Source organism: Mustela erminea, chromosome 7 (assembly GCF_009829155.1).
Source record: "Mustela erminea isolate mMusErm1 chromosome 7, mMusErm1.Pri, whole genome shotgun sequence".
NCBI classification, from domain to species: Eukaryota; Metazoa; Chordata; class Mammalia; order Carnivora; family Mustelidae; genus Mustela; species Mustela erminea.
In genome coordinates, this window is record NC_045620.1 from 12,429,631 (window position 1) to 12,554,094 (window position 124,464).

Consider the following 124,464-nt stretch of genomic DNA (forward strand, 5'->3'; position numbering starts at 1 on the left):
AGGGAGCCTGCTTCCTCCTCTCTCTCTCTGCCTGCCTCTCTGCCTACTTGTGATCTCTCTCTGTCAAATAAATAAATAAAATCTTTAAAAAAAAAAAAAAAAAAAAAAAGAATTGCTGCGATCAGGCGGAGGCCCTTCTGCAGCAAACGCGTCTCTCTGGGATCCAAAATGTACAGACAGACGGCACCGCAGAATCAAACAGCCCCGCGTGTGCCTCCTGAGGAGCTCCTGTGCCACCTGGAAGGGCCGCCCGGGGAAGAAGATCCCAGCGCGCCTCAGCTGCAAGCTCCCCACTGACGGGCTGCAGTTGAACCCGGATCCCGAGCGGGGACAAGGGTGGCCCAGCCTCCCTGGCCACGTGCTCGCAAGCGCAGGATCTACCCTCCACATGGATCTGGAAGTCAGGGCATGTCCCCTCTGCCAGCACACACCCCTGCAGGGCCCAGACCCTGGGATGGGGGGGCGGGGGGCGGGGGGTGTTGGAGGGGTGTGCACGTGACCTGTTCCGGCCAATGAGCCGCGAGCCCAGTGACTGCCCGCCCACAGGCTGGGCGCTCTCTGCCAGGGCGAGGTCCCCCCGCCAACGTGGCTTCTTTGTGCCCAGATCTGGGGATGCAGTGACGGGGCTGCCCCGCCACCTGGGTTGCAAATGAGAAGCCTCCTGAGCACAGCTCCCAGCCGCCCCTCCGTGCACCTGCACTTGAACAAGAAATCTGCCATCTGGGGCGGGGCTGCTTCTTGGGGGCTGTTGGCAGTGCAGCCTCTCCCGGCCTATCCCGAGTGTGCATCAGGGGGTTCAGACCAATGCATCCCCCAGAGAAGAACCTCAGTTCCTGAGGCCCCGCAGGTGCCGGGCCCTGTGCTCCTCCAGGTAAAGACCATAACCTCTGTGATGAACGTGCGCGTGCTGAGTATTACTGTCCACTTAGCGAAGGAGCAAGTAACAATCACCGCGAGCGTCCCTGTGCACTCCGAACGCGCTGGGCATTTGCCAAACTCCTTAAGGTAACTTTTTGGAGTCTCACAATTCCCCTGTGAAGGAAGTGTATTATCTGTTCCCATTTGACAGAGGAGGACACTGAGGCTCAGCGCGGTCCTGCACGAACCTCGACCCACTCAGCCAGTCCATGACAAAGCCCACGTTTGAAGCAATGCCTATCCGGCTCCTGATTTGGGCTTCATGCTGAAGTCCCCCTGGGCCATTGGTGGTGACCCCGAGGGGTGGGCCGGGACGTGGGGCACAGGGGCCACCTCCGCCCCAAGCGTGCCGGCCAGGAGCGCTAGTGCAGGGGGCCCGGGCTCTGATCCTGCAGCTCCTGGTGGCCCGGGTGAGATTCCCCAGGGAAGGTTCTGGGTCGTCCAAGAAACCCTTCCCTGCTCTGCATTCAGCCCATCACCTTAATCGCCACGCCTCCTTGTCTGAAATGGACCCTCTTTAGAGTAAAGCACATTGATTCTGCCTAATTAGCCCCTCAAATGAAATCACCGGTTTATTTTGGGAGCAGCATCCTCACAAATGAAGGTTTCCCTGGAGCATTCAGGTGGAAAATGCAGATAAACACACCGCTTTGTAAAATAAATGGATGCAATTCGTCCCCAGGGCCCTGGGCTATCACAGGCCCTGGGCCTCACTTTCACAAAAGGCCCACCTCTCAGGCTTCTGGAGCTCTCTCCAAATGAGGCCCCTGGCCAGTGGGAGAGACACCTCGGGGTGTGCTCCCCATCAGCCAGCGCAGCCTCCCCAGCGCTCCCCATGGCCCCACGCCCAGCAGGGCATGCGCTCCCCCAGTCCAGCCCTGGAAGGAACATGCTGCTGGGAGCCCCTGCTACGGATGGGAAACTGAGGCACGGGACAATCAATTGGAACCCAGGAAGTCCAGCCACAAAGCTCGTCACTTGATCACGAGGCCCCCTCCTCTGTCTCCACCCATCCCTGATCCCTGTCCTCACGCCTGAGAGCACCTGGTATTAGCATCTTTCTTGTAAGTCAGCGCAGTTCTTGTTTTCTGCACAGCCCCGTGATAAAGCCTTAGTCCACTTCGACATTTCAGCCCACCCGTGGACTTCATGACCCTGTCAGCAGGTTCCGTGTTTTGGGGTGCCAGAAGGTCCCCACGGGGGAGGCCTCCTGGGCTCCCCTCTCTGACAGACCCTGCCCTCCGCGGAGACACCTCCCCTTCCGCGAGCAGCTGGCAGGCCTGAAGGTGGGGAGTGAGCGCCCGTCCCAGGCCTCGTGTTCTCAAGTCCCAGCTCTAACACCCCTCGACCACGTGACCCTGGGTGAGCCCCTCCAGCTCTTTGCCTCCTTCCTCTCGACCGGGGAGGGGGTGCATGTGGTGCCCCTCACAGGGCTGTTGGAGGAATCCAGGAAGGGCAGGTTCATGTGAACACTGGGCCCAGCCCATAGTAGGTGTTCAATTAACCTTACACATCACAGGGACTCTCCAGTCCCTGAGGGCACTGGGATCCCTCTTCTTGGTCCATTTGGAGGAGGGAGGTTAGATAGATTTCCTTTTATGCCCTTCAGACAGGGGCGGGTGGGCAGACTTTCTGGGCTCCACGATTAGGCAGAGTCAGACTTTCTAAGCTGCCTCCAGCAGGTCAGAGAAGGTGAAACCGAAGAGGGGTTGGAGGTAAGAGGGACAGAGAATGTTCCTGGCCCCGTTCTGTAGCCAAGTCTCTGCAAACAGGATCCAAGTGTGGCTTGGTCCTGCTGGGACACAGACTTGGCAGCTCCTCCCCCTGCCCCCACAACATTGCCCGTGACCCCTGCCAGCTCCCTGCCAGCAGGTGCCGTGATGGATGGAGGCGCAGCGCCGCACCCACACCCGGGCTCCTTGGGCTCTGACGGGCTGTTCCCAGCAGCCTGAGACTCCATTGTCCTTGAGGTTTGGCCACACACCATGGAAACAAGTCCCACCTGCCTGGGCTATTTGCGTGTTCTTTTCCAAAGCACCGTTTGAACCAAAAGCCAGAAAAGAGAGTGGCAAGTCTGTGTGGCCCCCGCAGAGCTGCCCTCCTTCAGCCAGTTGGCCAGCCGCGTTCCTGTCCCTGGAACAGCTTATCCTGGCCCTATCATGATGTCTGAAAGCCCCCATTTGTGACCTCCACAGCTCTAGGGGGCCTCTGGTGAAACACAAATAAGTAGTCTGAAATGTCTTCCTGTTACCCATTGGCTTCTCCGGCATTGTGAGCCACCTGTCCCTCGGCAGGGAACAGGGCCAGTGGGAAGGGGACACTTGATGGTAGGCTTTGATTAGAGAGAGGGTGAATGGGCAGGGAGGATCTGGAAAGACCTGGAAGCTGAACCCAGGGCAGCAGAGACAGGCTGAATGGTGGGGAAGCTGGGATCGCCCTGCACTAGGAACATTGGCTTGGAAAGTGCTAGAAGGGAAACAGCAGGGAGAACAGCAGGAGGACAGAGCTGTTCTCTCCCTGACTGCTGGGCAGAAGCTGGCGAAGACCTACCCAGGATGGTTCTGACCTGGGGTACTGGGCCCTTCTGCTGAATCTCCCAGAACTTCTGGCGAAAAAGCAGAAGAACTGGATGCTGCTTGTGGGGGAGGATGGTGGGTGCACGGATACCAGCGAGGAAAGCATCAGAATATTCTAGGCAAAAGATGATGGTTTGGATCAGGGTGGCAGCAGCAGATGTGAAAAGAAGTATCCAAGTGTCCGATATCCAAAGCAGGAAGGGGCACAGAAAGAGGGGAAACATTTTTCACAATCTAGGTCTTTTTAGGGAGAGAAGATTTTCCCAGAATACCACAGAACACTACCCTTGCACCTCATTGGTCAGACGTGGATCAATGTCCACCAATCACAAGCAAAGGGAAAGGATCCCATGGTTGGCCTAGAACCCTCATTATTCACCCCTGGGGTGGCTTCAGGATTATGGGGGATAACTTGAGTGTTGTCCAGCAGGTGGCACGGTGGGGAGGTGACTATGTTGGCGATAAGCACGCGCCAGCGGGAGGTGGCAGATGCAAAAGTTGCTGTCCCTGGTCTGTCTGTCCCTAAAAGGGGGCTAATGAGGCAGAGAGCTGTTGGAACATTTAAATGAGAAGATGCAGGTAGAGAGCTTAGAACAGAGCCTGGCCCAGGTGAATACCTTGATCAGTGTCCACTAGTATTATTCTTGTTCCTACAGGTACCCAGATCCCCCTCTTCCCTGGTCCAATGGAGTCACAGAACTGTAACCCCAGAATTCCTATAGAATTTCTTCACCCCTGGCCCCCTGGCCCAGTGCCTGAAATCCCCACCAGCCACACATCTACCAGGAGGACCACAAGTGCCCTGTTTTGGAATTCACGCAAGAGACAGCTATGAAGAGTAGAGAAAAATGAAAGTTTATTGTTGGGGTCCATTATCGAAGGAATGAGACAGAGACAAAGTGAAAGTTATGCAAAGCCTTATTCTATACCAAGCATTAAGAAGTCAGACTGTACCAGTCTGACTGACCAGAAGTCAGACTGACCAGCCAGGGGAATGAGACTGAGACAAAGTGGAAGTTATGTAGAGCTTTATTCTATGCCAAGCATTAGAAGTCAGATTGACCGGCCAGGGCTGCCTCCGAAGAGAGGGACCCCTTCCCGATCTCACAGGCTGGTTTTATAGGGCATAACCACAGACCCAAGATACGTGGCTTCTATTGTTAAGGTGTTTACTCCCAGAATAGATACCCGGAACCATACCAGGAACTACGGGAGCATTCATTCACAGAATGAAGTCCGTGGATGTAAACAACAATATGGCTACCTAGGCAATATGGAGTTGCTCTGGCTCAGCAGGCCCTAATAGTTAAACAGGTTTTAACATTAAATTGGCCCTAACATTTATGTCACCATAACTCTAGGAAATTCAAACAATATGGCACTTGCCATGCCTGAACACACAGCAGTGAGGACATTCCTGTACCTTTAGTGTGGATATCGTGTTGGACATGGCACTGCAGTGAAGACCTGGTGTTCCCTCCTCCCTCCTTCCCCATTTCTCCTCTCCTCCCGACCAGGGCATGAGTGTCTGCTCGGAGACCACATTCCTCTATCTTCCTGGGATGGAGCTGACCCCAGCTGTTGACAGAAAATCTACGGCTAGCCAATCAGAGAATTTGCATCGTTCCCTTAGCCATCATGATTGGTTCACAGGTGGGCACATGAGTCAGGGCTATCCAATCAGATTCAAGGAGAGGCAATTCCCATCTTTTCACTGGAGAGGTTCAACCTAAGTCTCTCTCCTCCCTGCTGGGTTTCAAGATGGAACTGACAATGGGTTGGCGTCCATCCTGTCACCGCGTGGAGTCCAAGACTGCAGCCGATGCAAAGGTATTCAGAACAGGATGATGAAAGAGCCTGAGTCCTAATACCATTGTTTGGGGTTCCGAGAGGAAGACAACTGCTGACATTTCTGTTGGGCTGCAGCCAACTGGGGCTGGCTTTGCGGACACACTGTAGCCTGCCACTCTGTCCAGTCCTGTAGCATCCTCTGCCTTCCGTCCCCAGTGAGTCAGCCCCACAGAAGGGATACGTGGAGCGCTGGTTCAGACCTCGGGCCCGGAAGCCAGGCTGTCTGGCTGTGTCACCTTGGACGAGATCTGCATCTGCTCTGTACTTCAGCTTCCTCGTCTAAAGAATCAGGGATGCTAGTATCTACCCTGTAGGGTTTTTGTGAAGGAAGGAGTTAACACACTTAATGCACTGGTGGGCTGGCCCCATAGTAAGTGTCCTGCGCTTTAATGAATGCTGAGCCCTCAGAAGCAGAAGCCTCCCCGGAGCGGGGCTCAGTCCTCACACAAGCGCAAGTGGAAAGGCAGACCGGGAGCTGGTGGTGAAAGCAGCGGGCGTGCTGGTCTGGGACTCCTGCAGGAGAAACCTTCTCCATGGCACCTCACGCTGCAGGCAGGGCTTAGGGGAGCCAACTTACGGGGTGACTCTCACCCGGAATATGAATGCACCGCTTGGCTCCTCCCACAGGAATTCAAAGCCCCAAGGGCAGGAGTCAGGGGTGACATGGACATAACAATATGTAAGAGTATCTCATCATTGGGGACTTAAATGTATGACACATGTGAAGCCTGGCACTCTGGGAACATTCTGTGGGTATTGGTTGTGACAACGATGATGATGATGATGATGATGATGATGATGATGATGATTCCCTTGTTAAAATATTGTCTTGGGTGAGCCTATCCTTAACAAATGAATCCTAAGGGAATGGATCAGTTCATTCACCCTTCAAACAGGCACGAAGACATGCTGTGTGCCATGCAAGGGGCCCGAGGGGTGGGGGCTCCAACAGTGAGCTCCACTGACCGGACCTGCCAGCTGAGCAGCAAGAGGTGCTCTGCAGAGGATGGAGTGAGCTGCTGGGTCACGTGGCTGTGCCCAGGAGGGTGCATGACAGAAGGCTCCCTGCAGGGTGATGCTATGAACTGAAAGTGTCTCTTCCTCAAATCCATCTGTTGAAACTGAATCCCCCAAAGCGATGGTGTTAGGAGGTGGGGTCTTTGGGATATATAACTGCTTAGGTCGTGAGGGTGGGACCCTCATGAAAGCAATTAATGCCTTACACAGAGACCCCCAAAGAGATCCCTCACCCCCTCCAGCAGGTGAGGACACAAGAAAGTGGACGGAAGCCTTGGTCTTGGACTTCCTAGTGTCTAGAACTGTGAGAAATGCCTTTCTGTTGTTTATAAGCCCCTCAGTCCAAGCTGGTTTGTTGCAGCAGGCCCAAATGGACCTGTGTTTGAGCTTAACCCCAAAGGACAGAGGAAGCAGCAGGGGCAAAGGCCCTGAGGTAGGAGTGAGCTGGATCACAACACCCACGTGTGGTCAGAGGCTGCTGCAGCGGTGGGGGTGCAGGTAGCTGGAGGTTGGCTGCAAGCCCAGGGCTTGGGAGCTGGGGCAGCCGATGCGGGCTCCGGGTCCCGAGAACTTTCCCATGAATGGCACCCCTTTCCCCAGCACTGTTGTTGGGACTGAATTCCAGGCAGTTTTATGAGAAATTAGAGAATTGGCCACTGATGCTGAGAGGCCATTAATACGGGCACTGGTTAAGTGGCCCTCTGGGAGCCACAAGGCAGAAGGAGGGAGCGAGGGAGCCCAGGTCCCGCAGCAAAACCACGTCTGTGAGGCCAGACAGTGGAGGCCGGGGAGCCATAAATCTCTCCAGGCCAGAGGGAAGAGAGCACAGCTGGGGATGAGGCTCGTTCCTGGTTGGGACCAGATGGTGGGGGCTGGAGGGGTCTGGGGTGGGCAGGGCACGGAGCTATTCTGAGAATCCTTGAAGCCTGGAGCCATCTGCATGAAGTCTAACTTCCGCCTCCAGAGAGGCCTCGGGGGTTCCGAAAGGAAGGATATTTTTAGGGGAATTTAAAAGAAGCCCCCAGGCCCTGAATTTGGAAATCCTGGTTTCTGGCCCACATTGAATTAGATGCGGAGCATGAGATCGTCACTGTGAGTGAGCTGGGCCCCTATTTCCCACTGGAAAGACAAGCTCTTTGCTTTCCCTGGGCCCCAAGTTTCCCATTTGGAAAATGGAAATAATGATAAGACTAAATTTGTGAGCGTCCGTTTGATGAATTCATTCTCAAAACCCTTCCTGAAGGCTTACTGCCGGTCCTCGCTCCAAGCACTCAGTGTGAGAGCTGGACACAAGCCATGCAAAGCCTGGGCTGAGTTCTCCATCGTTCACTTCTGGAATCTTCCCCAGAGCCCTGGATTGTAAGTACCACACTCTCAGAGGGGCAGAGAGCTGAAGTACTTGACTCCAGCTCTGAAAATCAGGGGCAGAGCCAGGGACGGGAAGCCCAGCATCCGGACCGCAAAGACCACACCACCCATCCTCACACATGGCCCTACCCCTAGTCTAGGTGCAGGACCAGCCATTGTTAGGAACGGCACTTTGAGAAACAGAGGCCGCTGAAAGTCAGCAGCTTGTTGGCTGGTACAGAGCGATCAGTCCCTGGGTGTTTTCATTCTACGGGAATCTGGGGGTATCCATGGCACTTTTTCTGAAGCCACTCCAAGGGACATGTTTCTGAAGCAGGATTTTTCCCTGGGCTCACCTGCCTCTGCTCCCGAGGGAATCCCGGCTGGTGACAGTGCTGTGGTCGCCGGATGTCCTTCCTGGCTCCGATGCTGTAGCTCCACAGAGAGCCTTCCTGCTCTACTTACAAAGCCTGCTCCGAAGGAAGAGTCTGATCAACTCATTCGCACGACCGGTGACAGCATAGTGTGGGACCATCCATCTGTCCGTCTATCTATCCAGATATCCAGATTATCTATACATACATCCTTCTGTCTATCTATCCATCCTTCATTCCACCTGTCCATCCATCCATCCAACCATCTCTTTGCCCGCCGGTCTATCCACTCATCCAACCACCTGTCCAATACTTGGAGTGTTCTGCAAACAGCAAGGAGACCAGCGTGAGCTCATGTGACAGGAATGAGAGGTGGAATTGGAGGGATGCCCACAAGTAGCTCAATGACCCCAGAAAAATCTCTTTAAACATTAAAGATTGATGAGACTCCAAAAGCTTCATGCATTCTGGCTCAGATCAAGACTCTCCCAGCCTCCCAGCAGACCCAGCCCTGAGCACTCGTGGGGCTGTGGCAGAGGCAGGAGGGGCCCACTGACTGGCGGCAACTGAGGGGTAGGGCAGGGTGGGAAAGGAGCCTGCATCCTGGCCAGGAGAGAGAAGGATCCTCCCAGGGGAATGTCCTGCTCCAGCCTCCCCAGCTGCACTTGTTCCCCTGGGGAAGAGCTGGCCTTGATGCCTGGGCCCCTCCTGACTCAGGAGGCACCCAGAGACGGGCGTCTCCTCCTGCCCCCACTCCTGCCTGTCGGCTGCGTGAGATTTAGCAAGTCACATAACCCTTTATCACCCCATGCTTTAGTTTCCCCATCTCTAAAACAGAGGTAATGATCTCTCCCTCCTTGAGTTTTGGGGACATTACCTGGATGCCATACTTTAGTGTCCAACACCTAGTAAGCCCTTAAGATCCTATCTCATACTTCAATGAGAAGCCATTCTGGAATGTTGAGAGAACAGTGAGAGCCTCCAAAACTCCACTCCCCCATAGAAGCGGTGAGAACACTGCCAAACTGTCAAAATCAACCAACCCAGAACTCTGGAGAGTTAACTGAACGCTCACAACGAGAGGAGGGATAATTGAAGAAAAATGGCCAACTCTCAGGAAGAACAGCAAGCTTCGTGCAGTGTTATATTGCCCTAATCCCATCTCCCTTCTCCCCTGCTCTATTGGAGCCTTGAAAACCAACAGCCTCACAGCCAGCTGTGAAAATCAGCAGCCCAGAAGCCATGGAAGGGAGACAAGAACAGACATTTCTGCAAAGAAGCCCTTCAAGGGACCAATGAGCTGTTCTCCATCATTCATTGCTGGGGAAATGCAAATCCAAGCCACAGTGAGATCTGATTTCACCCCAGGAGGACGGCCATCTTAAAACGACAATAGCAAGTGTCGGTGAGGAGGTGGAGAAACTGGAATCCTCAGACATTCCTGGTGGAATGCGGAGCAGCCACTTCAGAAAAGAGTCTTGCAGTTCCTCAAAAGTTTCAACACAATGAGTGTTACCAGGATCAGCAATTCCACACCTGGGAGCATCCCCAAGAGACCCAGGTGCCTAGGCACACACAGATGCTCACAGCAACATTATTCATTCAGCCCAGAGTGGAAGGAACCTGAGAGCCCCAAAGCTGATGAATGGGTGCACCTTGCAAACAGGATGCTAAGGGAACAAAGCCAGATACAAAAGACCGCATATGGTGTGAGTCCATCTGCCTGCCATGCCCCAAAGAGGCAGGTCCATATAGACAGAAAGTAGACTGGTGGTTGCCTAAGGCTAGGGTTGGGGGCAGGGAGTGACGGCTAAGGGGTATGAGGTTTCTTTTGGGGTGATGAAGATGTTCTAAAATAGATCATAGGAATGGTTGCCCAGCTCCGTGAGCAAGGAGGAACACCTCAGTTGTCTACCTTAAAGAGTGAGCATGATGGTATGCAAATTATATCCCAATAAAGCTTTATTTTTTTAAAAAAAATTCTACTAACATGCAGTCCATGCACCACCATTTTGCATCTGGACCATCCCAGGGAACTTCTTAGATCCTCTGTGCTGCCACTTTACGCTCTTCAACCCAAGCCCTCCTTAGTGAATGGAGTGGGTTTTGGTGTCAGAAATGTGATCTTATCTTCTCTCCCATCTAAACCCTCTCCATCGCTCATTTCTTTACACTGACCCTTCTGTCACTGTGCTTCTAGGACTTAGCATATACTGTTCCATGTCTAATGAGCTTCCCCTACCCTGTCCTGCCTACTCCTTGGGACTCTGCCACATGTCACCTCCCCATGGAGGTCATCCAGAACCCCCCTGTCTGGCCAGCCTGGCCACAGCTCACGGGTGTTTCCTTGTGACACATCGATCTCACTTGTCTGGTACCTGTTTTTGCACCAGTCCTGCTCCCTATGGTCAGAGGGAGGTCTGGCTTGTCCACAACTGTCCCCTCGGTGTCTCTTTCAGTGTCTGGCACATAACAGTACTCCATCAACACCTCTGAGTAAATGGCATCCCAGCTTTGGTGCAATACAGTCCCAGCCCAGGGGCCGGCCCTGAGAGGCTCTCCTGTGTGACCTCCAGCAAGACACACTTGCTCACGTTGAGCATGCACTGGAGGGTTTCCTGGCAGAACTGGTGTGAAAGTCTAATGTAATCGGCTTAAATCACCTCTGCGTGACAATACCTGGTTTTGCAAGAGCCTCCCTTTATTCAAGCTTTAACAAAAAATAATCTAATCTCTCCTGGGGAGAAAGTTTTATATAATTAGCACCACTTTGCAGATGGGAAAGATGAGGCTCAGCAAGGTGCAATGTCTTGGTTGAAGTCATATGGCTGCTTGAAAAAGGTAGAACTTTCACTTTATTCATTCACTCATTCATCCACTCATTCACTCAATAAATAGTTACTTACGGTTAGGCACATGTGTTCTGGGCACTGGAGGACACCATGGAGAAAGGACAAAAGGGGACCTGGAGCTAGGTAATGGCTTCAGATTATGGCATGTGCTGAGAAAGAAGATGACAGTGACTGAACTGGGTGGGAGAGGGGGATGGCTATTTTATTGGTGCTGGTCACTGAGGGCATCACCGGAGGTGACATTCACCTGAGACCCAGGAAAGAACACTCTAGGCAGAGGGAACACCCAGCTCTCACCAGCCCCAGGGGCCAGACAATGAGGAGATAAAAGTAAGGAGAATGGAGATGCTGGAGAGAAGGGCTCCAAGTCCTTCAGACGCTTCCCCCAAATGGTTCAAGATCAAAGGCAATCGATTTGAAAGAACTTGCAGTCATCCATCCGTGGGCATGCGTTCCCAAGACAGCAAAGGCGGTCATTCCTGTTCTTCTGGTGCACTGGGACAGCTCTTGGATCCCTGAGAGTGCCATGGAGTTGCTTCAGAGCCTGGTTGCCCGGGTTCAAGACCATGGTCCTATGACTCCAGCCCCCTGTGTCTCAGTTTCCTCACCTGGAAGTAAAGACCGTGCTGGGATGTACCTGCCAGTGTTGCTCTGAAGACTGAGTTCATATTGCCAAGTAGTTAGAACAGCATCTGGCACATGGGTCAAGTCTGGTGGCCTCGCTGCTGAAAGTCATGAACAGAGCCCCAATCTTTGGACATAGTCATAGTTTCATTATTTAAAAAAAAAAAAGCCAAAGTCACTGATTAAAGGAGTCTATTGAGCTGCCAGAGCGGCACCTATGGCTGGGAGGGAGGTGAGGCTGGGTGAAGGGCACCTGGGTTGTTTCTGGGGCCAGGCTGGGTCACATGTTCATTCCTGAGCCAATCACCAAGGCCGTGGGCTGCTGGGAGGGGCCGGCCCTGGGCAACGTGGCCATGCCCCCAAGCGAGGGGGTGGAGTCATCCTGGCCAATCAGCATGAAGGATAGTGAAGGAGAGGCGGACCCTCAGAAGAAACCAGACAGGTGGGACTAGAGGGTGGGTGCTGGGCCGGAAACCACCATACTCATGCGTTTCTATTGCAACATTGGTCCTAGGTCTGTGAGCAAAGGCTGGAGTTCTTAGCCAGGAAGGAAGCCCATTCACTGGACTCTGAAGTCCGCCATTGGAATTTCTCAAGTGTGACAGTCTGGAAGGTCACCCCCCCTTTCGTAGGGCCCCCCTCTTCAGGCTAAGATGAGAGGTTCCATGCAAGGAAGAACTTTCTTTCTTTCTTTCTTTCTTTTTAAGATTGTATTTATTTATTTGACAGGCAGAGATCACAAGTAGGCAGAGAGGCAGGCACAGAGAGAGAGGAGGAAGCAGGCTCCCTGCTGAGCAGAGAGCCCAATGCAGGACTTGTTACCAGGACCCTGGGATCATGACCGGAGCGGAAGGCAGAGGCTTTAATCCACTGAGCCACCCAGGCGCCCCGGAAGAACTTTCTAACAGTGAACACTGTCCTTACTGAAACAGGCCGCCTTATAAAGAAGGGAGTTCTGTCCTTCCCAATGTTAAATTAGAGTTTTCAGAGCTATCGTAGGAGGGTTTGGCATCTTATGGGAGGCTCCTGCAGTGTTTTCCAAACACCTCTTGCAGTTTTATCTTTTTCCCTGTGCACCATCTGTACTATGACTTCTTAAATATTTTTATTTGCATGCATTTATGTAGTTTACTCTTATACACGTATTTTAAAGAATTATATAGTTGTCAGGGCCTAGGGGTAGAGGAGAATGGGCAATCACCGTTTAATGGGTACGAAGTTTCAGGGTTAGTTGAAGTTAGTTGAAATAGAGTTGACCCAGGAGTTTCTGTTAGTTTCAGGTATACAACCTAGGGATTCCACTAGTCTACATGGGTGTGCTGTGCTCACTGCAGCGGTAGCTCCCATCTGTCCCCAAACCATGTCATCACAATACCACCTACTGTAGTTCCTGTGCTCTGCCTTTTATCCTCAAAACATATTCCAAAGTCTTAATTTTAAAAGTTGAAAATGTTTTGGAAATGGATGGGGTGATCATTGCACAACAATGTGAACGTACTTAATGCCATGTATACCTTCAAAGGTTTAAATGGCAAATTTAACATATGCATATTTTGAACCACACTAAAAAATATTTTTAACTCGAGAAGAGTAAAAAAGAAAGATACACACACACATCACCATCATAAAATGGAACACCAGTATCATGTCCCCATACAGAATAAAATACTGAAAATCAAAGCAATTAGAACAAAAACATTTATGTTAAATTTGAGCCTAATACTGTGACCTGTGGAGGGCTCTGAGGCCAAGGCTCTGATCTCTTATCTTTCAAATGAGTATTTGCAAGAGCTATAAAGTTGATTAAAACATATTAATACTCAACTTTGACAATCCTCTTGACAAAAATCAACAAAAGTGAAGGGGAATGGAGCCAGAAAGAGCCTCTTCTTGGCACAGAGGCTGTGTTATTCTAGGGCAGTTTCTACATAACCCCTGGAGTTATGGGGACCCCCCAGTTTTTGGATGTCTTCCCTTACTTTCTGAGGAGGAGCTTGGGAAGAAGCGCTGGTGTTGGGAAAACCAAGAGGACAGGGTGGGGAGTCTTTTCCCCTCCCTTCCCTTTCCTCCTTAAACCAAATAGCTCAGTGCTGATGTTTCCATGGTGGACATTTCCATAGTTTTGGGTTTTATTGGATAAAAAGGATTTGTTGCCTTAAAGAATATGTTTGGAAACTTGGTCTAGATCTGGGATGGTGCTTTCAACTGTAAGATTCCAGGATTCATCTTAATTATGATCATTCTCAAACTAAACATGTCCATTTCCTTCTTTAGAAAAAAAAAATTTTTTTGCTACGTTGTGTTTTTCAGACCAGGTTTCCCTGCTCCCAAACCCACTTCCTTTTCTCCTTGTCTTTAATCCTTTTTCCTTTGGAGAGCACCCCCCTTCCCTGCCCTCTGTTCCTATAGCTTGGCAAAGTCTAGGACTGTGCCAATCGGAAAGCTATATCCTGTGATTGCAGTGATTGGCTAAGATGTGGTCATGTGACCACATGAGCATTGAGAAAAGTCAATGTACTCGGCTATCAGCAAGAGTAACTGCAAAAGTGCTCTCTTTCCCTTGGTGTTGCTGAGACATGAGGTGTTGAGCTGGAGGAGATGGCCACCTTAGTCCAGGTGTACAAGGTCTGCCTAGAATGCAGCCAGGTGGAAGAAAGATGGAGAAAGAGAGCCACATGATGACATCCTCTGAGTCCCTGGATCCAACCACACCTGAAGCAAAAATGGGCACCCTACTTCAGATCTGTGACCCAATAAAATCCCTGGTGTAGGGAATCCAGCCTGAGTTGGCACTTCTGTCGGGAGCAACCAAAGAGTCCTGACTTGTACAAGACTTTCTTTCTCAAAAACCCTCTCTCGAAGCCACTTGTTGATTACTACATGCTTCTTAAACAGTTACAAGACATCAGACTGGGAAAGGACTCCACTTTAAGGCCTTTCATGGGTAGATTTTTTTTCTCTAGAAACCAAAGAAATAGACCAGAGGCTTTCCCGTGTTAATGTCCTGACATCGGGCACTTTCTCTTGTTACTTCGAAATGACCTAATGCAAAAGCTTCTCTGTGCTTCTCTGTAAGACACACAAAGGGTGGGTGCTGCGGGTCTGAGGCTCGTTCCTAGCTCAGCTCTGCCCTTTTGCAAAACACTGGTCATTTTGTCTCTGAAGATGTGATTCCATTGCTCACACATCTGGCTGCTGCTTCCAAAAACAATATTTTACTTTTGGCTTAAGAGCACATCTCAACATAAACATCTGAGCTCCCGAGTGTTGGTCTAACAGCTTGACAACTCGGTAGGTGTGGAGTTGGCTGCCGGCCAGTCCAAATCTTTCTGCTTCTTTCTTTTAATATAAACAGGGCCTTTGAAGAACTGTGGATTCATTGAGTGAACAAATGAACTTGTTTACATAAAACATGCAGGCGAAAATTTCCACTGTGCTTCAGCATGTAATTTCAGTCTGTTTTCTGATGGGCCGGCCCATTATGGAGCTGTCTTCCTAGACAACGATGCTGTCCTCCATATGTTGGCCGAAGTAGTGGTGCCAGCCAGCAAATGCAAGATTTGGTGAAAGGAGGAAGAGAGGAAGACTATAGAGTTCTGCTCTGTTGGTTCATGAAGAATGGACTCTTGAGTTTGGAAGACTCCTTCCCAGATATATGAAGTAAGAACTAGAAATGGGTTGAGAGCACAGTGCAGGACATTTTATTGGAAGGAAGGCAGAGGTCTTGTGGGCAACTCTTCTGACCTCCCATCCCAACAGTGCACCGCAAATCTAGTGATTTACCTTAATTTGTAGAAGGTAAAGTGAGCACGAGGGTCACTCAGGACAGGTATTGGGTGAGATGACTAATGGCAGTTTTATGTTATTTAGGGAAAATAAGGGTTGTTTTTTACGGGCTCTTGCATAGAACCCTATGACTCATCGTGGTTAATGAAGAGGCCCTTCCCATCACTCTACTTGCTGATGACAAATCCCTCAAGGGAAGCCAAGAGTTTTCAGAAAACAGTTTGTGTGCAGATGTGAACTCGGCAGGTGAAAGGTGCCGATGGAGAAGGAACAGAGAAGGTTCGAGAGCCATGTGGGCTTGGGATGACATTGGGGGAGAGGGTGGCATGGAGAAGTGGGGTGGCAGTTTGGTGGCCATAGATATATGCCCTCGGACAGGAACCGGGGTGTCCGTGAGAGCAAAACCACCTCACACATTGGTGATCGCTCAGCTTGATGTTAGAAACCCTCCTGCGCCCCTCCCCTATTGTTAGGAATGATTACTTTTTAGCTCAGGCTGATAGTGAGCTGGTTTGGTCAGAGATGGGAATCAGTAAAGCCTACTTACAAAATAAATAAATATGCCCTCCTACATGGGGGTAAGTGTTATCATCATTTCTTTTGACTGGCTCATAAACTCATGCCTCTGTGGTGGTACCTTCTGAGACATCAAAATGAAATCCTGGTGCTTTTGTTTTTTGTTTTTCTTTAACGTGCCAGTATTTCAGCTCAAAGCCCATGTATGTTCCTCCAGCCAGCCAGATAAGAACAGCAAGGTTCATAATCCCAGTACGAGCCAATGCTTGTGGGCCAAGCACTGTTCTTAGTACTTCATGTGCTGTCTCTCCTGTTGTCATTACAACAACTATATGAGATTGGACCATCGTTAATCCTGTTTTGCAGAGGAGGAAACTGAGGCACAAGCAGATTAAGCCCCTCGCCCTAGCTGATGTGTCTGATGGAGATTAGAGTCAGGGTTTGAATGTTGGTGGATGGTAAGATTCTAGGTAAGAGTGAAAAAACAAAACAGAACAACAACAACAACAAAAAACCAACAACAAGAGGGCGAGCTAAGAGTTCAAGTCTTTGTGGAATGAAGGAGGGTATGGGGTGTTTCCAGAACAGGGCGTGGAGCGTGTTGGATGGGTAGTGTAGACATGAGGCAGGAGATTTAAGCAAAGCCTACTTTTGAAGCCAGAAGAATGAAAGTGGCACCTTCAGGACCAGGGACACAAGGAGGGCCCTGACCCTTCCTCTTGGCCTGGGGCTCCTGAACCGTGAGGAAAACAAAGGATGAAAACCAAAAGCCTCCACGTGAAAGATAAAGTCAGGTTTGGGTTAAGGCTGGTCCGGACAGGAGGGTTGAGAGAGCTGTTTGAAGGTAGTGGCCAAGGAGGGGGCTGGTTAAGCATTTGCTTCGGAGGTTTTAGGAGGCAGAGAGGAGTAAGGGGGGCGGGTGGTGGGAAGACAGGTGAGGGGCGATGGGAGACAGTGAAAAAAATACTTGTTGACGGGGAAAAAAGAACCAACATACAGATAAAAGGAATCCCTCAAGGAAGAACAGTGGCAAGTGAACAAATACTTAATTAAAACTATAATTTAAGAAAAATTTCCTAAAGCTAAAGAAAAAGGATTTGAATCTATTTCTTGAGAGACCAGCCTGTATCCCAAGAAGAGTGAGATGTAATGACCAACATGGAGTTCAAGCAGAATCACTGGACTTTAAAGAAAACGAAAAAATAAATCTTTGGGACGCGCGATTGCCGTGTCCAGAGGGGAGTGGACAGACTTCTGGCCTGGTGGGAGCGCCTGACTTCAATTATTTCATCGCGACTTGGCCTCTTTGACTTTTTTGCCTTCATCTTTGCTTCTATCATGTGGCTTCGGGGCAGGCACATGTTCTCCATAGGGTACCTCCCAGAATTTCTTAGCTTATGCTATCGCAACACAAAATTCAGCGTAAGAAGATGTCTCTCTAATGATTTCAGTGACGGTGTAAGGACCGCATCCGAGCTGACCAGCTTGGAGCAAATCCAGGTGGCCAGTGAATCCACTGCTCTGATTGGCCTGGGTCACCTGCTCACCCCTGGAACCAGCGCAGGGCACCCCTGGGCCGAGAGGGACAGAGGGATGTTTCCCCAAGAGCAATACACATTCTGTCCTCAGAAGAGGGAGAAATCGAAAAAGCTCAGGTCAAATAACTGCTCACCAATATTCTTAATCTGGTCTTTCCTGCTCCTGGGTCTCAGCCCATAACTCGGAGGAGGCAGCACAGCTGGTGTTGGGACGACAGGATGGGCTAGTACAGAAATGGGTTGGAGATATGACTCCACCGTCCACCCTGTTCTCCACCATAGAGAATTGATCTGGCGTTTGTCTTGGCTTCCAGGGAGGGGACATCCTGGTTGGGGACCACATGAACGTGGCAGGACAGTGACATGCCCTGATTCCACCAGGAGAGGACGGGGAGCTCTGTGTTTGAGACCCTCACTGATCCTGCCCCATGTGTCTGTTCGTTTGGCCGGTTTCGACTGATAATAGCCTTTATATGAAGACTATTAAGGACAGTGAGTTCTGTGAGTCATTCTCGTAAATCACCGAGCCCAAGTGAGTCAGGGAGACCCCCTGGATTTGTAGCCAGTTGGTCAGAAGTGTGGGTGCCCCAGGCACCCCCAAACCTGCAGCTGGCGTGTGAAGTGATGGCAGCTTGCTGGGGACAGTGCCCCGAGCCTCTAGAGTCGGCATTATCTCGAGAAGTTTCCCACCGCCCCTCCTCGCGAGTTTCCCAGGGAATTTCTGATTAGTCCTGGGAAACAATCCCCAGCCTTGATGATGGCACTATTGGACTCTTAACCGATCTCCCTGGAGCAGCTCAAGCGGGAAAGGAGCACGGCCAAGGTCAAGCTCAGTTCTGTCCACTCCCAAGACCCTTTTGACCCTCGGAAGAGCTCCTGGTGGTCACCAGATTCCAGCTGTCCCTCTCCCACCTGGCTACGGAGCAGCACGATGGATTGGGGTGGGGGGAGATGCACCATCACCAGGCTCCCTAGCCGGAAACGGGAGGTAGATGATGGTGGGAGGGGGACGAAGGAGCCTGCATGAGCCCCTCAGCCTCCCCCTGAGGTAGATGAGAACAACTGCCCAAGCCCATGGGGTTCCTCCCGAAACCGGGGACCCCCTCACACCCTGGTACCAGTCACCGGATCTCAGGGCTAGCACTTTCACATTCTCTGCCTAACTCTTACATCTCCTCGCTCGCTCCTTGTTTGTTTCTTGGACCTTGTGTTACAGGCGGGGTGGTGGGGAGCAAACGCCTGTCCGGTCTGTCTGGATCATGAAGGTATTGGGATTCACAGCCGAAGGGCGATTCTGGGATAAGAAGTAAGCATCTGACCCCGCCTTTCCTTACTCTCTATCTTTTTAAAATCTGAGCATGGCATCTAAGGTGGATGAGGATACTGGGTCCCTGAACGTCCCTTGGGTAATTGTGGCATGGGCTGTTCCTCTCACCATGGGCGTAAGAAAGAACCGTATTGACCTATTCACTTGTACCCGAACCTGTGCATGGATCGCTGTAACTAATATATAGCAAGCACATGAACCAAAACACTGGCAACTTTGTCCCAGTCATTCCTCTAAATGGGACCTCTTCCAATCACCCGCAAGGCCAACATCATTAGCAAACCCTTTTCCATTTAGCGGCTAAACGGCAGGGCTGTGGAGATGCTGCTGACCCATGTTTGCCTTTATGGGATGGAAACCTGCTTGGCTCTATCTCCAGTAAGTTCAGCTCCAAAATATTTGCTCTTAAATGGGTTAACTGTTCTCCCCTGACCACACCGAAGCTGGCAGCAAAGGATGGACAGTGAGGCTTCACACTCATTTTCCCAGGGAAGAAGTTAATTTGTCCCCATGCAGCAGCTGGCTGGGATGCCAGGCGGGGGCCTGGTGAGGAGCGAGCCAGACCGGGGCGGGGACACCATGAGGGAGCCGCAGCCACGGAGAAGACCCGTGTTGGCCCAGGGCAGAAGAGAGAGTGAGAAATGTTCTGGCTTCTGCCTCTCCTCCGAGTCTCCAGTCCCCCAAAGGAGCTTACAGTTTGGCCCAATCTGGCCCAAAGCCCAATGTGACCGGGGAGTCTAGGGAAGCAGGGGTCAGGCCCGCTGTGACACAGCAGAGCAGGACGAGGGCAGACAGAGGAGGAGCTAAGAACAAACAAGAGAGCGACCGGCCCAGAGAAAGCAGGAGACCGGTGAAGTAGCGGGCCTTCCTAGAAGATGGGCTTTGCCGGTGGTCTCCGAATACGCATTTCTGTGTCCTGCCAGTCTGATACAATTCTCCCTCGAGACCTACAGGTTCACTTCTTAGAGGAAGCTGTATTTTTGCCCAGTTACGCTGGACTCTGGGCAGTGTTGATATATAGCAGATATAAAGTCAGGTGTGTTACGTGGGAAGTGACAGGATTCCAACTCACGCGGACTCCGGCTACCAATGGTGACCTAGGGGATGAAGGAGAAGAAAAGTCCACGGACATCTCATTTAAGACACAGACGGACCCAGGGGCTTTGACCGTGTGTTTAGAAAACCCTTCCCCTCTTGGCTTCGCTCGGTAGGGGCGTCACTGTCTCACTATCTGGCAGCTCTGCCCTTGAACTGGCCAAGGGCACCCCAACGCCTCTGGGCTGAAATTCTGCCAGAGGAGCAACTCCAGGACAAGGAGCGACACCCCTCACCCAGGGACAACCCGGGCCTTGCGTTCATCCGTGAACCAGTCCACGGGCCAAGACAAATGGGAGAAATGGGGTGGCTGGACGCACCTCACATGCTGGATTCTTCCTATTTAATGAAACCTCCCAAATGGAAAAGGAGCAAGAGTTTCTGATGATAAAGCAAATCCCTCCTCCTCCCTGGGCCCCATCAGCTCACGTTCTCGGGTATCACCCTCCTTTTCCAGAAGAAATAAAGGGGCAAACTCAAACCAAGAAGGCAGGGGTTTCCAGCGGTGCCCAGGTCTCTGAGGAGAATCCCCCGCCCCAGCCAGAATCTTGCCAGGTCGTTACTAGGGAACAAGTTACTTGTTCCCTTGTTCCAAAGGGAAAACATAGGTTTGGGAGGGAAGTGGCAAGTCTCTCTCTGTGTCTCTCTCTCTCTGTCTCTCTTTCCTTCTTCCTCCTCCCACCCCCACTTCCCTGAAGTGGGAGCCTAGAGTCTCCTGAAAAATCCAACTTAGGGCTGAGCTAATCCTGTCCCATTCCCCCCTGCCCCCCCCCCCCACCAGGAACACAGGCTTTCTGGGCAGCCTCTGACCACTGCAGCCTGGACACAGAAGAGCTCACAAAGCCTGGTCCTTCATGGCCCAGAGGGCAGGTGCAGCTCACCAGCCGCCCTCCCCACTACACATAAGGACTCCCTTGTACACGGATGGCACAGGGGCCGGGATGGGATGGCGCAGACTGTGGCGCTCTGCTCCTTCTTTTGCCTCTCATGTTTCTGCTGTGCTCCATCTAGTCCGTGTGCTTTGCCCTGATTCTCTCCTCCACTCTCTCCTGCTGCTCTCGATAAGTCTTTGGGTCTCACAGTGAATATTTCTTAAGCACCTACTATCAGCTCTGAGTAGGGCTAGACTGAGGAATACAAACATGGAGACCCAGGGGTCTCTGCGTCTCTAGAATCCACCATCGGCTCAGGAACATGGATAATTAAGATACAGCTCGATGATATCATAGGGACAAGAGGCTCTGAGGAGTCTCCAGAGAGAAACACTCTTCTCCTGCTTCAGATGCTTTAGGAGCAATGAATGGAGACAGATAGGACAGATGGGTCCTGAAGTTTATGTAGGAGTTCACAGGCTGCTCTTGGGATACATTTCTACTGGATCTTCCCTTTCTCATCTTTCCCTGGAAAAAACAATATAACATTATGGTCAGAAGCACGGACTCAGGAGATAGACTCTCATTTCCGTTCCTGACCCCCTCCCCGCAGTCCCTAGGTGGTCTTTGGCAAAACACATCAGGGAAATGACTTTACCTCTTTCCAGCCTCGGTATCCCCATTTACACAGGGACGATAATAACAGTACCCACCTTACAAGGTGGTTGTTAGGGGAGTTCACCGCCATTGTCAGATGATCCTTCAATCTAGGGTAGCCAGACTTTGGTTTGCCTCCGACAGGCCCCAGTAGACAGAACTGCCAGTGCTAAACCCGGCACAATCCCAGGCCCACTGGAATAAGTAATTACTAAATCTCAGAGGCCACCATAATAGAAGATCTTTCTTCAGCTCTCACAGGTGTTGGGGGGCCGCCCTCCACGCGGTGACTCTGGGACCCAGGCTCCTACCTTTGGGCTCTGCCCAAACAGGGTGTTGGCTTGGAGATTTCTCGGGGCCAGCCGCAGGCGACTATTCAAATCCAAGTCCCATGGCAGCATTTAACTGCAAGGGAGCCTGGGAAAGGAAGCTTTTCTTTTTGACCAGGAAGGAGGGAGCCCGATGGAGGACCTGCCCGTCTAACCTCGAGAGTGAGCGGAGGGACATAAAGGAGTGGGGGCAGGGAGCAGCTGGTGGGACTGGGGTGCACTGTTACTGGCCGTCTTCTCACTCAACCTGCTTGTCCTCACGTCACCTCCCCAGGGAGGCCGTCCCTGACCAGCCGAGCGAAACAAGCCCTCCACTCCCGCTCTCTGCTGACCCCAACCTTGGTCGTCTGGACAGCGTGAATCTCTTACTTACCTCCTAGTTTTCTGTTCACTACCTCATCCCTTCCCAACCAGAAGCCAAGTGCTGAGAGCCCAAGCCTTGGACGTCTCTTCCTCCATCTGCCGATGGAAGCAGGGTCTAGAGGGGTTTGGGCCTTTGACACAGAAGCCTGTCTTTTTGGGATCAGGCAGTCTGTCCCGTGTCCCCGAGTCCTCAGTCTCCTTGACCCCTGGCCCCACCTGTCCCTCCTGCCTGGATCAGACCTTCAGCCCCCATGTTCCTGGGGTTCTTGGCTCCTTCCTTCACCACCCACTGCCGCAGCCTGCCCCACCAGCTGCAGCCCTTTCTTCCCGCCCGCACCCCACACCCCTTCTTTGAAGAGAGAGGTTTGTTTTGCTACAAGTGTAATTAACACGCATTCGGTAAACACCTTATGCCACAAACTGTAGCAAGCTCCTCGTTATTAGACTCTGCAGATGGCTTCTGGGTACAAAATATTTATGAATCTTGTTTCAGTGGCATATGGCCCAAGAGGCAGGAGTAACGCGGATGGGAGTGACATTTCTCCCAGCATGCACCCTTCTCTGCTGCCTCGGGGGTTGTCAGTCCTGTCCTTCTCCCGTCTAGAAGGCCCCCGGGGTTTGGGATGAGGCTCGTGTAGAGCCCTCCCCGGGGACCCAGTCACAGGGCTCTGTTGGGACTCATAACCAGGAAATGAGGGAAGAGTCTGGGAGGCCACCTGTAAAGGGAGGTGAGGAGAGGAGATGTATCCGGAGGGATGGGGCTGTGCCGAGGGATGGCGTGGGGCAGCCTTGCTGGGCTATGTGCCTGGAGATAAATCAAGGAATCATCCGGGGTAGTTCATAGACTCTGAGAAGTGGAGGAGCCCAGGCCTCCTGCCAGACTCACTTTTTGTTTGACATCTGGTGGGGATGGAGGGTCCTTGGCCACACAGCTTATGGGCGGCAGAGCTGGGACTGAGACGCGGCCCTGTAGAGCTGTGGGACCAGCCCAGGGGACCCCCACTGGAGGCACGGTTAACCTACAAGACTGGGTACATTCAGCCCAAAGGAAGACACGCAGAAAGGTAGAAAGATCTACAGAGAGAAAGCAAAGTAACCATTTAAAATGTAATCAGCACATGTGACTTTTTTTGTACCATTAACACAGGGGTTAAGATCATGGATGCTGAAGCCAGACCATCTGGGTTCAAATCCCCACACATCTTTTCCCTCATTTTCTCCATCTGAGAAACGGGAGGAATAAGAGAAACTAATCATGAAATAGGTTTATATGTGTAAAATATTTGGAAAACCTCCTGGCACATATTAAGATGCTCATATTAACCTCTTGGCACATATTAAGGTGCTCAGTATTATACAATTGTTGCTCTCATGGTTAAAATCAGTAACCTGAGCCCTGAAACAGGAGGCTATGAGAACATGATTTCAAGAAATGATAATTCTTCCAATTAGGTGGCAACAGCTGATAAGCTTTAGTGTGTTACCCGGTCAAGAGCACGGGTAGCAATGCGGAAATCAGAGAGAGTGATCTTAAAGATATCTTGGGGGATTGGTCTCTTTTTTCTATATCAGCAAATTGGTACTCAGAGAGGGCAATGTCTTCCCCAGGGTCACACAGCAGGCTTGGTGCTCTGGATCGGGTTCCCATCTGGCCGCAGAGTTGTCTCAGACATGCGCTGGCCCCTCCCCCCGATTCCAATATGACCCTCTGTTGTTCTCTCTCTCTATGTTTCTCTCTACATCTCTGCCTCTCCCTGTCTCCATCTCTCTGTTGGTCTGTCTCTCTCCTTCAAGTATACCATCACATGCTGCATGGACAAGCACAGTGTGTGTATATCCACACAATGCACAGTCTCAGGCCCTAACAAAAGGAAGAAGTACTGAGCCACGGCAAACCACGTGCTAGGAACGCAGTAGTCACAACTAGCGCGATGGCACATGATTCCATTTACATGAAATGTCCAGAACCGGAGGGGTACCTGGGTGGCTGAGTCGTTAAGCTGCCGCCTTCAGCTCAGGTCATGATCCCAGGGTCCTGGGATCAAGCTCCGCATCGGGCTCCCTGCTCAGTGGGAAGCCTGGTTCTCCCTCTCTCACTCCCCCTCCTTGTGTTCCCTCTCTTGCTGTGTCTGTCTGTCAAATAAATAAAATCTCAAAAGAAAGAAAGAGGTACAGCCACAGACGCAGAGGTAGAGTAGGGGTTGCCTGGGGCCGGGAGGAGGGAAGGGTGGGAAGCGGCCGCCAGCGGATCCAGGGCTTTCTTAGGGACTGATGAAAACATCCTAGAATTAGGTAGCGATGATGATCTTCGAATCTACCCAATGGATTAGCTCTTTCATAGTTAACATTCTCGAGGACCAACCTGGAACTTACTTCTTGATCCAATCACAAGGTTCCAAATGAACTGAAAAGAGACCAGTTCTGGAGGAGACAGATCGCAGTGCTGTTTCTCAGACTCCCCACCCTGTCTTGAGGCCAGTGCATTCCTCTCAACTACACATTCTCCGCGGGCCATTCTGGACCATTCCATCCGTGCATGCCCCTTTGCCGGAAGCGGAGCCGGCTGACAGGCTCACGCCGTGCTGCACACTCAAACCCAGCTCACTGCGCCTGGAACCAGCGTGGATCAGAGCCCCAGACTCTGCTTTTTCCAGTCTGTTCCGTCCCCCACTCTGCCCTGCGCCTGGAGTCTCACTGGGCTGAATGCAGTTCTGCCCTTGAGAGATACACAATCCTCCCTCCACACCATCAGCCCCTAAAGGTGGTGGATTATTATTATTCTGGATTATTATCTTATTCTGGAACTCAGCTAAGAACAGTGATGGCTTGTCCCCGCGCTCAGAGAAGCGCTCTGTTAGACTCACCGAGAAACGCTGCCATCTGGAAATACCGAGCTCCATGGGCAACTTGGATGCCGCACCATTTCTGTCTTGTATACCATCCTTGGAACACAGTTCTGACTGTGCCCTGCGCAGTGCAGAGCGACGCGGCTCCACTTCTGGCTAGGAAACTGAGGCACAGGGTAAGCTTCTCTTAGAATTCTGAGTCACTGCCACTGAGCTGGGCAGCCTGTAGGCTCACATCCTGGATAGAAAGGAGTCACGTCCAGGTGTCAAGGGTCTCCGCTCCTGCCTCAGGATGCTCCTCTTGGGCCCTGGCCTCCTCCAGCAAAGGGTTAGCCTCCACCAGGGGCATGACCCTGAGTGAGAATGTCATGCTGCCATGGCGCCCAGTGTGGAGCGATCAGACCCTGTCCCCGAGGATGGGGACCACGTAAGCCGGCGGGAGCCCTCCAGCAAGCAGTCTGGCATTATCTGGTAGAGCTGAAGATACAAAGACCCCACGGCTCCGCTGGTGTATCCCCAGCGGCAACGGATTGCACGAGCACGGTGGGACGCACGTCCAAGGACATCTTGCACTGGGAATAGCCTGGGTGTTATGGTAAGACCCAGGCGTCCATCCACAGGGGAAAGGATGGATACTGTGGGAGGCACTCACCCACGGGTCCACCATCAAGAGCGAAGGGGGGATTGAACTTACATCCACCATGCCGCTGAGCACGAGAAGCCAGACACAAAAGAATACATAATGAGTTATCCCAAGCACATCGCGTCCCAAATCAGGCCATGCGCGACGGTAGTGTGTGTTGGGGCAAACGGGTTCAGGCTATGTAAAAGCAGGAGGAGGACGAGGAAGCCAGAGTCCCAAGTCACAACAGTGATGACCTTGAAGACGGGAGGAGGCTGCGTTTGGGCCAGGACACGGGGAAGTTTCTGGGAACATCTACACCTGATCATGGCAGTGGGAGGGGCACCTGGGTGTGCGCCTGGTCATAACCTGTTAATGGTAATAAATATGTACTATGAGCTCGTTGGGCTGTGTGTTGTGTTTCACAACTTTTAAAAACGTAAACGCTTGCAGCTCTACCAACTCATTGGCAGAGTCTCCTCTACGGTGATTCCACCCCTGGAGCCCGCAGCCCGTCTCCACCACCGCATCAGCACTCCAGGCTCGAACTTCACGCAGGATCAAGTGGCTTTGTCCCACTTTGTCAGTCACTGTGGGCTTCTCTCAGTCCCTGGCATGGCACTCGACAGCACTATGGTTGGCGGAGAGAAGCACGTTCGGTCTGTACCCAGCAGCCCTGGCAGAAGGGCTGGAGAGCGCGGTGGACAGAGGGAGAGGGTCCTCCAGTTTCTCCAGGGATCCCCAACACCCCGAGCCAGCTCCCCAGTGTCAGCGCTTGAATGCGGTGTTTTCTGGTTTGTAGACAAAAATGCAAGGTGATGAAAACTAGCCCAGAAGCCTCGGGAATGCTGTGTTCCCGCAGCTCCTCCTTGAAACCTGCTCTCCGTGGCACCCCTGGAGCCCGCAGCCCGTCTCCACCACCGCTAGGAAGGGGAAACAACACCGTTTTCTTCTCAGTGTCCAATGATGCGCCGGGCCCTCCCTCCCCAGAGGAAGGCGCTGTCTGTTTGGACTTGCAGGGCTTGGGGGTTTGACTTAGTTATTTGCATTTCTTTGGGGCCTGAGGTTGAAAGCAGGGTCTGTTCCTATGGCTGGCATGAGGTCAGGCGGCTGTGCTGTTGAAAGAGATCTTGGCATCCCAGCCCTGCAGGGGCAACCGCAGCGTGGGGGTTGCTGCTTTGGGGCGAGCCTTTCTCCATTTCTGGTTGGCGGCCACCTTCTTGGTTTGCTTTCACCTGCTTCTTCCCAGCCTCTTGTTGGGTGAGGATCAGAAGCCTGAAGAAACAGAAACAGCATTAGCTGACCTTGTGGGGGGACCTCATGTACGGAGCACCACTGTGTCTAATCCCCACACTTCCCTCCGTGGGAGATGTCCTTACTGTCATGTTCATTTTATAGACGAGGACGCTGCAGCACAGAGAGGCCAAGCAACTTGTCCAAGGTCACACAGCTACTTCCTGGCTGAGTAGGGATTTGAACCCTGGTGGTGGGGCTCTAGGTCTGGGATCTAAACACCGATCCCTTTTACTCCTCTAGGGAGATCCCATCTTAGATGGAAAGGTCTTCCCATCTCAGAGTTGAGGCAAAGAGAGTGGGGGGAGGAGGTCCAGCCCCTAAGAGAGGTGCTGCAGGGGTTGTATCTACAGAGTCCACTACTGCTAGGGAGACAAGCATGCACATGGGACTTGAGCCTTTGGACAGGCAGCCCTTTCGAAAGACCCTGCCTCCCAGGGTGCTTGGGACTCGTGCTCCATGGCAGGAAAGTCATGCTGGGTCTCTCCATCTGCTGCTGTTGGTGTACGGGCGTGGCCCTGCCCCTACCTGCTTTGGAAAGAAATTGATTCTCCATGATTTTGGAGGCTTCTTGCCCACCCATGGTTTAGGGCAGATTCAGGGGCTCACCCTGCCCACGAAAACTGCAAAAGGGCCCTTGAGGCAGGAAGGACTGGTCTGTGTCTCTGGAGCCAAGTCATCTGGGTCTAGCCCTGGCTCTGTCACTTAGTAGCTGTGTGGCTTTGGGAAAGTTATGTCCTCACTCTGTGCCTCAGTTTTCTCATCTGTAAAAGGGGAAATAAGAATGGTCCCTACTCACAGGGTCATCATGACGATTAAATCCCTTAGTACGTGGAAACCTCTGAGAACACTGCTTCACATATAGTAAACACTCAATAAATGTCAGCGAAAATGAGAACAGTAGTAGTAATCACAGCTGTTGTCGCTATGGGACCTGTTCTTCCTTCTGCTGTCCAGGGCCTCTGTCAAAGTCATGCTCGGCAGCTTGGCTGGGCAGCAGAAAGACCTGTCCATGCTCTTGTCCTAACTTCCCGCTAACCCCAGACAGAGACATCCCCCTAAGGCCCTGACCCACATGGACCCTGGGTCCCTCTCTTTAGCATTTGTGGAAGTCCCCAAGCCTCATCCTTTTTGCCCATCTCCGGGAAACCCCCTGCAAATATTTATGGAACACCTGTCATGTGTCAGGCATGGTTCTAGACTCTGGGGATCCAGCGGTGAGCCTTACCCTTGCCATCATGGAATTTAAATTATTCTCAGAGAGATTAATAGTAAGAAAAACAGATATGTAAATCAATGGAGAATACCAAGTGATGATGAAGATCAGAGAGAAGCATAAAGAGTAGGAGGGGGACTAAGAGAGGCCCGGATGGGCTTGAATGACTTGCAATTTCAAATTGGTGCATTAGGGATGACCTGACAGAGAGGGGCCAGGACCTGAGGGAGGTGAAGAAGTAAGCTCTGGAGACATCTGGAGGAAAAGCTTCAGAGGCAGAGGGAACTGCAAGTACAAAGGTCCTGAGGCAGGTGTGTGCGTGGATGTTGGAGAAACAGCAAGGGCGCCAGTGTAGGGCTTTGACTTTTACACGGAGTGTGATGGGAAATCATTAGAAAATGCTGAGTTTGGGTATGACTGGGTCTGGTTTATGTTTTTAAAAGGTCCCTCTGGCTCCCGGTGAGGGAACAGCGCGGAAGGATCCAGGGAGGAATCAGGGACACCAGTGAAGAGGCTACGGATGTGCTGACAGCAGCAAGGCTCAGGGTCATGGCCATGCAGGTGGCAAGAAGCGGTCATGGCTGGCTGTGTTTCTAAGGCGGAGGGAGGGGATAGAGGTGCGTGGAAGGTACTGCATGGGCTTGCCCGCCTCGGGGCTTAGGAAAGTCTCCGTGGAGAGGCTGTTGGACCCCAACACTGAAAGAGGAGGAGGGTTCACCCGGAAACACGGACGAAGGAGGTCAATGCAGGGGGGCCTGGACACGTGTGCGTTTGCGTTCTCAGGGGATCCGCCAGCCCGGATCAAGCCTCGTGGGGACCAGGCGCCACGCCTGCACCTCGGGCCTCTTTGCTCCTCCCTCTGTGACAGGAAGGGCTGTAGTGTGGGTCTGCCAGGCCTGTGCTTCCCACTTCTCTGCCCCGCCCCCCCGTTCTATTCTCCGCACTTTGCTCTGCTCTGGTCACACCAGCCACCCCGGCTTCCCGCTCTGTTCAAGCCCTGTTCCCTCTTCAGGTAAGGAAACGGATGTCTGGGGCCAGGCAGGAGCGAGTGGGCTGGCCTGACCCAGACCCCATCTTCCGACCACAGCGCCAGGCTATTTGCTTAGCAAAGGACTTCTAAGCCACATGGAAAGATGGGGCTTGCAAAGAAATACTAGATGTCTGGGTGGAAAACAAACAGATCGCACACATCAGCATCAAATCACACATACCCTTCTCCTCCTGGGGAAGGTCTCACTCATTGCTAGTCACTTTTTTTTTTTTTCCTCCCAGCTATACAGAGGTATAACAGATGAATAAAACTGTATGTACTTAAAGTGTACAACGTGACAATTTGATATACGTAGACATTGTGATTTAATCACCCAAATCAAGTTAATGAACACGTCTATCACCACACAGTTACTTACTTTTTTTTTTTTTTGTGATGAGAATGCTTAAGATCTACTTTCATTGCAAATTTTAAGTGTACAATGCCCAACACAACATAACTAACCATGGTCACCATGCCGTACATGACATCCCACAATCTGTTCATTCTGTACATTAAAGTTTGCATCCTTTGGCCAACATGCCTCCCCACCGTCCCCCTGCCCCCCCCAACTCTGGCAACCACGATTCTACTCTCTACTTCTATGAGTTTGCCTATTTTTTTAGATTCCATATACACGTGAAATGGTGCATGAAGTATATGTCTGTCCCTGTCTGGCTTATTCTGCTTAACACAATGTCTTCCAGAGTCTTCTGCATTGTCTCAAATGAGAGTATTTCTTCCTTTTGATGGCTGCATAATAGTCCATTGTCTATATATGCCACATTTTCATGATCCATCCATCTGTCGATGGACATGCTGTTTCCACATCTTGGCTCTCATGAACGGCGCTGCCGTGCATGTGGGAGTGCAGTATCTCTTTGAGATCCTGCCACGAGCCTGCCGTGAACACGGGTCCAATTTCTGTGGGCCCGTCCCTCTGCCGGAGAGTGCGGGCCTCGGGCTCACAGCCTGGAAGGCCACCACAGTGGGGGTTACACTGTATGGTCTTCTATTTATGACAACTGGCACTGGTTTTAAATTTTGAAGTGTGAATACATAAGGTGATAATTATATTTAAGTAGAACGTGTGCCGATTTTTAAAAAATGACTAAATGAAATTAGAGACAGGCACAAATGTCATGAAAAGCAGAAACAGAGGTATGGATGAGGCTTGGGAAACCGTCAAGTCCTGGATGATGTGCTGGGAAAATGTGATAACCAACATCTGTTGAGAATTTACTAGGGGCCCGGCTCTGCTCTAAGCACCTCTATGTGTAATAAATAATCCACCCCCACCCCCACCCAGGGACTCAGTAACGATCCCTAATGGACCAGTGGAGAAACCAAGGCACAAAGAGGCCATGGGACATGCCCACAGACACGTGACTAGGTGGTAACAAGGCTGAAGGGGTCATTAGAGGAAAACCCACTCCCTGACTGAGGGTCCTTGGTGGGTAGGCCCAGCCATGACGGCCTTGGACATGTCCTGAGTCTGTGTGGGAGTCAGCCTCCCCCAGGCTGGCCTTGCCTGTGCAGTGGGATGAGGGTGTCAGTACCTGTGTGGTCAGCAGCTACGGATGGCTCTACTGGGCAGCTCTGTGACAGCCTGAGCCAGGCTTTGCTTCTTAACCCAGCATGGGTGTTACAGAGCCACTGAACGTGATTTACTGCAGCCATGGCCCAGGTGACATGGGTCATTGCCATGGCTAATGGCACCTGCAGACCATTTCTTCTGCTCATTCAGGGCCCTACCAGAGGCTGAGAGGTCCCTCATGGGCTCCTGTCCCATGGCTCAGCACGTAGGTTGGAGCAGGTGGACTGGGGTGGCTCTGGGTGGTGGTCTGTCTTGAGAGCAAAGTCAGAACTTAGGGTTTGGAGCAAGAACAGAGTGGGAGGGCCCAGAAGGGAAGAGAATGGGAAGTCCTGGGCCCTGGGGACACTTTTCAATTCATTTCCCAGAGGAACCAAAATGCCCCCATACTAGCAGGATCTCAGAAATTGCTAATCTGGTCTGCGCTGACTCTTCATTAAGCAGAGTCAGCATTTGGGTTTGCTGGATTGGGAGGGCTTCCTGGAGGAGGTGGCCTGGAAGCTTGTCCTTGAAGGAGTCACTGCTGGACTTTGGGAGAGATGGAAGATGCAGGAAAACTATTCCAGACACGCTTGGGAAGAGTGGGAATGTGTGGAGGGAAGGGCCTGGGGTGGGATTCTGACCCCCAGCAGGAGGCAGGCGTGGAGCTTGTCACAAGCGGCTCCCATGCCGGGCAAAGAAGGTGGGAGAAATGAGAGAACTGGTTTTGTTTGTTTGTATGTTTGTTTAGTTTAAATAAATTGAATTTTAAAAAACATCAGGCTAGAGACTTTGTCATTTTTGTTTGTTTTTCCCTTACCTGTGGAATCAACGCCACGCACCTAGCTCCCACCTAGCCGGTAAGTGGCCCTCGGCTGGGGGTGCCAGAGTTGGACACGGTTCCCCCAAAGGAACCTGCTGTATTATCGCTACCCAGGGCTGCCGGCCTGAAGTTGCTGAGTGCTTGGTCTTGGCCAGCAAAGTCAGAAATCTGGATTTTTATGTAAGGACACGGAATATGGATAGACTGGTATTTGCGGGGGCATCTCTGATGGTTGATGATTTTGTTAGCAAGGGGTAGCTGGTGGGGGCGGGGGGAGAAACCCAGGCACGATCACCCGTGATTGGGTCCAACTCCGCAGCAGACGTCCTCGCTGGACTCAGAGCTGTGTCGGGGGCGGCGGGGCCCATGGCTTCCTGGAGGCATCTGGTTTCCAGCAGCCTCCCAGCATGGCGCCCACACCATCTGGAACCACTTGTGGAGCCCCCGTTCCCATGTCTCCGAGAGCACGAGAGGCAGAGACTGTGTTCGACCTTGGCTGTGACCTGTACCAACTGGGAGAGAAGGGCTGAGTCCCCCAAGCCCGAGTCACTCTGACAAGTGCCCAGGCAGGGGCTGCTCTGGTTACAGTCCAGGACCTCTGGGCCCTCCTGGGGCCTCCATTAGCATATATTAGCTAATTAAGAATAAATTCACAGCTTGCCCTGCCCTGGGGACAGGAGAAGGAGCCAAGACATCAGCCGGAGGGCTTTTCTGACTCAGAAATTTCAAGGGTTGGAGCCCTGGGCTTTGACTGGCTAGGAAAGCAAATGGCCAAGGGGTGGGCAAGGGGGTGGAAGTGTGGGAGAGAGCGAGCCAGATGCTTTATAGGGATGGGGAGACCCCAAATAAAATTCAGCACGTCCACGCCCAAGGTCCTGACTTCTGCCTCCCTCTTTCTCTCTCCAGAGGGAACGGGGATTCCTTCTGGGAGAGAATTGGGGGGGGGGGTGAGGATGACGTGACACATCCGGGGTGGTCGGTGGGGGTTGGAAAACAGACCCCACCAAGGAAAGTGTCAGAACTACAAGAGAAGGGGGCAGAAGCAGGGAAGCACCAAGGGCAGCCTGGAAACAGGCCCGTGGGAGCCATCAGAGTTGGTGTCCAAGGAAGCTGACTGGGTCAGAGTGTGGAAGGTTTGCCCCGGGGGAGGGGGAGAGTGAGTACCAGCCGCCCCCGAGAACAGAGTGTGTTCGGGGCCCGCGTAAGGGTTTTCTGGGAATCCACACCTCTCAGTCTCCCAGCGTCCTCTGGGCTGGGTGGCTTTGTGCTGCCCGCTGCTCTGTCTTCCTCAGGCTGCCTCCTCTGGGGGCTGCTGAGCCGGCCGTGGCCCCTTCAGAGGCAAAAGCTCCCAGGCCGCAAGGGCCCCGCCAGAGACGGGAGCGGTCGGTCTCACGCATGCCCTCAGCACAGACAGGCGATCGCATGCGGGGCCCCTTCACGATGGCCCCGGAGGCAGGACGCCAGGGTTTTGTGTTTGTTTTTGCTCCTGTTTTTGGAATTTCTACCCGCTTCGTTCCCCTCTCTTCTCCTGCCTCCCCCCGACACACACACACACACACACACACACACACACACACACTCACACGTGCACTTGCAAACACTCTTACACAAGCACTCACGTACTCCTACACACACCAATGCACAACCATTTATAAAACACACGCACGTGTTATAAACACACACACTCAGACACGCATGCCCACACTAGTGCACACACACTCACACACACTCGTGCCACCAAATCTCTTACTGCGATGCTCTAACCTTGCCCTTGTTGAAGACATCACTCCAATCAACAGTAGGCCTTTCACTGCACACACACACACACACGTACGGAACTTCACCCATTAGCAAGCTCACAGACATATCCGCATGTCATCCAACGCGTGTAAACACAAGCATGTCCCCAGTTATACTTTCTAAACACAAACACGGCCTTGCTCATCTGTTTCCGTTCGCTGAACATTTCTTGTGCCCCGGGCCCTGCTTTGTAAGGCCTCCTCTCGGGTTCCTGTGGGGGGTGGGGAGCGGGTGGCGAGGAGCGTCTAGCCATGGGGGCTGGCAGGGGAGAAAAGAGTGAAGCCAGGTGTTGAATGAGGAAAAAGAACGTGTCTGGAAAGTTGGCAGGATCATTCATTCATTCATTTTTGCTTGAAACTGTATCTTTGTTTGCTCGTGAAGTAGTTCTTTCTCTCAGTAGAAGTCCCACTGGGGCAGGATTTTTGTTTGTTCCTTGCTTTGCCTCTAGGGACCTGGGCAGAATCTGACATTTATCGGAGCTCTCGGTACAGGCCGCGGAATGAATGAATGCGTACATCAGTCCTCCCCGAAGAATGTGATGGAGGGGATTTGGCTCCTCTGTGATGCAGTGGGCTGTTTCAAAACATTCACAAGGAGCGAGGATCTTTCTACCCCTTTACAGAGCGGAGGATGAAATTAGTAGGCTTTTCACCGGGAGAGTGGGGTTAGAATAAAGGGATTGAACAGAGCTCAGGTCTGAAAATCTGCTGGGTTCTGGAAAGGGGCGAGGGTAAGAGAAGGAGGATGGGAGAAGGAAAGGAAGGAGCGGGGAGGGAGAGAGGCAGGGAGGGGGAGGGAGTAGGGGGGAGACAGGGAGAAATCGAGAAGCACTGACACCTGTCTCCGAGAACTGAGCGGCCCCCTTTCTGAACGTCAGCTGGGGACGAACCAGCCCAGAGGACAGGAGGGACGGTGGGGATATGCGGGGTCATGAAGAGCATGGATTCGTGCAAATCTCTGGGGTTCAGCTGTGCGTGAATTTATGGCAGCTTTCTCGAGGGGTCATTGTGGGTGGATTTCAGATGGCTCCCAGATACACACTTTTAATTTTTATAACTATTTATCAGAAATTAAAGAATTAGCTATACAGTCATGATTATGATTCCCAAGGATGAGGTTAACCTCCCAAGGCAGTTGATGTGAAGTGGTTTGAGGAGACAGATCTGATCACGGGCAGGCAGGAGGCGGGTATGCCCCACTGTGCTGGGGGGTGTCAATGCTCCCGTCTGGGAAACATAGGCCTGCTTGATGGCAAAGGAAATTTCTAGCTCCCTGACTTTAAGGAATGACAGGACCTGGTTCTCAGGCCAGTGGACGAGTTAACCTAAGAGCTGGGACCTATGGAGCTCCCTGCACCCTTCACCACACTGCTCTCCAGAGGAAGGAGAGTGTATAAGGTCTTACTGGAGTGAATGGCTGCCACTCCAGTCTCATGAAGCCAAGAAGCACCTTGAGCAGATGAGAACCATTCTGACTGGTGAATGCTTTAGATTCCAAATAAGGTAGACTCTGAGCCTCCGTGTTGGCTGTTCCCACCTTCTAGATGCTCTTCCCTACACTCCTTGTTCAGCTGCTCCTTCTCATTCAGGCCCCCACTCCTGTGCCACCTGAGTAGGACAGCTTTCCTGGCAAGTCCCGTGTGATATCTGCCCTCCCACCCTCCCCACGTTCTGGTCCAAGATTTCATCTTGTGTCCTTGGATGGAATCATCTTATTGACTTGCCAATGTGTCAAGCGTCCATCTCCCCCATATATGTCAGCTCCAGGAGGGAGGGAGAGCATCTGGGGTGCTGACGGCTGGTCCCCAGCAGGGGCTCTGATATTTGCTGAGTGATTGAATGGATGGCCACACGGTGTTCTGGTTATCTGCCTCTACCTCTTAAACATGCTTTTTGTTACACAGTCAAGATACGGTACGCTTGTTCCTTTATCTCTTTCTTCCAGGACAGACCTGGAGGACTTTCCTACTGTCACCAGAGCTGGCATAGGCATGTTTCATAACAGCAATGGAAAGACAAAAGGTAGAGCTGAGCATTATTTAACCAAAACCTATGCCTCATCAAGGGCCCTGAGACCTCTGCCCCTGCTTTAGGGTGTTCTGGTCAGCCAGGCCCCCAGCAGCCAGGAGGGAAACCCCGGTCCCCTGCAGACGCCTGGCAGATTGGCTGGCAACGTTTGCACTCCAGGGAGAGGCTTTGGGAAGACAAAAGCTTCGAACGCCAGGCCCAGATGCCTGTCAAGTTTGCCAGGTTGGCGGATCTCCATGGAGACCCTAAAAGCACATCTGTCCCTTCCCACTTAGCAGGGAGGGTGTCTGTTCTGTATCTGCAGGGCCCAGACCTAGAGCTTTCTGCAGGGCGAGTAACTCCCACACTCCCCCCGCCACCCCACTAGGCAGAAGCCCAGGCTGGTCCCCCTGCCCAGGCAGAGGACAAGAGGGAAGGCAGCCACTGCTCTTCCCAGGAGAGGGACAGTTTGGGGGACAGAGCAGACAGATGGGCTGGGCGCAGAGGAGGCCCTGAGGGACTCCCCCTGGTGCTGGTGACTGGGCCGAGCCTGCTGGGTTCCTGGGAGTCTGGGGGAGGGAGGAACAGCTCCGGCAGCTGCGTGGGGGCCTGGCCTGGCAGGAAAAAGCTGTGGCTCCTGTGGGGCTCAGTCTCCCCCTCCTCCAGCCCGGGAACCCTTGCCTCCCTGCTTGCTGTAGCTCCCGGCTCTGTGCAACCTGCTTCTTTCTGTCTTTCCCTTGCTCTCTCTGGAACTCTCTCTCCTCTCAGTCCTGTCTCTCTGTCTCCCTCTGCACATTCCTCTCTCTCTCCTATCTCTCCATCTCTCTCGGCATGTGTCTCTTTTGTTTTTGTCCTTTCTTGGCCCCACATATAACCAAGAGCTTATCCCCAGAGCTCTAGAAGCTATTGTAAATTATCACATTGCACCCATCTCCCTCTCCTGCCCCGGGGGCTAGCTTGGATCCTGGTCTTGACCCCTTGAGCCCTTTACCCCAGATTATTTCCCCTCTGAGCTCTGTCTCCTCCCTCTCCCCACGTGGCAGAGGGTCATGTGGGGAGAGGGAGTCTCCTTCCTTTGCCAGCAGGAAGTATTTTAGGGAAGGACTCTCAGGTCCATGCGCTAACATGGTAGGGTGCAGGTAGGGAGTGACCTGCTTGACCATGGGTGCATCTTGACCCTCTGAGTCTCCCTTCCCCCATCAGAAAAGCATATTTAATGACCGTGGGCTAGACCACTGGAGTGCGGACAGAGCTACATCAGGAAAGACGTATGAATATCCTCTCAAACTCTAGCAGGGACATAAATCTTTTTACCATGGAGGACCTGGCCAGTAGCACAAATGAGCCAAGAGGGAAGTGGACCAGTACGCAAGGCAACAGGGAGGGGTAGGGACTGGGATAAACCACAGAGCCCAGGCTGGAGGGAGCACACGACACGGATCTAGTTAATTGGCCAGAACTAAGATGGCCAGTTGTTCCATTTTTCTAGAGATGCTACAAATCAGATCTTTATTTAAATGTTTGATGCTGACAGTGTCTCTGGGCTTGGCTTCTTTGCCTTAGCCTGAGTCTGCCAGAATCAAGCTAGTGTCTTCCCAGGAAAGCATCTGAACCCCTATTTCCCCACTGAGCTGGACAATCCACAGGGCGCACAGTAACGCTAGAGCGGAGGCGTGCAATTTTATCCACAAGCAGGCGCAGATGGAGGCTTGCTTTTTGAGCCCCAGAGTGACTAGCCCACCATACCGGCCACTCCTGCCCCCGGACCCTGGGCCTCTCAGTGCTGCAGCAAGTGAGGGGTTTATGCTAGACAAAAGACAGAAGGCTCTCTAGGGCCTGCTCCAGAGCTGTGGCCAGTGTCCATGAAATATTTGGACTAATCCACCCAGCTCCGCACTGGCAGGCAGAGAAGGAAGGGAGAGACTGTGATCTGGGCACTTGAGCTCTGAACTGAAAATATCCTCCTTTTATTTTCCCGTACAGTGTGTGTGACAATAGTCCTGCAACCACTGCCTGCTAAGCTGCTATGAGGAGACACAGTGCTTGGAGGAATTTTGGAGACCAGGCTGGGGACCATCTGTACGCGGTCGGGGAATGAGGGGTGTGGATCCCGTTTTGCTGAGCTGGCCTTTTTGATGTTTTTCCTCTAAGGAAGGGTGTGTATTTCAAGAGGCAGCCCATAAACTGTCCTGGCTGCCTCTCCATGGCAGTCCCAACCCTACTTTCAAGGCCTAGCTCTGGTGTCCCTCCTCCAAGAAGCCTTCCTCAATGTCCACAGAAGCACGTGCTGAAGTTCAGGCCATTGGATGTCTTCCAGCTCTTCCAGACCATGCTCCTGAGGGAGATAGGAGAGAGGAAAAGGAATGGCCATCTCCATCTTTGAGAGACAAAGAAGCAAGAGGGAAGTCTGTTCACAAGTGCTCGAAACATCCGCACACAGTGTATGTCATAGCAGCAAGACCTCAGAACCAAAGGACATCACATCCCCACCAGGGAGAACCAGTGAGATGCGCCACGATGTGGCCACACAGCGGACTCTGTCCACCATCAGAATGAGGCAACCGTATGTGAGCAGAGAAGACGTGGTCTCAGGCTGAAGAAAGCAAGAGAGGTGAGTCGCAGAGCGGTATGCAGGGCGCACATGCTGCCGTGAGAGTGGAAACAGGCTGTGTTCACTGCTCACAGATATGTCCATCCGGACCCGGGGCCAGGTGCAGATCTAGACCCCTGAGTCTTAGCAGGGAAAGGAGCAGGCAGGTCCTCACCCTTATGGAGCCATTACGGACTTTTTTCTTTCCTTCCCTTCCCTTCCCTTTGTCTTCCGGTCTTTGCTGTATTTATTTATTTTTTATGGGTTTATTTTGCACAGATGCTGTATTATGAAGGGACATCTGCCAGAAGGCAACTAGAGAAACAGCTCCCTAATTTTCAGCCGTCACCTATGGGAAACAGGAATGGGAGTGAGATTTACTTCCCCCGGAAGCCCTTTCGTATCGTTGCTTTTCCTTCGTGTATCCTACCTAGTTAACATTTGTTTCCATAGATGATTCTAGAACTTCAGCTACCGTTCCTACACAACACACATGGAGGGCGTCTGGCTTCGGCACCCCAAGCTCCAGGCTACTCCCAGACCCGCTGGAAGGGTCCTCTGCCTGGCTCGCTGGATTACGCTGCCAGCCATCACACACGGGTGCTTTGCTCACACACTGAACCCCCCAGCAGTCTCTGAAGGAAACACAAGGACAGTTCCCATAATGCAGATGAAGACACTGATGGCTCCTAGTTTATAACTTTTCTAATTTTGTGCCACATTCGGGTCTCTCTGCCCCAGAACTTGGTATCATAAAACAAGAACGTTTATTCTGCCGACACAGCTGAGATATGAGCTGACCTTGGTGGGGTCGGCCTGTCCTTGCTTTGCTGTGCATTGCCAGGGGCCTGGGAATTCATCGGAAGGCCCCACGCTCACAGTGATGCTGACCCAGGGGCTTGGGCTCCTCCGCCGACTCTGTCCCTCTCTGTGGTCTCCATCACGGTGTCTCGGGCAGACGTTCAGGGTAGCTGAACTTGATGGCTCAAGGGCTCCCAACACACAAGTCTGAAGGGGGCGGAAGGTAGTAAGAGCAGAATCTGTGCCACTTTCTCGACTGGGCTTTGGACACCTGCAGTGTCACTGCTGCACATTCTATCCCTGCTGACAACTCGCTCATGGTCCGTGGAAAGGGAATTCGGCTCTTCTCCCAGCGGAAGGAGTGTTAAAGAACTCATAGACACCTCTTAAAGCCACTACGCGTAGCGAGACAACGGTTGTAAGACTGGAACCCAGACAGGGCGGCTCCAGAACGGGTGAGCCCTGGGCCACCTGCTGCACAGCCTTCATTGTCTTCCGTTCTGGGGAGAAAGTCTGCCCTCAGGCCCGCGCGCATAACAGGTGTTCATACATGTGTTTTGATGATGTCTCACAGACTGTAAAATGCCAGGGGCCCACGGACTGCAAATGACCCTTGTTCTCATCTCCAGAGCTCGGCGAAAATGTGGGCCAGAGAGGTACGAGCAGGAAGCTTGCAGGGGCCGTTGGTTAGAGGAGCTAATGAGATCACGGAGAGGTCGCCTTGGTGTCGCCTTCCATGCCACAGTTCTGATGGGGGAGGAGCCGGCTTCTCCTGCACACGGTTTCCATAGCAACCAGCAGGCGGCCTGGCGTCAGCGGCTGGACACCAGGCACCCCCTCCTGCAGGCTGCTTCCCGGGGAACAAAACTAACCAATGCATAGGAGCTGAGGACAGCCATCTCCTCAGCATCAGGGACCGATCTGTCGCTCTGGCCCAGGCGAGACAATGGGGGTAGGCTTCGAGACAGAAAGGAGCAGCCTCCAAATCTTGTTAGCATGGTATGGGAATAATGGGGAAAAAAAGAAAAAAAAAAAGCAGAGATCATCTAAGGCAGCAAATAATTTTCATTCATTCATTGATTCACTCAACAAACTTTCATGGCGCACCTGCTCTGGGCCAGAAGGTCTTCCAGGAGCTGAACCACAAACAAAAGGTCTGTTCTCCTGGGGCTGACGAGAAACAGAATACATCCGAAGTGAATCATTGCACCAGCTGGTGGCGAGCACTGTGGGGAAAATAAAGCAGGGCACGGGGACGAGAGTAGGGGGTGGCCGGGGCGAGGCTCGCCGGGGATCAGGCAAGTCAGTGAAGAAAATTAACCTGGAGAAAAATACATCTTAACCTTACATTAAAGCCTCTTAGATGAGGACATGAGAATCTATTTTCCATGAGCGAGAGCTGATAAGGGAATAGTAGCATTTGTGGCATGGCCCATTCCTGGTACCAGCATCTAAGATATTTTAGGAGCATGACGACTCTGGGGATGTGACCCAGTAGAGTACCAAGACAACTAGCGTGCTATTTCTCATCTTTCTGCTGATTTATTTGCCTAGCAAATATTTCCAGAATACTTATATGTCCCAAGGCCCATGCTGACTATAGTTTGTCAGTTGTGTGATTTTAGACAAAGCACGTTTCTCATTTGGGTGGGTTAGGTCAGAAGCAGTAAGCAGGAGGCTGTTTGGGTCAGTCAAAGGAAGACGGAGTTCATCTATCACAGGAGGGATTAATCAGGAATGGATTTGTGTTCTCTGAGTTTGGAACAGGAACTTAAGAGAAGATAAGTAAACAGTCTGAGGGACCGAGCCCCGTTATGTGTCTGACTGAGCAAAGGAAGGGGCATTTTTTCTGTGTGTCACCTATGACGGGAGTTCTGGGCTAGAACAGGGCCCTGCAGCAGGTAGCATCTTTCGAGGAGGGATTTTGTCCGAATTCTTCTGACTGCAAGTGACAGAAACCCAAATCAAATAGACTGAGATGAAAGGAGTATATTAGCTTATATAAATGAAAGCTTGTGGTGCTGGCGGCTTCAGGTATGGCTGGATCCAGGGTTTAAGTGACCTGGATATGAAAACATGTATCCATTTCTTTTCATCAGTCAGTTCTGCTTTCCTCCGGGTTGGCTTGATTCCTGACTGAAAGCAACAATGATGAACAGCAACTCCGTGCCTTGATTTTTGCCCTCACAGCAACTGCTCTAGCGAAAGAGGCTTCTTTTCTAGTTGTGGCAGCAACGATCCCAGGTTTGACTCTGATTAGACCAACCAACCCAAGTCATGTGACCCCACCCTGCTGGGGACCCAGGCTGGACAATGGATGGGCCAGGCCTAGGTCACATGCCCATTCCTGGACCCAGGGATGGAGACCCCCTGACCCCAAACACAGGAACAAAGCATGGTGGGGTTTGGGGGGGTGGTCCCACAAAGAGAAGGTAGTGCCATCACCAGATGGAGGAAAAAGACTCTGATAGGAAGACCCAGCGTCCAGGACCCGAACCCAGGACCCTACTGCAAAAATTCCTCCCCTTAGTACAAGTACCCCTGGGGGCAACTCTTTCCTTGTCAGTGAAATGCAGTCTAAATCCATTTCTCACACCAAATACGTCAAGATGGTGCGTGGCTCGTTAAGAAGGATGAGCGGGGAGCACACCACTGGATTTTAATGCTTTAAAGACGACTTCTCTTCCATCTGTTTAAGGATTACTATTCCTTGAAGAATTCAGCTCCACACGATAAGTGTTAATACCTTATTTCTTGGGGGACTCTGCAGTCTGGAGTTAGAATTGATTGTGAACAGAATAAAATAATTTGCTTTTTATCAGCATCCTCCACAGAAACTTGTTTGTGGCCAGGATGGGCCTCAGAGGAAAATGCTTCGCCTCCCTAATCCCTCCATAAGATTTCTAAATCACACCCGTCACTCAGCGCCACTCAGCCAGAAATGACCAGCGCTCTATAATAATAAAAACAGAATTACGGTGACTGTCACCTCCCGCTGATGGCTCCTTTAGGGCCGGCTCAGAGCAGGACCCCAGAGTGAGCTATCTTGGAGGACGGCAAGGGCCTGTGGGCTCGGCGGAGAGGAAGGCGGCCCATACTGCAGGGCTCCCAACGCCCCAAATCAGCATCAATAACCCTTTCCTGTCTCCTGGACGTGGTGGGCCCATCGTAGGTCTACAGCCCACAGATGTGTTTCGTTTGGTTTTTAACCAATAAGTCACCACATCTGGTTATTGGGAATTACCACCTGAAGATCGGGATCGTGCACTCAGCTTGGAAGATGGGGCGAGCGGAGAGCCCTGCCTCGGGGTCTGGGCTCAGACCCTGCAGACAGACAGACTACCAGCTTCTGCTGCTGGCTCCGACTGGGCTCTAGCTGGATGACTGGAGGCAAATAATCTCTTTTCAAGCTCTAAAGGGAGGGTAATAACAGCCCCCATGCCTTAGAAGAGTGAATGCCTTAAAGTCCAGGCCAGGCAGCAGGCACTGCCCGGGCATGCTGGGAGCGCCATGCATGGGAGAGCTCTGGCCGCGCTGCTACTATGTCCCTTTGGCTTCCTGCCACTCTTGTCGCCATCTTGGGAGGTGCTGTGGGTTGAATTGTGGTCTGTCCAACTCTGAACTCCCGGTACCTGTGAACGTGATCTTGTTTGGAAAAGGGGTCTTTGCAGATGTAAGGAGGGGAAGGCTCCCAGGAGGAGATCCTATGGGACTCGCCGGGTGGGTCCTGGATCCGTGGAAACCCAGGAGAGGGGGCATGAGGGAGAAGGCGGTGTGAAGATGGAGCAGAGATTGGAGACCCACAGACTAAGGAGAGCCTGAAAGAGCAAGGAAGTTTCTCCCCCAGAGTCTCCAGAGGGCACACAACCCTGTGGACGCCTTGTACTTGGCGGGGAGCCCAGGGCGAACCGAGTAAGCCCGCCTAAAGGTAAATGCATGGTCCCTTCCCCATTAGACCCACTTTCCACCCACTGGAAGGGGAAAGAGAGAGGATGGAAGAAGAGAGAGGTTAAGTACCGCCAAAATTTGCACAGCTGGCTTGTGACGGAGCGAGCGCCAGTCTCTAGCCTGTGGCTCTTACCTGCTTCCCCTCAGGCAGGCCCGTTCCGAGAGAGCCCCTGTGTTGCTCTTCCCTCGTACTAACGTCTCTAACCCTCCCAAGTGGTCAGACCTCTTATTACCCTCCCGTTACAGATGAGGAAGCTGAGGCACAGAGGGCTTAAGTACAGAGGTCAAGGTCACACAGCCTGTGACTGGCAGGGCCAGGGGATGAAGCTAGGGAGCCAGTCCCGGATCCACGCACGTGACCCCGGCTCTCCATGATCCCACCAACGAGACAGTGGCTTTTCACGAGGAACTGGCTTTTCAGATCGTCTTCTGTCCGGACTCTTCAAGACATCGGGCCCATTTTCATGCAACTTGACCAAATTTGGTATTGTTCTAGCATCAATGTGATCAGGAGATCACATTCTTTTTTGCCCAAAGGAAAAAATATTACAAGAATCTGTCTCACCAGGAGGCTTTCAGGAAGGAATCCCCGGCGTAACGAGGCAGGAGATTGGGTTTCTCGCCTCTGTGAGATCACCGCGGGCTGCGGGTCTGGATCTCTCTCTGCTCCTGTCACTGGCGCCCGCTCCATGATCTGTTTTGTTCCCTGCCGTGTCTGTCTGTCTCTGGGCACTGAGTGCGGTGTCCTATGCTTGGTGGTTGTTGAATGAATCTCTCCCTCTCTCTGCTTCAGTCTCTGTCTCTCTGACTTCTCAAGGCTTGTTCTATGAAACATGCCTAGGACCCCTCACGCAGAGCTGTCCAGATGGAACACAGACCAGGCCAGGGCTGTGACTTGGGGGCCCCACTCCTGTCCCATCACTCCGGGAAGGAGACGGATGCACCCAGGTCTGTGGTGATCAGCGCTTGGATTGGGGGCCTGATTACCTGTCTATGGAACATTGATTTATGGGCATTCTCCCTCTCTTCCAAGACGCTGGATTGCAGCTAATTTACCGATGGTCTTAAATCACCCCCTCCCCGCACGCGGAGAAGGCACGCGTGAGACACCATCGATCATGTGCCTCCCGTAACCACTGACTTGAATAAAACAAGGGCAGGAAAGAGAAATACCCGCCTCCTTGCCAAGGATGGGGGCTCGGGTGGGAGCCGGCTGTGTAATTTATCCAGAAATGGTGCAGCCCACACACGGCCCGCTTAATTTCATGTTTGGCTGCTGATGGGTTTTCATTTATAGATAATATAAACAGGTTGACAGGGCCCTAATTAACTGATTTGTGGTCCTCTGGGAACAAATGGTTATTAATATTCATAAACATTTGTAACACTCAGGCAGATGCCCGGCCCTGACATGATCATAATATGTCCTCAACTGCGTGCACCTGTGAATGCTGATTTTTCTCTTGCCCGTGGACCCCGGAGGACGTTGACAAGTGCTGATGGCCCCTTGCCAAGAGACAGTCCATCTTTTGATCACATCATTACTGTGAGACTTGCCGATCACAACTTGCAGGATCTTCCCGGATCCCTTTTTTCTCTCTGGGTGTCCTTGGCCTGGCTCTCCTCTGATCCCACCCATGAATCTCTTTGAGATAAGCCAAGAACTCCCTCCTTTGGGAGGCCTTCCTGGATTGACCTCTCTCCATGTGAAGCCATCTTTCCATAGCATAAGCCGTTGGGGCGGTGTTGTTGTTTACATGAGGATTTGGTTTTTAATGTTTGTAGGCTATTTTATCCAAGAATGGGCAACCTCATGAACTTTTCCTAAAGTCAGAGACAAATCAATTTCTCTCCTTTGGCAGTGGAGTGCCCTCTTAGGCAAAGTCGGTTGTCAAGGTGATAAACCACGGTAAATAACAACACAGACAGCCATCCTCTAGCTGGCTCTTTATCATGTGCCACAAGTCTCTACCTGCTTCTGTCCGTTCATTGACTTGTCATAGCCCCTTGAAGCAGGTACAAGGGTCCTCCACAACTTCCAGAGGAGGAGACAAAGTTACAGAGCAGCCAGGAACTCAGCCAAGATATTAAGTCAGTGAGTGGCACAGTTGAAATGTCCCTTAAAAGAAACTCTGGGAATGCCTGGGTGGCTCAGTCTGTTAAGTGTCTGCCTTCGGCTCAGGTCACAATCCTGGGGTCCTGGGCTTGAGCCCCGCGTCAGGCTCCTTGCTCAGTGGGGATTCTGCTTCTCTCTATCCCTCTGCCACACCCCCTGCTCATGTGCTTTCTCTCTCTCTCTGACAAATAAATAAATAAAATCTTAAAAAAAAAAAAAAGAATATCTGAACTCATGGCATCCAGTCCATATGGTTTAATACAGTGGCTTTAAAACTTTCTTTGCCTAACACAGAATTGACAAGGCTTATAAACCAAGATTTACCTGATGGTATGTAAAACCATCTGTTAGTTCCCTTCCTGTTCTATAATCCTGCACCCTATTCCATCCCATTCAGAAAAATTCTGACCCACCGAGTTTATTTCTTAAGTTAGTAACAGCTCACAGTTAACAACTGGTAGGATGCAAGACACCAAACACAGGGAAAAGGTGTTATACATTTCCTTAAAGTTTTATAAATAGTGATACTGACACTTATCTAGAACTTACTAGGCACCAGGCACTGTTGTTAATATTTTTCAATTATTAACTCAATCCCCAGTGCAACCCTATGGAGTAGTATATGAAATTGCCAATTACTGACAGTTTCCTATGGGGAGCAGCCATTGTATATGGGTGAGCTTAATATACAGCCTCATGATAATTTCATTTTACAAACAATAAAACTAAGGAACAGAGAGGTTAAGTAACCTACCCAAAGTAGCACAGCTCTTAAGATTGTTGCAGATCATGCTCAGGCAGGCTGGCCCCAGCCCCTGTCCTCCTAACCATTGTTGGGCCGATGATCTTAATCAATGATTCCTCCAGGACACCCAAGGAAGCTTGCAGCAGCCACGTGAATGGGCAGTGCTTTCCCTCCTTGTTTTATGCCTGGGAAAACCTTCAAACTGTGCTCACATTCTTTCTGTAGGTCTTCTGAGCTTCCCTGGCCTGTTCAGACATCAGAGCATCCAGGGCCCCCCGCATCCCTAAAATAGCCCCACCCACGTCGAGTCCTCTGGGCTCCCTCTCCCTGCACGAAGGCAGCTGAATTTGCCGGTGACTTAGACGCAGTACGGTGTGATGGCCCGCTGTGCCCTGGAAATTTGAATCACATCTTGGTAGTGGTGAGGTGCTTGCCCTCAGTTTATTGGCCTCTGCGGGCCTTTCATTTCCTTGTAAGCAGCAGGACTGTCAGAGTCTGCGGGTTCCAACCAAACAGCCATCACCCAACTCTGCTGTAAAAGCTGAGAATGGCCGTGCCCTCCTCTATGGCAAACGATGCAGTAGCACCCAATGCTGAGCTTGGCTCAGTTTCTAAAATTACTGAACAAAGGGAGTATCAAGTGTACGAAAGACTGAGTCTAATTCAAACCCCAGAGTCGATTTCAACTTGGTACATAAACCCCCGAGCGTGCGGAGTGACCCTTGACAACTGAGACTGTCTGGGTCTCCGCCTCCTACTGGGCGGGGCTCTGCGCAGGGGCGTGGCCTGCTGGGTTATTTACCTGCATCTCCATAGTCAGTGTTTAATTATTAGCATTGCGTTTACTCTTATATTTGTTGTAAAACTGAGGCTAATCTTCCCATATTTTATTTTCTGTCAAGTGTATCCAGCTGTATTTATGTCCGGTGCAACTCCACTGTTGTCCTAACACTAAAAATACCTGTTCAAGGGACACTGATTTTTAAGATAGGACCGGATTGAAGAGAGCCGGATGCTGGACCTGTCTCTCATTTACCAACCGTGTGACTTCAGGGAAGTCATCGAATATTTCTGAGACATATGTCCTCTTTTTTCTAGACGAGTGACTCCACTGAGGACAATTTTGCCCATAGGGGACGTTTGGCAATGTCTGGAGACATACTTTTTGGCTGTCACAGTCTGGAGGGGAGAATGCTATTGGCATCTCGTGGGGAGAGGACAGGAGTGCTGCCGTGTAGCCTGCAAGTCCAGGACGATGGCTCCTTACGCAGTGGGATTGCTCCGCCCCAAGCCTCAACAATGCAGAGGTTGAGAAACTCTAGTTTAGATTTACAAAAGATATGCAAAGTACTATAATGAGAATCCATGACTCTACCTCCCAGACAGCTGGAAAGAGTCGAAGGCATCCACGCCCCACCCCCCAAAATGCCCCTCCCTCCTTGCAAAGGTAGCTGCCATCCCAAATCGCATGGCCGTCATTCTCGTGGGTGCCCGCCCCTATAATAACGATATGCCATGCAGATCGGCCTCATTTGTAAGGCCGTCACAACATTAAAGACATAAAAGACATTTAAGAAAATGTCATAAATATCCCATAAAATAATTTACAATCGGGGCAATTTCTATGATTTTGTTTGCTTTTTCCTATTGTCTTCTTGAGCATTCAGGGTAGAAATCATTCCACCTCATTTGACATATGCAGCAACAAAGTCCAGAGAGTTTAGGTGACTTTTCCTTGGCCACACAGCAAGGTAGGACCTAAGTTGGGCTCAAATGCCAGTCCTTTGAGCCAGCTCCTGGTTTCCAGAGTTGATCTGAAAGACCTTTCAAAGAATTTGAACTACAGTTAATAGAAGTTGATTCTGGGCCTCTCACTCAGGTTAGCAGCTGCTCTCTGGTGTGTGTCAAAAGCATTTTTCTCCGATTTATTTGCCTCTCCCTAAGTTGCCATTTCATTTCATAAAGAAGCATGGAGGCTGCTGTCTCTCCAGATGGATTGAAAATTGAAGCTTGCCCTGAAGGCCTTTGCCCTTCCAGGCCAGCCCCTCTGCAGAGCGAGAGCCAGCAGGGACAGCAATTTGGCTGCCTCTTATGCTCTTTTTTGTTCCTCGTGAAAAACGGTTAAAAAGAAACCGATTTTTGAGAAAATGACCCAGGTGATTAGATGAAATTGCTTCTCTAGCTTTATGCACCAGCTGAGGAGCAGAGACCAGACTAGAGGAAGGGGAAGTGGAAGTCAGGTGGCTGTAGGACCTGGGTCAGTTACTGCCTATCTCCTCCCCCCACCAGGTAAGGTCAAGGCTGAAATGCAGACCCTCTTCATAGTTGACTCCAACCTTATTTTTTTCCTATTTAAGGAAAGGTATGAACACAAAGATAACCAAACGGTTCTGTAAGGTTTGTCACAGAAAAGGCATTTTCTCATTCCCTTTGCACGCTAGGGTGGCTACTTTCAACTCTTTTAGCTTAATATTCTGGTATTTAAGTCTGAATAGCATGCTTTTGAAAAGCCTCCCTAGTTTTCAATGGCTAAGCAGGTGACCAAGGAGACATAACCGCTATGACATAACTTACTATGAGAAGGACACAAATTTAGCTGCAGGCACATCAGCAGCCACTTTATGTTCATGAGGCACATGCACCTAGTGATGTTAAATGGAAAAGGAGAAGACACCCATGTCCTACTGACAGCAAGGAACCTACTTACCAGGAGGACCAGGCCTATTCCCCAGGTCTTCTGTGACTCCTAGTGTGGTGATCATCCACTTCATTACAGTGGAGCTGATGATAAGGGTCAAGTTTCCATCAAGTTAGCAAAATCTCCTAGCAACAGTAATAATAATAAAGACAGTCTTGATCGTCTAGCCACCATCCATTGCCTTTCTTTTCTTCCCTGCAAACAGATCCCTGACTTTGTGTTGAGGTAGGAGCTAGTGATCTCAAGATCTCAGGGAAGCTAACCCATCTTCAATCCCAGAGGATCAACCTGTGCTATAACCATCATGGTACATCCTTTTCCATTTTGCCAATGATTGGCTCAGGAGTTGGCATGGGACTCTGTTCTGGGTAAAGATAAAATAGGTTGGGGGCTGCCCACCCTAAAAAAAATCTTTCTCCCTTCCAGGGATGGAAGATCTGCATCTTGGCAGCCATCTTGTGACCATGAGGAAGTAGGCATGAGGAAGAAGAGCTAATATGCTGAGGAAGGTAGGACAGAAGTGTGGGAAGACCCTGAGTCCATAGTGATGTCACACTGCTGCCACACCAGCCCGAGGATCGCAGGGCTCCAGCTAGCTTGATACATATATATGAGACAAGAAACTGTCTTTAAAGCCTGAGACAGAGTTCATTGAGCACTCTGTAATTGCAGCCAAGGGCCTTCCCATGGATACACGTATCTTCCCATTCAGAGTGGGCTCTAACTGAGTCCCATTTCCTCCTAAGGAAAGCAGCAAACAGCACAACCACAACAAAGAGCCAGTCATTTTCTAGACCCTCAAATACAAGCATGAGATGAACCCAGTCTCTGATATCACAACCGAAAGCATAAGAGAAGAACACAAAATAGAGATATTCCTAATAGCTACTACCTGCATTGCCGGGTTCTTCATTGAGCACTGGACACGCGATGACTCACTTGACCCTGGATGGTCAAAGCTGGTCGGAAGTAGCCCCAGCCTCGCCAGACAGCAGTGTTCCTGTTCCCTGTGCATAACTGACCCCGTGTGCCCTGTAGGTCTAGAGGTTGAACTTCCCAGGTGGCGTGGGGGGACGACCCCGGAAGTCAACGGTAGGCTGCAACCTGAGACCCTGACCCTTACTCATTTCTGGTGGAGTGTCCCAGCCTCTGCTGGGATGAGAAGAAAGTCCAGGAGCCCGGGATTATGGAGACTTGAACCAAACAGACCAAACTGAACTCGCAAGTTCCAGCTCCTCTCCCTTCAGGAGGGGGTCACATGTCTGTTGGCCTCACAGTGTGCGTGTGGCAAGAAAGGTTATAAATAAACGGTCCTCCTTCTCTCCCTTTCTTCTGCCCCCACCCTCTGAGTGTTCAGTGGGTGGTTTCTCCTCCCTTTGAAAGCCTTGCTTGGCCTGATGTGAATCCTAATTAAAGTCATGCACAGCGTGACTTTTAATTAGCCTAAGCAACCCCACGAAAGGCATCAATATTGAGCAGGATAATTGTGCCAAGTGACTTTCCCCCCTAGGATCAGCAGGATGCCCCAGCTGGTGGGAGGCCTGGCACCCATGCTGGGAAGGGCCATGAAGGGTTTAGGCTAGGCTCACCCAATCATGGTTTTCATCTGGAGCTGCCTCTTTGCAGACAAGCAGCAATGACTTTTATCAGAGGGTTGCAGATTTATTTCATGTAAACTACATGGGATTAAAAATAAGGGCATGGCTAGGATTTTCTATCTTGGGGCAAATTAGCAGGGATAAAGGTGGAAGAAGGGGTATATATCCAAATCTGCTCTTTTTGGGGGGGGGGAGGGTTCTGAATCTAGATATAGAAAAGATACATAAATGGAAGATGAAATCATTTTTTCCAAACAAAATAATTAGGGCACAGTGATTTCTTAAAGCAGAAATGATATCACTCTTCTTCATTCCCCCAAAGCCATGGATTTTTCTGTGCCTTTGCCCATTAATCAACCAGAAACGTGACTTGGGGGAGGTGGAATAACAGCTTTTTTTTTTTTTTTTTTTTTTTTTGCTCAGGAGAACTCATTAGGAATTCTGGAATACTGACATCATAATTTACTCCTAGTGCAGCCAGCTGCGAATTTCTCATACCCAAGGCTGGGGAATCCATTCGAAGCTGCAAACAGCTTTCCTGCAAAGCAACTGACTTGAAATGGACGGTTCTATAAGCAGAACACCAGGACCTCTGTTTAGGGGCCTAGACTCTAACAGCTCCCCGGATCCATGGCAATGTTGGCTTAAAGATGGCCCAACATATCAGAAGGGCAGGACTGGGAAACCCTATAGCTAGTGGGGAGCAGGAGATAACTTACATATGTCAGAAATCATAACGAAAGTCAGTGGGAAAATGGGATTCTTTCTGCCAAAAAGCATCTATTCATCAGATCCATATGCACATGTTGCTATTTTGCACATCTAGGTGTGGCTTGTTCTGAAACAAAAGTAAAAGAGTTGGGCTATTAACCCTCTTTCCCTTAAATTATTTAAGGGCCTCGCTCCCTTATTTTATGAAGTGACATTTTTAAGGAGACAAGATGGATTATCCGATTTAACAAATGGATAATGAGCTCCAACAAAAGGGACACCTTGTTTAATGTGAATTTCAGAAGTGAGAAGGATAGATGTGTGTGCCAGGAACAGAGGGAGGGGTGGTCTCAAGGCCAACAGAAATCTGACAAGTTAGGTTGACAGTTTCTGCCCTCTCCAAATTCCCCAAGGTCAGGTAATGTCTCTGGGCTATGTTGATTCCAGCAACGGCCCACTCCTGTGTGCCCCCATTCCAACCAGGAGCTTTGGTGATGGGCATGATATCCTTCCAAAAGGACACCGCTCCTGTGGGTCTCACCACCTATGAGCAGAGACAACTTCTTTAGCACCTCGGTAACACCATCCCATCCACACACGCACGCCCATGGTTGGCCGCCATGTTTTCTGGGATATGTGGTTGTGGCAGAGAAACAATGGCCTAACCTTGCTTCTCCTCTTTCACTCAGGCTCAGTCTGGTGTGGCAGGGAGACTCGTGGGTACTTGCAAGATGTCCAGCATCCGACTGCAGCCTCCATGCTCTCACCTTGATTCAGGTCCCCCTTGTCACCTCTCCTGTTTTGCTGGGACCAGCCGTAACTGGGCTCCTTGATTCCATCCTTGTCTATAGAAACTGACCTGTCCAAGGCTACAGTTTTCTAACTTTTTCATTTTAAAATGAAATTTTGTTGCCAAAACATACATAAAAACGTATAACTTCATGAATTAATAAAACAAACATCCTTATATCCCGGACCAAGTCAAGAAACAATGCTTTGCTAGAAGCCTCTCCATGGCCGCAAGCCAGCCCCAGCCCTGCCCCTCCTCCAGAGTGGCCACCCCATCTGACGTGGTGAACATCTCTCTGTCCATGACCCTGGCATCACCCAGCCAAGGTGCCTCCTCAGACCCAACAGCTGTTGTGACTGATTCCGCACATCTTGGTATGTCTTTAAAGTCCACAGTATATCCCTCGGTGCCTCGTTTCCCAAGAATTCCTCTCTGTCACAGTCCTGGGCTGTGGGACTGGCAGAGTTTCTCACAATCTGGGTTCTGGTAATTCCACATTTATGGTCAGTCAACGCCATCCCCACATTCTCTCCATCCTCCATATTTCTAGAAAAAATGGCAGCTGGATCCAGGAAGCTTGGTCAGAATTATGTCCGAAACTGGGGAGAAAAAAGTCCTGAATTATAAAGGAGGTCTTGGGGAACCGAGGGAGATATCATGGAAGGTTGGGCCATGTTGTTGTTCCCACCAGCCAAAGACCACTGGGAGTTTAGCTGAGGCCAGTCATGGTTCCGTTTGTTTAGATTCCTGCAGCAGAGGAGATCCTCCACACAGGCCTCCTGTGTCTCAGTAGGAGGGATAGAGAAGTGCTTCTGGAGGTCTTGGGCTTCTGCTGGGGGATTAAGGAGACAAGGTCAAGAGGTGCGAGACTTTGGTGGTTGAGTAACTTCAATAGTTTTATTCTAGCAGGAAGATTAAGGCAGGGCTAGAGTTCTCAGTGGTAAAGAGGCAGCCATCACTCTTGCTAGCAGAGGAGGGGATAGGGAACCATGTCTGTGCCCTATTTCTGCCTAGTTTCACACATGGTCATGGTATGGCCTTTCCTGAATATATTTATATTCTGTGAGCATTGTTCCTGCTGATTTGGGAACATCATGACCTAACTGCCAGCTGCCAGCAGGGTTGTTTATCTCTTTCCCTGATCCCCTTCTGAGTCTAGCTGCAAACAGGACAGATTTTACTTTGTCAGAGTTCATATTGTGGAGGGCCTTGACTAATAGTGTGAGGAGGTTTATATCTAACTTGAAAGATAAGAACCAGCCACCAAAGACATTGGACGCTGGAGTGATAGAGTTAGAATTATACTTGAGGGGTAGGGTGTCAGTCTTTTGGGAGAGAGAAGACTGACCAAATGTGGTGTGTCTTTTTAGAGGCAAATATTATGATTGAAGTGACAGCCAGCGCCACGTAAGTCAAGGCACCGGCAATGGGCATGAAACAAAGATGACAGAGGCATTTGAGGGGAGAAAATGAGACAGGGTGTTGGGGGTGGAAGAAGAAAGTGTGGCAGGCACTGAAGTCCCCTAACCCAATAGCCATCCCCCCTTTTCTTGGTAACAAATCCCTGATTGTTTTCTAGGAAAAATGGAAGAACCGTGGTTAGTCAAAACCAATCTTACTTCTTCCAAGCACCATGCCTGATACTTCCTGATGGCCCCTGCAGTCAGGGCTGCCCTTGGCCTCATTCTGGCCAAGGAGACCTGAGAGGTGTGTGTTGGAGCTCCTAGGAAAGGTCTTATAAAAAGGACAAGTGCAAAGAAGATGCTCCATGATCTGCCCTTTTTTTCCTTGTTCTCAGCACAAGTAGACTGTGTGATGCCCGAAGATGCCCTCCTTAATCTTTTGCTGAATACTCTTATTTTTCACAAATCATGGTTTGTTGGCATTGCTGTTAGCTGTGGCCCAAAGCATCCTAACCGACATTTGGGAGAGCCAAAGATGACTCAAATGTCTTGAGCCTGGGCGGCTGATCCATGGCTGAACAGAAGCAGGGGAGTCGGGGGAAGAAGTGAATTGGAGGTGGGTAGAAAGATGGTAATGCTGATTGAATCTTCTAGTTTAAACTGAAAGGGAATATCAAGGTCTGGGCACTGGGACAGAGGCTAGAAATTGAGAAGGAGGCTCCCAGTGCTGCTGCCATTTCTGGGAACCTGGTCATCAGCGAAACAGCCCACGAGGCATGATGGGTTCATTGCAGAGGAGGGAAGGGGATGTACGTAAGGAGGAGCAGACCCTCAGGCAGGGGTCCCGGGGGGCGGATCAGGAAGGACAGGTCTAGGTGGGGAGTCAGAGAAGGAATGCAGGAGAGTTGGGGGGAGCCGTTGACCCCTTGATCTCTTAAAATAGCCACTCTAACCATTTAACATGGGAGGAAGCTGCCCATTTTCTACCGAGAAAGGTGAAGCTGACCCCAGAGCCAGTTCTTGGTCCACTGCTTTCTTTTCCCTTTTCATTCTCAATGAGATAAGAAATCAATGAAGAGTTTTGAGCAGAGGACTCGCACGTCACTTGGACTGCTGTGACGGGGCAAGGAGGGCGGGGTGGGGATAGAGTTAATATCGATTGGATATTTACAGCCCCTTTTTTTCTATCTATACAATAGGAAGCTCCACAAAGTTATCATGGGGGAAACGGTCTAAAGTGAATTTGGAAAATTAAGTCATAAAAAATTTTTTTTGAAAAAAGAAATTATGGTATTAGCTCTACCAGGTACTCTCACACATAGAATTGTAGTAAGTGAAAGTGTGAGGCTGATTGGGAAAAGAACAGCAGAGCTCCATAGAAAGTTCCGGAAAAGACTGGCATCGATGTACGACTTTGCAATGTGACAAAGTTTGCATTTCCATTATTTGGAGGAAGATTATTCAATAAATGACATTCAAACCATTTCTGAAAGTGCCTAATGATCTAAATAAAAATATTAAATCCAAACCGTATCTCATTATGTACATCCAAATACACTCTGGATGCATGGATAAATTAAATGTAGAAAACTTCCATCTTGGAAGAAATAAGTGAATGTTTACATGATTTGGGGAGAATCTGTAAACGGGACAATAAATGCAGAAAGTACAAACAAAAGATTTACTGAATGGGAAACGAATACGAGACGTTTTCTTCCGCATCTCTCAAATTCATTTGTTTCTCAGGTCTGCGAACTTGGCCAAGATATCATTTCTTGCCTCCATTCATTCATTCATTCATTCAGTTGCCGGTATGAGGAGTACAGTAGTTCTTCAGAAAGGACAAACTCCTGGCCGTCCAGAGCTTACACTGCAGCAGGCAGACAGACTATAAACAGAATAAATAGGTAACATCTATACTATGTTGGGCTGTGCTCGGTTTTCTGAAGCGCGATGAAGGAAACAGGAGGAGGAATGTTAGAAGAAGCACTCAGAGGGACTTCTCTGAGAAGTGGACGTCTGGGCGCAGAGCTCTAGGAGGAAAGAGGGTGACCGTGGGGCTAAGAGCTAGGACCCTGAGCCAGATGTGCACCTGACATGCTTTGGACCCTCTAAGAAGCCCGTGTGGGAGGGGAAAGGATTGCAAAAATGAAGACAGAGGAAATGTCCGCCCAGGGCTGGGGGCTGATCGAGCGAGTGCTTGTGTCTCCAGGGTCAGAAAACAAAATGGTCCTAGAACCACAGCTCAAAGGCAAGCTACACGATCGCAGGCCTCCTTACGTGCTACCTGGCACAACTCTAGTCATCCGTCTCCACCCTCCTGCTGGAGGCTTGGGTCAGCATGGGGAGGTGGGGCTCAACATCCCACAGTGACTGTGGGACTTATGCCTCAAGCTAGATCCTTGCTGAGCATGAGCAGGACACCATATCGATGATTCTAGGTGCACTGGGACTTAATGACCCCCCCCCAACACACACACACAATCAGACGCCGCGTGTGCACAGTCTTGTACATCAGATCGAGGAAATGTCATCGTGGGCACAGATGACCATCTGTGGGCCAGTGATCCAAAGGGCTGGAACCCCGGCTTTCTCTCTGGACCTCAGTTTGCTCATTTGTCAAATGGTGGTGGCAATGACGATCCCTGCGTTTCAGGTTTCTTGAGAGATGCAGTAAGTGACGCACGACAAGCTCCTCAGGCTGACTGGGGTGTGCACGCACTCTGCAAGGACGGACTTCAGGGTCCTGGGTCCAGAGCAAGTCTGGAAGGTCTGAAACTGAAGGGTGGGCGGAGTTACGCTAAGAGAGACTATTTCCTCAACTTTTCCACCTTCCTGAGGCCATCAGCCTCCAAGGAAGCCTGGTGGCCTCTTTTCTTCAAAGTCAGCAATATCAAGCTGTGTCCTCCTCCAGCCGCCATCTCTCTGGCTCCCCCTCTTCTCCCTCTTGTGTCTACTTAAAGGGACCCTTGTGATGATGACACTGGGCCCTCCCAGATAACCCTGTAGCTTCTCCCTCTTTTAGGGCCAGCTGATTAGCAACTTAATTCCATCAGCAACTTGAATTTTCCTCTGCTGTGTAACCTAGCATATTCCGTTTGCAAGGATTAGGACACAGACATCGGGCAGGAGAGCCATTATTCTTCCTATGACGGGGGTAACAAAAACTAAATTTCCTCCTCCCATTCCACAGAGGGAAGCACTGAGGCCCCAGGAGAGGCAGTGAACTGTCCAAGGCACTACCGCCAGTCAGTGCAGGGAGCAGATGCCTTCTGAATGTCTCCACTCCCAGGCCAGGGCTTCCCCGCGTAGAGAAAATTCCATGCGACTCAATCTGCAACCAGGGTATTTGGGAAAAGATTTATGCACCACCACCGTGGGAAACACCTGCTGTGCCTCCTAAGCGGCCCAGCCTGGGGTCTTTCCTCTTGGTGACAGGAGGTGAAAGCAAACCCAGGGACAGTCAGTGACTTTCTCTGCTTCTGGAAGTCACTTCAAGTTCAACAGTAATAATTGTAGAAGTGCCCTTTCCAAATCGCAGATTCATTACAGAAAATATTTCAAAATAAATGTCCATTTTCCGCCCCTCGAATAGAAAATCGATACTGCCGTCGTGCTCAGGGCAGATGGCTGAGGCAGGAGTCGGTTTAGTCACACTCCCTCATCTCAAAGGTCACTCGGGAACCTTCATCACGAGAACACCCCCTCTCGCACCCGGGCTGGGGAGGGAGGAGGAGGCGGGTAATTTATACACGTAATTATCCTCATGGAGCCAACAGATGGGAGACTTTCTCCAGGGGACACAGTGTACAACGTCCCATTTCTCACCGGGGCGGCAGGGACAGTTCCAATTAACCAACTTCCCATGAACCGGCCCCCAGCAGAACTCAGGGGAGGGGAGAAGGAGAAAAATGTGCAATGTTTGCTTTCGTGTCTGGCGCAGCCTGGTGCCCACTTGAAAGCTCAATGGTCTCCCCACAGTTAGGAGCCACGTGCTCGAGTTCCTGCCCTCAGAGGCTCCCACACGGGTCCCTCCTCTCCTCTGCCAGGAGGCCAGGGTCCCCAGAGGCACTGCTCCTGACCTGAGGGGCAGAGGGCGCTGCTGGGGGGAAGGGGCTCAGACAGGCTGACAGGAGGGCCCTGGGACCCGGGCAGTGGGAGACAGCGTGCACCTGCACCGGAAGCACACCGGGTTCCCATCCCTGCCAAGTGCCCTACCTAGCTATGACCTTGGGCCCCTCATCACTACCCTCCAAGCCTCAGTTTCCCTGACCAACAAAGACATGCCATCCACATCGCCTGAGAGAGCTTGGGGGACTGGCCAAGAAGACACCCATCGGGTATTTCATCCTATCCTTTTTCCTCTTCTTTTTCACTTTAGTGTCTCTGAATCGGGGTTGGGGGGGCAGCCCACTGACTTGGGGTAAGGAGGGAGGGATTTACAGTGGGGGTGCAGGCTGAGCTGAGCTTGGAGAAAAGGGCGCAGCAGACGCTGCTGGTTGCCTTCGAAATGTCCCCTGGTCCCTCCCACTCGTCAGTGCCCAGGGACTGCACCCAGCTGAGATACTCACTTTCCCAGGCCTCTTTGCGGCTCTGGGGCCACGTGACCCCATTCTGGCCAATGAAACGTAAACAGAGTCTGCGTTCTCAGGAATGGCCTCTGGCTTCAGGGACTTGGGAGCCCTTGCAGCTCCTCCTCGCTCCTTCCTGCCTGGAGGAGAAGCCGCCCCTTGGGACTCCGAAGGCGATGAGCTGGTGGATGACAGCCAGCGCGCCGAGGTCACAAAGTGGAGAGACAGAGGCTGGCCCCTGGGCCGCGAGTGACTGATACACACTGGCTCTGCCCTGCCTGCCTCGGGGCTTCCTGGGCTGCGAGAAAAACTAACCCGTCTGGGTTTAAGTCCCTCCTGGTTGGGCTTCATGTGACTTGCAACTGAAACGAGTCCTAAATGATACAGATGGTTCGTCAGGGTGGAAGTGAGGGATTCGCGCCAGAGGAACAGCAGGAGCAAGTGAAGGGAAGCAGGGGAGCACGGCCTGTGCGGTGGCCACGGCTGCTGCTTCTCCACCACCCGCGCCGCTCCAGGTGACCAGTCAGGGCGGCCTGATGGGAATCCTTCTGGAAGATTCCAGAGAATGATTTCAGAACTCTAACAAAACACCCGGGCATGGTCACCCTCTCCTGTCTCCCCTTTCAGACAGTCTTCACATCTGCAGCTCTGGGCAGCCAGCTCGTTGTCAAGAGGGGAGTCGGTCTGTGGACCAGGCTGACGTCCCTGAGATCCCAGAACAGAAAGTGGGAAAGACCGGAGTCCTTCAGGCCGTCCCTGAGCCACCGTATTATGCACGTTGCGATGACCTGAACCCCCGTGTGAATAATAATTATCACTGAAGTCATCCTTGCTGAAGACAAGTGGAGTTGGGTCAACCAAAATCCTCTAAACTGATGCTCTGTGTTTGAAGGAAAAGAGATGCATCCATCAGCGTCCCTTAACGAGGCTGATAGCATCTGGTGGTTCTAAGTTACTGCAAGCACCGCTTGCCATAGTAATCTAGAGTAGATCATAGCACTTGCTTCGGGGCAAGACTTTGCAGTCTTTGCTGGAGTCTGTGTCACTCGTCAGGCATCCAGCTTGATGGTAAGAACGTGGACCGTGGGCCAAACGGTCCAAGTTTGAATCCTGTTTCTGCCAACTTCTTGCTTTATGACCGTGAATGAGCCGTTCAAACTCTCCTTGCCTCACTCACCTTAACAGCGAGGTAACACTCCCAAATCCCTCAGGGGGTGGCCCTAAGGCTTACAGAACAGAAGTCACGAGAAGAACGGTCTCTGGCCCGTGGCAAGTGCTGCGCCAGAGTCAGCTGTCACTGTACTGACACACAGGCAAACAGCAGTGTTGATCCCAAATGCTTTTCTGCTGTTCCAGCGATAATAGTCCCATATCACAGATAAGGAAACCGAGGCACAGAGAACTAAAGGTATTTGCCAGGGGTTCGCACAAGTGGTAAATGGAGAAGCTGGGATTTGAGCCCAGGCCATGGGACCCCTGGGCCTGATCTCTGAACCACCGTGTTACTTTGGATCCTTTCCAAGGCGGTCAGACAGAAGGATGCAGACAGCTGACCAGGTGGCTGTGATGCAGGCTGGGACCGTGAGTGTAGTCCAGCACCAGCAACAACGCCAGGCTTCTTCTCTGCCAAGCTCCTCACGGCTTTCCAGCTCCTGTCATTTCAGAGCATGGTTATAATTTCTCTGTTGCATTTTGAAGCCACTGGAAGGGTCAGCGGGCTCCCAGAGATGGAGGGAATCTAGCCAAATTACCACCATCTGGCACCTCCCAGGAAACAGCATATGCTGTGGGCCTCTGCATGAAGCATCCCTCCAAATGCCTGCAGAGGAGATCCTAAACGCCCCCCAGCCAAGCGCAGGTGGTCCCTGAGCCCCTGTAGAGGAGCACCAGCCCCCCACAGCTGACAGGCTCCCCCATGCCCTGGGTCTTCTGGAGCCTTCCCAAGCCAACAGCCCAAAGGGGACCAAGCTTGGAAGAAAGCACTCATTTTCTTCATCTGGCTGGAGCAGTGCTCCTCGGGCAGGAGGTATGGAAAAATAACTGACATGAGACCAGACTCGCAAGCGTGGGGCACGAATGTGGGGCCCAGCACGTCCAGGTACTGCACACGGGGCCAAGAACACAAAGGTAAATAAACCCTCATTCATGCCCTTAAGATGTTCACAGGGTAGAGAGAGAGACAGCGAACAACGGAAAGGAGCTCTTTACTGAGTCCTCGCCGCAGGCCAGACACCCATTTTTTTTTTTAAAGATTTTATTTATTTATTTGGCAGACAGAGATCACAAGTAGGCAGAGAGACAGGCAGAGAGAGAGGAGGAAGCAGGCTCCCTGCAGAGCAGAGAGCCAGATGTGGGGCTCGATCCCAGGACCCCGGGATCATGACCTGAGCCGAAAGCAGAGGCTTTAACCCACTGAGCCACCCAGGTGCCCCCCAGACACCCATTTTAAACATAAAGACATTGGGTCTCCACATCTGCTCCTCGAAGTGGGTCCTTTTATCATTGTCATTTCTCCCAGGAAACTGAGGCATACACAGAGAAGTTAGGTCACTTGCTCAATGTCACACAGCTCATCAGTGGCTGGAGCCAAGTATGAGCCCAAGACATCTCAGAAGAAGCTTGAGATGTGCTCCAAATAGAGTTGGATGAGGGCGTCCTGGGGCCGCGAATGGGAAGCAATGAATTCTTCCTGCTGGGGAGGGGCTGCTCGAAGGGAGGAGAATCCTGAGAGATGGACAGACGGACTTCCGGATGAGGGTAATGATGATGAGAATAATAGTAGCCAACACTTACTGGGTGCTTACTAAGCAACTCTGCTGGGTTTACTCAGTGGCTCCACACAACACACTTAAGAGGGTCACCAACATTAGGCAAGGTTATAGATGTGACAGTCGAGGCACAGAGAGGCTGGATGACTTGCCTCATCTCAGGTGAATGGGGAGAGGCAGAGCCAGCATTTGAACCCAGGAAACTTGGCCTCAGTACCTGCGACCTCACCACTAGACCAAAGCGACAGGGGAGATGGTCGAGGGACGGGAAGCTCTCCGGGCAAAGGAGGGGAGGTAGGATGGTGCCTGGCCTGGGTAGGAAATGGGTCACTGTGCCCAGCATAGTGAGGGGGCAGACCGTGTGTGAAGGGACACGAGGGGAAAGGGGGTGTTAAGAAGGCCCTGAACTTGCTCTTAGAAGAGATGAGATCTCAGCTGAACGTGGCTGAGCTATGTCAACAGTTTCTCTGCATCGGGGTCACGTCGAGCATTCGGTAGGGATTGAGTGCCAGTTGTGGCTGTGGCAAACATGTGACCATGTCACCGAGACTCAGCGTTCTCTTCTGTGAAATGGGCACATCACAGCTTATAGTAACATAAAAACTCCAGTGCCCAGAATAGTGTAAGCGAGGAGTCCATGCTGGTATAGCCTTGGAGCACAAAGGGTGAGATGGGGCACCAGACATGAAGCTGTAGAGGGACGTGCGGGGCAGGATGTGCAGGGAAACAATGAGAAGCATACAGATGGGAGAGTGCTGTGCTTGCCATCAGGCAGCCTTCTTAACTGCAACCGACAAACCCCACTGTGGTTTATGCAAAACTAAAACTAAAAACTAAAACTGATTAAAAGATAGCAGGCAGCATAGAGACTTTTCCGAAGAATCAGAAAATCAAGATCAGAAAATACACAGCCGCCAACAAGCTGTATCTGACTTCCGGGCACAGGAAACCAGAAAGTGCTCCGTGCTTCTCCAGAAGGACCAGACGCCTCCACGGCCTTGTTTAACAAAATCTCCATTCTCTTCCCTTCCAGATCACCTTCTCAAATGAGAGGATCTGATTGGAGAAATCAAAGTCACACGACTGCCCCTGCAGCAAGGGAGGCTGGGAGGATCCATCTGGAGAGGTGGGAACTGCATTATGGGAAACTCTCCAAACACAGGCTAGGCATTCAGAAGGTGATGGGAAACCTCAAAAATTCTCAAATGCCCTTCTGTGGTCTTGTACTGAGATTTCTCCTGAAGGAGCCTCAAGGTCAGGATTTTAGAAGGACAAGACTGGAGACCTGGGAGATCCCTGGGAATCAGCAAGAAGGAACAGGGACATAATTGTGGGCAGTGGTGGCCAAGATGCTGAAAAAGGACAGACCTAAGAAATATTTAAGAGGGAGAATCCGTGGGACTTGAAAACAAAGAGTTAAAACCATCAGGGGAGGGGGATGCCTGGGTGGCTCAGTTGTTAAGAATTGGCCTTCTGCACAGGTCATGATCCCAGGGTCCTGGGATAGAGTCCCGCACTAGGTTCCCTGCTTGGCGGGAAGCCTGCTTCTCCCTCTCCCTTTCCCCCTGCTTGTGCTCTCTGTGTCAAATAAATGAATAAAATCTGTAAATAAATAGATAGATAGATAGATAGATAGATAGATATCAGGGGGACACAAATGGAGCTTAAGGGATCACCAACCCCTGAGGGCATTGCAAAAACCTCTGCAGGGAAGGATACAAAGTGGGTGGCTGACTTGAGGCCAGGAAGTTGGGGTGAGAAGCAGGCGGGGTGCAGGGGAGGGCTTTAACGGTTCTACTCCCTGTGCATTGGTCTCTTTGAACCCTCTGCAACAGGGATGTGCTCCTCAGCCATCATTCTTTTACCCGCTCAGATATTGCTTTTCCAGGAAATACTAGCACAGACGCTCAGCAGGGATGGGCACCAAGATCCTCGAGGGAGCCAAGATCGGTGGTTCGTTCACCCTTTAATCCCAGGGTCCTGGTTTAAGGGCAGACCCACCCCGGGCACTCAGTGACCATTCGTCATGGAATGACCATGTCTCCTGGAGCTTGGACTCCAAGAAGGTCACTTCTATTGGAAAGAAATAAGAAACAAGAGAAAAGTTCTATATTCCCAGCCCTCCTTTTAGGCAACACTGTTCCTGAAAGAATGAGCAACCTTCTCTATATTAATCAGTGATGTTTTATTACGTCTTCCCAGTGAATCGGCCTCAGGATCGGGGGTGAGGTAGAGCCACGGACAAGGCCCTATCTTCACTAGCTTTGACCACATTTTCAACCCACTGAAAGATTTAAGATTTGGCAGTAAAAAGAAAGTGCACAAGGGGAGGGAGAGAGAAAAGCGTTCATAGTCTGGCTCCATTCTTTACCAGCGCTGGGACCCAAGGCAAGTTTCTTTCACAGCTGGGTCCCGGTTCCATGCTTTGGAAAACAAAAGAGGGGATCCCCGGAGCAATGTCTGGCCTGGGGGTTAAGTGAGGTGATCCACTTTGCACACTTAGCAGAGACCCTAACACAGTAAGCACACTACGTTAACACTTGTTAGTGCAAACTTTTCATTACCTGGGCCAAGTTGGTCATGCCTCTCGGATTTCGTGCCTACTGTTCCCCTTCACCTGAAAAGTGAAGGGTCCTTGTGACCCTTCCAGGTGTGTGGCTCCTTCTCAACACAGGTTTTGGCTCCAATGTCACCTGCTCCGACCACACAAACTAAAATACCCCCCCCCCCCACGCAATGGAGTGCCTGTCTAATTTCTTCCGAGGACTTACCACCCTCAGAAAATACCATCTTTACTTTCATCACTTATTTATCGTCTGTCTTCCCACAGGAGGGCTGTCATGGCATGAGGGGAGGGGCTGTGACGGGTGGTCCCACTGCGTGATCTCAAGCTGGGGACAGTGCCTGGCCCAGAGTGCGCTAACCGTTCGCAACTGGGGAAGGATGGGCACAGTCTAGACTCGATTCTTTCCTGCCCTGTGCTCCCTGGGGTCTGGTCTTCACTTCATTCTCCTGAAGGGCATTGGTGCGGTGGAGGGGACGTCTCTGGGTTCTTCTTTCTACTCATCCCATTTTAGCTACTGTAGATGTTTACCTGCAGAGACTGGAAACAAGACTAAACACAGGAAAAGTTGATTTCTCTCTTTCTCTCTCTCTCTCTCTCTCTCTCACCTGTGTAACAGGGAAGCTCCCTGCTGCAAAGCGGTCGGGACCCAGGCTCCTTTGTCTCCTGGTTCCCCCACCCATAGGGCATCGGCCTCACCCACATGGCCCCGATGGCCCCCTGTCTCATCTGGACTCCACACAAGGAAGGAACATGTCAAAAGGCTCCAGAAGGAAATTATACCCACCACTTCTGCTCAGTCTGGTCGGCCAGAGACTGGTCCCAGGGACACAGTGACACCAAGGAAGCTGGGAAAAGGAGTCCCCACTCTGCACAGCCAGGAAGCCAGTGAGAAGGAGGGACCGCTGTCACTGTGGTGCAGAAGGGGACGAGAGAGGATGGCCGCCCTCTCTGACCCATGTCCCCCCCCCTTCCCTGGGGCATCTGTCAAATCAATGCCCTGTGAGAAAGGAAAGGCAAGAATGGGCTGAGGAGGGGCGGCCAGGGGTCTGCCCCACTTGGGAGGAGTGGGGGTGGTTCGAGCTGCCCCTTTGGGCCTCTCCCTGCCCGCTCTTGCTCTCGCTGTCACCTCTCCAGCCCCACTTGGGGCTGTACAGGAGTTTCTTCTACTGATAGGGTCGAAGTAGAACTCATCTCCCTTCACCCAAGGCTGCCAAAGGCCCTTGCATGCCCCGGCCCCGGCCGTCTGGCTCTGCTTCTCCATCCCTGGTGCTTCTCCACCCTGCTGGGTCCCGCCCCTGGCACGGACAGACCCTCAGCAGCTCTCTGCAGCCAGCTCTGGGCTGTTCTGCCACACGCCAACCTCTCGGCCAGAGAGAGGACAAGGCAGCCCCTCAGGCTCCCTGGGACGGAGTGGGCGGTTGGTCAGGGTGCGTGTGGACAGGCAATCATGTCATAATGTATCTGAGGACAGCTTCTGGGGGCAGGGCCATGTTGCAGAGGGATCTGTCCATGGGTGTTCTGCCCCCTCAGCCTTCAGCTGCACATTCTGTCTGAACCCAGGCACTTGTTGTCAATGGGTCAATGGGCCAATGGGTCTGAGGAGGAAGGAGACCATGGAACAGGCGTGGATGTCTTTCCCCGCCCCGCATGCACCCTCCATTTGTGGGAGTGGCAGTCAGCTTCTCCCCTGGAGAACCACCCACCATTCCCCCATTCCCCCCCTGTAGTTGGCATTGGGCTGACCCCCACCCCTGACTCCACAGGCAAACACAAGACCAAGGCATGCCCAGTCAGAGAATTCCATTCTCCTGGACATGCTGTGAATTAAAGCCAGTCACAGGGACCAGGTCAGACCAATGAGAGTTTGGGCTGAGAGGTTTGCTAGAAGCCTTCAAGCTTCCTCTTATTTTTCTGGGGCTGCTGACCTGTAAGATGTAACCTGAGGTTGCGGAGGCCATTCCTGCCATTAGGAGAGAAAAGCCTTCCCACAAACTGAGCCAAAAAAGATGAAAGAAGGGCAGAAAGAGGGAATGCAAAAGGCAGACTCCCCAGTCCAGCCGTACCTGAACTCCACCTATCCTTAGATGCTTTCATCACAAGACTCTTTGTTGTCTTACACCACTTAGAAATAGATTCTTGTCACCTGGAACTGAGAGCTTTCTGCTTACGGCTTTTTTTCCTGGATCCATAGAGTAACCCACAGGATGTGGGGCGAAGCTGGGTTTCCCATCAGTGTGGACGTCTGCTGTGGGTTCCACCTAGTGGGGCACCTGCCCCTTTATACCCCTCCCCCCCAGCACTGCCCGCCCTCTTTCCCTCAGCCCCTGCTCAGCTCCTTCCAGCCTGTTTCTCACTCCCTTTCCTCCCCTTTGTGCATAAGCCTAAGACCCCTTCCCAACACCACGACAATGCCACAGCTGCCAAAGACAAGTACTGTGATACGTGACAGAGCACCAATTTCTTAAAGCTTTCTCTCTTTCTCTCAAGCCAAAACATTTTTCAATTCTAATTAAATTTTAAATCGTGGTAAAATATACATAACATACAATTTACTATTGAACTATTTTTAAGCGTACGGTTCAGAGGCATTAAGTACATTCACACTGTTATGGAAACATAACCCCTGTCCACCTGCAGAACACTCTTCATCTTGCAAAGAGGAAACTCTATTCCCATTAAACAGCAACTCCCCATTCTCCCCTCCCAGACCCCATGGCAACCATCAAGCCATTTTCTGTCCGTATGAGTTTGACGGCTCTGGGTACCTCATACAATATGTGTCCTATTGTGACTGGCTTATTTCACTTAACATCATGTCCTCAAGGTTCATCTGCGTGGTAGCTTGGGTCAGAATTTCTCTCCTTTTTAAGGCAGAATTACAGTCCATTGCATGGATAGACCACAGCTTGTTTATCCATTCATCTCCTGATGGTCACTTGTTGCCTCCACCTTTCGGCCATCGTGACCAGAGCTGCTTTGAACATGGGCGTACAAGTACCTTTTCCTGTCCCTGCTTTCCATTCTTCGGGGTTATAGACCCAGACGTGGGATTATCGAGTCCCGTAACAATTCTATTTTAATTTTTTGAAGAACCTCCATTCTGTCTTCCACAGTGGCTGCACCATTGTACTTTCCCACCAGTAACACGCACAGGTTCCAGTTTCTCCACAGCCCCATCAACAATTGTTCTTTTCTGGGTTTTGTTTTTTGTTTTAATAGTGGCCATCCTGGTAGGTGTGCAGTGGTATCTCATTGTGGTCTTGATTTGCATTTCCCTAATGAGTGATGCTGAATCATTTCATGTGCATATTGGCCATTTGGAGATGTACATACTTAAGCCTTGGAGCCTCCCTTACTCATTTCATTCATCCTTTAGTCATCCATCCATCAAATATTTGTTGGGCATCTACTACATGCCAGGTATTGTTCTATGTGTTATAGATACAACAACGACCAAGACAAAGCAAAAACAAAGTGAACAAAATAAAATAAAATTAAATTGAAAGCTCTTGTCTCCATGGAGTTGCCAATTTTAATCTCTTTTAACATAATCCTTATTTCAGAGGGCTTGTCTCCGGCATGAAATAAAATAATGTCTAAGGCCCCCATCAGAGGTGGGTCACCACGCAGCCTCTCCCGCACCTCTCCTCTCTCTCCCTGTGCCTTCACACTATCTTCCATTCCTTCTACCATCTTCTCCCACCTGGCACCATCCAGCCTCCCCTACCTCTTCCCTTCTCCGTGTGCACTTCAGGACCGGGGGAGTCTCAGAGCTGGAGCTACCTGCCTGTGGAGTCCTGCTGGGGATTTCCATCCCTTCTTCAGCTTTGCTCCTGCAATATAAGAAAACATCTTGAAAACACTCATCAAACATTACTTGTTAGCCCTGCCGTGGAGCTAAACCCCTGGAGAACATCCACGAAGAAATGCCGTCTTCTCACAATAAAGTCCTTTGTCTGATGCATTTATTGTCAATTTTCTGTGACCCAGCATATGGTGAGGCTGGGACAGACAATTCAAATATCTACAATGAAGACGGATGGGAAAGCAGACACTACTGTTTCAGACTCATGCTGAGGAAGAGGCGACTTGGAGGTGGGAGATGTCTGGCTAATGAGTTCGGGGTTGACCCAAGCCTGGAGCAATGGGCGGAATTTAAACTGGAGATGAGTGGACAGGGAGTAAGAAGTGGGGAATAAGGCTTATCAGTTGGCCTTCCCTTCTGATAACGAATGATGACTTCCTCCCTGCTATCTGTCACGTCCCCTCTGAAGGGCTTTATCTAGATTAACTCGTTTGATCCTCACAACGACTACTCTAGAAGGTGTTGTTAGACCCGTTTTCTAAAGTATGAAACTGACATAATAGGAATCAAGTCATTTTCCCAAAGTCATCATACTGTTGAGTGAATGATGCCAAGTTCAAATCCAGGCTCTGACTCCATGAGCTGAAACAGTCCCCACTCAACTGAGTCCTCCACACTCAAGGGCAGACACACATACCACCTGTTGGATTCCTAGCCAGGCCTGTCTGGCATGCAGTCACTGTTCAATAAGCACGTGTTGTGTGTTAATAAACATTTGCAAAGAACTTTTCAGTTTATAGAACATTTCACCTCTGTTAGTTCATGTGTCCTCCCTGGAACCCTGGGAGGGAAAAATCAATATTCTATAGAGTAAGAAAATGAGGCAATGTCACCAACCAACAAAGTAGCAGAATTGGAGCTTGAACCTCTGTTCAAGAAACTCTGACAATTCCTGATTTGGGGTTGTTGTCTCTACAGGCCAAAGCGTTAGCAGCCTTCTAGGCCAGAGTAGCCACAGCCCTCAGGTAAGAATACGATAAATTGAAAAGGAGACTAATGTTGGGAGAGAAGTTTATCAGGTTCTGGTGCCCAGTGAAAAAAATAAAGCAGAGAGGGAACTTAGAAAGGAAAATGACAGACATCCCCTTAAAGATCTGGGGGGGAAAAATCTATCAAGGCAGCAAAAGTCACATGTGCAAAGGTCCTGAGGCAGGAATGAATAAATAAAGCAGAGAGGGAACTTAGAAAGGAAAATGGCAGACAACCCCTTAAAGATCTGGGGGGGGGGGGGCGGGAATCTATCCAAGGCAGCAAAAGTCACATGTGCAAAGGTCCTGAGGCAGGAATGAACTTGATGTGTTCAAGGGTCAGAGAGCATCCCAATTCATCTGGAGTGTTGCAAGCATTTTATGGGGTCCAGGAATATAGAGTTAATGCTAAGGAAGGAGGAGGAATTTTATTCTAGATGCAATAACCCCCCTGGAGGTCTGATGAATCTTTTTAAATCTTCCCTTTTGCAATATAGGGAGGATTCACAGGAGAGTACAAAATGGAAGCAACAAGGCTGAAGGACTCAAAGGTCCAGGTTAAAATGGTGATGGTTTGGACCAGCACGGACCTGATGGAGACGAAGAGAAGAGAACAATGCAGGACCTATTACGGAGGTAGAGCCATGGGATTTGCTGATGCCTTGGAAGGTGTCAGGAGGAAGGAATGGGAGCAGTCAGGCCTTGACCTTGCATCACGGACAGCTGGCTAAAACACAGCTTCTGGAAGCTTCTGTCAGTGGAATGGGACGTTGTCTCAGTAGGAGCTGAACACAAGTTGTCTCGTGTCCTTAGGAAGAGGTGAACAGGACCCTGATAAATGCCTACCTTCTTCTCCAGGCTTCTCCCTGGGGTTCATTCCATGTGTCACAGGAGGGCATGGGCCTCAGGAGCTGCCAGGTTTTCCAGCTCTCTGGACGGGGGCATTCCGCCCTGTCTGCTGCTCTGGACAGAGAAAGGCGGGACAGGGAAAACATGCACAGCTGCCAGCCCCAGCACTTCGTCCATCGGCGGTCTGCTCAGGCCTGTGTGTTCTGGAGCCAAGCAGCCCATACAGATGGGCTCTGTTAACTCCAGGCACAGAGGCCCTGGTACTGGATCCCTCACCAGCTGGTGATGGACGGTGGTCGGAGGTGGGACTCTGCCAGCCTGAAGACTTAGAGGCTTCAGATGCAGCCAGGGGCAGGCATGAGTCCCCGCAGTGCATCTTTCTACTGGCACAGAAACATCTAGAAGGATCTGGACATTTCTCTACAAGAATTGGGCAGGGGGCTGACCTTGGCTTCAGATGCCCCTATCACTCTTCTCTGGGTGTCCACCTGCCAGGATTCCTATAGTCTAGCAGCCCACGCCCCCGTCCCCCACTTTCCTGGGGGGCCAGGCTTTCCCCCTTCATCTAGGCTCCTCACCCCAGCAGGGAAGTGTCCTGTGTCCCTCCCCTAAAAACTTCTGCGTTCTATTTTATCTCATCTCTGACGACACTGTTCTTCGAACTTAGCTAATCTGATAAGAGGATGTGCACGGAAGTGTTAAAAGCTGCATTGGCTGTGTCATCAGTGACTCGGATTCCTGTCCCAGCATCACCCCTAATTAGCTTGGGGAGATTAGAAAGCCCTGGAGAGACGGTAAGGCGTGCTCAGCACCCAACCAAACTCTCTCCTTGGCTCACCCAGAGGGCGGGGAAGAGAGAGGAAAGACCGCTGCTCCCCACCGCGGGATCCACCATGGTTCCAACTCTGTCCCTGTGCTCTGCAACAGTGGATGAAAGAGCATTCTGTGACCTGCCGGGGCAGGGGGATGGCCCTGGATGGGATGCTGGGCACGGGGCGTCCACACAAAACTGTATGTAGTACAGCATCACAATCACAGCATTCATCATCGCGGCTGCTGCTGCTGTGGATTACTGACAGGGGCACAGACTCTGGCTGAACGCATCCTCTGTTTTCCCTGCAAAGCAGGTGTGTTTCTGACCCTCGATTCCCACGGGAGCACTTTTAGCCACTCTGCAAACTCAAGTGCCCGTTTGAAGCAGGGCCGTCCACACCCATCGTGATAACCATCTCTACCATTCACTGAACACCAGCCGTGGGTCACCCTCTGTGCCGGGCGCTTTAACGTGTATGTCCTGATCTCATCCTCTTTACAGATGGTTGACATTGGTATTTGTCCTTTTTCAGGCAGGAAACTTGGGGGCTCGGGTGCTGACCTGAGCCTGCACAGTGGGAAGAGGCCCACGCGGGCAGGACCGCCTCACAGCGCCCTTGACCCCCGCATCGGCATTCTCTCTGTGACCCTTGCTCCTCTTGCTTTGTAGCAAGAATATAGGCCCCAGGAGGCCCAGATTGATTATCTTAAGTTTACAACCCTTCCCTTTAGGTTCTTTTGACTCCTGCTTTGCTGTGTTTGTAAAGGGCTTTTCTCTGACACAGAGAACTTGACTGTTTGCAGAGGCTGGAATTGTGGTGTCTCCGCCTCTCACTTCGCGGCCTGGCATGCCCTCCCTTCTCCTCTCCTTGGCTCTCTGTCCTCTCTTGTCTGACTGTCCAAATGATACTCTAAAGTCTCCTTTATTCAAGCCACAAAACCTCCAATGCAAAGTGGCTGATGCGGGAAGGCGGCACACTGGCTTTTGTAACCGAGCCTGGCAGTGGGGAAGCCGGTTTCAGGAACAGCTTGACTATGGCGTTCAAAGGATGCGGTCGGGACCTGGTGTTTCTATCTCGTAGCTCTGCTCTCAGATCAATTTCCCCTTGTGGCTGCGACATATTTCATCTGTTCTCAGATGCAAGGCTTCTGGAAAAAGAAAGAGCATCTCAGTGCCAACACAAGTGTATTCACTCAGCAGTATTTGGAAGCATCGCTTTGCTGCACGTGGTTTTCTAGGTGCGGGGGACACCTGAGAGAATGCAGAGGGACATCCCTGCCCTTCGGGAGCTCACCGGGCAGGCGGGGGACCGACAATACATGGATTTGCAAATAAGTACATGGAAGATGTCAGGGAGTGACTCATGTAATGAAGAAAAGCAGCACAAGGCCAGGAGGTGGAGGAACGGTGGGGTGGTCGCCAACTTAGAGCGGTCGGGAAGACCCCTGGAAGTCACTCTTCAGAGAGGCCTCCATGAAACAAGCTTTGTGTGTCTTGGAGAGAAGAATGTTCCAGGGAGAGGGAGCAACAAGGCAGAGTCCCAGCGAGGGACTGCTGGGTGTGTCCATGCAAGAACCGGAGGTAGAGATGCTGGAGACAAGGGGAAAGGGGGAGGGCCGTGGAGGGGGTAGGAGCCCCATCAGGATGTGGGAGGAGCTTGACTCTCCGTCGGCTGTGAACAGGCAGCCAGTAGAGGCCACAGAGCAGCGGGAGGAGCTCTGATCTGCACCCAAAGAACCCTCTGGCAGCAGGGAGACTCCCGGACTTTGCGGGCCGCATGCTCATTTGGGGATGAGACCCCGGAGCGCCATGGTGTGAGCTGAGCAGGGGTCGGAAATAGTCCTCCAGAGAATCATCGCACCCTGCCAGCAGGAGGCAGACAAGTCCGCTCCAGGCAGTAGAATCGCATGGTGGGAGGAGCTCTGTGGAGCACGGAACCAACCCAGCGGCCCTCCCCTCTACAGCCCAGAAACATTCCGGGTGCCCGTCCTCCACGGGGTCTCTGAGGCGCACGCTTGGGGCCTATGCAAGGGACATGAGGCTGTTCGTGTCCTCCGTGCACACGTCTATGCCTTGTCTTCTCTGATGGATCAGGGGTTGGTGCACAAGTTCCCTGGGCCAAATACAGCCCACACGGCCTATTTTTATCCAGCTCTTGAACTATGTTTTTTTTACATTATACACACACACACACACACACACACACACACACACACACGATAAAGACCACACTTGGCCTGCAAAGCCTAAGAGAGTCACTACCGGGCCCCTAGGGAGGACCTTCTGTTCCCTTCATCCCTGCCTGTCTTTCTGGATTGGTTCCAATGGCAACATCTGATTGCATCGCGATGTAATCAGTCCTCTGTGATTATCAGTAAATGCACGATGTTTCAGAGCACTCAGAGAATCTAATCTTGCCATCCACATTTTCATATACAAGAGTCAGAGTAGACGGCTGGTGCTGACAATTATGTGGGACATCTGCTGTCTGTCCCCCTCACTGCATCTGCTCTGCTTCTTTGAACCACAGCACCACTGTTTTCATTTGGGGACACCCCCCAACTCTTCTTAGCGCTTGAGTTTGCTGAGGCAACAGCCCAGGTTCCAGAAGGGAGTTTTAAACCCGCACTGGGCCAATAAGCTGAAAATCTGTGATTGCCTTTTAGAAACTTGGCAGAGTAGGGGTGAGGGGTTGAGAAGATGCCTCTTCCCATTGCCCTTGGAAGGGGGAGGATCTCACCAGACCACTGGGGTGGTTGGGGTGAGCCCAAACAGAGGAAGGTGGAAATGAGAGATAGAGAGAGAGAGACTGGGTCTGCTGATGTCAACTGACCCCATTAATGACTATTTGTGTCCCAGCTTCTCTTCTTCCCAGCTCTGTGACCTTGGTAGGATAACCATCAGGCCATTTCTGAGAATAAATGGGAATGCTCATAATTATTCTGGGGGTGTCTCTGGCAAGCCAGCATATATGGTCACTCTGGACCGGAGCAAATTTCTTTAGGTCTCATGGTCTCAGATTCTCCATTGAGGAATATCCAAAGTGATGCTGTGAGGATTAGATTATGTGATGTGCATCTTTATAAGACTGCCAGGCCCACCACCAATTACCCAGATGGGCTTGCTACTCTTGCTGTCATTGTTTTCTCATTAATTGTCTGTCCCCGAGCACCTTGAAATTACCTCCCATACTTAGAGAACTTCCTTGCAGGGCCAGTGGTGCTCACTGTGGTGCTGCTCTGCTCTGCAGCCAGAGGTCACTCCTGGTTTTGGAGCTACCACACCCGATTCTTTTCTCTTCTCTGAGATTGTGTGAGCCATGTGATAGACTTTGATAAGTCCTTTTACACTTACACAAGTTAGATGGATTTTTCCTGTATATAACTAATTCATAACCAGTAAAAACCCCTAGATCCAACCATGCCTATAATCCTCCCCCACACAGAATTTTCAGTTAAACAAGATAATCATCCTTCAAATTCCATTTAATTTGGATCCTTATCACTCGCAGCCAAAGCCTACTAATTAATACACATACATACTTGCTATCAAAATTAGGGCAGGGGGGAGGAAATGTAGAAAAATAAAAACCACAGTTCTTATATAAAACCTTTAAACTACAATTCCTTAAACATTTGCTTAACTAAGAAAATGCAAACAAAGCTTCTGGTGTGTTGTGGTCCCTCTTGGCAGGGCTGCAGGAGTAAGCTGAATCCTTCCATGTGTTTTGAGAGGTGATTGTCTCTAGAAAAGACCATCTTTCTTCCCACTGTGAACTTGTGATTCTCCAAAATCTAGAGTACCTTGTGGCCATATAAAAAGGAAAAGAAAACACAGCACATTCGGATTACTGTACAACCCCCCCCCCCCAACTCCCTATAAAAAAGTGAAACCCAAGAAGGTCAGGTTTTCTGAATACAGACCTTTGTGAAAACCCTTGAAAATTTATCTTCTTATCAACACCCTCAAATAATTTATTTGGATATGAATGAGGGTTTCAACCCAAGAGAAAAAAATTATAAACAGCTCTGGAAATAAAATTCCCATTCATGCTCCAAGTTCACGTTTCTGACATTATTTCTATTTGCCTGTCAGGGCTGGGAGAAGGAAGAGGGGAAAAAATCTGAGCACTAAGACCAGGACTTTGCTTGTGCTATATTTCTATGGGTAGGCACAGCCACTGATGTCACCTCAGAAGAAGGGGTTCCTGGCACCTGGGATTTGGTTCTGGAATGTCAGCCCAAACCTGGATGAGAGTGGGACCTAGAGGAATGTCTTGTTTTTAAGAGAAATCCAACTAATGCATTCAAAGACATCGGTTATGTGGGCATGATTTTAAATATCATTTTAAAACATTATACAGTAGAATTTAACTTCAGTGTACATTTCTGTGAATTTTAATGTATCTATGTGTTGCGTAACCACCTCTTGGTAATCAAGATAGAGAACAGTTCTATCAGCTTTCCCCCACAAAAAAATCCAGCCTCCTGCTATTCCATTATAGTCGCTCCCCTCCCCCACCCCATACATAACTCCTGGCAGCCCCTGTCCTGTTCTCTATCAATATGGTTTTTCTGCTTTTTCAGGAAGTCATATAAATGGAAATGTACAGTATGTAGTTTTTGAGACTGCTTTCTTTCACTCAACATAATGCCTTCCAGATTCAAAGAAGGTGCCACGGATCTCTATAGTTCACTCTCTTATTGTTGAGTTGTCTCCGTCACGTGGATGAACCCCAGACGAGTCCACCATTTGCCCTCTAAAGGTCACTTCCGTTGCTCTCGTGTTTTTGCAATCATGGATGGAGCTGTTATGAACATGTGTGTCCAGGTTTTGGTGTGAATATAAGTTTCCTTTCCTCTAGGGTGAATACCCAGCAATGCGAGCCTAGGGTCATCTGGTAAGAAACTGAAAAATAGTTTTCCAGAGTGACCATACCGTGTGGTGTTCCTAAAAGTCATGTGTGAGCTCTCATTTTGCCTCACGCTCTCCTGCGCTGCTGCTGTCCAGGCTCTATTACAGCCTTTCTTGGACATTTGCAGCACTGTCTCGTTGTGGTTTTCCTTGGCATTTCCCTGATGCCTAAAGACAGAGAAAAATCTCATCACGTGGGCATTTGCCTCCCATATATCCTCTTTACAAAGAGTCTGCAAGTCTTCGCTGATTCCTTAATTGGGCTTTTTGTTTTCTTACTGAGTTTCAAGAATCTGTTACATATTCTGGATAAGTGATTTGCAAATATATATTCTGATATGCAATTTGCATATATTTTCTCCCAATAACAGATCCAATTTAGCAGTCTTTTCCACAGCCTTTTAACTTTTAATTTTTATAGAGTCAATTTTATTCATCTTTTTCTTTTATGGGTTATGCTGTTGGTATCAAGTCTAGAAACTTTTCCCAACCGCAGGTCACAAAACTATTTTCCTGTTCTTGGCTTTGATTCCATTTTTCCATTTGTTTCATGTGTGTCCATGATTGTGTGTTGGGGGATTTTTTTTTATCATGGCTACTTTAAGGCCTTTGTCTGAAAATTTTAGGTATCTGTGTTACTTCCTGTTGGTGTCTGTGAACTGTCTCTTCCATAAGTGGTGACATTTCCCTGGCTCTTTATAGATCAAGCAATTTTAGATTTTATCCTGGACATTTTGTCTATTACGTCATGAGACTCAGAGTCTTGTTCAAATCCTGAGCACCACAATGTTGCTTAAGAGTTTGGGTATGAGAGGGGTGCCTGGGTGTCTCAGTCTGTTACGGGTCTGCGTTCAGCTCAGTTCATGATCCAAAAATCCTGGGATCGAGTCCCTCATCAGACTTCTTGTTCAGCGGGGATCCTGCTTCTCCCTCTGCCTGCTGTTCCCCCTGCTTATGCTGCCTTTCTCCTTTTCTCTCTGTCTGACAAATAAATAAATAAAATCTTAAAAAAAAAAAAAAAGTTTGGGTATGAAAGACTTGAGAAAAGAAGGCGAGGGGGATGGAGACATTCACACTCTCTCAGAGTGTTGGCATGTCCCTTTACGAGAACAAGGCTAGGAGGCTCCTCTGGGCTCCTCCAGGAGCTCTCTCCAACTCTGTCCTAGCACCTGTGTCTGGGTTTGGGGATCGGGTCACTTGACACCAGAAGTGGAAATCTGCTCACCACCAGTTTGGAGACTTCAAATTCCAGTCTTCCCTGATCTATCTACAATGATTTCCTCGTCAGAGTCCTTCATTCACGGCTCTGTGCAATCTTCCCAGTCTCTATAGATTTATTCCATGGGAAAGACAAAGAAAACTGCTTCTCTTACCTGGAGCCAGTAGGACCAACATCATTTTTTAAGACTGACCCACTGGGGCACCTGGGTGGCTCAGTCGGTTAAGCACTGACTCTTGACCTCAGCTCAGGTCTCAATCTCACGGTCAAGAGTTCAAGCCCCGTGTTGGGCTCCACACTGGGTGTGGAGTCTACTTTGAAAAAAAAGATGAAGAGCGATCCATCCACTCATTCCACATGTTATTACAATTGTCCTTGTGTCACGGTCCCGTATATACTTGCCCCTGGTACCAACGGATGTGAGCTTCTCCAGCTCCGGTTTCTGGTTTCATCCATCCCCGAGTCTGGCTTGGTTGTGGTTTGGTTTGGCTTGGCTGGTGCCTTGACAGAAAAGGGGAGAGGGAGCATGCTTCATGGCAAGTCTAATACAGGATCTTAAGTGACTCCATTTCTCTGTTCGTCCGTGCTTCCTGTAACGTTGGCTTCATCTCTGGACGGCACCTTTTACCCATTCTGGCCTCTCATCTTGAGGACAACGGAATAGTTCCCGGGTGTCTAGGACACAGGTCTTCTTTAATCGTGAAGCACAAACTAGGGAGAGAGCAGGAATCTCATAGTATCTCCTGTGTCTGCCTTAAGTTTTTTCTTTTCGCTAGCCCATATTGGGCTATATGTCTATTCCTAAGCCATCATCAAAGCCAGAATGGGGAGAGTGTGAAGCTTGACAGAAGCTTCCATGAGCTCCCCTATGTATCTGAGCGTGGAATCAGTCCCGCCCAATACTTGTGCCTGGGAATACAGGAGGCGTGATTTTCCCAAAGGAAAATCAGAGTGTAAACAATGGGGGAAGGACAGGTGGGTAGATAGATGCAATGGAGCTAAAACATGTAAATTAATTTTGAATGCAAACATCAGAAGTGGTAACTCATCTTTACATAATTATTTCAAATGGCTTGTTGTTCATGTAAGCAATTATGTCCAGAGGTTCAAACATCAGGAGTGGCTTGATTACGATCCCTCTACATTTATCTTTCATTTTCTGCGAGGCACCCTTCTCCTCCTCCTCCTCAGCCTCGCTTCCCAAGATGGCCCAGCCATTCCAGGATTCAAATTACCAACGCCTCCACCTCCAGAGGACGGTTCCAAGGAAAACATGAGTTCTGCACTGAGTGGGCCAAGCCGTATCTAGGAAAACATTGCACATTGATGGGCTTACACCTGGTTTTTCAGAAACAATCGTGTGGCCAAAAAGATGGAATTACTTTAGTTTTCTTAGGATATTCAGGGCCTACCGCTGTAGTTGGGCATGAGGTCCGTTTTTCTGAGAGACATGAGGTAACTAGAAGAAGGGAGCGCGTCCCCTGAGGGCACTGCCGGAAGGAACATGGGCAGTTAGAGCCTGGATGGGCATGAAAAATACCTACACATACCAGGGCACCTGGGTGGCTCAGTAGGTTAAGCACCTGACTCTTGATTTTGGCTCTGGTCATGGTCTCAGGGTCGTGGGATCGAGCCCCATGTCGGGCTCCCCACTCAGCTCTGAGTCTGCTTGAGCTCCTCCCTCTCCCTCTCCCTCTGCCCCTTACCCTGGCTCGTATGTACACGGTCTCTTTCTGTCTCTCTGAAATAAATAAATAAAACTTTAAAAAAAAAAATGCTGATAAAAACTACCAGACATAGAATCATGTCCTTTTAAAGCAGAGAATGGGTCTCCTTCATTTTGAATTTCCACAATATTCAGTCAATGGCACTGAGTAGGTACTCTTCATCAATTTCAGAGGACTGGACTAATGAGTTCAAACCACCAGGCTCTAGGAAATAAAATTCTAATCACATTTAAAAATAGGATTCACAGCCCTAGGGCTAATTCCCATTGTAGGCACTATAATGGAGAGACATACTTTGTTATAGCTGTGTCTCTGAAAACCTGTCAAAATATTTTGAAGTTAGGTAATAATTTGGTATCTATTAAGATTCTATCTTCAAAAGTCTTTTTTCAGTGAACACAGAGCATTGAGGACAAGGCAAAACCAATGTCAAAACATTCATTTTATATCGTTTTATCTTGGCTTCTAGGCTAAAAGCTGTAATAAATTGACACACGTCACAAAACTCAAAACTCAGACAGTTCTTAGGAAGGGAACCATGATCACTGAACACCCAGGCCTGGTGAGTAATTCTGAAAGTCAATCCTGGAGGAGCTCAAGGAAGATAAAAACTCTCCCACACTCCTGGGCAAGGTGAGATTTGGACAGAGTCCTGGGGGTCACTAAGCGGTTCCTAAAAGTCAGGGACGGTGTTGCGGGGCAGAGGGGGAAAGTGAAGCATCCACTGCAAAGGTTTAGAGCCAAGAAAAGGGAGGGGATGCCGTGCTAGGGGTCCCTGAGACCCCCTCCCCCGTCTTCTGGGAGGATCTACGGGACTCAGCATATGGTTGTGTTCATGGCTCTGATTTATTCCAACATAAAGAAACAAAACAAATCATTAGGGAGAAGGCACCTGGTTTTCCAGAGGAAACCAGAGCCACTTTCCAAGGGTCTCTCTCCCTGGAGTCACACAAGACTCCCTTCATTCCTCCAGCAATGAGTTGTGACAACACATGTGAAACATTATCCACCAGGGAAGCTCATCAGAGAGCTGGGGCCTGGAATTTTTACCGGTGGCTCGTCATGGGACAGCCTCTGCCTGGCACCTGCCAAGATGCCAGGCTCCCAGAAGGAGAGCAGGTGTTCAGCAGAAACTATATTGTTTTGTATAAACAGTTTAGGCTCAGGGAGCCTCTCTTATGAGTCAGGGTGTTGGGAACCCTCCACAGATCCCAGTTCCCAGATACCAGCTAAGGGCCAACACTCTCAGCCCAGCCTTTCAAAACCCCCCTCCCCACCTCAGGCCTGCTACGCTGACTCCCTTCTGCACAGACATTCCAAAACTCACCCTTCAGGTCAAGGCTCTTCACGCCTCTAATTGCGGGGACTTAGCATAATAATAAATGACAGCTGAGCGCCCCCCCCCAACCCTGTGCCAATGATTGGGTGAGCTCTTGCCTCAGTTTCTTTTTTCTGAAAAGTGGCTGATCTAAGTAACTCTGGACACCTGCTCCCCTCAGGGGAGATGATGAGTATCCCCTCCCTGCATCCCCCTCTTCCACAGCCTCTGATGGAATGCAGTGGGGGAGGGAGGCAGGGGAGCCTGTACAGGCATGGACAGGATTCCTCTCCACTCACCCCACCCCATCCTGGCCTCACAGAGCCTCAGGCCACTGAACAGAGCGGGAGAAACGGGCCAGGTAACAGGTGGATTTACGCCCTGCCTTTCAAACACTTTGAGAATGAGCACCTGCATGACTTCATTTCTCTCATGAAGATCAGGAGACAGCCCAGACGCACAGGGATACAGGAGTCGCTCTAGAACCATGCTCGGTACCCAGGGTGACCGGAAAGCGTTTGCAGAAGAAACAAGTGCATCAGTAAGTGAACGCCGGGATGAATGAAACTTGATGGTGAGTGGAGAAATGTTTTGAAAATGACTTCCCTTGGGTTTAGCAGAGCAGAATTTACTAACTCAGTCAGTTGTCAGCTGTGGTCAGCTCAACTCTGTGGTTACAAGAAGCTCTTACTCCTGCACTCATGGGCCCACAGGGCCACAGCCCCATGGCTGATCTGGCCTGGACTCCACCGGACTTGACGCCATCTGGGACTCATGTCGGCTCCACGCTTATCCTTCCCAGTGTGATCAGAAAGGGGCTGCTCTTCCCATGGCCGACCCCTGAGAACCAGAGCAGGATGAATTGTGGGAGCACATCGGATGTCTTTACTCTTGTCACTTCCACTGATGTGAAATTGATCATAGCAAATCACAGAGCCAAATCCCTATCAAAGGGGTGTGAAGCCCTGTCCGTCCGCCCACAAAGGGAAGGAAAGAGGGTGACTATCTGCTGAACCATAATCCTAGCTGTCCCATGAGCCACAGCCTTACACTTACTGATAAATATGTATACACACACACATAAATGCTAGAATCCAAAACACCCTCCTGAAGGGAAAAATTAGAGTGGCCACTAATGCAAGCATAGCCCACTGCCACGTGCCAGCGACCTCAAATTCCAGAAGCACCAAGGATAACAGACAATGGCCCTCAGGGAGCTTCTTGCCAATTCTGGGGTGGAGAAGGGGAGACCATCGCTCCTTTAACAGGTAGATCCAGCCCACACCTTAACCCCAATTCCAACTTACAGGACAGCTGCTGTCCTGGCCTGGGGACCCTGGATCTCTTTACATGTTATCATAGATCTGTTGCCTGCCACCACACTAAAGAACTCTCCATGGGTTGTCTGGAATTCCTAAATCAGCCCCGCAGAGAGCTTGGCAGATACACCGGGCAGGCTCCCCATTGGGGATGATTGATGCCAGACTCAAGGCAATCATAGGGTCCTGGCTTTGTGAATCTAGGTCCCACCATGTACATCAGCTCAAGAGAGACATCCACTTCCCCCCAACTGGTGAGGCCAGTGGTGGATGTGTTTGGGCCACAGCAAAGGATGGAAGGTGCTGGAAACACATCAGATTCTCCTGTATCACATGGCATTCATGAAAAAGCACCCGCCAGCCTTCTTTACTATCTATTTGGCCCCCAACTGTGTCCTTACCTTTCTAGAGTGGAGAGGACAGAGATGGACAGCCAGGTGCTAGATGGGCCTACATCCCATTGGGGTACCCAGACCCCTGGGGGACGTGAAGATTTTCTAAGGTTTCATAGGCAGGGACACGATAAGAGCATCCATTTCCAGACCCTCCTCTGACATGTGTCCTGTTTGGCATTTCCTCCTTCACACTCCTTCTTCCACTGTATAAAAAATGGGCTTCTCAGTCAAGGTACCAACATAAAACGGACAGCACGCTCAGAGTGCGTAACCCCAGGAGAGTTTAAGAGAGGAAATGTTTATAAAGGGGTGGGTGGGGCACAGGAAACAGCAAAGGGTAATGCAGCCTCTCTGGGCTCGTGAGGGCTGAGCAGGGTGAGGGGACGGAGAAGTTTCTAGAACCTGACAGGGGAAGCTGTGTAAAATGGGAAGGAGCTACAGTCTTCTGGAGCAGGTACAGCCACCATGAGTCCCCCAGTCCCCCTCCATCCCACAGATGAGACCTGGGAACACGTGCCCAGCGTTACCCTCCTCTCTTCCCTGCCACCCCCTGCCAGGACCTCCCACAGGCCAAATCCAATCTGAAGCCATAAGGAGAAGGGTGAACAACAAAAGCCGTCCCCCCTGAACAGGGATCCCCCATCCTGAACCTAGAAAGGTGCCCTCCCCTGCCACTGAGAGTGCTTCAGGGCACCAAACAAAGGCATATTTGGAAATCTCACCTCAGCGATCAGAACACAAATGTGGCTGATAACTGGATACTGCACCTGGTATAGAACCAGGAACCATCCCCTTACACGAGGCAGCGTGTGTTCAAGTCTCCATTGTCACTGAGGTGGAAGACGAGCCCAGTACCAATGTCAGCTTGTGAATTACCAAAAAGCACTGTGTCGTTTCTGGCATAGAACTTGAAAGGAGCCCAAGCCATGGAACTGCACAGAGCAGAAGCCTTCCTTCCATTCCCGTCTGTTTGTTTACATACACAGTGTCTCAACGCTGACGCCCACAAAAACAAAATGGTGTGAACACGATTCCTGCTGACACCTGCCTCTTTCAAATCCCAAGACTTATTCATAAATGCAGTCACGGGGAAAAACAGTCCCGCCTAGCACAGTAAGTGAAGGATCTCTCAGAGTGTCTTACCTTTTTAGGATTAATCATTCTTTATCATGAGCTATGACGTATTTATACCGTTCTGATCAATGGCATTCTACAAAGACCCGTAATGATAATTGAATTAAAAATAACTTATTTTAAAATTTAAAGACTTGTAGTCAACGAAAATGTTTAAAATTTACATTTCAAATCACGAAACTTTTTGTCACAGTCAGTGATGTATAATAGTCATTAATAAAGCACTTCTACGAATAAAAATATGATACATTAAGACCAGATTTCTGCCAGGGAAGTAAACTTCAGCAAAAAAAAAAAAAAAAAAAAAGAACAACACGGAATTTCTCACAATGGAAGTGAAGCTTGTACATGATTTTCTTTCAAATCCACAATGACAGCAAACACAATGGTTTTGGGCTTCAGTGGCACATACTTTGAAAGTGGTATAACAGCTCCTTTTTAAAATATCAATATTTACAGCATGCCACAAATTATATCCCCATATTAATTTTACTTATTTATTATATTTATTCATATGTACAACATATAAAATGTATGTAAAATAAATACATATTCTATTTCAATAATGTATAATACATACTTATATATTAACATAAGATATAATTTCTATAATTATATCCAAATACATGTTGAAACCTATGATAAAACATTTAGCCAAGAGCTTAAAGAATTGCGAGTGCAGACATGATTTTCAAAGCCGGAGGAGATGCAAGGATGTGAATCCGCAGAATACAGCAGGGGTCAGACATCTTGCAGGGGTCTGGTCTACCCAATGTAATCTGGGAAACAAAGAGGGAAATGAGTTAAATCCTTACATGATGTCATGGGACAGTTACATCCAGGACCCTACAACAAGGTGACAGTGAGGAAGACAGGTTGCTGTGGACCAAGATGATTACAGTAGCTGTTCCAGAGGAGCAGAGACTAACCCAGGATTTGAGGGAGGGTTCAGGTTCACCTAGGTACATGGAGGAGACACATGGAAGTTTGGAAAAAGGCAATTGGTAGGCTTATGGCCCCGGATCTTCTCATCTGCGATCAGATCAACCTGTTGACACCAGTCCCTCTCCACCATAACCACCCCACTGCAACAGCAGCAACAACAGTATCACTTGTGTATTTGTTGAACACTATTTCTAGGTACTGTCTGAGATACGAAGACACAGGGACATATGTGGTAGGATTCTGTCACCTGTTCTTAGCCACAATCCCATGCTGCTTCTCTTCTGTCTGTCTGGGTATGATTCACGCAGCCATTCCTTCGTTTATTTCATTCAGCACCTAACTGTTGCGAGTCAACTGTGTGCTGTGTACTCTACATCTATGTGTCAAGATACCTGAACCGTGGGTAAGCTCTCCCTGCATTGATTGCCTTGGAGAATCTCACTCTGGTGTGGTTCAGTTCTCTGATGGAAGGCCAACACCCCTTTCCGAGCCTTGGAGGAGAACCCTGCTTTCTCTGCTCTCCTTCCCCTGATTCCCCAGCCTCGGGGTCCAGTTTGAAATCCCACCTGTCCCAGCCAGTCTCCGAAGGCCCATCTTTCTCTGAACCCCAACGTTTCATACAGCCCATCACACCACCTGGCCCACAGCCCACAGAGCTTCACATCATGCTTCCGATCAGAGCATACACTAGGCCACCCCCAACCCTCTGAATCTCTCCAAGACTTCTGGATCAGTGGCCCTGCTAAGATGAGATTTGAGATTTCATCCAGCTATGCATTTCTCCCCAATGGACAGTACCTGAAACAAGAGAAAAATGTTTTTCTCATATAGATATGGATGATCTAGGGCCAGCACAGTAGCTCTGAGGACATCAAGGCCCCAGGGCCCTCTGTTGTGCTCCTCAGCCTACATTTTCTCACTGGTGAACCCAGGTCCTGCTCTGGGCTGGACCTCCGAGTCCCAGCAGAAGCAGGGCAGAGGGACGGAGGGAGGGAATGCTCTCTCTCCTTAAGATCATTCTCAGAACTGGAACACAGCACTGAGGCTTTTATTCCACGAACTAGAACTTCATGGCCACACCTCCCAGCAAGCCTGAATGGGAAATCTAGTTCTTATTCCCCGTGATCATGTGCCAGGCAGAACATCTGGGCTTCCAAAAATAAAGGAAGCACAGATAGTGGAGAAGAGCCACCAAAGAGCCATAGCCTCTTTGCCTGACCTTGACCCATTTCTCCAACCCAGCCTCCACCCTCCAGTACCACAGATCTCAAGGACCAGGGCACAGTTTCCCTGTCTGTAACCTACCCCTCCTCCCACCCCCCACCCCAGGAAAATTTTTATTATTAAGTAATATCAATTATCATTTCCCAGGGACATGTTGCTCTGACTCATAATGTTTAGCATTTGGGAACACATGTTTATAGATGGCTTTCCATTGATTTACAATACAATTCTCCCATTTTGAAGCAAGAAATGTTTTCTGCTTATAGCCAACAATACTGAATGACACGCTTAAACATTTGTTAGGAGCATAGGTCTCATGTTCCATGTTCTTCCCGCAAAGAAAAAGGGAGACATGAAAACTTTGGTGGGGGGGGGGGGTCTGTTTATTACCTCAACCCCAAGGTTGAGATGGTTTCACAGATTTGCTTTCCTATGTTCAGCCTCATCAAATTGTACACATTAAGTATATGCATTTTTTTGTATATCAATGGCACCTCGACAAAGCTGCTTAATGATAAATAAATGAGAATCTTTTCCTGCTGGGTTAGTTTGTTGGCCATCTGTGGAAGTGAGCAGGAGCCCCTGGGGAGTGGTTACACGGCAGCCAAGGGCTGTGCAGACATGGACAGGGTGTGTCCTTCCAATGGACCAGCACATCTGTCGGGGCTCTCATTTCCTAGCACTGGAATCCCCTCCAGCTCTTTAACTGGAAAAGGAATTTGGTAAAGGGTATCGGGAGCCCACAGACCCTCTGGGAGGAGCACAGATCAGGCATCAGGTGCCATCCCATGGCGAAACGACAATTCCCCTAAAGGCAGAAAAGCAATGCCTTGGGGGCAACCAAAGAAATGTTGAATTTAAAGAAAAAACTATTTAAAGGAAATAAAAGGAGTCCAGTGGGTGGCCTCTGAGTTAGCTCAAATGTCACTCCTGGAGTCCATTTGGGGGTGCCAGGAAGCTCAAGGTATCCATGATCCCAAATGTTTAGTTAAAGAAATAGCTTCAGTATCCAAGCTGCCCGACTGTTAGGTCAACCGTGCTTTTATTCTGATCACAAGTTCCTTCCAACTTTCTAAAGCTTGTTAAGCTGATCTGTAAGAAGGAGCCAAGAAATTATCATGACCTGGGGTTAGTATATTCCTTCAAGTCACCACATATCTTGTTTACTCTTAGCTTATGTACATTTTGCCTTCCAAGGAAAACTAACATGGGTTCCTTGGGGGCATTTTTTTCCCCCTTTTCTCGACTGTGTTTAAATAAACTATTGATTTAGTTTTCAACGTAATTTAAGGGGTGATACAGCTCCGATTTGATAACTACCACCTTAATACATTCAGAGTAAACAAATTTTAGGGTTTCAATAGTTATTTTTGTCATCCGAATCGACTCCATGATGACTGGCCCCCAGGAGAGGACTGTGGAGGCTGTACGGTTATGAAGCTGAGGTGACATTAATGACTCGGAGACCAATGACCCAGAGAAAAATTGGTATCAAAGGCTGGAAAGCCTCTTTCCGGAGACGTGTCTTCTTCAAGTGTAAATTAACACTGGATTTCTTGGGGGCAAAGCCAAATGGGAATACGATTTTGAGAATGCAAAGGAATTGATTCTAATTAGGTCAAAAGTGTCTGTCAAGTGTCTTTGCAGAGTGGAGAGCGTTCATTGCAAAGAAAAGTAACACTCGTCTTCAAAGAGGCACATTCTATCTCTAGGAGACATTGAGTTTGCAAGTGACAGAAAACCACATCTATTGTGATTTGCACAAAGGGAAGGAAAGAAATTAGTGGCTCAAGCCAAGATAAGGCCAGTGATGAGCTGGCTCTGGGCATACTAAAACCAGGGACTTTGACTCTCTTTATCTGTCCGCGCTGGCATTGTTTCATTTGACTTGATAGTCAGGGAGATTCCCTCCCCGTGAGGAACCTCCAGTCTTTTGACTTTTACCTCCTTCTGTCCCAGGACGGTCTGCATTGGCCTCCCACGCAGGCCCAGGGTGAGCTCTGATTGGCTGTCACTGCAGTCACATGCTATTCCTCAGCCAATCGCCGTGGTGAGAAGTGCGCCATGCCTGGTTGGCCAGACTGGGGTCCCATGGCCACCCCTGGAGCTGGCCCAACCCTGGCAGAGCCTCGGTCCCCCCAGAGAGCTCCTGCACAGAGACAGCTACCCCCCCTCATGTCAACCAGATAGTTTGTCCTCCAGAGTCAGCCCAGAGCCCTCGTGCTCCTGGGCCTGTCTCGGTCATTGGTCCCCGGACCTCAATCCTCAGGACCTCTGCCCCCCACCACGGCCACCTGCCTCCTGCCCGAGCCTCTGCTTCCAGAACGCAGCTTCGGCCCAGACGCCTCCCTTTCTCCGCTCTTCCTCGGCTCCTGCCCCCCCAGGAGTGTCCCGCGGGCCCTCTTTCCACCCCCACTCGCCCTCCTTTGTCCGTCTGTCCCTTGCGTCTGGGTCCCCCCGGCTCCTCGTGCACGTGTCCCCCCCGACGTCAGACGCCACAGGCCAGCTTGCGGCTGGGCCAGAACCACGGGTGGAGCACAGCCTCGTCTCCTGCTCTGGGGAGGAAATGCCAAGCCGGCCCCGCTCCATAAATCACGCTGCAGCCTCGGGCGGAAAGCAGTAAAGCTCTGACCCAATCAAAGACTTTATGGGAATGGAACAAAATGGTGACTCACATATATTGATGTATTGTGTATGTGTAATTACGGAATAAAATGGAAGGTTACTGTTTCAGCCGGCTCACAGATTTCTACCAGCGCTGAAAGGATCATCCCATGATGCTACTTAACGTGAAACCGACACAGCACACACAAATAAGGCTTTATATTTTCTAAGGGTAAATGACATCATCGTCATTATAGCTAACATTTTTTTGTTTACTGTCACATTTAATTCTCTTAACAATGCGGTGAGCAAAGCAGGGTGTCTGGGTTTGTCTAACAAACCAGGAAACAGAGATGAGGTGAAATTGACTGACTTGCCCACAGTCACAGGAAGTCAGTGGTGAAGTCAGGCATCCTGGAGAACTGAAGTTAGGGACTGTCACTTGGCTGACTCTGGCCAGAGACCTGGGAGAAGCATCGGTGTCACCTTGGGGTTGATGCCCAAAAGATCCAGGGCTATTTTCTCTGGTTTTCTTCCCTTTTCTGAGTTCTAGGCTGTAGAAGAACTTCCATGACAGGCATGTAAGTGAGAGCACTGTGAGGTGGAGCCCTCCACCGCCTTGAGATGGGCCCGGATTTGAGCAAGAAGTAAATGTGTTGCTGTAAAGCCACAGAGATTTGAGCTAGTAAACTAAGGCATTAACCCAAACAAGCAAACTAAGGCTTTTTAGATATCTGTGTGTTCTTAATGGCTAATGGCTAAGGGTGAAGACTTTATTTTACATCTAAAGAAATTTGGTTGCAAATCTTTTTTTGAAATGGTATATAGATTAATGATCATGGTTCTAATCTTTTTAATTCTTGTGGTACTTTTTAAAGACAAAATACACAGCCATGACTCCGTAGATAGAAGTAGTTACTATAAGTTAATTTCTTGGTTGTTCATTTCAAAAATAGTATTCTTTTATTATCAAAGGCTCTTATAGTACTTACTCTGTGCCAAGCCCTATTCTAATATTAGCTCCCTTAAACTTGACAGTAGCCCTCTGACTAAAGTAATATTATTTTCCCTGAAGTTTCCCATAGCTCGTAGGTAGGGGAGCTGGATTGACCTCAGGTCGTCTGGTTCCAGACATGGACCTTTGACATCTGTGTTCTTAGTTCTGTCCCTACTGCTGAGACCTAGAGCAGGGTGTGGCGCAACAGACCTTCAGTAAACTTGTTGACTGTATGAGTGACCGATGAATGCACAAATGAGTTCCACTTCACAGACTCCCATTATTTACATTATTTCATTTGAAAACCACACCAATCCATCACCAGATTAGTTTCTCCATGTCACAGGAAGGAAACAGCCTGGCAAAGTGAAGGTCAAGGTTACCCAGGCAGAAGATGCAGCAATGCTGTTCCACGCCTCAAAACAAAGAAAACAAAGAGAAGCTTCCTTTCCTCTCCTTCCGAGGGACAGGTGATTCTCCTCCTTCGTCTCTTGGAGGTTTGCATTTTGAGTGTGCGTGGCCCTCTCTCCTGTCGTTGGGGAGTGCTCTCTGCTCTCTCTGCCACGTGAGAGATCACAGGGAGGCCTTGAACTACCCCTTCCAGGGACCCTGCCTGCTTCAGAAACAGAGTGTTCCTTCCAGAACAGCATCCTTGTCTTGGTCTATTTGAGGCTGCCATCCCAGAAAATCCCAGACTAGGGGGCTTGAACAAAGGATAATTATTTTCTCTCAGTCCTGGAGGCTGAAGTCCAAAAGCAGGGTGTCAGCAGGGTGGGTTTCTTGTGACACCTCTCTTCTTGGTTTGTAGACAGCCAGTTCTTCTCTGTGCCCTCACGTGGTCTGTCTTCTGCGTGCACATTCCTGGTGTCCCCTCCTCTTCTTAGAGGGACATCAGTCCTATTGGATTATGCCCCCACACTTAGCACCTCATTGAAGCTTAATTACTTTCTAAAAGCCCTATCTTAAACACAGTCCCAGGGGTTAGGAATTCAACATATGAATTTGCGGGAGGACAGACTCCAGGCCATGATGAACATCTTGAGCTGGAAGCCAGGGCTCAGTAGAGCCCTCAGCCCTTGCCGAGGAAGACCTTGACTCTTGTGACACAGAGGGACCAGAGAGGGTATGACTTTTGCTGCTGGCTTCCTGAGCAGAATTTATATCTGACTGTGCATGCACGCGTGCCCTTCTGCAGTGGGGCATGGGAGGGGGAGGGGAGCTTCCTTCCTTTGTTGTTCATCCCTCCCTCCCCCCCTCTGTCCATCCCTCCATTCCTATTGCCTCTTCTTTTTCTCTTCCTCCAAACTTCCAGTTCCTTCAAGCCTCTGTGTTTCTACTACAAACACTGGTTTAAGCACAAGGGATTGCAATGCTAAACAAACAGAGGCAGCCCATGTACCCACAAGGGAGACAGAACATAAAAAGTGAACAAATAAATAAGACAATGTCAGATGGTGTCAAGTGCTTTGCAAGATACGACAGTGAGTGTGACTGGGCAGAGCAGGAGCTATTTCAGGGAGCATTCTAGAGCAAGTGCAAGAGAACCAAGTACTGAGAAAGAGAGCCAGGCCAGAGAGAAGAACATTCCAGGCTGGTGGGGGGTGGTGGGGTACTGCTGTGCAAAGGCCCTGAGGTAGGAGTGATTGCACATGTGCAGTCATTGGCTAGGCAGCACATGACCTGTGAAGAATGGGGGAGGAAACAGAGGCAGGAGGGGGTGTGGCATGGTCTTGCTGTGGGTGCCCCATCCTGGGGGCTTCTTCTCCACCCTTCCTCTTTACCTTCTCTTCCTCTTTGGGGGTTTCTTTGTGCCTCTCCTGTCTCTGTGACCTCCCCATGTCTTCCTGCACCTCTCTATGACTCTCTTCCTTGGTCTTCATCAGTCCATTTCCCTCTGGTCCTTTGAGCAGCACATATGAACACTCATGCAGGCTAGCACTCAGGAAGTGCCTAAGATGCTCACAGAAATGACCAAAGTCAACCCAGGCATCCCCTCGCACACAGACATTGGAGAAGTTCCCAGAGTGGCCAGTCCCTAGGAATGCACAGCCAGTCTGTCTTCTTAGGGAGCCCACAGCCTATTGGGGAGATTAATGTGCAAATAGAAATTATATAGCCATGTGACCTGTGCCCAAACACAGGAATAAGGGATTCCTGGGAAGCCCCTGAGAAGGTCCTGAACTCTGTCAGAGATGTCAGCCGGCAGGTGGTGACATCTGACATGGAGTGGAGAGTGACACTAGGAGTGGGGGCTCAGGAGTGAGGCGGCCTCATCCAAAAGGGGGCCTAGAGGTGTCACTGGTGAGTTCATCTCTCTGTGCCTCAGTTTTCTCTGTGCATCACCTCTAAAATGGGAAGATTCTAACTCTGGTGCCCACCTATCAAAAAAGAATTGCTATAAAAGTTGTCTTATGGAGGGCACCTGGGTGACTCAGTGGGTTAAAACCTCTGCCTTTGGCTCAGGTCATGGTCCCAGGGTCCTGGGATTGAGCACCACATCAGACTCTCTGCTCAGTTGGGAGCCTGCTTTCTCCTCTCTCTCTGCTTACCTCTCTGCCTACTTGTGATGTCTGTCTGTCAAATAAATAAATAAAATCTTTTAAAAAAAAGTTGTCTTATGTATAGAAGAATGAAACTTAACCACTCTCTTGCACCATACACAAAAATACACTCAAAATGGATAGAAGACCTCAACGTGAGGCAGGAATCTATCAAAATCCTAGAGGAGAACATAGCAATAACCTCTTCAACATCTGCCACAGCAACTTCTTTCAAGACATGTCTCCAAAGGCAAAGGAAACAAAAGCAAAACTGAACTTTTGGGACTTCATCAAAATCAAAAGCTTCTGTACAGCAAAGGAAACAGTCAGCAAAACAAACAGGCCAACCCATGGAATGGATATATTTGCAAATGACACTACAGACAAAGGGCTGCTATCCAAGATCTATAAAGAACTCCTCAAACTCAACACTCAAAAAACAGATAATCATGTCAAGAAATGGGCAGAAGACATGAACAGACACTTCTCCAAAGAAGACATACAAATGGCTAACAGACACATGAAAAAATGTTCATCATCATTAGCCAGCCATCAGGGAGATTCAAACCAAAGCCACATTGAGATAGACCTTACACCAGTTAGAATGGCCAAAATTAACAAGACAGTAAGCAACAAGTGTTGGAGAGGCTGTGGAGAAAAGGGAACCCTCTTACACTGTTGGTGGGAATGCAATTTGGTGCAGCCACTTTGGAAAACAGTGTGGAGATTCCTTAAGAAATTAAAAATAGAGCTTCCCTATGACCCTGCAATTGCACTACTGGGTATTTACCACAAAGATACAGATGTAGTGAAATGAAGGGCCACCTGTACCCCAACGTTCATAGCAGCAATGGTCACAATCGCCAAACTGTGGAAAGAGCCAAGATGCCCTTCAATGGACGAATGGATAAAAAAGATATGGTCCATAGATACTATGGAATATCATGCCTCCTTTAGAAAGGATGAATACCCAACTTTTGTATAAACGTGGATGAGACTGGAGGAGATTATGCTGAGTGAAATAAGTCAAGCAGAAAGAGTCAATTATCATATGGTTTCACTTACTTGTGGAGCATAAGGAATAACATGGAGGACTTTAGGAGAAGGAAAGGAAAAGTGAATTTGGGGAAATCGGAGGGGGGAGATGAACCATAAGACACTGTGGACTCCAAGAAACTAACCGAGGGTTTTAGAGCAGTAGGGCTTTGGGTGAGCCTGATGGTGGGTATTAAGGAGGGCACAGATTGCATGGAGCACTGGGTGTGGTGCATAAACAATGAATCTTGGAACACGGAAAATATAAAATAAAATTTTTTAAAAAATAAATTTAAAAAAAGTTGTCCTATGAACTAAATGCTTATATTCCCCTGAAATTCCTGCATTGAAGCCCTGCCCCCCAAAGTGATGGCAGTTGCAGTGGGACCTTTGGGAGGTGCTCGGTCTCAAAGGCAGAGCCCTGTGAATGAGCTCAGCACCCATACAAGAGACCCCAGGGAGCTTCCTAACCCCTTCCACTGAGTAAGGACCCAACAATCTAGGAAGGGGGACCTCCCTAGACACCCAATCTGCCAGCACCATCTTCTTGGCCTTCCCTGGCCCCCAAATGGTGAGAAATAAACATGGTGTTTATAAGCCCTCCGGTTCCGTGTTTCCTTCTAGTGGTCCAACAGACTAAGTCAGTTGCATGAGGTAACACACATAAAAAACCTCCAGCAGTGCCTGACACACAGGAAGTCCTCGATAAATTTTGCTCAGGGGAGAATAAATAAATAAAAGAATAAAAATATAGTACAAAATGTCTTCAAGTGAGGGGATAAAACCAGACTGAGACAAAACTCAGATATCTTTCCTTCAACAACCTCCATATAGAGATCATTCCCTCTGACAAATTCCAGCCCCCCCCCCCCCCGGGGGATAAATGACGAATCCCAGCCTCTGGCATCACCCAAAGTGTTTTATTTCACTTTATTCCAGCCCCAGGCTGCAGAGTTCCGTGTGCGGCCTCCAGATCCTTATACCTGGGTTTGAAATTATAGACACTGGCTCTGCCACTAACTCTATAACCTGGGGCCAAATACTTCATTTCCCTGCCTCAGTTTCCTCACTGTGAAATGAGGACAGTCTTGCCCTGAGGCTTGAAGTAAAAAACCATAAGGTATTTAGACTGTGCCCGGAACATCCGTCCATTGGAATGTAATGGAATTGATTTCATATTTTAAAGGGCCTTGCAAAATGTAGGATCCTGTGCACAGGCGTGTTGTTGCTACTTTTTGTACCCGGTGCATGCGAGCTTGTGCAGGCGGGATGGTCAAAACCAAGCCACTCTTCCTGGCTGGTTTCCAGGTCTCTCGTACTTGCACACAGTTATATTTGTGTAATCCAGGTTTCCCCATGAGATGACCCGCCAGACCCTTGCTTCTTCCTACTTCCCTAATGGGAAGTTCAATCTCTTCTGGGTTCCTAACTCCAGTTCATTTCCAGGTGCTTCCCTCTGTGCTGCGCGCCCCCACCTGCCCGCGGCTGCACAGCACGCATGCGCCTTCACGCCCTGGAGCTGCCCGCAGAGACAGGGCCGGGAGTGCCTCTTCCATCCTCCCAGGGCGGTTCTCTGCAAAACACCATGTCCACGCGGAGCGCTGGTACAGCGGTAGAGGCATTACAAAGCCCTCATTTATTCACTCGGCCCATCATGGATTCGTTAATTCCTTCAGCAAATATCTATGATGCCAGTTATGTGCCAGGCACCGTTCTAGGTGCGAGGTCATGGGGCCTGCCCTACGTAAGAGAAAAAGGAAAAAAAATAATTGCTTGTTTCTTTTGGAAAATGTTTATTTTGTATCATGAGGAGCATCTGTGGCTCCAAAATTTTGTTCACGGGAGGGTCTTAGAAGCAGCGATTTTTTTGTGGAAGGCAGAACAATGGAAACCTTGATGGTTTCTGCAGGTCCTGATCGCCCCTCCTTAGGAAAGGGCAGAAAGCGGCTTCTTCCTGTCCCCTCGAAGCTCAGTGGTGCCGGGGGAGGCACTCTAGACAATTGCTGTGCACGGAAGAGGCATCACGGGTCACATCACAGAAGCATTTCCCGCAAGTGCAGGCACATTAGGGTTCTCTGTCCTGCACGGTGATGGTGACTGCGGGTGCTGTGAGGTCTGCCCCGCTGGATGGGAGCCGCCTGGACAGCTGAGCCCAGGACTCCGCCCTCGAGGTCACCTCCATTCTACATGAGAAAGAAAAATAAATCCTGGTGTGTTCAACAAAGGCCATTTGGGGGTTATTCTACTGAAGCACATCCCAGTCGTTCCTGACTGATGCGCAGCTAGGGGCGAGAGGCAGGAAGCTTGGGATACTGGCTCGAGGCCGTTGGCAGAGCCTCACACCGGCTGCCTGGAGCGTATGTCCTGCATAAATCCCAGTAAAATGCTTCCTAGAGACCTTACTTGACTTCGTGTATATTCTTCTTAGCATTATATTACGTGGGATGGCATTGAGCGCACACTGACGGATATTACCAGATGATTCCTTTCCAAACCATTCCCTGGAACCACGATTAATTAAAAAATAATAAATAATAATAAAATAATGAAACACGTTCCCCTTTAAATGAAAGAATATTAAATATTAATTAATGGACTCAGGAATGCAAGTGTTTAAGGGTTTCTCAAGGGCTAACTCTTATTGCGACTTAATTAAGGAGCTGGGCTGAGAAGCGCCGGGCTATTTAACAGAGGTTGACAGGGCCTGGGTGACTCCGGCTGCACAGAGACGCGGCCTGTATTAGTCTTCCTCGCTTCTATGAAAGCAAAGTAGGTTTGTGTTCCACGTGGGGACAAATCCATTTGTCACTGTGAAACCTCTAAGGACAGGGATGTCCATTTCAAACCTAATTTGCAGCCATCTCTTCATGGTGGTGGTCTGGGACTGGAATTCATCGGCCCGGCCCAGGCTTTGTTCGGTTCCTCTATGCAAATATGTAGTGTCTGCAGTGAAATTTCCATAACACGCTAACAATTTGTTTTCCCTGAGATCTCCTCTATTTGTCACAGGCTTGGACCCAGGCCCATAAAGATATGTCACTCTTGCCCCTTTCATAATGGTTTTATGCAAATAATATCCAAGCCTTGGTTCTATGGTGATGATCTGCAGGAGAAAGAATCCTGGAGGAGAGAAGACAACAGAGAAGAGAGACGGGGAGGAGTAGGGGGTGGGGGGGGGCAGGTGCTAGGGTCGGGGAGGGGAGTGATGGGGAGATGGGGTCTTAGAGGGCGTGGAAGGAGAAAGGAAGGGAAGTGTGAGGCCTCCATGAGCAAACAAAAATTTATCTAATACTCCACCCCATGGCGGGATGGTGATGGAGATGTTGCTGCTGAGTACCTCCCAGCGTTGTTGTGAGGGACAAAGGACATCATGAAAAATACCGTGGAAAGAGCCCAGGATTCCCTCCCCAATATTAGCTATTCCTGGGTGAGCTCAGAGAGAGAAGGCAGGCCAGCTAGTGAGGGAACGGAGGATTTTTAAATCGAAGCCAGCTTACTCCTGGGGGCACATTTCCCAAGAGGACATGGGCACAGAAAGTCAAACTCGGTAGGCTAGTGTTCCCACTACTGACCTACTTGAGAACAGGCAGGATCTTCCCCCATCCAGAGCCTTCCCACAATGCCTTGCTTGGAGCTCTGCAAACCTCCTACACGTGAAAAAAAGGGGCAGCTTCCAATACTGGGGTCTGGGACAAGTGCCCTCTAATTAAGACTCCCTGATTCCCTCCACCCACGTCCCTATGATATGCATTCCCTGGAAAATGTTGTTGGATGTCTCATAATTATTTATCCAAATTTACTATATGTTTATGTTGTTCTCATCAGGTGGGTGTTACTAATCATTCCAATAAGAACTCAATCCAGGTGAAATGTTGACCATGCTTAATTTATAAGTAAAGTAATTGATAGTATAAGAATATATTGAAACAAATTATTGGGGCAAGTGGAAGAGATCGTTCAAGGAGAAACAGGAGATGATACACATTTTTAATGGTTAAGAAAACTCAATATATTTTTTAAAGGACAGTGGATATTACAGAGAGATCATATTTAGCTTTTACTGGACTTAAAAGAATGATGCAACACTTTTATTGCAAAATATCAACATTTACACCACTCTGTCATTTACACAACTTTGTCATGTTCGTCCTTTGCATTTGACTCAATTTTTTTCCCAGAAGAGCTGTTTGCCGAGAACACAATTCCTTTAAACCTCTCCTCTTGCGCCTTCCTTCCATGACTGGCTTTTCCCTTCAGGGCTCATTTTTCACAAAGAATCTGCATTTGTGTTAATTCATGAGAATGAGACCATGTGGATGAGAGTGAAGCCTGGGTCTTTGTGGGCGTCAAGATCCTGGGTGGAGAATGGGCTGGCCTCTCCCAGGAGCTAGGAGGCCCGCGCCCACCAGCAGCTCTGCTGAACGAGAGAGGGATTATGGCCTCACAAGCTGCAACATCACTGCCCCTCCTGGGATGTGGTGGTTTTGAGGGCTGATCTCCGAATATCTCCTGTTTCCATCCAGACTCTTCCCCACCTCCTTGGAAGGTGGGTACAGTCGTGTGACTAACTTCTACCCTGACATGGGGGAGGAAGTGACGGCGTCCCGCTTTGGGCAAATCTTTTCTAAGCCAGTCTCCCTTAAGCCATGGGATCTTCTTCCTCCGTGAGCCCGGGTCCCAGTGTTCTCAAGTCGTAGCTGGCCCTGAGGCGGAAATGCAGCCTTTGCCAGAATGAACTACCTCCTCTTGGGAACCACTGAGATCTGGGTCATGTTTGTTACCGCAGTGGAACTTCCCTGTCCTGGTCGCACTCAAGAGTCGTCTCGCAAAATTAGAAACTCCAGATGTGAAGTCTGGGAAGCACCCTTGTTTTCTCTCCAGCTCATGTCTGTAACGGCTTCTTTTCATCTCCAAAACCCGCAGGCTTTGATCAAGTCAAATCTGTGTACCTGGGTTTTTTTGGAATAAATGTTACAAACTGGGGAAAAAAATTGCATTTCTCCTCTGCCTTGCCTTCAGCAAGGACCCAGAAATTCATTACTGTGATGGTTCATTTTATGGGGCAACTTGACTAGTCAGGGAGTGTCCAGATATTTAATTAAGTGTTATTTCTGAGTGTGCCTTTGAGGGTGTTTCCGGATGAGATTAGCATTTGAATCAGTGGATGGAGGAAAGCAGATTGATTGCAAATGTGGATGGGCATCGTCTAACCCCACGGAGGGCCTGAGTAGAACAAAAAGGTGGAAGAAGGGAGAGTTTGTTCTTTGTGCCTGTTTGAGCTTGGACATCAGTCTTCTCCTGCCCTGGACTGGGACTTGCACCATTGGCCCCCCTGGTTCTCAGGCTTTTGGACTCAGACTAGACTTTTACCACCAGCTTTCCTGGGCCTCCAGCTTGCTGACAGCAGATCATGGGACTTCTCAGTCCCCATAACCATGTGGGTCAATTCCTTATAATAAATTGTACACACACGCGCTCATGCTACCATCTCCCACTAGTTCTGTGTATCTGGAGAGCCCTGACCAATGCAACACCCCAGCGGGCTCTTGCTGCTTCTCGTGGATATTTCAATATTGCGTCGGCAATGACTTCTTTATTCCTGCCTTCTCTGACCTTTGTGACATTGCTTGAAAATCCCATTTCCTGCTCTGACCTAGGGTCAGGGGGTCCCATCAATAAGCAGGCCTGGTGTCCATCAAAGCTCTCTATTAAATAAGAATGTAAACATGAAGGTCATTCCAACAGAAACACTATGTGCAGCTAATGGAGACCAGAGAAAGTGATTCATTAGACCAGAAAACTCGGGGAAACTGATTAGTGAGTCAAAAGGACATGACCCGTTATTCCACGAAAGCACACACAGACTCAGACGCCGGCCTGGATGCGCTGGTTCGCTTGATGAATGGCCAGCCCTGAAGGCTGGTGGGAACCTTTGCTCCTTTAAGTCAACCGAACAGCCCATTTACACATCTTTTTGAAATCTCCATTTTAGACAATGAGTTTCTGGCTCAATGGTGGTAAACTAACTGAAATTCTCACTTTGGGACTAGAAAGCTATCTTCCTACCATCATATAAATGTTTCCCCATCTATCTGGGGTCTTGACCGATCAGGGACCCAACATTGAAAAAGTTGAGGGAAACCAGACCACCTGATCCAGCATCAAATTCCTGAACGATGTCAGTGCCACTGCAGGGACCCTTTGGCCATGCATCATCACATTCCGAAGGTTCTAGTTTTAAGTCATTCTCATTTTCTCCACTGTTGGACTAATTAAAGCTATCCTAAGCTATGCGCATGCTGTCTTAAAGGGACAGGACACCTTCTGGCGGAGTGAAGGGAGACCATGATAGCTTGATGACTTCTCACAGAACCAGCTAAATCTGGAGACTGATAGTAACCAGCTAACCTGCGTAACATCTGAGACCTTCCACAAATCGTCACCTTCCTCCCCAACAGCCATGTGTCTGTAATCCTACCTGACTGCTCCTTCCAGGCTGAGACACTAAATACTCTTTTTTAAATGCAAACATCATATAACTCAAAGATTTTATCAGTCAGGATTCCTAGTTGCACACAACAACAACAACAAAGAACCTCAATTAAATAGCTTTGAATTAAAGGAATCTATACGATCAGGTAACTTCGAAGCGCAAGGAGTACTTAGTCTTGGGCACAACTGGATCCCGCAGTTCAGATGATGTCATCAGGTCCCACTAATGTCCCCTGGTCTCTGGGCTCCTCTTTCCCCTCTCAGGTTCACCCCTAGAATCTCCTGTCCTTGACTGCAGGACAGACAAAAGTCTGCCACTCCCCCCGGAAGCCACTACAGCTGCCTCATGGCATCTCATTGGTCCCGAGTGCGTCACATGCCTGTCCCTGCACCAATCACAGTTGCCAGGAAAGGAAACCCAGATGAGCCTGTTCCACGCTACATCGAGGGCTGGTCAAACCATGTAGGCAAGAGCATGGGCGTGGGGGGTGGGGGGTAGGGGGAGTGTTCCCAGGGGTTTGGTTACCAAAAGGTAGTACAATGGATTCTGATTTGCCCCAAAAATTAATATATATTACAAAAACCATATTCATTAACTAAACACACAAGAAACTAAACGCACAGAAACAAGGTTTTACTATCCTTCTGTCTGAAGGTGAACCCCATGGATGTCTTCACAGGGTTGACTTCTCAGATTAGGTACCTGTGACCTTGGAAAGAGAAATCCCCTACTGTTGGGACACGGAACAGGAAAGTTTGGACTATAAAAAGGAAGAAAAAGGTCTCAAGATACAGTCCTGACCGAGACAGCAAGGCGCTAAGCAATGGTGGCGACCAGCAAGAAAGGAAGGAGAGGTTTAGACAGGGATCATCACTATCAATTACAATGTAATGGCAAGGACAACTACCACTGGCAAAGGGCTTCTTCTGTGCCACTAGTCCAGTCACTCGACAGATATTACCACATTCACATCTCACGATTCTCTGAGGGTCTGCTATTTTTACCTCCATGTTATAGGGAAGACAACGGAGACACAGGGGGCTTAAGTAAATTACCCAAAGTCACAGCAACTAGCGGTGACATTGAGACTTGAAACTAGGCCCTCTGCACCAAGTTCACATACTCGAAAAAAACACATAGTGAAGAATGGCCCAGAACCAAAGAAACAGAACAGCGCTGCTGGAAGAGGATGCTGAACTCCTTAGATCAAATCCTCTTACTCTAGATGGGGAAACGGAGGCCTCCATACTTTGGCTGCTCTACTACCCCGGAGTGTTAGGGAGATCTCTTCTCTCTATAGTAGTGTGTGGCAGGAAATGCAAACCAAACTTGTTTCAGCAAGAAGAGAGTTTGTTAGCTTCCCAAACTAAACATCGAAGTGTTGTGCTGGTTTCAGGCATGGCTAGATTCTGGACTCAAGGACAACAAGGTTCAGTTTCCCTGGTGCTTTGGCGCTCTCGGCGGCTGTGTTCGCTTCCTTCTCAGGTTCTGGGTGGCGAGGGTTGTGCGGCCCCTCCTGCCCCTTCCTCTGAGTTCAACTCAGCAGAAAAGAGCCAGGAGTACCCAGGTAAAGTCCTGAGACTCATTCCGATTGGGTCACCTTAGGTCACGTGCTCACCCTTGATGAAACTCTGTGGCCAGGGCGCACCACGCAATGATTGGCTTAGCTCTAGAAATGCTGTGTGTTGATTGGCTTAGCCCTGACAAAAAAACGCTACACGCGATTGGCTTAGTTCTCGGTCTTGGGCTTCTCGGACTTCCCAGATCAAATAGATTGAAGGAGCTGGAGGGAACAGTCTCCAAAGGAAAGTGGAAGGGAGGGGTGCAGGTTGGGTGGTATAAGAAGGTTCTGTTTTCCAAAACACTGAGAGACAGAGATGCAGGAGTTTAAAAACAACTATTCACAATGCCCAGTCTCCTATGTAAGAAAAGTTCGATTCTTTTCTAATATTATTTGGAAGCAATCAAAATACATATAACCCACAGTGACCTCCTCCAGAAAGTCATCTGTATCTTTCAGATTCATCTGTTTGTGTTTGGAAAAATGGATTTGAAATCACTGACCTATTGTTTATGGGGTCTGTTGAGGCAGCAGTGACCGGTGAGTTCACGTGTTGGCATGCATTTATGAAACACCTTTTCTGCCTTAGAAGATGGGACTATTCCTTCTCCCCAGTCCCTGGGACATGCCGGAACACAGAATAATCCTTCAATGGAAACTGAGTGTGGTACAAGACCTCTGCAAAAGAAGGAATTGAGACACGCCCTAGATAGACCTTGCCTTCCCCAGGGAAAATGTCCACATAAGGGAGCTTTCTCAGTGTGATGATCTGTGATCCCTCATGAGAATTCAGTTCAAGCTTTTATAGGGGCCCCTCCAAGGGTGAAGAATACATCTTCCATGTCAACACAGTGCCTAGTTCAACACCCATGCTGGATAAATGGGAGTTGATGGCTGGGAATGAATTTTCCTACTTTGGGATTAGCTACCTAACAAAGGGGTCATGCCCAACCCCCTCTTCAAGATCGAATTGTTCAAGGTAGGGCTGGGTACACGGTGGGAGGAAGACACCCTCCACCTTTGGTATATTCCCCGGATGGCTGTATCAGTCAGGGATCTTTGGCTGCGGCCCACAGACACTGGGTCCAGCCAGCTTAAGCAAAGAAAGGAGTTCCTGGAAGGAAGTGGGTTAGCTCAAAAAAGGAAGCTAAAAGGCGAGCATTGAGTCATGTCGGAGGTTCCACAAAGAGGAAATAAAGATGATTTTTTCAGAACAGCACAGCGAGTCTAGTCATTTTCAGACTGCATTTTCCCCTTCAGATTCTATCACCTAGAGATACAAATTACCTACTGACCCAGCTAGGATCATATCCCCACTCTGGCTTGTGGGGACAGGAAGGCCATCTTCATCAAATAGTCCCACCAGGGCTGCACCTAATGGGGAAGGGTCTCTCTCCAAAAGAAAATCCAGAGGTTTTACCAAAAGTGGGGATGGCCCAAAAGGTCAAACACGATGGCCTGCCGGTCCTCTGGGTCCCTACCTCCATTCTACCTCTTCCTTTATTTGCCCAGAAAAGCAAGTTCCTTTCTCTCCCCGATAAATACCTGAGTGAGTCTTGGGCAAATGCCCAGGGACCAGCTGTTCATTGCAGCTTTGTCTGTGATAGTGAAACACATAGCGTCTGCTTGACTATCCATTGACTGAAGACAACAGCACAGGGACAGAGATGAAAATAAACGAGAAAAAATAGGTATCAGCAAGAGTCCAGCTCAAAAGACATTATAGTAAATAAAACTATGTAGATTGCAGAATACAAACAATAATAGCATTTATGCCAAGTAACATACATAACATTTGGGAGTATAAACAAATTATTAAAAGTATAAATCCCACGGATTTCCCTCCCTCTCCCCAAGAAGTAGCCACTCCCCTAATTTTGTTAGTAATAGGAAGGTTCAAGTGCACTTCTGAAGTCAGATTTCTGATCATAGAGCAGTGAGTACCCAGAGGCTTTGTGACCTAACAATTTTCCAGATGTATAAAATAATGCTTTTAAAAAACCTCAGGCTGCAAGTGTACAACCCCTGGCTAGGGCATTGTCTGCTTTGCTCTGAGATGATTTCTGTCCCCTGCGTCTGCGTGTCTTTCTTAGATACCCCTGACTGTGAACAGCTTCGCTCATTCCACCAGCAGCCGACTCACCCCTGCTCCCCTTCTCAGGATCCCTGTGGTTATTTGTGCTGTGCTGCTGGGGACTGAAGATGCCCTCCCCGCCACAGCACTGGGTTGCATTGTAATTTGTCTATTGATCGTCAGTCAGAATTCAGGAAGGAGCTGCAGGCACGGCCGTCTCCCCACGGGGACCTGGACATCATCCAGCCACACAGAACAAGAGATCAATGGCCAGATCCCGTCTGTGCTGGGATCTGCGAAGGGCCCCCAGGTCTGTGCAGGAGGACACAGGAGCTCTGATGCTCACAGAGAGAACTGCATTAGGACCCGGTGTCCCTGCCCTATCTCTATCTCGGGGTCAGGGTGGCAGAACCCTGAGTTCCCCTCACGTCCTACAGGCTGAGGGTTCCATTCACACAGATTTCTGCCCACGAGGCTCTCTCCCAGCTGGGATGGCTGAGCCTGCCCCGTAGCCAGGGGCTTCTCTGGACAGCCATGTGGGTCTGTCTCTGGGGGTGCAGCAGAGCTCAGAATTGGGGAACCGGGAGGGAAGAGAAAGGCTAGTAGACACCACACAAGCTCCCATCCTCCCCGCGTCTCCTGGAGCCATACACAGGTCTATACTGAGAGGAGAGAGAATGAATGCCACCTCCTATCACGGAGCATTCCTGGTTGTGTTGGGGCTGGCCTGACCGATAAAAGATTCTGAAGACTTTAAGTCTAGAATGGCTGTTAATAACCAGAAGCTCCTGCAGTACTTAACAGAACAAAGACACCTACCCCCAGGCAGAAGTGGAAGATCAATTGCAATGTTGGGAAAGGTTTATACAGCCTCTGAGTCAACAAGAAAAACCCCGGTGAAAATCAAAGTGTCAATATATGTGTTGAATATTCCCTTGGAGCTCTGCTCTATATTAGATGAATCTGAAGTGAGAAAATATATTCACTCAACTGTGCTTGGATATCAGTAACCACATATCTGATTAACACAAACTTAAAGAAGCATATTTATTGTCCCCTGTGACAGAAGTGATGATTGATTTAGCTTAACTACATTTGTCTTTTTGCTCTGCCCCGCCGGCAGGCTTGGCTTGGTTCTTAAGCACATCTCCTCATGATCGCAGAATGGCTGCTTCTGTGCTAGCCATCTTGTCCTCAACCAATTCTTTTCAAAGCCAGGAAATAAAAGAGTTTCTTCTTGTGCGTCCATTTTATTGAAGATGAAAACCTTCCTAGAAGGTTCTTCAGACCCCAGAATAAATGAACTCTCCTGTTACATTAGTCAGACTTGTGTCCCATGGACACCGTTGGCGACAGTGGAGGCTGGACAAGATGTTCCTGGCCTGCAGTTCGCTAAAGTGGGAGGAGCGCCATGCTCCTCCCAACAGGGAAACTGAGGCTAAAGCTGGGTAGGTGATGCTTCACTCCCGCCCCTGAAAGGCAGGGAAGACCTGTAGTTCCATCTCCTTTCCCAAGGGCTGTGTGGATATTTGGGCAGGACAATTCTTTACTGCGAGGGTTTGTCTCTTCCATGGAAAGTCATAGGGTAGCGTTCTGATCCCACACACTAAATGGGAGAAAGGACATCAGCCATCAATCATTGTGACACTCCAGAACTCCCCTAGAAACATCCAAATGCTCTCTGATGCACTCTGCCCTCAGTCTGTACCAAGGATTCTTAAAATGTGTGAACTGTGTCTCCAGGATTCAGAGACAATGGCCAGGGTGGGTGCGGGGGGCAGGACTCACCCCCAGGGAACTCTTGTTTCTGGTTTATTTCACAAATTGAGTTTTTATAATGGGTTTTTCTTTGATGAAAATGTTTACACCTAGAAATAGTTGTGAAGGACTACATGAATCTAGAGCAGAGTCATGTGACCAGTGAATTCGAAACTGCCTTTTACAAAGTAAGAAGAATTGGTCAACATGGTTATTTTACTGAGCAAATATTCTGATTAAATTTGTAATGGTTGGTGGAATAAATTTGGGCTGGTTGATAGGCTGCATTTTCTTTTATTTGCCACTTTTAGGAGGCCTCCGTCTCCCAGATTCATCCCTCATTCACACCAGAGATGGGTCTTAGAAACGTGTGTGTGCTGACCTCAACGTTATAGAAAACTGAAACATTTCAGGCAAAGGAATTCTGGCTGCCTAGCCAAATTGGTTTTGTTTTGGGGTTTTTGTTTGTTTGTTTGTTTGTTTTCCTTCTTCTTCCTTTGATTCCTGAATTTATGGAATGCTGTAGAGAGTGGAGAGCTCAGGGTTGCACTGTTTCTTTCTTCCTTGAAAATAGGAAAATAAAACTTGGCTAGAGTTGAGTGCCTCTTAATCCCCAATAAAAATCTGACATTTTCATTTCACTTTTTCTGCCTCTCGAATCTTCACGTAGCCTGAGGTGGGGGTGGGGTCCACGCAGCAGAGTATTACAGTAATCCCACCAGATAATAACCAAGGCATGCCTGAGGGTTTCGGGGAGACTGAAAGGTCCCAAGCCCATCCCTTTTCCAAAGTGATGAAAAGTTGATCTGGGCAGGATACCAAGTGTCACTTATCAGATTCCAAGTGGCATTGTCCTTGGCGCCTGGCCCTGCCAGGGGGCGTTTGTAGAGGGTAGGCTCCATCACCCAAGCAGGAGGGGTGACCCAGCACCAGGCTCTGGGGGATTTAGGATCCCTGGCGCAGTTCCTGGCTGGGATGGCTATTTGGTTCTGGCAAGGACCAGGGCACCATGGAGATGAGGAAACAGACAAAATGACTCATCTTGGCTCCGAGCCCAGAATATGTATGCTAATGCCTTCGTGCAGACAAAAATAAGATTATAGAGATAGTGAGTGCACAAAAATGCCCAACCTCAAATAATACCTCCCTTTAGTCCATCAACACGGAGGCCCAACAATTTGCTGAGATCCAGAGTCAAAGAGAAAATCATCACATGAGTAAAGTTGTCTATGAAGTCAGTTTTCCCCTCCCCACGCCCCACACTCCTCTGGACAGACGTTGCCAGGGCTCACCAATATCCCTGCCTCCCCACTTCTTCTCCACCCACTGGAGGCTCCGACTCCTAGACCCGCCTCGGGACACGTGACCGCTCCCGGCCAATGAAATCCTAGAGAAAGTGACAAGCGCCTTGTCCCAGCAGAATCTGGAAGAGCAGGATTGTGATTTGCTCTGCTCCCTTCCTGTGCCACAGGGGCGCTCACGGGGCTGTGTATGAGATGGCGCAGCCTCCATCCGACTGAGCTACTGAGTGACTGCGATCAGAGCCCCCCAAAGAGCCCACCTTAAACGCACCGTGGGAGTGAGAAGACTTGTGTTGTGTTAAGCCAATGGAGAGTTCAGTGTTGTTGCTGCAATATCTCCTCGCCCAGCCTGATTACTACGCCCAGTATCTTCCCCCACCATGCCCTATAGATGGGCACATTGAAAGCCCATGAATCCCTCTAAACTTCGGTTCAAAAGATGATTGCTGTTCAACTTTCCTCCAGGCAAAAAAAAAAAAAAAATTAGAAGTGTCACAGAGGTGATAACTGCTGACTTGGGCAAATCAGTAGTACTTCCCCAATATTGAATCTGATGCACAGGAAAGAAGCATTTAGAAGTGCTGGCATCAGGGATGGACAATTTAATGGCTGTGTCAAAAGAGAGCTAAATTGGGTCACCTAGGTGGCTCAGTTGTTAAGTGTCTGCCTTTGGCTCAGGTCATGATCCCAGGGCCCCGGGATGGGAAGCCTGCTTCTCCTCCCACTCCCCCAGCTTGTGTTTCCTCTCCCACTGTGTCTCTCTTTCTGTCAAATAAATAAAATAAAATCTTTTAAAAGAGAGAGAGAGACCTAAATTTAGCAATAGTGTCTAGTGACAGGTAGGAATCAACCAGTGAGGTTGGGATGCATGGCGCCATGTGGGGGATTATCTGAGCTCCATAGCTGTCACCCACGCTGCGACTGTATTTCATCTTAAATCCATTAAGAAGCGGGAGGAGAAAACATAGAGAAAACATGTTGTACATGGAGGCTGGTCAACATGTTTTAACCACAACTGTAGAAATCAAAAGAACTCCCATTGCTTTTGTTCTCATAACGAATGAGCTATAAAGAGATGTGAGAGTTGGTGAACTGTAAGGATAAACCACCCAAACTGACTTTATTCTATTAAAAAACAACAACACCAACCCTTGGCTCAGTGTAGAAGACATGTGTTGATTTTGCTCCCTCCCAACCACACGCACTCACACTATTTTTAGTAACAAAACATTCCCCATATATTTTCCAGTCGCAAGTCACAACAAGTGAAAACACATGTCCATGCAAACATGTGGACATCAGTGTTCATGGGGTTATTCATATGAATCAAGCAGTGGGAAAGATCCCAATAGGAGTGGGGGGGTTACAGAAACACACCCAAATTGCCATGTGCCCATATCGTGGAATACTATTCAGCAATTAAAAGGGGGGGGCTGTTGATGCATACCTTGGAGGGATCTCACAGACATTCTGCTAAGGAAGAAGAGTTTGGCTTAAAAAGTCACATGCACGATTCACAGACCTGTACCCCTGGGGCTAATAATACTATATATGTTTATAAAAGAATCTTAAAAATTTAATTTAGAAAAAAAAAGTCACATGACATAGAATGCCATTTATAGGACATTCTTGAGATGGAAGCTCCAGAGTTTGGAGATCAGACCTATGGTTGCCAGCAGCTGGAGGGATAGAAGAAGAGTGGACAACCAAGGGGCCACACAAAGAGATTTCCAGGCTGATGAACCCGTATTGTATCCTGAGGATGGCAAGGATACTCACTTTACTTCCTGATGTGATAGCGAGTACATTTCTTCTTTTGCAAAGTGGCTCCTCCTTTGAACTGAAATGACAGATATTTTCCGCTCCTTTTCCATCTGCACAGAAAACATCATATTATAATGCATTGTTTTCATTTTGCCATAATAACAAATCTTTCTTTGAATCAATAACAAGAAAGCTCATCTCAGGAGTAATTTCCTGATCATCAAGTTTTTGAATCTATATATTTTTAATTTGCCAACCCCTGCTGGCACGCCAGGTGGCGGGTATGCTAATCCCCGGAGATTTCACTGTGACTCTTCTAAGACTGATGCAAGTCGAACTTCAGATAACCTTCAATCGCGTGCACTTGTTAAGAAGCATCATAGAATCCGGAAGTCAAAGAACTGGAGGGAATTTTAAGAATAATTAGAGTTGAGATACTGCTTAAATCACAGGGTAAAAGTTTAGAGGCTTTGTCAACAAAGTAAGCTGTTGGCAATGCAAAGCTTCACTCAGTCCTATGAAAAACTCCAGCTCTTCTAGAACACATCCAGGAGAGTGAGCTTCCTGTCCCTCTCCCCAGCTATCTTTGATCTGGCACCTCTGATGTCCTCACTCCCCAATTATTCAGTTTGGATCAGGCATGGGTCTGAATTGCAAACAGCAGAATCCACTCCAGCTAACATGGGGAAGCAAAACTTCCTTCTACGCTCTTTAGATTCTGTGGCCGGGCCTGAGAATTAAGCGGACCTAAGACAGATTAGCAAGGGAGAGCTTACACATTTCATTTAATATTTTTACGTGCACATGGGAGTCTTCAAAAAAAAATAATAATAATTACAGTCAAGACTCTAAGACGCCACTGGGCCCCAAAGCTTCTACCCCTTTTTAAACAAAGAATGATAAATAGTAAGGATGTGACAAGACAAAGTGGCTTGGACTAGGGGCAGTGAATTGTGGGACAGTGACTAGGAGGTGTATCGGGAAAACTAATGGAAGATGTAGGCTACGTTAGTAGGTTTGTTTGGACAGATCCATTTCGGCATTGACTCCCAGTCTCTGGCGATAAGAATGCTCTTCTCCCTGCAGGGAGGCCCATCTTTCTCATGGGAAATTTTATGACCTGCTTTTAGGCAGAAATGGGCAGTCGGAGAGCCCTTCCTGTCTCTGTGCTTTCTCAAATGCCTTCAGCTCAGAATCCTCAATAGGTCAAAGTGACGTATTAAGAGACGGCATATTTCGAACCCCTTTCCTTGTTTAGGCCAGAAAGGAATTTATTTCGTGACTGCCAGGATCTCCCCAAAGCCAGAGAATCAGACTCGGAGGAAGTAATCAGGAACAAGGCAGGCTCCTTGACCTTGGCGTTGGGCGCAGAGCCTGCAGTTCATGTCATTGGCGCTAAGGATGGGATACAAGGGGGCAGCCTTCTGCCTCCTGGGTGGCTTCTGAGAACCCCAGATCTCTCGGCCACCCTCTCCGGAATGCACTCTGCCCACTGCCACCCCTCACCCGCTTCTCTCCTTGGCACTCAAGTCTTTGTCTTCAACTCATCGGCGGGATCCCCATCACACGTCTGCTCTCCGGCCGTGGGGGAGACTGGGAAGGTGGGTTCCTGGCTTCTCCTTTCAGGATGTGCAGACACAGAAATATCCCCCCCGAATGGAGAAGGGCTTTCTAAAGGTTCTGGAAGATCACACAGCATGGCAAATGTCCCCTCCCCGGCTACTCTCTGAGCCCAGCGTCCCAGCTCTGCTCTTGACCACAGCTACAACACTTTCAAAAATTGGCACAGGGGGATGACAAATGCAGTGTTAAATTCCCAACTCCCTGCTGCCGAGATCGGGAGGCCAGAGCTAATGTTTGGTCGAGGAAAGTCACAGCATAAATTCCAGATGTTATTCCAGGAAAAGGTGTTTCTGGCATGAATGTGTGATTTTCATGTAATGAAAGCCGTTCTGTTTTAGAAGAAAAAGAGTCTAGTTTCCCAGGGGAAAAAGAGAGAGAGAGAGAAATTGAGAGAGAGAGAATGTGTATGTGTGTGCACGTGCATGTGTCAAAGTCTAATCCTCAAAATGTTAAAAACATCATTTTGATGAATTGTATTATGTGATGATCATTTGTCAAATCTATTTAACGTCTCAGTGACATTATTACTGGGATGGCATAGCTGATTCACAGTGGGATCTGCAAGCAAGTGTTCTGGGCAGGGAAACAGGGATGGTGCAGTGCAACGTTAAGTGAGATACAACTACTGCAGGTTTTCCCTGGGCTACTACCACTATGGGGTTACCTTTAGTACTGTCGGGAAAGAAAAGGACATTTTGTATGTTACCATTTTTCCGTCTGTTAGTCTCTATCTACCTCTCCAGCATTGTGAAACATCAGGGCTGTAGTCAATAGTCATGGGAAATCAAAAGTCCCATTTCTTTACTGTCAGATGTCCTTTCCCATGGGCATGCGACAGTGTCCTCAACCCTGACATGAAAAGATCTCACAATCATCTTTACGCCTTATTCCCAAGTTTGGAATATTTTTTTCTGGACCCCTGTGAAATTTTCTCCCGTCCCTCAAAGATAAGTATGTTGGTCTGACGGGAGCTTTCCCCCCTCGAATAGAGGCATCTAATCATTCATCTGTTCAACAAACACGTATTGGGCTCTATTCTGTATCCAGAACTCAGCTGGCCACTGAAGAAACAGAAATAAATGAGACCCAATTCCAACTCAGAGGGAGAAGCAAGTTGGGCACAGTCAACATTTTCTGAAGACCTACTAAGTGCCAGGCACATCCAAGGTTGTGAGGATCTCTAGACGGGTAATGTAGAAATTGGCTGGAGGGAGCGGGGGTTTGCTGCTGAGGGCTGACCAGCCTCAGTTTCCCACTCTTCCACCCGGGACCTCAATTTTCCCTTAAGGATTCCACACACATTCTGCTGTTGCTCTGGCCAGAGGGTGGACATGAGGCTGAAGCTTAAATTTCCCTCCCGTGAAATTGTATCTTGGGATGACTGACCCAAGAAATAAGAATGACTTGGGGTCATCACCCCAAAACACAAGCCCAAAAGAGATTACCCAGGAGTTCCTGACCCCTGTGCCCCAGGACCGACCCAGTTCTTGTCCTGCAGAGCCTGTCCTCCAGTCCTTCCTGTTCTTTCCAAAGCCACCCACATCCTTCCATAGGTTCTTGTTTTGATACCGCTAGCCAAAGCCTGCTTCTGTTGTTTGCAACCACAAGACCCTGACTGATGGATACAGCTGTTCATGGAATGTGCCAAGGACAGGTGGGGGGGGAGGGTACAGCAGATCCAATTCACCTTCTCAGCTACAAGGTCACATTTTCCAGCCCCTTCTGGGTGCCAGGCACTGGGCAAGGAATAGAGTAATGTCATCCCTGCCCTCGAAGAGCTTCTAGTAAGGAGTTCAGCTGAACTCCCAGGAGGAACCAGAGTTCATTATTAGCTCAAACGAGAAAATCCTCCAGCGTGTGCGGTTCACAGGGAAGGCTATGAGACACCAGCTTCCTGTGAGTTCTTTCCTGCCCCGCAACCTAATTTGACCAGAAGAGGGACCATCCTCCTGTAAACAGTGCTTGTAAACATCATTGGGATTGCTGTAAACACGGCTGGGGAGAGTCCAGTGCTTGAGATGTGGGTAGGGGCTGTGCCGTCGGTGTCTGAGAGAACCACGTGGGCCACGGGTCAGCGGTTTCAAATGTTTCTCCCACACCGAAGGATGATTACCGTGGGGAAGGTCACTGTGTTTACCTTTATTTCAAGGCCGCTTCTTGGGGCATTTGTTGCGATGGAGTGTTTCATATTTTATACAAGAGGCTGCATTGAGAAGACTTGCAATTTGTCTTCTCGGTGTTTATTCATTCAATAGCTATTTAAAGAACTTCTACTATAAATGAGTACTATTCTAGACGTTCAAAGTAGAACACTGAACAAAATGAACAGAAATCCCTGTCTCAAAAGGGCCCCTATTCTGTTGGGGGCGGTTTATAACAACAACTTGATTTTCACTTAGAAGACTCTTCCCCACAGTCAATATCCAGTCGATGTGGTGTGCAGGGAAGGGCACCCCAGTCTTGGGAGGTGGGGCCAATGAGCCAGGTTAAACCAAACAGCACCAGCGTTGCCCTGGCAACAGGAATTCATTACGGGATGGGCACGTGAGCTAAGCTGATCCAATCAATTTCATCTTGGGCTTTTGTGAAAGCTACTAGAAAACGGGCCCACCATATTCCATTGTTTCAAACCAACCCCCCCCCCCAAAAAGAAAGGTCCCCAGGACCATTCTACCTCACCTGGTCCTGAAGAGTGAAGCCAAGACCTGTATTTCCTGATGACCATTGAATTTGATGTCTGAACGCAGTGCTACCCGATAAGCATCTAAGCTGACCACATAATGTACTGTCCATGGGACACATGTGAGAGCAAAAGGGTCACTCTGGACAACGACGCCAGAACAAGTAGGCATAAACAGGGACCATACTGGGCAAACCTGACTTAGACCCCAACGCCCTACTTGTGAATGACTTTTTCATCACCCGAGGCAAGACACTACCTCTTGATAAAGGCACTCCATATCCTTGCAGCGAATGCCTTCTGCTTAATTTAGCAAGAGGGCAGTTCTGAGGCAGAATAATTGGCGGAATTGGAAGGAAGTGAGCAGGCCCACTCTGGGACCTCCCCGCTCAGACCAGGACACCAGCTCGCCCCAAGTCCTGAGTGTCCGAGGAGCCCAGCTCTGCTCTGGACGTGGAGAACTCCAGGATGAATAAGGCCCTAGGGCACGGGTTCCTTCCTCCAGGCACTCACTGTCTTAGTAGGAGACATAAACACCTAAAACCAAATTCAGCACAAGACACTGAAGCCCACCCACTCAGCGGCCTCTCGGAATTGTGCTCACATTCGGGGTTTGCCTTTGTTCAGTTGACACTTAGGGATGATGGTCTGCTGAGCCGGCAGACTTGACCTCTTCCCTCCTCTGGCATCGACTGAAAAATTCCAGCCCTTCAAGTAAAAATGACAGGCCAGCCGTGGTTTAATATTTGAGCTACTTTCTGTCCCTCTACTATTAGAATTTCAGCTCATGAGCCTTGGAGTTGGAAACCCCTCATCTTCTTGTCAGGGAGACACCGCGGACGGAACAAAGAGCTCTGTCCCCCTGCCCTCTGCCCACTGCAGGCTTCTCTGAGGGAGGGAGGAGGCTCTGGTAGCATCCACTTTTGATAAGACATGTTCCCGATGTGCACTGGATCGCCAGGTGCATCCTTAACAAAGTCGTATCTGAAATGAACACAGCAGCAGCATTTTGCAAAAAGAAGAAAGACAGGTAGCAAAGGCACCATTTCGTCTGCCAGGAAACATCTCATAGTCATGGGAGGAAGTCGTGTGCGCCAGAGCCCAGCGTGGTGGCGTTGGCTGTAGCCATCTGTCTTTTGTACTTGGAAAAACCCAGAACGTTGTGCCGACGTCTTGCCTATACCGAATGGCCACACACCCCCGTGGTCAGCCCGCCAAGCTGGCCCCTTTTCCCTAATGCGCTGTGAGGAAAAGCTATCATTCCTCTGGTCTTCCTGAGTGGGGGAAGCCATGTGTCAAGTTCATGAGTGGATCTGATGAAGTGTAAGACAGCTCACCATCCAACAGCCAGTGGCCATGTTGCCTTTCCCTCGGATAATATTGGATTTTGAAGCAATAACATCAATGAGAGAAAGGCACGTAGCTAACAGCTAATTTCTGAAGAACATATGTTTCTGCTCAATTTTTGCACCTTTATTGCTCCGTGTGACGTTGTGATACTTTGGGCTGCATAACAGACCTGATTCAACTCATCTGTCTTCCATCTAATTCAAGTCAAAACCAGTAAAGCAAGCCAATTCCTGGTCTGTTTGTAGCTCTTCCCCGAATTATTGTCACTGATTGTCTTGTACTGCAATTTTTTCAGGAACCAAGAGGTGGGGGAAAAAAGGAACAGCTCCTGATGAAGTTGAAGGCAATCTCATTTTCTTTTCTATACTGTTTTCCTTAAGGATGAAAATGGCTGTTTGGGACCCTAATGACACACGTTCCATCTGCATAGATAACATATTGCTATTTTTATGAAGAAATCGCAAAGCAGGAGAAAATGTCTGCCTCGAGTTCCACCAGCACAAAACTAACCCATTGGAAACCTGTAGACTTCTTGATAAATTCGATAAGCTGTCATAGATTAAAACTTGAGTTTTTCAGACCACATTAGCTTGGAGCCATCCCCAAAACCCGTATCAGGCTTTTATTTTTCTCAGTCAATCCATTTTACAAAAATATCCAATCCATTCCATAACCTCTACAGCAAAGCTTTGGCCATTTCTGTCACCCCATGCCTACAGCCTTGGTCAAAGCCACTGTTACATGTCTCCTCCCTCACGGACCTCCTGGATCTGCCCTGGCCCCCTGCCCCGGGCCTTCCACCAGTTTGCTCTTAACACGATGGTCAGAGTGACCCTGTAATTTGTAAGTCAAATTGCTCACTCTGTAACAGGAAGCTTCTAAAATGGCCCCAAATTCCTGCCTCCCTGGTGTGTAATCCCTTCCCCCAGAGTGTGACAGAAACTGGGAAGATGTGGGATATCACCCTTACGATTAGGTGACTAATCCATTGACTTTGAATTAATCAAAATGGTGAGAATTCGGGTGGGCCTCACTTAATCAGGTGAGCCCTTTAAAGGAGCTAGGATCTCCCTGAAGAAGACATGAGCTATGATGGAGGAGGGACAGGGGACCGGGACCTGAGGTTGATCTCCAAGAGCTCGTGTCTGGCTAACATTTAGCAAGACAATAGGGACCCCAGTCCTTCAACCATGAGGAAATTAATTCTGTCAACCATCTGAGGGAGTTTAGAAGCGGACCTTTTCCTAATGCAGACTCTAGATGAGGTTGTAACCAGCTGACATTCTGACTTTATCTTTGTGAAACCCTTTTATCTTTGTGAGCAGAGGATCAGGCTGAAAGTGTTTGACTCCCAGGCCACAGAAACTGAGAAAATGAATTTGTGTTGTTTTAAGCCACTAAATATGTGGTCATTTGCTATAAAGTAATGAATTACACAATAACAGAAAACTAATACCCCCTCCTCTGTTCAAAGTCCTCCTCACTCAGAAAAAATCCAAATCCTCACGATGTCCTACAGTGCCTGCTGTGGTCTGGTTTACCCACCCTTCTGGCTTTTTCTGTGTGCCTGCCTCCCTCCTTCTCTCTGTTGCAGCCACACTGTTCAGTCTCTGCTGCTCAGACATGCCAGACATTCTCCTGCCCCAGGGCCTTTGCACTTGCTGTTCCCACTGCCCAGAATTCACTCTCTCCCCAGACATTAATTAGCCTGTCTTCTTCCTTCCCAGCTTGCAGGTCTCTGTTCCATGTCAGCTTCCTCTAAGGAGTCCCCCTTGAACCCCAATCCCACCATTCCCTGCTACACTTTCCTTCTTAGCACCAGCCACCTCCTGATTTGTACTAGATACATGTCATCTTTTTACTGATGGTCTTTGACAAGAAGGTGAGCTCCAGAGTGCCAAGACTTTCATGAATCTTCCACTTTATACAATAAGCCTAGAACAGTGACTGAAACCTAACAGATGGTCACAACTCAATCTTGAATGAACGAATGATTCAGAGTTTAATTGGGAAACCAGGCATAACAGAGCCATCATGGGAGCCTCAGAAGCCAAGTGAAATGCGCCACATGAACTTTGGAGAAGAGCCAAACCACAGAGTTCCATGAAAACTTTTTTTTAAGTTTCTCCCAACTTTATGTTTTTTGAAGAAACCAAGTAAACCTAGAGTTTTAGCCCTGACTTTTCTTTTCTTTTTTTTTTTTTTTTTTTGGTAAGTTTTCCTTTGCCTGCCCCGCAGCCATTAAAAAGAGTTCCTGGGCCCCCCACACACCCATCTGGTCATGGAGTCATTTGCACTTTGAAGAAAATGAGGCCGACGTGAGAAATCACTTGCTGTGTCAGTCAAGGCCAAGATACACAGCAGCAAATGTCAGCCGAAGACGGGGCCCCGGTAACAAGGGGCTGCCGTGCCTGATCATTTTGCATAATTGGAAGGCGAGGTTAACAGCAACAAGGAAAATTAACATGGGCGTCCAACGGTTTATGAAGCAGATGCTGGAAAATAAATAGAGCAGAGGGCATCCAGCTACTCAGCGCGACTCTGTTCTTTATTTTTTTAGAGTGACAGAATTACGTGGGGGCAGGGAGCAGGAGGGGAGCACATTCGGGGAGTCACGGCTGTGGAGTTGGGTCCAGGACTCAGCCTGGAGTCCAGCTGCCAGCACCCCAGCTGTGCGGCCCTTGGCGGGGACCCCATCTGCCCTCTCCCTGGGTTGAAGAAGGGAAACAACACTGATGAGAATTCTTTCTACTTTAGGGGCCATTGGGGGGGTCAATAACACACAGGAGACAAAACGACTTGGGCGTTTTCTTGACAAACCTTCTATGGTATGTCCCCTCTTGCCAGCCTGCTTCTCAGAAGTATCTCGCTGAAGCCACTTATCAGGCCCATGGGGTAGATACTGTTATTCTCCTACTTTGCAGACAAGGGCCTGCGGCATCCGGGGGGAGGGTGGGTTCTCTTGTCCCAGCTCCCATAGTGAAGCAGCAGAATCTGGATTCAAACCCAAGATGCCTGTCCCCATAGTCACAAGCTCCATAGCCTGACGTCTCAGTAGTACGTCTGCTTCTATGTGCTCTGTCCCCTGGTTGTTGGCTTACTGTATCTATGACTTAGATCTGGGACATTTAATAACAGCAGGACCCCAAGCCCTAAATCTGGGGGGTCTGAAAGATTGATGCCACGGCAGCTTGGAGGGACTTGGACACCAGGTATCCTGTGAGAGTCCCAGCCCAGAGCCAGGCAGGAGGGAACCATCTGCCAAGGTCCCAGGATCAGGCAGGACACGGCCGCCATCGCTCGAGGGAGGACATAGCTAGCAGTCAACATCCCAGCCTGATGCGCAACAGATGACATGAGACAGTGGAAAAGGAATTCTCTGCAGGTCCTGAGATGGGGGCTCTTCTCCAGAGCCCAGATGCCATGGAGGCAGGGGGCTGGGCCGGGGGCAAAGCACTTGTGGCTCTACAATTCCCTTTCAATAGGCCTTGGGGACCAGTAGGGTGAGGAAGGAATTCTAAACACAAGCTGAGGTTAAATTCAGTGTGAAGCAGTAAGCAGTTCCATTGTGCTGTGGCTTATTTAGGATATCCAGCACCTGAGTAAGGGCAGATATCAGATATCTGCTCACACTGGATTTTCTGTGATTTTCTTTTTTTTCTTTTAAAAAGAAGAAGAAAGAGGAGGTAGCTGGGTGGCTCAGTCTGTGAAGCAGCCAACTCCTGATTTCTGCTCAGGTCATGATCTCAGGGTTGTGAGATCCAGTCCCATGTTGGGTCCTGCACTGTGGGGGGTCCCTGCTTGAGGTTTTCCTTCTCTCTCTGCCCCTCCCCCCACATGCATCTTCTCTCTCTCTCAAATAAATAAATTTTTCTTAAAAATTAAAAACAAAAGAGGAAGAAAGAGGGCGATCACATTTATATTAGTTGTCTCCTGAGGGTTAATGAAATTGTAGAAACTCTAATCAGCAAGCTTCTCTTCAAAGGATCCCAGAACTTAACAGAAATATTGAGGGTGTGAATCGTCTCACATTTCTAAATCAGCCTCTTCTTTAACTTTTAACACTTAGCTGAGTTTATTTTTATCTGTTCAAAATATTTCAAAATTAAAAAAACACTTTTAAAATGACGGCTGGGGCCTACAAAATCCTTCTAACTGGGTGTCATCACCCCGCTGGTCTGTGCTTTTTAGTCATGAGCTTTGACACTTCCCCTAGCTTTGCCCCATACTTGGAGGGCCCACTCTGACATCACAGCTGTGGAAAGCCACTTCTAACCCGAGAGGTGGCTCCCTCCAATGCCCTTGGTGCTGGGCAGGTCCTGGGTAGAGAGAAGCCAGGTGGGCTAGGGGCGAGGGGCTGAGCACAGGAGACACAGGCCCTATCTGCCTTGGCAGCTGCCCCTCCACCAGCCAGGGTGCCACACAGGACCCAGACTCCATGCGCCCAGATGCCGCCCCGGGGATTCAGGGACGTTATTCAGAATCAAGGAGAAGGTGCATCGGCTCACCGTCAACCCCACCCCATGTGAAATAAGAAAAAAATAAAAAGAAGAAGAAGAAGAAGGAGGGTAGATGGAGAGGGACTGAAGGTGATTAAATTAGGTAGCGTTCCATTGTGCTCCCTTTTTATCTCCAAGCCCAAGGAGATCTGAGGCAGCTGCGGCCCTGAGGTGTTTCCTCCCAGGATCAGAGGGGGGGGGGCCTCCCCGTTACAACGTCAGGCTCAGCCATTCCTAGGTGAGGCCCACAAGGGTTCTCAGGAAATCACCTTTGTGCAGAGTCTCAGCTGCTTCTACCTGTGCAAACACAAGAAGCTCACAGAATGTTCCTGGCCAGGGCAGTGGCTCCTTGGGGAAATGCACTTGCATTCAGAGAGTCTAGTCTGACAGTAGCTGAGTTTAGAGACAAGGTGGTTTGTCCCAGAGAGGTCAATGTTCTCGACCTGAACTTTATTCCAGTTATCCACTTTTATCATGCTTTTAGATATGTTAATAATAATTATCAATAATGTTAGTAATGCAATTGGATGATTAAGGATAGCGGTCATCTCTTATTATTAACACTTAGATTCCAATGTATTATTTAATAATAAAATAATGTCTGCAGTGCTTTATACAAAATTGTGCAAAATGCTTTCATATGTGACATCTAGTTCGATCCTTGAAAGAGGACAGGGAAGGGCAATGGAACATGCTGGAGAATTCTGACCACCTTATCTTATTTCATAGGTGAAAAAATAAACTGGGGCACAGAGAGGGCAACCACTTGCCCAAGGACACAGAGCAAGTAAGTGGCTGGGATGAGTCTTGACACTCCTGCCCCAGGCTGGGGCTTTGGGTGCTGGGTGAAGCCCTAGGATAGGAGTCAGGGTCTCTGTGTTCCCCTCGGGCTCGGAAAAATCAAGTTAAAATTAATTCTTATTTAAGTAAGAAATACTAAACTTGGTCTCCTTTTTAAAAAATGAAAACCTTATAAATACGGGCAGTTTCCCTCCCTACCCTGGGCTTGGCCCCTTCTCCTTAGAGGTGGTCACTGTGCTGCTCTCACTGGGCTAGTCCCAGAACAGATTCCCAGGTACCACAGATATGACTCTCTACAGAGACAAGATGGTATTTTTGTGGGTACATGTTTATAGAGACCGTCCTTCCCGTCATATGAGTTCCTGCCCCTTGATTTCTCTCCCTCGAGTACATGCATTAAAGGTCTATCCACCTGGTGGCATGTAGGTCCCTCCCCCCCATGTCTGCTGAATGGTACACACAGTGCAGAAAAACCCCACGTCACCCTGCCTCCTCAGAGGGATGCACATCTAGGTTGTGAGATGGCCACGCCTTTGTTTCAGATGGTTTCCAGCCTCCTGCTCTAGGCAGCCGGCGCCACTGCCCTTGTCAGCCCTGTTCTGCAGGCAGTCATGGTCACCTGACTTACTCTGACCAATGAAATGTGAGCACAAGCTCCACATCTCACTTCAAGGCCAATGCTAAAAACCTGCCTGATTCGCCACCCTCAGTTGGTCCCTGAGGGGGATGACATAAAACAGAGCTCCTCCCTGATGTGGAGGAGGCATGTGGAGTATGAGTGAGAATCGACCATCACTGTTGAAGGCCCCGGGGTTTGAGAGCTGTTTGGTACTGGGGCGGCATCTTGTCTGTCTTAGTCGATGCAGATTCTTCTGTGGCCAGCTGAGTTAACATCCCCCCCACCCCCGAAGCTGTCCACACCTGAACCCCCATACGCTACCTTACATGACAAAAGGGCCTTTGTACCTGTGATTAACTCAAAGGTCTTGAGATAGGAAGAGTAACCTGGATGGTTCAGGTGGGCCCAGAGTCATGGCAAGGGTCCTCATAAGAGCGCAGGGAGTCAGAGTCCGGACAAGGGGATGTGACCTCAGAAGTGCAGAGAGATGGGAAGATGCTGCTGGGCATCAGCATGGGGGACGGGCCACCAGCCAAGGAACGCAGGCTCCTTCTGGAAGCCAGAAAAGGGAGGGAAAAGGATTGTCCCCTAGAGCAGCCCTGCCAGCCCACTTCAGACTTCTGACCTCCACAACTGTGGGAGAATAAATTTGTGTTTTAAGACACCAACTTCATGGTAATCTGTTACACGTACGGGAATAAGAAACCGGCACGTGTCCTGACATTTGTTGTAAAACAAACATTGTTCGATGAACATCTTCATGCCTCTTTGACGTATGTGGGTGTTTCTCAAATTGAGATCTTTTGCTTTGTTCTGTTCTGGATTTTTTTTTGGTGGGGAGGACAAAGGGAGCAGAAGAGAGAGGGTCTTACGTAGGCTCCACAACTATCATGGAGCCTGACACAGGGCTTGATCTCACAACCCTTAGATCACCACCTGAGCTGAAAGTCAGAGCCTTCACCGACCTGGGCACTCCTCAAATTTAGATTTTTCAACAAGGGATACTTTCGACAAAATTGTGCTTTCATTTTAAAGCATGAAAACGAACATTCTGCTAAACAAAATTTCATCTAAATTACCCAATATGCCGAGGTTAAATATACCACTTACTAATCTATTCCTCTTGGTTTAATATAAAGTTCCAGAAACTGCTGTCCACTCTCCCTATGACATTGCTGTTGAATCAGTCAGTTAGTGGCTGGCCTGGGGAAGAGAACTCCTCAGACCCGGCCTGAAGGAGCTCTCAGACATGGGACCTCTCACGGAGAAGAGATGAGCTAAGAGGGTCCTTCCCCGGTTCCTGCCGCCACACACGTGCTCCTCTGTTGCGCTGAGCTCTGTAGCGGCGGGAGACAGTGGGACAGGCACTTTGCATTGTGTTCCCTGGTCTCCGAGCCCCAATGTCACTTTGCATTTTGAACCCTTGTAGTTAACCCAGGAGGGGGTTAGGGAAAGTCACAGATCACCAGTGCAACGAACAGTCCTCAAGACCGCCAACCTTTGTCCAGCCGGATTGCACGGCCCCTGCATTTACAGCTAAACCTCCTTCCCTTTCATTTTTCTCCCCAGGAATCCCGAGGTACAGCAGGCCTGGGAACGAGGCAGGATTCTAAAGGGCTACTTGGATGGCTCCGGTCTGAGCCGTTCTCTCAATTTTATCACAAAGATTACCTAGCTCCAGAAACAATCAAAGGATCCCTAACATATGCGGCATGCTTTCACCTCCTTTCAGACCACAGAACATTTTATAAACAGACTGCCAAGTCATTTTAAAGCTGTGGACATTCAAATTGCTTGTGTCACTGAGCCCATGCTAGAACACACCAATTTCGAGCATTCGTGCGGCTCTGACTCTTCAAAAGCTGCTAATAGGCAGGGAGGGAGAGTAAGGCAACATTGGATGTCTTCCATTTAGGACACCAAAAATAGAACTTCTGAAAGAAGATGGAAGATGTCATTAACCTTCACACTGACACCTACCTCTCCAGAGGCCCCGCGGTGGCACAGGCTGCAAGTGAGGTCTTTAAAGATATTTGTGGCTATAATGGGCACTCAACTTGGCCAAAAGTGACACTGAATTCGCTCCTAACAAAGGGACATTTGGCACAGGTGTGAGGGGGTGAGAACAAGGGAAATACAGAGGAAAAGGAAAAGAGCTCATTAACAAGTCTTTCCACCGTTCACTCCGAGAGGATGACAGAGTGGAGAGGGAGTGGGGAAACTCACCAGAAACTCACTCTCAAAAATTGACAGTATTCTCAACAGTGATTATTATCTCTTCGTGCAGCTTCTCTCCTGTTTGCAATTTCCAGCACAAGTCCCCCCTCCATCTTCCGGTAACCCACCCCGAGAGTCACTCTCCCACTCTCCACTCATCCCACTCACGGAGCTCAGGATGAGCTGCTGGGTTTTAGGGTGGTCATGTGACCTGGCCTGGCCAATCCGCTGGCGAATCCCCCAGATCTGGAAGTGGTTCTGGATGCACCCATGACAAGAGTCCAAGCAGAGTGAATTCCATCTCTGGAGCAGGTGTGGCTGGGAGAAATGCTTCCCGGGGGCAGGTGCTGCTGGATGTCGACCCAACAGCGCCCCGCCCCTTGTTCCTGCCAGCACAGCACAGCCCCCAGTCTAGAGGGAGGCATTTACTTGCTTTCCCATCGTCCTTTGCAGTGAGTCATGGGCACGTGACTGGCTCTAGCCAATGGAATCTGAGGGAGCACCTGTTGGTGCGCGGGAGGCGGGGGGCGGTCCTAGGAAAGATTGGCCAGAGCTGGTGAAAGGGAGGTGTGCTGTGGGAGAGGTTTCCTTGCCCGCTTCATTGCGGGCTGTGTGCGACCGCAGCGCTCTTAGAGATGCAGCAGTCATGGGAGGGCTACCCCTGAGAGGCTGACGGAATTACATATATATCCCTATGAACCTCACATTTTGTGTTACTGAATTCCTCTCAAAGCTAACCACCTTTAGCTTGCTTGTTATGTGTTGGGGGAGGGGAGAGCCGGAGAAAACATGTATTTAAACTACCTTCCAGACAGAGGTTTCATTATTCTAGTGAAAAAAAAAAATTTTTTTTAAGTGGACAAGAAATGTGTCTGGCTTGGGAACTTCTGGAAGCCCCTTTATCACTCCAAAGAGCCCCAAAATGACACTACCATGAACAGAGCTCAAGTAACAGGATCCTGAATACACTGTTTGAGCCCCTGAATCCATCAGGACCTGGAGACTGACCTCTAACTTTTTCAGTTATATGAACTGCTCAGATCGGTTCAAGGTGAGTTTCTCTGACAGTATACTGCATTAAACTTTAAAACTTCTGCATGTCAAAGGATGCCATTAAATCTTTAAAAATATATGCCCAAAGATGTTTTCTATGATAATATTAATAACAGCAAAACCGAATGAATGAATGAATGAATACACAAATAATTGGAAAATATCCATATATCTACAACACAATGATTAATGGTCCATCCATACTACACATTACTACGTCATCACTTAAAGGAACAAGGTGAGCCAGTATGTGTTTATGGAGAATTACAACCAAAGCATCTATTTTGTGGAGAATAAGAATAATTATATGTATGCATATCTTACATGTGTGTATTGGCGTGCTCACATTTCTACAGGTATGTGCATGCAAAATAAGCTAGAAGAATTCATATTGAAATAACAATAGCATTTAATATGAGAAAGGCAATGGAATTGTAGAAGACAGGGTTATTTTTACCCTATATACTTCCAAGCTATTTCCACTTTAATAAAATATATTTTTATATTACTTGTGAAATTAAAGTTGAAACTTGAAAAAAGCCTAAAATACCCATATTGCTCTAAGTAGGCTCTAATCATTATATAATATTCCCTAAGAAAGAACGAAAACCAGACAAAAAGCATCCTGGCCCCCTGGGCATGCCTCATGGAAGCTGAAAAGCCCTACTGGGCTTTCTGTCCTCTGTCCTCAGTCTCCGTAACAGAAGCATGGAATACTGCAGAAGCTAGCAATACTGCTCCAGCCGGCCTGTCAGGAGCTCTCTACCTTGTCCTCAGGCCTGGATCTGGTCCTATACAGGTGGGACCCTGTCCCTGCTCCTGGCCAGCTGAGCTCCAAGCGTGTAGAACAGGGCTCTTCAGCCCCAAGCTGGACTCCAGTGTGGATAAGCATTGCTTCAGAGACCCTCTTGGCCTCATGTCAGCTCCTCCGGTCTGGACTGTCACCCCAGAGGCTATCTTTAAGGCAATCAAGTCCACTTCTGTTCCACCTTCCCAGTGACCATGGGGAGGGAGCTTCTAACATTTTGTGTTTCTGTCACACTTGGGAGACAAGTGTGTAATGCTATGACTTGAAACAGTATAATCATTAAGTCAAAACACAAAACGAGCCAGCAATAGTCCTAATACACCCACTGTTCTAGAATAATGATGTTTGCAATGATCACAAGAGGGATCTCCCCACGCCCTTGGTCACTGTTTAAGGAAAAGAATGTTCTGTTGTAGCTGTTTTGGGTTGAAGAGGAAAGCTTCTCTCGTGTTCCGGTCAACAAACTCTCTCTCTCTGTCTCTCTTTGGTGCTGACCCAGCATCACACTCCAAGACAGAAAACATGGAGGAAAGAGCAAGATCCTACGGGCCTTTGAGGATCCTTGCATGTTGGTCAGTTGGAGGTGTTCCAGAAAGCACTGTAGATGGCGCGGCTTCTCAGCGTCAGAAATGTATTGCTCACAGCTCCAGAGGCTGGAAATCTGAGATCGTGGTGCGGCATGGGAGGGTTCCAGGCCTCTCCCAGCGGCCAAACTGTAGACGTGGCGGGTGGGAGAGAAGAGGAGCGAGCTCTCTTGTGACTCTCTTGTGACTCTTACAAGGGCATGAATCGCATTCATGAGGGCTGCACCCTCATGACCCAGTCCCCTCCCAAGGGCCCCTTCTCCTCATACCATCATGTTGAGGGGGTAGGCTTTCAACATATGAGTTCGGGGGGGCACAGACATTCAGCTCATAACTCCCTCTAGTGTCACTGGTTTTTACTCTACTGGCCACCTTGAGCTGAGGGGTGGCAGCTGTGACTCACCCATGGGTTGGCCCCTCAGGGGCCCTGTAGGGAGCAGATAGTCTGGAAGAAGCAGGCAGAGGCCAAAAGATGCCTGAGGAGGAGTGTCTGCTGCCAGACGAGGGTTGGAAGGACAGAGAGAGAGGAAGGGGGGTTGTCTCTGGTTCAGAGGCTTCTGGACAGAGCTGCTGGAGGGAGGGGGGCAGAGAAGCCCTGAGAAGGTGGCCAGGCGGTCACTCAGGCCTGTGATCCCACAGCTGTGGTTTCTTTCGCCATGACCATCCTTGTCTGTCCCCTAATCACCTCTTCACACGTCTCTTTCCCAGCCTTGGGTTCTCAAAGACAGGGCCTGTGCCCTCTGTCACCATGTGGCCGGTGTCACAGCTAGGGCCTGGAAAATAGAGCAATCAGTCAGAGTTTGTGGAAGAAATAAATAGAGGGTACAGAGAGGTTGAGGAGACATATGGTGGAAGCAGCCAACCGTAGAATTTTCAGTAAAAGAAGAAAAAAGAGAAGAAAATCTAGGTTGATTCAGATAGATTTTTTTTTAACATGTTCTGTTATTTTGGCTCTTTAGACAAGTGCTTGGGAACTTGGCATTATCCATGAACACCTCTGATCCAGCATGGATGGTTATAAGAATTGAACTTGGGGAAAACACACACACCGACATGTTCGCTGAGGGCTTGTCCATAAGAGGGAACACTCGGGAAGATCCCAAATGTCTATCCGGTGAATGGAGCAAGAACAGTGGCGGTGATGTCACAAAGGAATACGGGACAGTGAACAAAAGAAAGTTTGGGCTGCGTGCGTCATGTGAGATCCAAAACCATATCCTGAAGGAAGAAAAGCAGTTAGGACCATGACACGACCCGTTTTTATTTATATGTAAAATCTACACCCCAAAATACCTATTCTTTTTAATTTAATTAAAATTTTTATCAAAGTCGAAGAGGATTATTGGATTACAAGGCTGAGAGTAAAAATCTACAGGCCCTGGTCTTGCCCCTTGCTACTGATTTCTGTTCTCCAGAAACGACCGTTTTCAGCAATTTCAATGTTTCCAGGAGTATCCACTTCTGTATTCCTGAGTAATATGTTTACATAGGTGCCTGTTTATTTTGCTAGTTCGTTACCTCCTGCCTTCCTGCTGTGAAACAGAATTATGAGGATTTAGTCCACAGAGAAGCCCCACTCACACCTTCGCCCTCCCCCTGGCATCCTGCCAATCCAATCGAGACTCTGTGGTACCTGAGGGACATGCACTGTTCGTGTGACCATTGTCCAGCCCACAGATGAGCTGTGTGATGTGGAATTTATTGTCCCCTTTACAAATTTGTGTTTTGTTTTGTTTCTCTAAAATGAGCAATGACCTTGACTTTCTCCTACGTCCTGTGTTTTCTACATTGCTGTCCCTAATGCTTCCGTGTGTTCTCTGCCCTGCATGGTACCCTCCCCTCAGCAAGCTCACACAGTCGGGGAAGGAGGCAAGGTGATGGTGTTGTTGACATCTCCCTCCAAAGAAGGGCTGCTCTCCAGATCTAATTCAGAGCAATGATCTGATTGCCGCCCTGGTGCTCTGATTCGTCCTGGAGACTCTGCCTCTCTCGCCGGGGAAGGATCTTCCCATGTCCCTGTCTGGGACCCACGGAGGCTACTTTCTTGACCCACTCCTTGCTGGCACAGCCCTTCCTCCTCCCATGGCTCCCTGAGAAAGGGCACAAAGGAGATGATTCCCTGTGATTCTCTGTGATCAGTGTCTTTATTCTGACCTTGTCCTTGATCTGTAACATGGCTGTGGTTCACACTCTACACTGGAAGTGAATTTCCCAAGAAGTCTAAAGGCACTGTTCTCTTCCAGCCCCAGGGTTGCATTCTGAGTCCTGGTCTTGAATTTGAGAGCAATTCCTTCCGTCCAGAGACTTCTAGAGTTTTTTCTTCCCCCCAGATTTTTGTGAATTCATGATGAAGTCTCCAGTGCTGGGTCTTCTAAAATTAATCTCTCTGAGCACTTTCGGGGGCCATAGAAATTAATGTTAAAGTCTGAAAAAGACAAAAGAGCCTTTGGGAGACAGTTTGGTGGTTGCTTACAACACTAAACATGCTCTCACCATATGACCCAGCAATTGTGCTTTTTGCATCCACGTAATGGAGCTGAAAACTTGAGTCCAGACAAAGCCCTGGACACAGATGTTTACAGCAGCTCTGTTCATAATTGCCAAACCTTGAAATAAACCAAAGATATCCCTCAATAGGTAAATGGATAAGAAACAGTGATATATCCAGACAATGGAATATTATCAAACCATGAGAAGATGTGGAGAAAATGTAAATGCACATTGCTAAATAAAAGAACCCAATCTGAAAAGGCTACAGATTCTATGATTCCAACTATATGACATTCTGGAAGAGGGGAAACTATGGCAACTGTAGATCACGGAATCTGTGGTTGCTGAGGGTTCTGGGGGAGGGGG

At 49.4% G+C, this 124,464-nt stretch overlaps 2 long non-coding RNA genes across 5 annotated transcripts; both read right to left on the bottom strand.

The window, feature by feature from the left end:
- Nucleotides 1–54,417: 54,417 nt before the first annotated feature.
- Nucleotides 54,418–80,206, bottom strand: LOC116594854. Of its 3 annotated transcripts, none has more exons than XR_004287446.1 (4): nt 79,951–80,206; nt 68,236–70,200; nt 66,284–66,389; nt 54,418–55,429 (listed from the first exon to the last, which is right to left on the bottom strand). It is a non-coding gene; the product is annotated as an uncharacterized LOC116594854 (long non-coding RNA). The 3 variants fall into 3 exon arrangements; XR_004287445.1 differs by lacking the exon at nt 54,418–55,429 and adding an exon at nt 65,036–65,984; XR_004287444.1 differs by lacking the exon at nt 54,418–55,429 and having other exon boundaries at nt 66,095–66,389.
- Nucleotides 80,207–92,210: 12,004 nt separating this feature from the next.
- On the bottom strand, nt 92,211–119,597 carry LOC116594855. 2 transcript variants are annotated; one of them, XR_004287448.1, is made up of 4 exons: nt 119,332–119,597; nt 105,390–105,484; nt 100,023–100,118; nt 92,211–92,606 (listed from the first exon to the last, which is right to left on the bottom strand). It is a non-coding gene; the product is annotated as an uncharacterized LOC116594855 (long non-coding RNA). The 2 variants fall into 2 exon arrangements; XR_004287447.1 differs by lacking the exon at nt 119,332–119,597 and adding an exon at nt 119,173–119,303.
- Nucleotides 119,598–124,464: the final 4,867 nt, after the last annotated feature.